The 143,364-nt window shown below is 45.8% G+C and overlaps 3 protein-coding genes and 1 long non-coding RNA gene across 4 annotated transcripts; 2 read left to right on the forward strand and 2 right to left on the reverse strand.

Annotated features, from left to right (window-relative positions):
- The first annotated feature begins 214 nt into the window (after positions 1–214).
- STMP1 (short transmembrane mitochondrial protein 1) lies at positions 215–9,575 on the forward strand. The gene is made up of 3 exons (XM_067747109.1): positions 215–336; positions 7,696–7,749; positions 8,680–9,575. Exons 1-3 carry the CDS (start codon positions 322–324, stop codon positions 8,752–8,754), a joined length of 144 nt encoding a protein of 47 aa, XP_067603210.1. The 5' UTR covers positions 215–321; the 3' UTR covers positions 8,755–9,575.
- A 4,831-nt stretch (positions 9,576–14,406) lies between these two features.
- On the reverse strand, positions 14,407–55,268 carry SLC13A4 (solute carrier family 13 member 4). Its single transcript, XM_067747111.1, has 16 exons — positions 54,453–55,268; positions 49,289–49,417; positions 36,880–37,016; positions 34,816–34,988; positions 34,316–34,370; positions 31,650–31,689; positions 30,793–30,870; positions 28,825–29,009; positions 26,893–27,012; positions 25,508–25,609; positions 25,065–25,166; positions 24,252–24,349; positions 23,920–24,044; positions 20,538–20,699; positions 19,152–19,289; positions 14,407–15,662 (listed from the first exon to the last, which is right to left on the reverse strand). Exons 1-16 carry the CDS (start codon positions 54,549–54,551, stop codon positions 15,525–15,527), a joined length of 1,881 nt encoding a protein of 626 aa, XP_067603212.1. The 5' UTR covers positions 54,552–55,268; the 3' UTR covers positions 14,407–15,524.
- Positions 21,572–42,820, forward strand: LOC137229347 (uncharacterized). The gene is made up of 5 exons (XR_010945641.1): positions 21,572–23,086; positions 24,272–27,031; positions 39,115–39,189; positions 41,692–41,777; positions 42,292–42,820. It is a non-coding gene; the product is annotated as an uncharacterized lncRNA (long non-coding RNA).
- Positions 55,269–56,867: 1,599 nt separating the features above from the next.
- FAM180A (family with sequence similarity 180 member A) lies at positions 56,868–73,420 on the reverse strand. The gene is made up of 3 exons (XM_067747108.1): positions 73,061–73,420; positions 62,613–62,713; positions 56,868–61,066 (listed from the first exon to the last, which is right to left on the reverse strand). The coding sequence occupies exons 1-3, from the start codon at positions 73,134–73,136 to the stop codon at positions 60,722–60,724; spliced, it is 522 nt and encodes a 173-aa protein (XP_067603209.1). The 5' UTR covers positions 73,137–73,420; the 3' UTR covers positions 56,868–60,721.
- Positions 73,421–143,364: the final 69,944 nt, after the last annotated feature.

The following is a 143,364-nucleotide window of genomic DNA, read 5'->3' on the forward strand; positions in this document are numbered from 1 at the left end:
CAAAAACGGGATTTGAGGACTGGGCCCTGGAATCTGAATGTTCAAAGCTAATGCAAGCCCGGCTTGGGGCTTGGGACTTGCTCCTAGCCGGCCCCGCACGCTCGCGCCGGGCGGTCAGTTCAGGAGGTGATCCCGAGGAGCTCCGCCAGGGGACGCCAGAAGCCGCTTCCGGCTGATGCGAGGCGGAGGGTGCCAAAGGGGCGGGGCGGGGCGGGGCGTGAACCGGAAGTCGGCCGCGGGCTCCGCCTGTCGCGCCGGAGGAGGCACTCTCGGACGGCCCACGGAGCTGTAGCTGACCTACGAGTCTTCCTTGCCGACATTATGCTCCAGTTCCTGGTGAGTGGAGCTGCCGAGGAGCGAGCTGGGAGCCCTGGGCGTGTGTCCGTCGGGTCCCACTGCCCCCCGCGCCTGCTAGTTGCCTGGCGGGGTGGGCTGCGGGGTTTTGTTTCTGCCTCACCCAAATCCTTTGGCCGGCATTTTTCTGCCTCCCTTCAAGTCCCTAAAACTTCTGAGGGGTCAGAGCGTGCGTTTTCAAAGCTCTTCTGTGACGTGCCCGCGTGCTTTGTGTATTCCTCGAGTTAAGGCTCCCGGGGTCCTTAATGACTTTTTCTGCACTGCCACCCCCTGACGTAGACACATATCCCGTCGACTTAGAGCCCTGCTGGTTGGCGTCTTTGAAAACGTAGGAGGGCCAGGAATAAACTCTAAAGGAGTAAACCGCCAGAATTAGAGGCCTGGGGAGCGCTCATCAGACCTTTTATAGCTTCCAGACGGAGGATGGCTGGTTGCTGGCCTGAGTCAGGCCCTGGTGTACAAATAATTTTTCCAAAATGCTCACTCTAGGGTAAAACGACTGTTACCATGAGTAAACAAATTATTTTTCATGGGTCTTTCAGTTAAAAGCGGGTTTTCTGGCAAAGCCCCATGTGTTTCAAAGATTGCCTGGTTGAAGGTTTCAGGAGGACTTGCCAGACTCCCAGGTGAAAGTCTTTCTTCCAGGTTTTCGTGCCTTCAAAACTGGATGTTTAAATTCTGATTCTGATAAGAGGCAGGTATTGTAATACCTTCCAGGTGGCCGATGGAAATTGAGTGCTCTTGGGATGAGATACTTTCCCAAATGTTACGTTCTTTATGAAAGAGATTAAAGAAGAAAAAGTGCCCCTCTGTCCTTTTTGAGATGGTAATTAATTTTTCAATCTCTAGGCCGGAAAGAGAGTATCCTTGACATAAACTGCCTAAACAAGACATGGCTACACCTCTGCTTCTGGAAGTTTCTCCAGTGTCCTAACTGGGTATTAGCTTAGGAGTCAATAGAAATAATTACTGCCATATGGTTGTAGGAAACACTCAGGTTAAAAACAGTGTCAGCCCCAAAGTGTGAGATGATGTAATTGAGTCTCCTGTACAGCCGTAGCTCATTGATAACTGGGAGGAAGCACATGGATTCATTTACACTTAACTTTCTAGGTACCTTTGCAGAGTGACTTTATTTGGTTTTGAAATAAACTATTGCTGTGTATGAATATGGATGTGACTGATATGCAAATTCAGAATTCTCAGCATTTAAGGAGAGATGCCGAAGCCATTCATTAAATTCCTAGTTCAGAAGTAACACGGATGTTCTCCCACCTTCTCATTGCATTTGTTGAAAGAAGTAATAGCATAACTTTACCTTGATTCTAACTCTGTCAAATGATTCACCAGCTCATTTGAACTTGGGCAAATCTTTCTCCTTGCTCTCAGCCATTTCATCTATAAAACAATGGGGTTGATGTAGATGATCCCTGAGATCTCCTCGAGCTTTTAACCTGTGACCAGCCATCATGTCCTAGTGCTTAAGAGGTCAGATTCCAGAATCAGACTCCTGCCTTTGAATTATCATTTTTAAGCAGTGGGAACTTGGGCAAGTTATTTAAATTCTTTATGCTTCAGTTTCCACATCTGAAAATGGGAGCCTACTTCATGGTTTTATTGTGATGATTAAAAATGAGTTAATACATTAAAGTACTTGAAACAATGACAGTAAGGACTCAGATATTGTTCATTTCTCCTTGGATTAAAATATTTGCCCATCATCCCTATATCGAAACTTGCTCCTGTGGTCCTGCTGCGTCTTTCCCCTTGCTTGTACTGCAGTAGCTTCCTTAATTGCAGCATGGTTTAGCCAGTTTGGTGTAAGGAAACTTTTGAAGCTTTTAAAGGGAAACCTGATATGATGGGCACTGCTCGTGGCTTGTGTACACTGCCTGTTGTACTGTTACTGGGGTAATGTATTGCTTTTCTTATCTCTCAGAGCAGCAGCACCTGGTACTCTTAATCACCGCTTTAATCCCTCCTCCCTCGGCTTTTGGATACTGCATCTCAGTGCTTTCCAATATTCTTACACATTGTAACACACATGGACATTTTTTTAAAAATAAATTTATAATTTTATTTTTGGCTGTGTTGGGTCTTTGTTGCTGCGCGTGGGCTTTCTGTAGTTGCAGTGAGCGGGGTCTGCTCTTTGTTGTGGTGCACGGGCTTCTCATTGCAGTGGCTTCTCTTGTTGCGGAGCATGGGCTCTAGGCACGCGGACTTCAGTAGTTGTGGCACGTGGGCTCAGTAGATATGGCACATGGGCTCAGTAGTTGTGGCTCGCAGGCTTTAGAGCACAGGCTCAGTAGCTGTGGTGCACGGGCTTAGTTGCTCCGCGGCATGTGGGATCTTCCCAGACCAAGGCTCGAACCCGTGTCCCCTGTATTGGCAGGCAGATTCTCAACCACTGCACCACCAGGGAAGCCCTGGAGGTCCCAAATCTTACTGTTTTTTTTTTTTTTAATAGTTTTGAGATACAGTTAGTTCACACATCATACAATTCACCCATTTAAGGATTTAGTGGATTTAGTAGGATTTAGTGTTTTTTCAATATGTTCACAGAGTTGTGCAAGCATCACCACTATCTAATTTTTATATCTAATATTTTATTGCCCCCCACAAAGAAACTCCATACCATTAGCATTCATTTCTCATTCCTCTCACACCTAACCCTGGACAACCACTAATTTATTTTGTGTCTCTCTGGATTTGCCTATTCTGGACATTTCCTTTAAGTTAAATCATACAATACGTGGTCTTTTCTGACTGCCTCTCACTTGGCATAATGTTTTCAAGGTTTATCCATGTTGTAGCATGAATCAGGACTTCATTCCTTTTTATGGTTGATTATTATTACATTGTGTGAATATGCCACATTTTGTTAATTCATTCACCAGTTGATGGACATTTGGGTTGTTTCCACCTTTTGGCTATTATGAATAATCTTGCTATGAATATTCATGTAGTTTTTGTGTAGGTACATGTTTCAGTTTTCTTGGTTATATACCCTAAAGTGGAATTGCTGCGTCAGATGGTAATTCTGTGCACAGCTTTTTGAGGATTTGCAAGACTTTTCCAAAGTGGCTACATCATTTTACATTCCCACCAGCAATGTATGAAGGTTCTCCATATCCTTGCCAACACTTATACATCTTTTGGATTTAAGTCGCCCTAGTGGGTGCGATGAGACCTCATTGTGGTTTTGATCTGCATTTCCTTAATGACTAATGACTAATGATGATTTCATGTGTTTGTTGGCCGTTTATTTGTATATCTTCTTTGGAGAAGTGTCTGTTCAAATCCTTTGCTTGTTTTAAAATTGGGTTGTCTTTTTATCATTCACTCATAAGAATTCCTTATGTATTCTGGGTACAAGTCCCTTATCAGATATATGATTTGCACATATTTATTTCATTCTGTGGGTTCTCTTCACTTTCTTGTTGGTATTCTTTTTTTTTTCTTTGTGGTACGCGGGCCTCTCACTGTTGTGGCCTCTCCCGTTGCAGAGCACAGGCTCCGGACGCACAGGCTGAGAGGCCATGGCTCACGGGCCCAGCCGCTCCACAGCATGTGGGATCTTCCCAGACCGGGGCACGAACCCGTGTCCCCTGCATCGGCAGGCGGACTCCCAACCACTGCGCCACCAGGGAAGCCCTCTTGTTGGTATTCTTTGAAACACAAATGTTTTAAATTTTGATAAAATCAAATTTATCTATTTTTTCTTTTGTTACTTGTGCTTTTGGTGTCATATCTAAGAAACCATCGCCTACCCCAAGATCATGAAGATTTACTCGTATGTTTTCTCCTAAGAGATTTACAGTTTTAAGTCTTACATTTAGGTCTTTGATCCATTTTGAGTTAAGTTTTGTTTATGATGTAAAGTAGGGGTCCAACTTAATTCTTTTGCATGTGGATATCCAGTTGTCCCAGCATTCTTTCCCCATTGGATGTCTTAGCACCCTTGTTGAAAATCACATGACCATAAATGTAAGGGTTTATTCCTGGATGCTTTATTCTATTCCATTTATCTTCATTGATTTTAAAGAAGAAAAACAATTCATTCGTGTTTGCTTGCTCTCCCGTGTGCCTTCTCTAATCTGTATTTTTTCAGCCTTTTTTGGGAACAGCTGTCAGGTGAGTGCTTGCAAAGCAGGGCTTTCATCACGTTGCTGCTGGTAAAGAGCAGTCAGTGGCTCCCCACCGTTTTGTAAATGAACTAAACTCCATTGCTTGTTTTTTGAAGTCCATCAGCTAGCCCTATCCAGCTCTCTGTACTAGTAGTTTCTCTCCAGTTTTTAGTTCAAATCCACTTTTCTAATTGGGCCTATTTCTTTTATTCAGGTCATTACATTGTCATTCCTATCTTGTACCTTGATTCTCCACAGTCACGTCCCTTTCCAGTTTAAATTTTAACACTTCCTCAGCATCTTTAGAGCCTTTAATAACAAGTTGAGGTACACCGATCTCTTTCAGGTATGGTTTCTTAAAAGAATCACTTCTGTATCACTCATTTTGTTACTTAATTCATGACTCAGTTCTGGTTTTTCATGCATCTATTACATTCAAGATCCTGTGCTGGGTGCTGCTTTCTGTTGTTATATAACTATTTTACTTATATGTAGCTTTTCTTTCTATACATCATATAAATTCTTTAAGATAGAGACCATTTTATAATCTTTTCACACGGCTGGATATGAAATTGATTTTCAGGGTATAAGGGACTGTAATCCTTCAATCAAAACCTTTGGAGGCCAGATGTATTTGGGAGGATTTTTTTCAGATTTCTTCTCACCTGTTTGTCCTTTACATTACTTCGCTCATGTCACTCCTCAGTCCCCAAACTTCTGGTGTTTTACCATTTATTGTCCCCAATATGTTTGTGAGAAGAAGCTACGTATTCCTAAAGTTTCAAAATGATGGCAGAGAGGACATAATAGTGATGTATTTAGTGTTGAGCTTGGGAAGAAGGCATTTCCCTTCCTTCTGCACTATCTTGTCTGCAGGGAGTACTATGGGGGGACCCTGTGATGTGGAGGAAGACCATGGTGATAGCGTCCAGCCATCTGGATGGACCACTGAGGAGGCTTCCAGGTCTTGGCCTGCAGAGAGGTTTCAGACTCATTCGAGACGTTTTATACTCTGGCTCCAGTCTAACTTCTCAGACTAATGAGTCTCTGTTCCTCAGATTTAGATTTTATTTTTTGAGATCCTTTATTTATTCAGATTAAAATTTTTTACCTGTCTAAACTTGTCTATTGAGTATCCCATGAACAACATATAAATGCTTTTCTGGTGTCATGCATTTTCCTCACATTTCTCTCATGTTGTTTATGTAATTTTACAATATCCCATTGGTAGACCTAGCAATATTCTGAAACTGGAATTGGATATGACTTGTCTAGAGACTCATGGTTTTTGTTTTGTGTTTTAAAATAACTGCTATTTTTTTCATGTGCCCTGATGCCTCGTGAAATTGCCAAAATGAAGACACATTAGATATGCCATATTTATTTTGAGACACACGTGGTAAGAACCAAGAATCCTAGAATGTTGGAGCTAGAAGGAGCATTGTTGGTATAATGTTTTAGAAATCAGGAAACTCAGATCAGCAAAGCGCCAAGGAGGTTAAGTGTCATGCCTAAAGGTACACAGCTAGACAGTGGTAGAACCAGAACTCTAATTTATTTTTCTTGAAATTTTTCAACCCTCTGTTCTTTCTGTTTGGTGTTAGAGCTAACATTCTTAGATGATTTTTTTCCCCTCTTCTTCTTCTTTTTTTTTTTTTTTGCGGTACGTGGGCCTCTCACTGCTGTGGCCTCTCCCGTTGCGGAGCACAGGCTCCGGACACGCAGGCTCAGTGGCCACGGCTCATGGGCCCAGCCGCTCCACGGCATGTGGGATCTTCCTGGACCGGGGCACGAACCCGTGTCCCCTGCATTGGCAGGCGGACTCTCAACCACTGCGCCACCAGGGAAGCCCTTCCCCTCTTCTTTTAAGCAAATTTAATACTCTTTCTGGATTTGGAAAACCTCTGACTGCCTGGTTTCAACCCATAGGAGTGAAAAAAATCATTTTGCTTCTTGGTGCACATTGGTAAAAATATTCACAAGATATGTTTGATTAATCAAATGATCAGAAGATGGTCTATGGTTAGACTTGATAGCCTCTTTTATGCTTCTTAACTTACAACAAACCTATTTAAATTATGCTTTTGGTGTTTAAAGCTTAGTAAGCTTAAAACTTATTAAGGATCCAGCTGTGTTCTGAAGTTCTCCAACTTGTTCTCTGTTCTCCAACTTGAAGACGATTCGACCACACCACATATGACCATTAGTGTTAAGTGCTGCGCTTTGTTTTTCTCTGTTAACCTCTGCTGTGTATTGAATAGGAGTGACACTGATTAAAGAAAATGATAAAAAAAATCAGATGCCAGTTCACATTTATAACATTAGAAGTTAGGTGTTCAGTTGGAGATTTTTGATTATTGGGGGAAAAAACCCAGGAAATTATAGATCATCATTAAAACTCCAATCTTAAGGAACTTTGAAACTCTTTTGGTGTGAAGGGAGTGCTTTAAATTTTCATGAAACAGATTTTGTTCAGGAAGAGTCACCCAGTGGGATAAACAGTTCTCTAAAAATCGTGCCTGTCTCTCTTGTCACTGACTAAGAGATGGTTAGGGGACCTGTGTTCTCTGCAGGTCTTAAGTGCCCTGCCCATTAGACTCCATCCAGGGCAGAGTGCTAAACCATGTGCTGTCTCAGTTGCATGTCAGCTTCCTGCTTTATCTCACTGTATATTTTAGTGTTTGAGTGTGAATCTAATTTAGGTTGTCCTGTGCTCCTGTTATGAATGGCCATGTCCTAGGCCTCAGGTGCCTCTTGAAATATGAAGAGATTGAACTGTGAAGGTCCCTTCATTTTCTAAGATCCTACGATTTAGCCGAATGCTTTTTAAAATTGAATACTTTTTACTTGATGTAGCAAGAAATAAAAAATCTCAAAACCAAAAAAATAAAAATAAATAAACTGGCTTTTAACAACAAAAATCGGAATTTTGACTTGAGTTTCTAGAACTTACAGCCAAATATTTATAAGGTCGATGTGTTCAGTGCTACCGTATATTCTTTCGTATACTCTTTAACCTTTTGGGAGGATATTTCTGTGTTTATTTTATAGAAGAAAGATGTGAATTTCATGCTATGCATGGCCCTAGCCTGGACATCGGGGTCTTATAACTGTCCTGCGCTCCTTAGGAGAATATTATCCATGTAGTCTGGTGTGGTATTGGATGGCACAGAGCTCCGTCTCCAGTGTGACTCTTCCTGTTCTATCCTTACAGCTTGGATTTACTCTTGGCAACGTGGTGGGAATGTATCTGGCTCAGAACTATGACGTAAGTGACCATATTCACGTCTTCCTTCATTTCACGTAACTAATACATAGTGACTTGTGTTTGCTGAAGTAAGGTATGCCTTCCAGCAAACAAGGTCCATAGGTCTGAGGAAAAAGTCCTGAATTTTGTAGAAAGACTTTCCATTGTTTGAAAAAATAACAGAACTCACAGAAGCACCTGTCACCATAGGAGTGCAAAAATCCCATCAGTTTAGGTGGTCTCATGGTGATCCTGAGCTGGGTTTGTTAGCATAGAGTAACACTGTTAGATTCTTACAGTTCTATGGAAAATCAAGTGATACTTAAATTGGATAATCTTTTCAGCACCCTACCCAGTAGTAGAGATGACTGGGTAATTTGGAGGTGGATTCATATAGTGCAACACATTTAAGGAGAACAGCGTTTTGTGAAGTAGGGAGTTGTATTAGCTTCACTTTACAGATGGGGAAGTTGAAAATCAGGTGACACAAATGCCCATGAATGGGGATCCTAAAAGGTAATGCTTATTTTAAAGAGATAAGGAAGGGAAACATGATATTAACTTTTGATTTGTTTTATAGTGAAGCTTTTAGTGTGATAAAGGGAATTCCCTTTGTCAACCTTCACTTGAGTCATGTGGTTTTCTAGGCAGGTGCTTGTTAATTTATGTCACATTTATTGTTTATATGTACAGCTTTTACTTGGCACTGGATTGAGGGGCTAAGTGGGTATATAAAAGTAGAAGTCAGGTTCTGGCTTTTGGGGAGGGAGCCTACTTTAACTTACATCTTTTGGTATCCTTCTTAGGCAGTTATGAGGCTAAGAAAGACCACTGTTGAGCAGGTTTCTTTTAGAGGAAAAGTAAAAAATCCATTTATCTTTAGAGGAAGAGAAATGAAAAAATATTGATTAGGTAGATGCGAAATGATAATAATCTCTTTTCTCTTTAAAGATACCAAACCTGGCTAAAAAACTTGAAGAAATTAAAAAGGACGTGGATGCCAAGAAGAAACCCCCTAGTTCATGAGGCCAACTCCAGCACTGCCTCCTGGATAAACTGATTCTACTGTTCTTGAGGGCCTCCTTTACCATCTGAACCAAAAGCTTTTGTTTTCATCTCCAGCCTCAGCAGTTTTCTTCTTTGCTAGACCCTGCATTGCCTTACAGCACAAATGGGGCCACAAGTTAAGAACAGCCCTTACTTTTCCAACATCCTCACTTCTTCCCTTCCTCCTTCCAGCCACTTGGGAGGTCCTGAGAATGGAATTGTGGTGCTAGATTAGTAAACGTAACCTTTAATTAGTAGTCTCTCCCTTATTCTTTGGGATTTCTACTACCGTTTTCAAAAGAAAAATTGATGAGTTTTGTATAGCTGATGAGATATAAATAATGCTGATTTCACAGTCTAGAAATTATATTGGGTGTTTAAACCTTTGGTACTAAATTATGTTGTTTCAAAATAGTAATTAAAATGAAAATCTAGAAGCCAGTTTCTGGTGAGTTATCCACTAATTTTATGTTGTTGTCAGGAAGCTCCATAGTTGCTAATTTAACCAATAAATCAATTTGCTATTCATTAACCAAGAAACTCTGTTTTGAGAACCCTGTCAGGAACTGGGGAATTGAAAAGTATTTAAAGTAATGGCCTTTGTCCTCAGTAGAATTCATAGTCTAGTATGCATGTTTTTTCCTAACGATGCATTTGATCTGGCTCTGTTTTCTCATAAGAATCATACTTATTTTATGGGATTACAGGCACATTTGACATTACATGGTAGATAAAGGAGAAGTTGTCTATAAAGGAAATTTTATGCCTTTTTACATTAAAAAAATGTATTTAAATTATAACTTTATAGTGATTCTCATAAGAAGACTTTTTGTGTTTTTCTTTCTGCAACCATAAATTACTCTTGTAATTTTTCAAGTGTATAATCAGTCCATAATTTTTTTTAATTGATAAAAAAGTTTAAATACCTGACTTTTCCCCTGGGTCAGTACAAAGTGATCTGCATTGTCCCTCAGCTCCTAGTTCCTCTCCCTGGAGTCAGGCACTCGCTAGTTCCCTGTATCCTTTTGCGAAAGATTTTGTGCCTGAACAAACACATGTACATGGGGGTTTTTATACAAATGATAACAAACTATATACAGTGTTTTCCCCAGTGGAGGTCATTCCATATCAGTAGGTAAGGAACAAAGAAACTCTTTCCTTTTTTTGGCTACATAAGGTTCTACTGAATGAATATACCATAATTTTATTTAATCTGCTCCTGAGGAACATTTAGGTTGTTTCCTATCTGTTGCTATTACAGTGATAACCTTGAACCTAATGTTATTATACATATCTGTGCAGGGGGATAGCTCCAAGCTAAAGTCCTGGAAGTGTATTTTGCACTAAATATAAATAAAGGCCCATTTCACTGGGTGTTTGGTTCCAGAGGGCTTGTTGGGCAGCTTCACTGATGATGCCATTTCTGAAGACATTTTAGCAGAATTAGTAAACTGGAAGAATGGTTTAGAGACTGTTATTTTCAGACAGTGATGCCACTGATACTAAATGTGATTATAAAATAAAGTGATTCTGCTTCTCTTTGGAAACATGGATCTTTCATACATGGAGATAAGTTTTGTCCCTGCAGGTTGTACTGGTGCGTGAGACAGGTTAGGATCATATTATGGTTGGCTTCTCCCTTGCAGTGTGATCAGGGGCAAGCAGCTTATTTTTCTGAAACTGTTGTGTTCTCTGTAAGATGTGGATACAATACCTACCTCATAGGGCTTCCATGAGAAACAGTAGAAATAATGTATGTGATGTGTAGCACAGTGCTTTGCAAATTGTCCAATAAATAGTAGATATTAGTCCAAACATGTTGCTTTTGGTCAGAATACTTTTGTTTTTCTGCACTCACCTTTGGAGCCAGTTTATGAACTGTGCAAAACTTGTCATTATTCTATGGTCACTCTCTTTGTTGATGAAAATCTGTAGTATGCACCTTGATCATACCACCTGGCTTACAAGGTTTGATCTTGAACGACCAAATCCTCGAAGGCTAGAGGTTTACCATCCTTGAGGATATTCAAAATGCCACAAGCTTGGGAAACTGTTTCCAAAGAGGGATCCCTTGTTATCAACCATGGAGCATTGTGTGCGTGTGTTCTCCCAGAGTGGCTTCTTTGAGGGTCACTTGGACATTGGAAAATTAGGTCTCTATAATTATATATTGTAAACAAAGCTCGTTTGGACTTGGAGCTTCCCTCAGGAGTGACACTTACCTCGATGACAGGATCATTTCTGCCAGTGGGAGCCACCCAGCAAATCACCTTCACCGTGTAAACTGCTACACAGTGAACGCAGGCTGACTTCCTGGTCACCATTCAGAGCCCCTCTCCTAGTTTTAGGTTCTTGCAGGAGTGAAAGGAGCTCGGAGTTCTCAGGCAGGTTTATCTTCACTGAGATATATTGTTGGAGGAACCCAGAACCATCATGGCTTTTAAGGGGTGTGGTTATTGTGATTGTGGCACTGAAAGGTACATTTCCTGGGTGTTTTGTAGAGGCCCTTGCCTTACAAAGCAGTGGAGGGATGGGAAGAACCATTGCAAGACATGCCTTCTTTTCTTTTAAAAAAAGTTTGAAAACAACTGCTGATGTGACTTAAGGAAACTTTTTGCTACACCTGACTTAAGAGGGTTACATAAAATTCTACTGAAGGTTACTCACGTGTGAAAAATAAGACTTCAGGGTTTATGTTGGGAACCTAAAAAATACATTGAACTGGAAAGCTTATTCTTAAACTGTAACCCTCCCAAACAAAAAAAAAAGCCAAAGGGAGAGAAAAAAACAAAAGAACCTTACTTAAAATTGTTAAAAGGCACTGTATTTTATGAGTTGAAGTTACCAGTTGATGTCTTTAGATGTCTCATCTGATTTAGTGTTTTATACAGTTAAGCAGTTTTGATTTAAAGGGACAATTTTATTTCCTTCTTTCTAACTCATAGTGAACTTTAAAAAAAAAATTAATTTATGGCTGCATTGGGTCTTCATTGCTGCGCGGGCTTTTTCTAGTTGTGGTGAGCGGGGGCTACCGTTCGTTGCGGTGCGTGGGCTTCTCATTGCAGTGGCTACTCTTGTTGAGCACGTGGGCGCGTGGGCTTCAGTAGTTGTGGCACGCGGGCTCAGTAGTTGTGGCTCATGGGCTCAGTAGTTGTGGCACACGGGCTTAGTTGCTCCATGGCATGTGAAATCTTCCCAGACTAGGGCTCGAACCTGTGTCCCCTGCATTGGCAGGTGGATTCTTAACCACTGCGCCACCAGGGAAGCCCCCTCTTTCTAAATCATTTACTCAATTTTCATTTGTGTGACTCTAGAGAAAAGTTGGGATGTGTGGGTTTTCCAGTCGTCTGTACTTAACGGGTTCATGGAGCATATAACATGCATCATGTTTTCACTTCCACTGGGCAATTCACTCCCTAGGTACTATGCTGATGTTTGTTTTTCTGCGGAGCTCTCTCACATTTTAAATGCTTTTTCTGTTACTCCTCCTGAAGGAACACTATATACCGTACTGGAGCATATGAGGCTTTTCTTCAGCTTCCCGGCTCGGACTTTGCACATACCATTTCCATGCCTTACACAGATGAATGAGTTCTTCTTTCCCTACTGACTGTTAGGGCCTTGCCTTATGGAAAGGAACAGGGCGATGAAGGGGAAGTATAGTGAGACCTTGCCTGATCTTAATAGGGAGTCTGTGAGACTTGGATTTTCCAGTGTTCAGTTTATACCTTTCCTAAATCTGGGTGCAATGTAGTCAAGTACTGAAGACCTAGCGGATGGCATGTTTTGAGGCACTGGGAGAGAAACAACCCAACGGTGAAGATTCGTGGAAAGTGCATGGGGCAGGGTGGGACATTGCAAAATCTGAGTTCTGCGCCTGCTTAGGAAAAGTGCAGTGACGTTGCCTGGTTCTTAGCTGTACAGCTGTACAGGATTGGACCAAGCAGAAGGTGCCCTGTAAAAAGTGCGGGCAGCGTGCTCGGCATTCATTCTGTGAGCACAGCCCCAGGATGGCTCCCTGTGCCCTCGGGTGCTGTCAGTTCCCTTTCTCTTTTAATGGTTTGGATATCTCAGTAGTGCGTGAGGGTGATTCTAGTGTTCAGATGTATTTTTCAAACAGGGTCCTAAAGCCACCTGCTTTATTTGGGCTCAGCTAAATAAACAGGGATCTATTTTGACAATGGAGGAAAAACTAGCTATTTTTTACTTCCTAAGATGGCATGTGAGTCTTTTTCATGTAAATACTAACATAAAAGATAGTATACCCTGTACTTCATGGGTGACTTAAAGGAATTTGAGAGACAACTTTAAGCAGATTTGATGTATAATCGAGAATAAGATGCAACTGTGCTTATTGTTTCTCAGTTTCATCATCTATAAAATGAGCTGGTATAAGATGATCACTTATAGCTTTTCTGCCCATGTAGAGTTGTGATATGAGAAGATAAAATCAAATTTAATATATTTGCAAGAGACAAGACTAGTAAGTACAGCTATTATTGTAGTTCCTGTCCAACAGCAGAGTGATTTTAGAAGACAAAGAATTGTTAGTCATAGCTGACCATTTGTTAGTCATATCTGGAACGAGCAATCTTCTTTGGCCTGAATCTGTGGTCTGGGGAGAACACAGTGCTGTTCAGGCTACTGACCAGACCAAAGTAAACACCCTTTCTGAGCTGGCTGCTTAGCTGACTGGCGGACCTGGCAGCAGCTGCAGGGGGGCTCCACTGCTTTCCCTTTCGGAGTGAGTCAGGGTCTCAAATAGCTGAACAGGGGCCAATCATTCTAAGTCAACTTAATTCTAAGTCAACTCTTCTTTCTCTTTTTACTTATTTATACTCCCAGAACCATCTTATCTGTGCCTTTGTCTTATTGTCTGACTTAAAGGCTTGGTGTCTAAGTTCGGTAATAGGTCAGACATTCGAGAATTTGGCTACCCTGACATTAGGAGTGACATTCTGACTCTTCTGAACTTTTTTTTTTTTTTTTTTTGCGGTACGCGGGCCTCTCACTGTTGTGGCCTCTCCCGTTGCGGAGCACAGGCTCCGGACGCGCAGGCTCAGCGGCCATGGCTCACGGGCCCAGCCGCTCCGCGGCATGCAGGATCTTCCCGGACCGGGGCACGAACCCGTGTCCCCTGCATCGGCAGGCGGACTCTCAACCACTGCGCCACCAGGGAAGCCCCCCCGCTCCCCGAACATTTTAAAGCCACGTGACTGTAGTGATCTGGCTTCGTCAAACCAGACGTAGTGTACCTAATACTGGTATTTCATATGGGCTCATTCACTTTTATAAGTGGCCAGATAATTTGGCTTAAGCTAATTGGCAGAAGCAGTAATATTCCTGATTAAACCTGGTGCAAGTTTGGCACAAAAGAATTTTGTAACTCACAGATACTTGGTAAACTAAGGGAGTAACTTATTGGTTAATTATTATGGGAAAACTGCACGTGTTATCAATAGTAACTTAAAATCAGTTCAAGAAGTGCAGCAACTGTGGGGTCCTCCTTTTCCCATAAGGTGTATTTAGCAAGTAACTGATGGTAGAAATCAGAAATGTGTAATGCCTGAAGACTGGAGGGCCTGGGAGCTTCATCCAGTCCTATAGCAAGGACCTCTGTCTTGGGGGAAAGGGGGTATAGTACAGGAGGAAGGAGGAGGCCTGGATTTCCAAAGTGATTTTTCTCAAAGGAAACGTTTATTGAGCAGGTACAGTTTACTATATTGTATAAGTTGTTGGGGACTTTAGGAGACGTAAGACATCTCCCCTCCCCTCAAGAGGCTCATTAACTTGTAGAAAGTGACTGATGTGTTTGGACCTTTCTGTGCTTGTCTTCTCAGGGACGAACTACTCATTACCTCCAGAAGAAAGTCCGTCAAATATCATTAATAGTGCGATGGTCTTAATCACAGTTTCGGCCTCCTTATAAGACAAGTATGAACGTTTTTTCTCCCTCCCGACACTTAACCAGCACGGTGGTATTGATGGTTAGTGATGAGTGAAGAGAGAGACACTAATCTCAATGTGTCTTCTTTCTCTACTTCCTTTTCCTTTGACAGAGAGAACAGCACCAGCCTCTTCCTGAAGGGGACTATTTCTTTACAGGAATTTGGTGCCAAGGTATAGAGAAGCCACTGAAGAGAGACACTTAAAAAGGAATCAGAGTAGTGATAAAAGAGTACTGATTGCCACAAAGAGGACTTACTAAGAACTGCCTTTTTGTGGAGAGAACTTACGATAGAAACACTTGAGAGAAATGAGGCAACATTAGGTCTCAAGTTCTAGGTGAGATTTTCCCCCAAAGAGAAGTCACTGGTGTCACTCTCTGTGCATAGGTAGGATGATTTGGATTTCTCCTTCTACTCCTAAAAGGGATCAAGAAATTAAGAATAACATCAAACCCAGTGAGGCTAGTCAGTTTGTGAGGATTAGCCTCTGAGGGGCAACAAAGACAGGCTTTTGTTTCTTCCTGTCTTCAGAAAGAGCTGATTGGAGAGACTAGATACAAGGAAGTGAGAACGGTTTTAGGTTTCCTTGAGCTGTGGTGCTAAGGAAGGAGGGCAGAGCAGAAGACACTAACATCCGAGCCTGTGCATTTGGTTGTTGAAGGCTCCCTGCAATTCACTCGAGGTGGTAGCTGGCGGAATCTTCTGCTGGGGGTTTTGCACTCCTGGTGGTCTGCTTGGCCTGTTGGTCAGATTCTGCCGGGTGCTGGCAGCTCCTTTGGTTGGGCCATTTGCCCACTTCTGTTAGGCCTGATCAGTGATGTTACTGACCTTAGCCCAGGCGGGAAAAGTGTCCAGGTGGAAGAGGCTAATTCCCCATGTATTGATGGCCACCATCACTATCACCAGGCCAATGACATTGACCCCCAGACCAGCCTTCACCTGCAGGAGACAAAGCAGCAGGACACACAGACTAGTCACCGTGAGCAGGCAGCAGCACAGATCCCCAGATGCTCCCCACCTGTGTCCCCTGCCTGAGCCTCACCCCCAATGTGATCACAGCCCACCTGCTTGGCCCCGATTTGTTCCAGTCACTGCCTGGGGTGCCCTAGTGGTGCCTTGTAGGGGGCACAGGACTGTTGAGGACAGGAGAGCAGGGAGGACTTGGGGCTGGGAGACAGCCATTAGAACCTTCTCTGTGTTTGTAGCACTCTCGCTATTACATGGAGGCCTAGAAGCCATGTACTTGGAACACCAGATCTTGGGATGTTAAGTTACACTAAAAAAAGGGTTCTGTAGCTACATCATAGGGAATGTGTTCATCAAGATTAAACAGAGCTTGTAAAGCAGGAACCTCTCAGAGCCTTTAATGTGCTGACACATACGACTCACAGGAGAGCCTGTATTCTATGACTGTTACCTTTTTTCCCCCAAGGAACAGCTCATGGAAGTAGTGTACCTTAGGTTCACCTGGGGCAACAGGTCAGCTGCCTTCCCACCAGCCCTTCCACAGGAAGGTGACACAGGCACCCTGGCTGGCATGGGGCCTTTGCTGCTTTCTCCTGAGGGAATGTCACCTCCACAGCTCTGACCCCTTCCATTTCTGTCCTGGCATTGACACTGCCAGGTGGAAGGGGGACGTGAGGGATGGCAGAGCCAGGGCCATTTGGAAAAGTGTACAGTAAGGATGGCTGGCATCCTACCAGGTGATGACCAAGTATACAGCGTGTCACCACAAGTCCACTAGCTGGGACTGAGTTGGGAAAGTTGCAAGGGAAAAATGAATGCCAGGGAATTGTTCTAAGCCAATGACTAGATGTGCCTTTCTGCCTTCTGGCTCAAGGCCTGGACTTAATCACCCTGGCCTCCTGGGCCTTTTGGCCTGGAGAACTAACCATGTTTTCCTAGCAGATGAGAGGAGGCAGGTTCTAAAGGAGCTAAATTAAGGCCGTTTTAGAGCTGAAAGGGACCACACAGAGCATCTAGTTTGAACCTCCTCACTTAGCAGGTGAGGAAACTGAAGTCTTGAGTCGGTACCCAGGCTGGGAATAGAACCCAGGACCGGCTCACTGCTCATCATCCAGTGCCTTTAAAAATGACTCTTTCTTCTTAGAGGAAAACATAGGCAGAACACTCTATGACATAAATTACAGCAAGATCCTTTTTGACCCACCTCCTAGAGAAATGGAAATAAAAACAAACATAAACAGATGGGACCTACTGAAACTTAAAAGCTTTTGCAGAGCAAAGGAAACCATAAACAAGACCAAAAGACAACCCTCAGAATGGGAGAAAATATTTGCAAACGAAGCAACTGACAAAGGATTAATCTCCAAAATATACAAGCAGCTCTTGCAGCTCAATATCAAAAAAACAAACAACCCAATCCAAAAATGGGCAGAAGACCTAAATAGACATTTCTCCAAAGAAGATATACAGATTGCCAACAAACACATGAAAGGATGATCAACATCACTAATCGTTAGAGAAATGCAAATCAAAACTACAATGAGGTAACACCTCACACCAGTCAGAATGGCCATCATCAAAAAGTCTACAAACCATAGATGCTGGAGAGGGTGTGGAGAAAAGGGAACCCTCTTGCACTGTTAGTGGGAAGGTAAATTGATACAGCCGCTATGGGGAACAGTATGGAGGTTCCTTAAAAAACTAAAAATAGAACTATATGACCCAGCAATCCCACTACTGGGCATATACCCTGAGAAAACCGTAATTCAAAAAGAGACATGTACCACAATGTTCACTGAAGCTCTATTTACAATAGCCAGGACATGGAAGCAACCTAAGTGTCCATCAACAGATGAATGGATAAAGAAGATGTGGCACATATATACAATGGAATATTACTCAGCCATAAAAAGAAACGAAATTGAGTTATTTGTAGTGAGGTGGATGGACCTAGAGTCTGTCATACAGAGTGAAGTAAGTCAGAAAGAGAAAAACAAATACTGTATGCTAACGCATATATATGGAATCTAAAAAAAAAAAATGGTTCTGAAGAACCTAGGTGCAGGACAGGAATAAAGATGCAGACGGTAGAGAATGGGCTTGAGGACATGGATAGGGGGAAGGGTAAGCTGAGACGAAGTAAGAGAGAGGCATGGACATATATACACTACCAAACGTAAAATAGATAGCTAGTGGGAAGCAGCCGCATAGCACAGGGAGATCAGCTGGGTGCTCTGTGACCACCTAGAGGGGTGGGATAGGGAGGGTGGGAGGGAGGGAGACGCAAGAGGGAAGAGATATGGGAACATATGTATATATATAACTGATTCACTTTGTTATAAAGCAGAAACTAACACACCATTGTAAAGCAATTATACTCCAATAAAGATGTTAAAAAAACACAAAAGACTGTCTCTGATCACTTGATTCCAGGGTAGAAGGCAGGGGTGATCAGGGGAAGCACATGGCAGAGGGAGCGGGCCGGGGAGAAGCGGCGGGGGTGGTCTTCGTGGGGACAGGGGAGTTGGGGCAGAGCTCAGTAGGGGCAGACAGGGTTGTGTAGTAAGATCTGAGGGGGACAGAGGGGTGGCTGTGACCTCTCTTCCCTGAAGTAATACAGATGACTCAGCTGAGCAGTTTGAAAGTAGAAAGGATCTGAATATCTGCTCCCAGCCTGAAGCTCTTCCTTTTCTCCATTTGATATTTACAGGGCTGCTGAGATCAAGTTTGGATTTGAGTGAAAAGTAAATAGGCCCTCAGCAAGGGTGAAGCGGCCGGGTTTCAGTCAGCCTGGCCCAGTCATCTGTATTAGTTTCTTCCTCCTTTCCCAGCCCCGTCAGCCCTGGGTATTAAAAAGCATAGCAGTGAGCATAGGTTGAGGGGTGGAGAGAGGATGTGCTGCACACTAAAATCAGCGGCAAAATGTACCCTCAGAGCTGTCTTTCGTGAGCCTCGCTGAAAACTAAGAAATGAGCTGTGAGTGCTTCATTTTGTAGTTGCTGCTTCGGGGGTTCCTTGCTTGGGGGAGAGAGTTGAATAGAAGGATCCTGTTCTTATCACCCTAGGTTCATGCAATGTCTCAGACTTAACCTTCTGTGAATAAACCAGCAACTCTGAGTGAATATCCCCACAGTCCAATGAAGAAACTGAGGCAAAGACTAGAACAAGCTCTTACCTTCTGGAACTGGGTCACATCCCGTGTCTGTCCCAGCTTTTTCTGTCCACATTCCCACTTTCTCCCAGATTAGGATTTTGGGAAGAGCACATTTTTGCTATTCTTGGTGCGCACGGACCATACAGAAACCTTTTACCAGGACCATTCTTTCTGCCACAGCAGACTGAGCTATGACAGGTCAAGGGCACCGCTTACAAAATAATAAACTTGAGGAGAAGGCCGTGCGGCCAGTCAGCCCTGTCCTCATGGCAGGTGGGCCTGGCAGGAAGAGGACACCCACGACTCACCATATCTTTAATCTGGCAGTGCCCATAGCTGAAGACGATGGCGTTAGGGGGGTTTCCCACTGGCAGCATCACTGCAAAGGAGATGCACATGGTGACTGGGATCAGGGTGTAGAGTGGATTTATGTGCAGCGTTTCGGACTAGGAGAAGAGAGAATTCACAGAAGCATTAGCCTTGAGATTAGACTTGCATTTCCTGTGCTAACTCTCATGAATGTGCTTTAAATGATGGCTCGGTGTTGGCTAACCTTGGCTGGACACCATGTGCTGGGGGCAGTTAAATCACACCCTCAAAAGCATGTAGTGCTGGGCTACTTGGATGGGTTCCCGCTGCTCACTCACTTCCCGTGGAAACATGGGCTCCAAGTGACTTCCCAGAAGGGATGTTTCATTTCTTGGTGCTGGTCTAAGGAAGTGGTTTTAAAATTTGATTCTTTAGCTGAGAAATTCTTCAAACACAGATCTCATGAATAAGCTGCTTTGACTGGAGTAGGCATCTCTCTCTCTCGGGGTGCAGAATTAAGGTTTTTTTTCCTAGGTAAGATAATTGCCTTACATGGGACTTGAGCCCGTGGTCTTACCCTCAATGTTGCCAAGTTTTAACTAAGTGCATTCCCATGCTCGCACAGGCAGGGTGATGGAAGGGAGAAGTTGGAGGGAGTCCTCTGAGCAATGAGCAAAGAGTGGCTGGGAGGAGTTTGGGGTTAGAAAGAGCAGGAAGATATTATTTTGTTGGCAATGAGAAGGAGCCTTCATTTTACAGGTTCCACCTCACAGAATGGGACAGAGGCAGCATTTTGTTTGGTGCATTACCTTTGGGGCTGCTTAGCCAGGCTGAGATCTGGCAGTTGCTCCCTCCCCTATTCCATTAATAACAAATTGTTCTGAGACCGTGGAATGAGGCTGGCATTGCTCATAATTCTCAGAATCTCCTGGACAGAGAAGCTGGGTGGAGGCGCTGATGACAGAGCTGTGGTTTTGGCCTCTGCAGCCGAGAGTACTTCTGGGAGCATTTTGCCTCCATTTTCTGTAGCTATTTCTCCCGCCCTCCTGTTAGGTCTCATCTTAGGAGAGAAAGGTTGATGATGATTGTGGGGAATTAGAATCCTAGGGTTTTAAGGTTATCTTGTCCACTCTTGTTTCCATTCAGGGCTGCCCCTAAACTAAGCCTAGTCCTTTGGAAAAGGGTTTCTAGAACTCTTGCTGTTATTAATTATCTATTTACTTATCAGTTACTATTTGAAATAGACTTCATTTATCAAACTATGGCTTGAACACCAATCAGTGAAGGCTGTGGCAATGACCAGAAGAGAGAGTCCAGCCATGGAACTGCCCCTGTCTGTTCCTGTGGTAGCCGGTCTGGATATCTGGGAACCCTGCTCTACTCACCAGGCTGCACAGGATGGGCAGGAAGATGGTGATGGTGGCCGGATTGCTCACAAACTCTGTGACAATGGACACCAGGATGCACGCCAGCAGGGTGACGGCCCACGGTGGGAGGCTACTCAGAGACAACATCTGGTGCCCAATCCACGTGGAAAGGCCGGAGCTCTGCAGGAGACAAGGTGATGCAGTGAGAAGAAAGCGGGAAAGGCCACTCCCAGTGGAATTCTTAGCCTCCAGAAGGTCAGGGATGGTGAGGGGCTGAAAGGGACCACCAGGAGCCATCTTATTTGCTTCCCTGTTTTCAGGCAGACTGGACCCACAGGCATTCCTGATTTTTTATGGTTAGATCACTATGTAGCCCAGCAAATTCTTTTTTTTTTTTAATGATTGTACACCATTCAGTCTAATTAGGGCCTCCTGGTCAGTCATTGTCACAGGGCACGGAGAGCCTCTAATTGCTGAGATCCTCCTTAGCCCTGATATGACTTGGCAGGGATTGGAGATCTTTGGGGTGATGAGCCCCTCAACTTCAAACTTGTTACTCTTTCTCCAGCCTCTGACAGTCTCATGCTGTGCATTCAATCAACAATGCCCTTTACACCGATTGCCAAGTGTAATCCTTAATCCTGCTTTTGAAATCTATTTCTCTTATTTTATCACCCGTGAAATGGGAAAAATTATCAACATGTTTGGATAGTAACCTTTTCTCTGGTTTGGGGGGCCTTGAATGGGCAAGACTGAACATTAGAAGTTTTACATGAGTAATGAAGGAGAGAGGGATTACAGGTCTATCTCCACGTAGTGGGGAAGGTGCCACGTCACTGGCCTAGAAACAGTCATTCAGTCTCAACCTGTGTTAGGTTCAAATCTCATCGTGGCTGACATCAGGATCTACCATCTGCCCATGCTTTTTGGCAACACGATATAAAGGCATATTGCCACGCTTGAACATTTTCCATTAGCAACACCTGTACACATCTACTCAAATCAATGAATATTCCCATTTGGAATAATTCATTAGGTTGGAAGATGTCCATCTGCCAATGATGAGGGCTCTCCCCCTCCCCTAAAAATGAAGGGCACAAATGAGTTTATGTTCTTAAAAAACCCCAGGTTGCCATACGCATTCACCAGCTCTCCCCACCCTCCCTCCTCTCCCTTCTATGGTTGACAAGCTCCGACTTTTGCTGTTTACCCTCTAGATTGCAAATGCAATAAAGAAATGGGCAGTAGGGCAGATAGCAAGGTGAGACATTTTATGATTCCTCAAGCTGTAAGCCCTACTCATGTTCTGCTGTTAAAGACTGCCTTACTACACTGTCAGCAGGCCACCCTTTCTCCTCTTTTCCAAGTTCATCAAAACCTCCTTTGATCTCCACAGCACCCTGGCCACTTCATGACATGCTCATAGACGACTGATGACCAAAGGGCTTCAGAATTCTCTCATGTAGCCATTTTTACCTTGGACCACTTCCCTTTCTTTTTTCTCAACTGACCAAGAGCTATAAATCCAGTGTGTGGGGACTACCTCAATTAATGGTGGGTGCAGAGTCTCGAGGCCTACAGGAACTCTGTAATTGTTATCTCTTGTGACACATTAAATTTTGCTCTCTGGACAAAGAGAGGGGAGGGAGAGCAGTTAGCTGAGTGGAAACAGTATGTTTTATAAAGAAATGGATTTTTATTTATCATGTTTTCCACATAGTACTTGTAAGTAAAGTGAAATAACTTAGTGGCAATTTTCTTTTTCAGAACAACGAGTTGATACTATAATGAAATAAACTGGTAAATTAGACTGCAAAGTTAGGAAAAAAACCACAGCAAAGGAAACCTTAATTTTTTAAACCCTTGGTATGAAAACATTTTTTATTGGATTTTCCTCACTAATGTTAAGACTGAAATTATTTGAAATTCAGTAGGAATCACACACATTGTACCTGAATTATATTATTAAAGTAGTAGTCAGTAGGTTCTACAGTTATACCAACTATACATGAACAATTTTGGTTAAAAAAGAAAAAAAAAAGATCTTGCCAGGCTAGGCTCAGAGGCCAAAACTAACCACTGAAATTCAACAAAGATAAATATGATATTGTGAACTTGGAATCAAAAATATTGACAGCATATATACAGGATTGGTTGAAGGACTTGAAGCTTAATAGTAGCTAACAATGAAAAGAATGAAGCGTTTTAGTTGACTGCAGTTTCAATATAAATATTGACATGAATGACAATGAAGCCTTATAAAACCTTCCATAAAAATACAGGATGGGGCTTGGGTAATTAACTATTCTACTCTGCACTAGACCGACCACCCCTGGACTGTGTTTGAGCAAAGGCAAAGTGGTCCTAAGGAGAAAGACCAGCATGGTAAGGGGTCAATACTATGAGGAATGGTTAAAGGAACTAGGGAGTTTTAGTTGGAAGAAAAAAATGATCTCAAGGGACCTGATTGTCTTTGTTGTTTTAATAATTATTACAGGAGAGGAGAGGGTTCCTGAGAAGAAAGCCAGAACAAAGAGTGGAAGACATCCAGAGGACCTGAACTGAAAGTAAAGAACAATATTCTTTGTTGGCTGTGCAGGGCTTGCCCTGTCACTGGAGGCGTCCTGGAGGGAAATCTCTATTTGGGTGGGAAGATGGGACTCAGTGTCGCTCCATGGCTCCTTCCAAGTGGAGGATTCTGTGACTTTGTTACTGATGCAGAAAGCATTTAGGCCCACAATGAATGGGCAGTGAAAAGTGAGCCAAGTTTAGAATGGGTGGATGTAGATAGACGAGGTAGAGGAAGAAAACAGGGAGACCCCTAACCTGCTTGATTCTTAGGGCTGTTTATTTCAGGAAGGGCTAACAATCTAGGAAAATCAACTCTTTCCCACCAGCCCCCTTTAAAAGATCTCATCCCAAATCCTCCCAGTCAGGAAGTGGGGGGCATTTACATCTGCCTTAGCATACATTCTCCAAAGGGTCTCAATATTTGCATATGGAGTCCATATGCATACGGACTCACAAGTTGCTGTGAGTCATTCTGGAGCATCTCTGGGCCCTTACACCTTACACCTATCACCACTGTCAAAACTCCAGAAGGACGTGCCTGCAAAGTCCAGTACATCTTTTGCTTGTAGCAGTGTGGGCCCATAAGTGAGGTGTGAATGCCTGTGTGCCGTGACTGTGGCACAGCTATCTGTAACTCTGTTCCCAGTAGTGCCAGCTTAGAAGGTGGGACAGGATGTCCATTCCTGGCTGAACTGCTTCCCTTCCCAGTGACTTGGGTGAACATTCACCTCTCAGCGCCTTTGAATCTTCCTTCTCGGCACCATAATGACTCATTAGGTCAAGCTGCTGGAAAAACATTGGACCCAATAAGAACAGATTCAAGGGTTACCTTGCTGCCAGAAGCCAGAGCATAGCCTCCTCCCACCAGAATGACAATCTCCCAGGGCATGGTCTTCTGGAAGTCCTTCCACGTGATCATGGGCTCCGTCCCCGGTGAGGGCTCCTGGTCTTCCCCTGGATCACAGGTAGACAGCGAGGCAGAGCCAGATGAACCCTAATGGGTGTGATTTGTGGAGACAGGGGCCTAATTGATGAACCAGAGGATACTCTGCTATTCTGGGAGGAGTTGGAAGGGCTTTGGTAAGGCTCCTCCCAAAATTCTGACTTCGACCATTATTTGACTAGAGCCAGCCCCAACTTCTTCTCTTGAACTCCTCTCACCATCGTTCTTTTTCCCGAAGCAAGGCTTCTTCGCTGGAATCAGGAAGAGGAGGAAGCCAAGGAAGACAGAGACTGTGGCATCGGTGCGGTAGCCCTTCCTGGCGAAGAGACAAGAAGAGCTGGGGAGAGGGTCAGGAAGCCCAGGGGTAACACAGTGTCTCAGGACAGCCTGTCTGAACACAGTGCCTCTCTTGACCTAGTCTAGAGGGGACGTCAACCTTCCTTCTTGCCAGTTGCTGCCATGCTGTCCGGTGGTGGATTTAATGGGCAATAGTTAATGTCTGGAGGCAGGGCCTGGTTAGGGTAGATGTCTTAGTGTGAATTTATGGACCTATTAAAAGGAGTGGTCAGGAGTTATTTAGATAAAGGAGACTAGAAAGGATGAGTTCTCTTTCCTGGGAGGGTCACAAGCTGGCACTGAGAGCTTGTGGCCTGTGGCCCTGGCCCTCGGGAATATGTAGGGGTGGGACAGGCCTCGGCCACAAGGGCCATGGTCTTTACAGGTGGTGTTTTACTCTGCAGACATATTCCTCTTTAACTCTCATAACAATTGAGGTTCCAAGAGCTTAAGTAACAAGACCAAGGTCATGTGGATGGTAAGTGGCAGCTCTTGATCCCAAGCCTGGACTCAGACTCCAAAGACTATTTTCTTCCTGACTCCACACTGCAGCTTCCCTAAAAAAGGGGGACTTTCAAGGGAACAAAGTGCTTCCTGGGTTCACGACTATCCCGAAGAATCTGGGAGGGGACACCGGCGGGTACTGCCTGAAGGGTTTGGGTTAGTGGGTGGTTCTCAGAGACAGTATCCTTTACTTTTCAAAGAAGGAATCCCAACCAGGAACAAAGCCAGGCTCCCGGGTAAACCACAGCACCGTCATCAGGATGAAGAAAAATCCAGTCACCATTTCCGGGTAGCTATAAAAGAAAACAGACCCACTCCAGGAACTGGGAAGTTTCTGTTAGCTTTCAGACTTTGCTTTGGGATGCTCCTGTATGCAGAGCTCCAATAGTGGAGACCTAAAACACAGCTACTGCTTAACCACTTGGACTTGGAATACAGCAGAGGGGAAGGGTGGCCCTTAGAGTCTGGGCCAGCTTGACTTTGGCATTAAGTAGCACCTCTAAATACCTAGATTCGTAGTTGATGAAAATTCCCCCAGCTCAAGGGACCGCTGAGAACAAGCCTGCTTCTGCGCACACTTTACCTGCCACATTTTCTCCTGGGGAAGGAGAGAGGGTGAAGGGCTGATTCTTACGTAATGGCTCCCAGCTTTTCATATTCCTCTTGGATCCTCTTCTCTGATAACTCTTCCCTTTTGGTCTTCTTCTTCTTACTCAGAGAGCAGGTCTCTTTAAAACTGAGATGGGAGAATGAGCAAAAGAATAAAGGAAGCACACTTCTGAGGCCCAGAGGACAACAGGTCTTAAGCAAATACTAAACTACTGGCTGGCTGGCTGTGATGGTGCTTCTCTCCACTCGCCCCACCTATCACGCGACTCTTGATCTGCCAAGTTACACAGCCTCTCATCAGCCTTCTCCCCAGCCTTTCGGGTATATCTCTGGTATATATATGTAAAGTCACGTCTCATGGACTTGTGCAAGTGTACTTATGTGAGGTTGTTTCTACACACTTGTATTTTTAATTTTTTTTGCCCAGTTGGGTTTTTTAATTAATCAATTAATTAATTAAATTTGGCCGCTCCATGCAGCATGTGGGATCCTAGTTCCCCAACCAGGGATGGAACCCGCACCTCCTGCATTGGAAGTGCAGAGTCTTAACCACTGGACCACCGGGGAAGTCTCTACACACTCGTCCTTTACATAAGTGAGAATCAATGTGATGCGGCATATGTGTATAGATGCTTATATATTTGTGTGTTGCACACACACATAGGTGTGTGTATGTGTATCTGTCTAGAGACAAGGCTTGTCTGGGGTGAAAGTGGGTGTTACTTTTCAATTAGCAGCACTGGAGGCACAGAAGTATACAGTTATCTTTGATTTGGCAATTGTCTCTGAGTTATTAAAATAAAAAGTCAACTCAGAGAACATTCCCTGAGCAATGGGAATGTTGGGTCCCCGGACTCATAGCAAAACATCATATACATCTTCCCTTTATGTGTTCGGAGCTTATCAAGTTTGGAGTCAGCATCCGTAATGAGTAAAAGGCTGGCTAAGCAAATTAATATTAGAAATAATATTGCACGAGGAATGTCTAATATTATTTTGAGGGATATGAGCATATTTCATACAGCTACTAAGTATAAATCAGTCATGTCTATAAAATTAAGCCTAAGGGAACTTCTACTTGGCATCATTTCTTTAGAAATTAGTTCAAATTACTCTGTATGGAACCACATTAAACACTCTGCGATTCAGACTCTTTATGAATCCAGCACTTCCCCGACCAGTTGGTTGAAATTAAGAACATTTCATTGCCGAGCTCATAGTGAAGTGCAGAGTCCACGTATGTTCAGAGTGTCTAGAAGATGTGATGCCCGACTCGTCATCTAGTCCACTGCATCCTCCAGGCACCCTCTGTGGTTACTTGGCAGCTCCCCGTTGGATGGCACCCTCCAGGGCTTGCGCCATGGCCCTGGATGGACAGGAGAGCCTTGCTGGCAGGGCCCTGGGACTCACTTGCAGCCCAGGAACAGCCAGTGCATCCAGAACCAGCTGACCACCAGCATGATGAGGGAGATGGGGAAGCTGAAGAGGAACCAGGTGCCGAAGTTGACCACTTCTGCTGCTGGATACTGGCTGGAGGGGAAAGAACCAGGTCAGTGATTAGAAAAGGGTGGATTTCCATTTGGTATTTCGGGGTAATACGCTAAATGGTCCTTAAGAAGACAGAGCAGAGCTCATGGTAGAGCTAATGATAAAAATATGGTAAAACATTATCGAGAACTCACTTGGCAGCTGCAGCTGCACTGAGCCCTGCCAAGAATTATGAAATAAGCTAAAAAAGCATCCAGGCAACCAAAATCGATACCACTGAAGTGCATATACTTTGCCCTCAGGAGAATCACTCTGGATCTGTTTGCTCTTAATTTATGTAAAGATTCTGATCTGGATTTCAAGACAACAGAATAGAGGAGGCAATCTGATGTACTTTCTTTGTAAAGTCACTGAAGGAATGTTTTTTTTAAAAATTTATTTATTTCATTTATTTTTGGCTGCGTTGGGTCTTCGTTGCTGCGCACAGGCTTTCTCTAGTTGCGGCGCGCGGGGGCTATACTTCGTTGCGGTGTGTGGGCTTCTCATTACGGTGGCTTCTCTTGTTGTGGAGCACGGGCTCTAGGCGTATGGGCTTCAGTAGTTGTAGCACATGGGCTCAGTAGTTGTGACTCAGGGGCTCTAGAGCGCAGGCTCAGTAGTTTTGGAGTACGGGCTTAGTTGCTCCGTGGCATGTGGGATCTTCCCGGCCCAGGGCTCAAACCCGTGTCCCCTGCATCAGCAGGCAGATTCTTCACCACTGCACCGCCAGGGAAGCCCCCAAGGAATGTGTTTTGACTGGGGGACACAAGGCATCAATTCTGGAGAACTTCGGTCTCTAGAGCCTCATGAAGGTTCTAGATGTGAACTTTGCCCACAGGAGAACCATGGCATGGAATCTCCAAATCTGTTATCAACATCCACTGCTTAGGGGGCCTCCTTGGTCTTAGGGGGCCAAGGAGGTTATCTGGTGGACTCCTTGTTCATCATTGGGCAGAGCTGTGGCCCCAGCCCAGGTGACCACCTGGTCATCTCAACCTCTGTATCAACATTTCCTCATCTTTCCCCTCATTTACGTCAAGGGCAACTCTGTTTCCCCAGCTGCTGAAGCCCCAAGCCTGACAATGAGACTTGGGCTTTCCCTCTCTCAGGCTCTTCCTAACCCTACCCAGGCCGGTCGAGTCTCCCTCTGAATGTTGCTCAGATCTGGCCATTTCTCCTCCCACTGCTGCCCAGGCCACCATCAGCTCTCTCCTGGGCATCTGTAGCCGTGTCCTGGTTTGTCTTCCTGCTGCCTGCCTTTTCTGTTCCAAACCATTGTCCATTTTTAAAATCCAGAATGAGTTTTCAAAACTGTAAATATGATAACCTCACTCCCTGCCTAAAATTCTTCAAAGGCTTCTCACGGCCTTTCGGACGAAGTCCAAGTTCCTTAGTGGGCCCTGCGAGGCCCTCTGTGATCTGCGCATCCACCTCCCTGGCCTCCTTTTGCCCTCTGTCATTTTCTTTTACGTGCTCTGCTCTCTTGCCTCTGAGCCTACTACACTGTTTTCTTTGTCTGGAAGATCTCCCTTCATCTAGTTAACTCCAGCTTGGCCTGCACGTCTCCACTTTCATCGTCGCCTCTTTGGGAAGTAATTTCCTCCCTCTAGACTGGGTGGGGTCCCTCAGCAGGGCTCCCCCGGCAGAATCCCACCCTTCTTGTCACATTTAACTGTAATGACTTGATCATCTTTTTTCCCTCTTAGTACAGAAACTGCTCTGGTTCGATTTTCTGTGGTATACTCAGCACCTGGTTCTGTCCCTGACACACAGTGGGTGGTTAGTAAATATTTGTTGACGGAGTGAATTACTTACTTATTGAAGTGTTCCAAGAAAATGAGGCTGGTGGAGGTGCCAATGATGGTGGTCAGGCCCCCAATGGTGGCGGCATAAGAGATGCTCAGAGAGAGGCACTTGCAGATCATTTGGTCATGCTGGGACTTGTACTTTCTTTTGAGTTCCTGGTTCCTGGGGCTGGGGGTCAGGACTGGTGGCTTTTCCTACCAAAGGAAAATCAGTGAATCTCTCCAACCCAGCTTGGGCTGTCTGGCACACAAAGCATGAAAAACAGGGGCACCATTGTGCAGTGGAAAGCTTGGGTGTCAGAAAAACAAATCCCAGTCCCAGTTCTACCTTTTACCAACTTGGGCAGCCCCATCTCAGCTGCAGTTTCTGTAAAATGGGGAAAATCCTATTTTCTCTGCCAGATTGTTTTGAAAAGTACATGGAATGCACTTGGAACACTTCCTGGCATTTAACAAATGATAAGCTATTATTATTTTTGTTATGGGTATTAACAGCACATTCTGTTTTTCACTTGAATTCCAGTAAAACTGGCTGCTCTCCACTTTGTGTCTAAATACCAAATAGAAGGTGGTTATTCTACGTGGAATTAAAATACAGTCCTGGTTGGGAGATGACTGAAAAATAAGCTTTGCATTATAGAAAGAGTCCAGCTTTCACTGGGCGGAGAGTCAAAGTGTGTGATTCTCTCCTCCCTTCTTTCTCACTTTTTCCCTTCTTGCCTATTGGCTTTCCCTTCCCACTTTCCCCTCCCCCTTGCATATAAACCTCAGCCTGGCCATGGTCCTTTCAGGCCCTGCGTGGTCCACGTGACGGCCTTTCAGGGTCAGCATATAAACCTCAGCCTGGCCACGGTCCTCTCAGGCCCTGTGTGGTCCATGTGACGGCCTTTCAGGGTCAGCAGTTGTTGACCTCTGGTCTCAACTGTGGACTAAAGAAGCAAGTGCCCCTCTGTCCTGCCAGGCCTGGCCCCAAATTGTGAAACTAGGAGTAGCCTGGTACAAATGTCAGCAGGCCAGGTCATAGGAAAACTAAGGGGAAGAGGCCACCCTGCCACATTTCTCAAAGCCCGTAACCACTGCCCCATCTGCCTAGGAGGGCCCGGAAAAGGCTGGATCCCGCCACATTTTCCTGAAAGATTCATTGATTGTAAGAGCTGGGGGAGACCTCAGAGATTCTCTGGTCCAGTAGTTTTCCACAGTCCTTTCTCCTAATGAAAATTTACATGGACCTCCAATAGAGAAAACAAATGTAGCATTTAATGGGCAAACATCTATTTTTTAACTGAAAGTACACACATAGGGTCAGGGAGACTTGGATTTGAATCGAGGTTCTCCTCTGAGGCTGAGGCCTTGGGTACATGATTTCATCTCTCTGCGTCTCTGTCAAAATGGAGTTCAAAGTTGCTACCTCTCTGAGCCAAGACTAGAGAGCAAACGCTCAGCCCAGTGCTCGGTATTTAATAAACAATGGCATTTATTTATGATGATACGGATGCTACATAATTGAGATGATTTTGATGAACACAAAAATTTGAAATCAAGGGCTATAAGTGATGGTTGCAATTTTACACCACCTTCGACGTCCATTGTACTTCTGCATTTTGTTTCAGTGATAAAGTACCAGGAAAATCAGGGAACAGAAAAGCAGTTGCCTTAAAATCTCAGGATACGCGAATAAAATATGTGCAGTGCCCCTGAAGCACCTTTGAGGAGTAGTTTGAACACCTCTGATCTAGACCAAGTCTCAGTTTTTATAGCTGAAGAAACTGGGGCTCAGACAGTGGAATGACTTGCCAAAGTCAACAGCGAGTGGGATGTCTTATCTCCGTGGCACACGCAGGCCAGACACACAGATGGATGAAGTGTGCCTGGCGACAGCCCGCTAGCCTGACACCCTCACAGCTTCACGAGCAGGGCCCCTTGGGAAGCTCAAGGCACTTCATGTAGGAAACAGGATGAGGAGGTGCAATTCCATTACCTGAGACGCGCGCTGCTTCTTGTCCTGGTGGTTTGCTGCTCTGGCGGAGCTGGTGATGGCGGGCACGCCATTCAGGTTCTGTCGGGACACAGACCGTCACACTACCACGAGGAGACTGTGGGGCCTGGAGAAGCCACCTGATCACCCTGGGGGCACCCACGCCTCCTCCCTGTGGGACTCGGAGACCAGAAGCAGGGCGAGCAGGTGGTAGGGAGCCACCCCTACTGTGCCTGCCTCCTTCTCGCAGGTTCCCCATTTGAAGAGGCTTTTGAAACTTGGAAAAACATGGCTCTGTCCTTATGGGAGAGCTTGGCTTTCTAGAACTTCATTAGCTAACGAAGAACCCTTCATTTTTCTTTAACACAAAGAACATGAAAAAAGAAATCGCACACGACCAAGTCCACAGTTTGGACGGATCAAAGCCCATCCATTGGGACTGAGGTAAGAAGAGATGTAAACCCAGCCCTGGGCAAGGGGGTGAGGCCACGTAGAGTGTGCAGGCAAACTTGGCTTTCCCCTATAAACGTGTCCCCTTTTTATAATAAGATTTTTGTAAACGAATCCCTCCTGAAAGGGATCCTGCGGCTGAATACGTGGCTCTTGAATATCTGGATGGCTGACTATTGGGTTTACGCGAGGAAAGGTTAACCTGTCCTTTGTGACGCTAAGCCCAGTACTCAGGGCCGGGGCTCAGAACTGCCCAAAGCCTCACGCATCCAGGCTCAGGGGAGCACCTCTGTGCCCTCACATCAGAGAAGGCCGCTGGGCCCTCGACAAGCTGCCAGGCTTCTCTGGCCCTGAGTTATCTTGAGGGTCTTTCAGGTATCTCAAAGCACAGAAGAAACCCAGGGCCATACCTTGTTCTGCATCAGAGAACTGAAGTCTGCATTCGACGTGCTGGAAGAAAGCAAAGGAAGTGGGAAAAACAACAGTGGCCCAGACTTGATGAGATGGGAATTCTCCCCCATGGTGTTTGGTATTAGTGACCCTTCTAGACTCAGGTGTTCTAGGCTACACCTAGAAGAAGACGAATCTCACCTTCCAGAGATGTGGTAAGGATTTGTGGGAACAGGGGCAGGGCGTTTCCTTTGGAGGGAAACCGAGACTCCTAATACTAGCTAACATGGAGTGCTTGTTAGGTGCTGATCACTCAAATATGGACTTTAATCCTCACGACAGATCTAAGGGGCGGGTAGCACCACCTGCATTTACAGAGTAGGAAACTAGGCAGAGAGAGGTTACTAACTTCCCGAGAGCACCGGGTGCTAAGTGGTGGTGCCAGAGAGGAACCTGTCTCTGTCTCTGCCTGGAGAGCCTGGGCCCCTGACCATGTTCTCACTGGCTCACTTTCTAGAAGGAGAAACATGAAATGCTTATCTAAGGCGACAGGAGCAGGGAGGGCCAGGGCCACACATGGTAAAAAGCATGTGAGAGCAAGAAGATGGGGGTGAATTTCTCATCAGCAGCTGCACCTCAGAGGGTGGCAGGCAACGCGTGTGCTGAGTCCCTCCCACTCTTACTGGTCCCCAGTCTTTGCCTTGAGGAGAGAGGAAGGTGGGGATTTAACCACCAGCATTACGGACTTACACTGAGCACTAAATGCATGTTTCTGGTCTGTCCTAGTTCTGAGGACAGTGGGTGCTATGAGCTCAGCCGCTGGGAAGGCCAGTGAGAGGGGCTGGACACACGTGCAGGAAGTGGGGTCCTGGGGTCGTCACCCACCTCCAGGCTCTATCAGGGAAGGATAAGGCGTTGACGGGGCTCAGGAAGCATTCACCGGAGAGAGTCGTTAGGCTGGGAGGAGTATTGTGATGTTTCCCCGCCTTCCTTCCCAAATCGGGTGAGGAGGCTGGCATGGAACCCCTCAGACAGCATGGGAGGTGCTGGCGTGAAAGAAGACCACCATCCTCACACCGTGGCAGCCCTGGATTCCCCCTGCATGCTGCTGAGGAAGTCCGGGACAACTTGAGCTTTGGCTTTGGAGTTTGGGGACATGTATTTTCATCCAGAAAAGAACAAAGGCAAGAGGCCAGTGTGTGCTGCGCAAGAGGCCAGAGTGAGGAGAAAAGGCCCACTGTACTGGGAGCAGGCTGTGCCCTCAATGACCAGTGGTCTTCACTGGGGGTGGCAGGGAAGGTGGCTGGGCTACTGCCACCTTGAAAAGGCCCTGCCCGAGGGGCCAGAGGCGTCCCCAGAATAAAGAGGCTGGGGAGCAAGCCACCAGAGCACAGAACCGAGGGAGCCCAAGCGGTCACCCAAGAGCACCTCGTGCCATGAGGCCCGGGCTCTGTAGAGGTGGCCTCAAGGGGACACTCCGAAGACCCTGAAGGTAAGTGCCCGACGTGTAAAGGAGTCGGGGCCTGAATCTCAGGGCACTGACCACACTCTGGAATACCTCCAGCCAAGATCCTCTTTGCCCCTTTATCTTTCCTGCTCACTACAGCCTCTGCCCTGACCCTGGAGAATTCAGATGCAGAGAGTTGGTGAGGGGAGAGGAAGGAGTGTGGGGGAAGAGTAAGAGAAAAGTCAGTTGTCTCACCTGCTCACTTCTACCTCTTATCCTGCAGGCCTGGGCTGAAGGGGGGTTGGGTGAGAGCATGAGAGGAGGCGGGGAGAAGCTTCCGATGAGGGATTGAAATTTTGCTATGAGTCTGGACTAGACTGCCGAGTATCTAAAAACGAGATTATTCTAATATCTGAAAGGAACTAGAAGAGCTGTAGGATTTGCCTGAGATACGGTCGGGGCTGGGGAGGAAAGTCCAGTGTATTATGATTGGAGCCAGTGACGGGAGGAAGATAAGCTGGTGGCACCCTTCTGCCTCTGTCCCTTCACATCGTGCTGGTCTCACTCAGTGTGAGTTCTCCATTTTTCAATGAAAAGAGCAAATCGCAAAACTGAGCTCTAGTACAAATCCAACTTTCCAAATGTCCTATTCATCCCAGTATTCCTTGAAGACCACATTTTGATATTAGATCTCCAAAAGAAATCAGCTGTTAATGGATCTACCCCACATGGGTGTTTGAGGCGATATTTCTCCTTTTCTAAAAGCTGCTTTTTTCATCAGCACATGGCTGTCTCACCAACTGTCCTCGAATCCCCTACCTGCCACCTAGTTTTTCTTTGCCATATCTAATAAGACCGAATCTAGTAAGACCACATCTAATATCTAAAAAATACTTTGTGATTCTCTAAGAATCTCCAGTGACGTCTAAACTGTGAGCCTTTTTTCATTAATAGATTAAATATATTATTCTCCCAAGAGGGACATCAATTTAGCTGAAATGCTACTTGGTAGATGTACAGATAGTCCACATACTCCCTCAGAGTCAGTGTAGTCTTTTCCGCTCTTCCCTCAGCCCTGCGATACCCGGTGGTTAAGGGAGGTGCCCTCAGGATCTTGGCAAGTGGCTCCCTGGTATGGAGAGGAGAGCGGGATGGGGGGAGGTGGTGGTGTGGCAAGATGTGAGCTTGGCCCATGCAGCTGAAAGAGGCCCTGTCGGGGAGGAGGGAGGTCATACTCACTCTTCATTGACAAAGATAAGTTCCAGGGAAGGTTGGCTGTTGTTTACATCGAGATCTACGGTAGCAAAGGAAAGCAGGAAGTGAGATGTGGAGTGTGGACCTGACCCTGAAGGGCAGGGGCTCTGGGCTGGGGCTGGATAAGGAAACAAGGGCATCAGGGCTCCTGCTGGGCCTGGTGCCTGACGACTCCCCTTCCCTCCGCTCGGAAGGCATAGTGGGACTCAGCGACACAGACAGGCCTGGGGTCTTGTCGTGATCCTTGAGCGTTTGGGGGAAAGGAGCAGCGGTGGCTGCTTTAAGTAGGGCAGGAAGAAAGAGCTGGGAATGGGGGACACAGGGAAGCTTCAGGTTACAGGGCTGGTACGGGGTAAGGGGCCAGGAAGGGGAAGAGGCAAGACGAGAGGCGGGACGCAGGTGAGTGTCAGCGGGGGCAGGCACAGAGCTGGGCAGTGTCACTCGGGCGGAGGAGCAAAGGGGAGATGAACTCTAGCAAACTGTACTGATGGGCTCGGCCTCTTCGGCGCTGGAGCTGCCGGCCGCAAGCTGCTCCTCCTCGGCCCTGACCAGCTCCTGCAGCACGGCCTCCACGATGGGCATGACCATGGCGGTGGTGGACGTGTTGGAGAGCCACATGGACAGCAGCGTGGTGCAGCACATGAAGCAGAGCAGCAGCCTGGAAGGCAGGGAGGCACAGGGGGAGCATCACAGCATGCCCCCCTCCCCGGGGGCAACTTGCGACCTTGCAGGGCTCCCGCGGGGCCTCCTACAAGCCTGCCGGTGCTGGCATTTATCCAGAAAATGGGGTTTTATGTCATCCATTCAGCTTTGTACTCCCAGGGCTTGGTACAGAGTAAACATTAAATAAAGATGTGTTGAATGAATGCATCACACTTCGTGGGCTAGTGGCCTTAGCCCCCCCAAAAAAAAAAAGAAAAAGAAAAAGAAAAGCCCTTGCTTAAGCAAAGAATAGCTTTGGTGGTAGGGTCACAGGGCATGGACTTCCTGATTGCTCTCGTCCGTGGACATTAGCTTGGTGATGATGTGTGTTTTTTGTGTATAAAGGAATTCTTTTCTCGACCCTTACAGCCAGCAGTCCTACGAGTACCATCCCATTCCTTGCTTTGCAGCCAAGTCACTGCAGTTATTAGCGACCAAATAGAGACTAATGGACAGAGCTTACGGTTCCGCCCACTACTTGTCCCACTACTGACCGTTGAAAGCATAGCCCCCAACGGCTCAGCAGTGTCCCATTGCACTGTGTGCACTTTTTCAAGGCTGTGTCTATGAGTTGACACTTGGAGGAAAACACAAAGATAACTCTCAAGTTCTCCTTGACTTTGAAAACATGCACTGTGTGTTTGTACAGATATAGTTCTTATTTCCATAAGGGAAGCCAGCATAAAGACTACCCGTGTTGATCACCTTAGGTGGGATCATTGACTTTTCACAGTTTGGGGCCAGCACAGCTGTCCTGTGGATCATGACCGGGTAGGTGCCAGAGCCCTGATGGTGTCTCTGTTTAGGCTGATGGAGACATGAGTTTGTCTGCCCTGGACATGCACCGGCAAACAGAGGGCCCCGTGGTGGGTGGAAACTTGCTGGAGGGTGCGGTAAATAGAGACAAGTAGAAACGCAATGGGATAACAATTCTTGACGATAGTACCCAGGGGTTTCAAAGAGCCGCAGAGCCTCACTCAACATGATGTGGGGAAATGCCATTGTGTGTCTAGGAGGCCGAGTGTGGAGTACAACACCTCAGGTTATTACTGAGTGATTATGCCCTGAGTTAGGCTGTGGTTAAGTGGGAGACAGGAACATCTTTTTAAGTATAACATGCCTTCATCTAATGACTAGGGATGAAAACTAACACCATATTATTTATTTATGCTCTGTTGGACTCCCAGGAGAGTCAGGGCAGCTTACATAAAAAGTGTTGCAAGAAAGTTGTAAACTAGGAGGTGAGGACGATATTCCAAAGGGAAGATAAGGGCAGGGTTATCCAACAGAGCAGGAATGAGTTCACGCAAAACCGTCAATCCCGACCTTCCTACACATTCCTGAGCGGCCTTCTCGACAGCAGAGAGAAAAGAGGAAGCAGCTGAGGGCCTGAGTGCCCTGCAGATGCCGGGTCAGATGCCACATTTGACAGGCCTCTGGTCTAAACCAATGACGACAAGAACTCAGGGTGGATGGGAGGAAACCTCCATGCCTCCTTAAATGACAGAGGAGAAGACACCACTTCCTCATCCAGCCTATTCCCTGATACAAGGGAAAAAGGTTGGGAAACAATTTATGTTGGTCCCTCTTGTTTTACCAGATGAGCCCCTTAGATCTTGTAACCTGCTGCCCCGGCAGTCTAGGTTACTCAGGTTATTAGAGGACACCAAAGTCACCCACTCACGTCTCCATTCCATGGTCACAGGCCCTCTCACTGGAGGGGGAGATGGGAGCCTTGAGGCCCTGGTGTCCTCCCACCCCCACTGGTAGAAAGCCTCAAGTGGACGTCCCTCTGACCGTCCAGGGGACCCACTGGGAGCTGAGGGGATGCGCTCAGTGTGACTTACATGCCCGGCTTGGCTCCGGCCATCAGGACCATGCGCAGAGCGATGCGCTTGTGCAGGTTCCACTTCTCCACAGCCGCCGCCACGCAGATGACGCCCACCAGCAGCAGCGTGGTGTTCTTGAAGTACTCGGCCGCCACCTGCAGAGGCCAGCTCGGGTCACCCCTACCCGACCCGGGGCCTGGCCCCCGCCCGACTAAACTCAAGCTCAACCAGAGGCTAGCAAGCAAAAAGCAGGGAGATGAGAGTTATTAAAATAGCCAGTTGTTGTATATTACATATATATATAATTTTAAATTTAAAAAATTTTATGTACACGTACATACATACATACTACCTTGGGCAGGCACTGTGCTAAGCACTTTACAAAGATTTCATTTACTCCTGCCAGCAACTCTGTCGGGTAGATATTCTTCTCCATTCTAATTGTGATATGAATACGATTTCAAAGAATAAACATATTTACAGTTTTACCTTAATTCTTAAAAATTATGAAAATAACCCTGGGTTTGTCAACTAATCTCATTTTCTTTAGCTTTTTAGAAAATTATGTTCATTTTTTTATTGGAAAGTTCATACATGTTCATTATGGAAAACTTTAAAATATAGAAAAATTAAAGATAAAATTACCCTTAATCCTACTACTGTTAGCACTGTGGTATATTTTCTTCAATTTTTTAATGTCTATATAGATACATAATTGGATTTATACAGTATGTACTGGTTTATGTCCTGCTTCTTTTTTTCATTTGACATTGTACCCTGATCATTTTCTTATGAGACTTAAATTTATTGAAAAAATTCATGCTAATGACAGCATGAAGTACCATAGAATTTACTTAGCCGTTTTCCTTTTGTTGAATATTTAAGTTGATTTCTTTTTTTCTTTCTTTGCTGCAAATGGAGCAAAGAATAATTTTCAGCTTAAATCGTTAACCTTATATAAATGTGATTATTTCCTTAGGACAGAGTTCTTGAAGGTGTCTTTATAACCTTCCTTAAACCTTTAAAAAAAACTTTATATTTGAATAACTCTTTAACTCCAGATAATTCCAGAGTTCCAAAGGGTTCCAAAATGATAATAGTGCAAGAAATAGCCATCCACTGTGTGTATGGATTTTTTTTTTTTTTTCCCTGAACCGCTTGAGGGTAAGTCATATACATTTTGGTCCTTTATCCCTAAATACTTCAGTGTTTATTTCCTAAGATTAGGCGTTTTCTCTCACACAACCATAGCATCAGTTACCAGCTGCTGCTTCTTGCTTTTTAATGACGAGGTAATTGAGACCTAGTCCTGCTCAAACATGTTTCCTATGTTTGGGCTCCAGGACCAACTCTTCGTTGATTCCCTCTCTTGGAACATTCTCTCCTTATCTCCACTTTGATGAGACTTCAAAGCCCAGTTCAGGCCTGGTGGCGTCCAGAAAACCTTCCTTGTGACTCTAACCTCTGACTCCAGAACATTCCTTGTGGGTACTATTAACTCTACACATCACAGAGCACATAGGGCAGTGCTAGAACTGTTGCTTCATGCTTGTACTGTTTATTTTTTTATGTGTATCTCTCTTGTTTCTGTATCTCTTAGCACCTAATAGGATAATACGGAAAAGTCGATGCTCAATAAATACTTGTCACATACAAGAGAGTTGTTCCCAACAATGCAACCATGATATAAATTGGGAGGAAAAGATATAGAAAAGTTTAACTCCTAACTTAGAAATCCTCTTAAAGTGAGAAAACAAGAAACTTTTTAACTGCAAGAAAAATAAAAACTGAACAGGGAAGGAAATACAAATATAGTAAAATCTGCAGTGTTGGAAGTAGACAGAATTTATGTAATCATACTGTTAAACTTTGATTATTGAATTATATGCCTGTACTGGGAAGGTAGAGGGAGGAGAATTGGGTGATGTAAGAGTACAAAATCCTCACCTGCTATAATCAGAAGTCAACTGATAATGTCTAAAAGTGATAACTCAAGAATTAATATAAGAATATCATATAGGACCGTGGAGCTTAATACCAGAAGAAGCAGTTAACAAAGTTAAGTTATTGACTCTGGGTCAGGGGAGGTGGGATTTGGTGGAGGGAGGGGTGGGGAAGGAGTCTGCTGTTTTTTTCATTGTGACCTTTTCAGTATTATTTGAGTTTTAAACTCTGCATGGAACACTTTGGTAAGATAAGAGCCCCCAAAAAGGTAACCTGCTCCATTTCTCCCTTCTCACTTTTTCCCCACAGAGACTTCCTTGTGTCTGGTTGATGAGTTCTGTGCAACAGAAGGATCATCTCTCCTCTCTGAGACCGTTTCCTGGGGTAAGAGGCCTCTGCTTCTGGTTAATCTAGTCTAGTCCTCGACCCCAGTCCTCATGGACACTGTCACTAATGCTCCCGGAGGGCAGAGAAGCTGTGCTGGGCTTGTGACTCTGGGGCAGAGTCCGCACTGGGAGGGACAGGAAGGCCTCGGGCCCTGACGGTGGGTGGAGGTGCTGCCCCCTAGTGGGAGGTGGAAGCACTGCTGGGATGGGAGGGCTGGCTGAACTGGGGGCCTAGGACCTTCCTCACTGCCCACTCATGTTCCTAGGCAGCTGAGAGGCAGCTTTGTGGTGGAATTGGTGTTTTAATTCCATCTGTCTACCAAGGAGAGGAACCCACAGAAGACCTGAGACACCACTGTCCTCCTGGGTGATGGTCCCCCACTGGCCCCATGACTCATGGCTCTCCGTGAAGCTTTTAAAGACTCCGTGTTACCAGGGTTACTTTCCCAGGGGACTGACTGACAACATTCTAGTTTTCTGCCTCTTTGGCACATATCCTAATAGACCCCAGTTGGTGATGGCCTTTTAGGGGGATCAGAGCCTGCACAAGAGGTGGGGCTACTTTCTCAGGGTTCCTCTCAAGGGCAAGGAGAAAGGAACCAACATGTGGTAGAGTGCCTTTTACATGCCAGAAATGTATTTTGCATTCACTTTCTCACTTAAGGTGAGAAAACAGACTCAGAGACGTTAAGGAACTTTTCCAGGGTCACAGTGTGAGGTGTGGAGTTGGGATATCAATCCAGGTCCATCTGAATCTAAAGCTACTATTCGACATGCCACTCAGGGTGGCCAAGTAGAAACCACTCATCTAATTCAACTCCAGGGGAAATTCTGGGTACCCCAGACAGCACGGGCCGGCCCACATTCCTCATCTTTATTCATAATCACAGTCCTGACACTGGCCCCAAATACCTGGGCCCGGTCCAGTGAAAGCCCCAGGCCCAGGTTTAGTAGGATATTGGCCCTGTGATGTTTTCTTATTTGGTGTTTGGTGTGCTCAGGTCTGTTCACGTGTCCTTCCTGCCCCCTTGTAAGCAATGCCAAGTGTTTGGTGAGGTAGCCTGGGTGTAGTTTGTGACTCGGCTGTATGCTGGGCAAGTTATTCAACCTCTCTGGGCTTCATTTCTCTCATCTAAAAAAATATATGAGGATTATATGAGTCCCAATCTTCTGTAAAGCTGTCGTGAAGATTAAATGACACATGCAAACCAGCTAGCGTGGCCCGCCACGTTGACAGCCAGGGTTCCTGGTGGCTCTCCTGTTACAATGTGGTCCACACAGAGGCTGACCTGGTCTGAGGCCGTTAGCATACAGAGAGGGCCCAGGCACAATCAATAAAATCTTGTCCAATGGTGTTGGTTAGTTTTCTAGCCCACTGATTTTTTTTTTCTTTACAATAAAACCTTGGTTATTTACAGCCCCTCTGGGAGTTCCAGGATTCTTGAGGATTATTTTAATCGTTTTCTAAAATGTGTTGCGTCCTCACACTTGCCGTGAGCATTCCTTTCCCCACTATCTAATTTCCAAGACTAATATTCTGTGAGTTGGGAAACTAGATAATGAAAATTGTTAGAACTATTTGCAAAGAGAAATTAGATTCTAAAACAAGTGCTCCTCCCATGGCTAGACTGCATGGATTTTGTGACATTTGTGTTGGCAGTGTTACCGCCTTTACTGCTTTTCTGCTCTGCGGTTTTTCTCGGTGTGCCCAAACCCCAAGTTTGGAGAGCAGAGATGTTTCTGGACTGTGTTTAAGAAGAGATGGGCTCAAGGAGGCCGCTCTGAAAAGGTGGAGCAGAGGACAGCAAGAAAGAACTCAACCTGGGTTCAAATGCTTGCTCCCCACAGATGAGTTGTATGTTCTTGGACCAAATACTGAACCCCTGTTCCCCCATCATTTCAACCTTTTAAGTAGTAATACACAACACATTGAATCCGTATGGGCCTTAAGTAAGATGATGCAAGACAGGCCTGGCACATAGGAAGTGCTCAGTAATGGTCCATTATTATTGTTAAAGAAGTGAAAAGATGAAACGCTTCAAGATGAGATCGAGGGTTAGGAATCAGGTATGCCAGCATGACCACGTGGGGGAATAAGAGAAAGAAATGAAGTAAGAAGGAGCAAGGTGGACCTAAAAGACAAAGATTCCCCCAAACTTTCTTAAGTGAAGGGTGAGTACATCTCAAGAGTTTCCTAACCCAGCCTGCATTGAGAGGCACAAGGACAGAAGTGTTGACCAATGTAGTCTTTTAACGAACTAGTTCATTGTTAGTAAATTGCAGGTGACATCTGTTAGTGATGAGCTTTTAAAAACATCACTCTCTTTGGTCACGGAATTATTTGTTGCTCTCTGGATATGTCAGGTTTTAATTTTTTTACAAAGTTTTTTTTTTTTTTAAATGGGAAGGTGAGGGGAGTTGTGGCTTTAATCCTAGAAGTTTGAGGAGAGTGGAAATCTGGATGCTGATCTCAGTTCAGTGCTTTTCTCACTAAGAACAGGGCCATCGTCAGGGAGGAAGACAGATGGACCAATGAATCATTCGTGCAGATAAGCTGGGTGCTGTGATGGGCACTCTGTCACTCAGGTAGGTCTAACATCCTCACAACTCCCCACGAGGTGGGTATGCCTATTATTCTCATTTTCCAGATGAGTAAAATGGAAGTTTAGAGAGGTTACACATGTAAAGAAAAGAATGTTGCCCGCCATTCCAGTTCTATAAGGATCAAGCCATTAGCCACTGCAGTCGTGCACCCTGAGGGGAATTCAGGATGGAGAAAAACAGGAAGCATTCTGTACTTTGGGTACTGGCCCTAAATAGTTAAGATGCATATCTAAGGGATCATTTCAATGACCCCAGATTCTTACTTCTTCCCATAGATAGAAAAGCACTAAAATCATTAACTTGAGATGTCTGTTGTGATTAGCAGTAGTCTTTGGATGTGTGACTACATGTTTTTCCAGAAAAAAAAATTCATATATTTCCTGGCTCCTGCCTTACCTCTTAGGAGCAGTACCTCAGTTACCTAAGAGGGTGTCTCCCAGGCCATAGTCCTCAGTAAGTTCCCCCAATAAAACTCAACTTGCAACTTTTATTTCAGTCAACGCACAACTTGCTCAAGACTGGTCAGTGAGAAAACTGGATTCAAACTCAGTTCGACCCTACTCCCAACTTGGATCCTGACCCTCTCCACATGGCCAGTGTCCTTGCGTATAGTGGTGGCAGCCAGAGACTGGCAGAATGCGTGGATCTGAACGTGTCCTGACGTAGGCACTGGTGGCGTTGTACGGGCCCCGTCAGAAATGCAGCCGGTCAGCACGCTGCTGCTGGCTGGACACACCTAGGCTCTCCTTGCAAGTTGCTGTGGCCGCGCCTCTTCACGCGGCAGGAATGTGGCATTCCCTCAGGAGGCCAGTGGTGGTCTCTGGAAACGGACCTATTCTGAGGCTCTTTTGGTTCATCTGAACAATTTTGCTGCGACCCCAGGATGGGATGCCTGGGATGGCCCCCCTCCGGGCTGAGCTAAACCCCCAGCAGAGCTGAAGCCCCTCACTACACCATTCCAACCACCACCCTGGCGATGCAGCCAAGTCCGGTGTGGCTGCCTCTCCGCCCTTCCCTGGGGGCAGGAATGCTGTTTCTGCTGGTAAGTCTCTGGGGGCTCAGACACCCTCCTAACCACCTGTCTGTATTCCCTGAGGACAGAGGTTTTCAAACCACTCACTGCCTCTGAAACTTCAGCGGCAGCTGTGGGAACAGGGTGGCCGTGAAGCATTGGGAGGGAAGGGCCCGGGCAGCCAGGGCTCTGGGCCCCCATGCCTAATCAGAGTAGGACTTCCCCTTCCATCTGCTTCAAGTATTGATTTTCCTAAGATTTAGTTTAAAGGAAAGGTTTTGTTGCTTAAAAAACATTCTTTGTAAACCCTACCCTAGAGATGTCTAAAGCAGAGAGACCCAGATGGGTGCTGACCTGACCCGAAGTCAGCCCAGCTCCTGCAGAGCTTGGAAATGCTGACTCATAAGGTGTCCCCAGTTTCTTCAAGACTGAATGATCTGCCCCTGTAGCTCTTCCTATGGAAACATCAGCTTGGCCTCAAAAGGCTGCAAGATCTGTGGGTTCCTGGTATCGGGCCCACGTATGGCCTGGGTGTGCGCTCAGCTCTGGGCTGTGTCTGGATGGCTGTAGGTGAGGGTGGGTAGCTGGGCACAGATGCTCAGCCTGTATCCTCACAGGCCTGTATGTGTGGCTGGGGGCGTGGAGGTAGGGGTGTCAGCCTCCATAGTGAGTAGAGGCCAGAAAGGCAGAGTGGAAGGTGATATACGAAATGCCCCCAGGTTTACACACAGCAAGTCAGGGTCTAGGCACTGGTCAGGAATCCAGTGGGTCAGAAAGATCAAGAGCAAACAGGGAAGCAGATTTCATGACATCAGACTCAAGTATCACTTGGCTGTAGAGGCTGTTTTGTTTCTCCAGCTGGAGCTGCCTTGCTGCCTCTCTTGCCTTGGCAGGAGCTAGGATCTGAATTAGACTTGCTAGAAGCCTGCAGTGCAGGGCCACCGAGACAGCAGAAGGAGCGTGTCTGTATGCGCGTGCGCGTGTGGGTGCGTGTGTTGGGGGGTAGATAGAAAGCAGGTGTAATCTCTACCAGAAGTAGTTCCTGACCCTGGGCATCTCTGAGGCTCCTTACAAATTCCAGTGTTCAAACCATGCTCTTTAGTTCCCCAGAGAGCGGCTTGGTCCCCACATCTAAGCCATTCTCCTATAAACAGTGAATCTCAGCTCTCTTGATTGACACAGGTACTGTCCCCAGCTACGGCAACACAGCAGAAAGGCTTAGAGGACTTTCAAGGCCTCTATGATGACAGTAACGAGAGTCACAATGGAGGCAAAACAAAAAAACAGACCTAAAAACAAATCGGAAATACAGGACTGAGCTCTGTACACCAGCAGAGGGGAGCAGAAGCTGGATGCTTACAAGCCGATAGATTCCTAAAGTCAAGGGACCCTTAGAGCCCAGCCCCTCTCCCGAGGCACAGAGTCTGCCTCTAGTATCCTTACGTGGTCATCTGGCTTGTGCTTCTGGGGACAGGAACACCAGGACCACGTGTGGCCCCCATTTCAGGGTCTTCCCTCCCAGAGAGGGGATCTACCTTATGGTGCTTTGACTCTGGTTCTGGTTTGATCCTTTGAGCCTGGTATGTTGAGCTGTACAAGCCAGAAATCATGCCGCTCTTGAGGCTTTTCTTCATTCCTCATGTGACTTAGCTTCTAGATTTCAGACATCTTGGCTACCTACCTCTGAATGAGCTCCTTATCCAGAATTTCCTGCTCTGAACACATACGTTTATTAATTGAGCAGATTTCAGTACATACTGGCTAGCAATTAAGGGTGAAAGTTCTGGGGTCAGGCAATTCGGGCTTCAAGTTCTGGCTCTACTACTTACGAGCTGTATCACCTTGAGTAAGTTACTTAACCTCTCTGAACTTCAGTTTCCTCCTCTGTAAAACAAAGATAAAAATAATAGCCACTTCACAGAGGATTAAAAGATACAGTGCACGTAAAGGACCTCCCACTGCGCCTGACATGTGGTAAAGGCTTGGCATTTTGGCGGCCACCCAGGACAGAGAGCTGACTCCCACTGCGTCTACACTCAGCTGAAAGCCAAAGATCTTTTTCACACACACTGCTAACATGTATCCTTATTAAGCTTCATTTTGCCTGGACTTCCCTTCCAGTCCACTGTCTCTTCCTGGCAGCATTGATTCTGTCACTGTCCATTAGCTAGTCCGTCTAGCTTTGAGTCATCTGCAGTCTGATGACATGCCTTTCTTATTTCCATTTGTGCTCTCTCTCCAGCGCAATGCCAACATGTTCCTCAGATTCTTTTGGTTCAGCTATTCAACCAGCACTCAAGTTACTCAACTGTGCTGTCATCCAGACCACATTTCTCTGACTGAGAAATTGTTATCCCTGGAAATATCGAAGGCTCCAAAGAAAAAGTTAATTTATGTTCAGCAACATTTGTTTAAAAGACCAGGGAAATTATAAAGCTTTGTGGAAAGACCTCAGTCAAAAAGTGGTCAATATAAAGTTTGGGCACTCGACAGGGTAAATTTCATTTATATAGAACATTCCCTCATGTGAAATTGTGTAAATTGGGGTCTGCAAGGCCAGAAAAAGAGGCATTACTGCATAGGGTCTTCTGTGTTATTCCATGTGGTTTATACTTTCTCTCTGCTAGAGTAGAAACTTCTCAAGGTCAGGAGCCATTTTGACCATTTTCTGTCTCTTTTCAGCATCTGAGTTCGGCTGATAGAAGACAGTCTCAGCTTTGCACACAGTGAACTCTTAATACCTGCAGACTGACAGTTCATCACTGTAAAATTTAACCATTTACATGCATACATCCAGCCCTAGGGGGAACCCAGAGCATTAGCTGTGAGATTCAAGAGTGCAGAAACGATATATTTAAAAAATTTCTTTTTTTGGCTGCACCACACAGCATGTGGAATCTTAGTTCCCAGACCAGGAATTGAACCCGTGCCCCCTGCATTCGGAGCAGAGTCTTAACCACTGGACCGCCAGGGAAGTCCCAGAAATTATATATTTTTTTCATTTTTGTCACCTGCAAGGTATCTGTAACATCCCATATTGTATTGCACATGGTAGGTACAGCACTCAAAATATTTTTCTGAATGTTGACTGAATAATCTGAGGGACAAAAGCCACAGATCCAGGGTCCCACTGATCCTATTCACATGCCTTCCTTCATATGGAGAGTACACTACTGACACACTGTCAAGAAACATTGCAATCAAGAAACGTGAACTAAGGGCTAGTGCAAGAATGGCCCGTATGCATAAGACATCGTAAATCCTAGAGGGCGTGAAATGTGGATGGAGAGAGGGCGTGTCCACAGCAAGTTTATATCTGATGTATCTCATGTACCGTTTAAAGGACAAAGGTATCAGGGGGCTCCAAGGGAAGTGAACAACTCTTTTAGCTGAGGTTTTTGGAAAGGCTTCAACCAACAGGGTAATTGGGTAGGATCTTAAAAGCTGAAGGAATTGGAGAGAACTTTCCAAAGTGGAAGAGTGGCCTGAGTCCCGGCAAGGGGCTGGGCAAGCACAAGGTGGGTTTGGGAAGTGACGAGTGGATGATTTGTCTGGAGTAGGGGGCGTCTGCAGACCCCCGGCCTAGCTTTTCCCAGGGAGCCATGGCACATGCTGGTGTAGGGGAGAAGTCGGTGGCTGTGGAATAGATATTTTCTCTGTCTGCAAAGTCAACTGGCTCACAAAGGGCTATAACCCATGTCCTCTACCTGATCGGCATGTCCTTTAATCTGAGTTTAAAAGGCTAGCTAAACAGATTATATTTGGCCTAAACTGCTCTCCAGAGCTCGGCTGTTAAATATCACCAGCCAAAGCCACTTCATCAGACGGATGGGGTAGGGTTTTTCACCTCAAATGATAAAATTGGCCCCTGGCTTCTCCAGCGTTTTCCACCTCCAGCCCCAGCAATAGCAACACCCAATCTCTCCCTGCAAAGTCTTCTTTTTCTCCTTACAAAGTCCTGTTGCCTTTGAAAACAACTGCCTCCCTAGACTCCTTATAGGTTGAGCCTTCCTGGCTGTGCAGATGGGCAGGCCCTAGGATGAACTGTTGCCTAGCAACATCCCTAGTGTGTGGAGGGGCTGATTGGCCCACCTGTCTATAAGATTCCGCTGCAGGAGGCCCTTGGGGAAATAGAGACATCATCTACTTTAACACTAAGGCATACTGTTGGCTTTTGGGCTGCCTGTAGTGAAATACAAAGATATTAGTCTTTTAAGGAATAGTTAGCTCACTTTAAAAATGTTACTTAAGTTTCAATTCTTTCTATAACTTCACTTCTTCCTCTGCTCTCTACTTTCACCTCCCGACTCATTGGCTTTCGCTTTCACAATTTTAAAGAGAAATCTGCAAGACAAGTTCATTTATGTTTCTCTTAAGAAAAGTAATATTACACTACCAAACGTAAAATAGATAGCTAGTAGGAAGCAGCCACATAGCACAGGGCGATCAGCTCGGTGCTTTGTGACCACCTAGAGGGGTGGGATAGGGAGGGTGGGAGGGAGGGAGACGCAAGAAGGGAAGAGATATGGGAACATATGTATATGTATAACTGATTCACTTTGTTATAAAGCAGAAACTAACACACTATTGTAAAGCAATTATACTCCAATAAAGATGTTAAAAAAAAAAAAGAGGGCTTCCCTGGTGGTGCAGTGGTTGGGAGTCCGCCTGCCGATGCAGGGGACAAGGGTTCGTGCCCCGGTCCAGGAAGATCCCACATGCCGCAGAGTGGCTGGGCCCGTGAGCCATGGCCGCTGAGCCTGCGCGTCCAGAGCCTGTGCTCCGCAACGGGAGAGGCCCCAGCAGTGAGAGACCCGCATATCACAAAAAAAAAAAAAAAAGAAAAGTAATATTGGTGCTTGTTCTTTTAGGCATGCACACAGACCCAGACTACCTGTTCTCTTTCCACAGAGGAAGGGGGATAATTGAAGTGACTGCCTAGTGCTTCAGGTCCCAGGCTAGCTTTTATGTGGGTCCCCAGGATACTGGTGTTGGACCCATCTCCAGGAATCAAAGCACTGCTGAGGGTTTTGGGGATACTATCCTTTTTGGAGAGTCTGAGGCTATTATGATTACTAAATGCCAACAAAGGAACTAATGTACCAACAGCCTCCAAACCAAACTGCCCCAAACCAAAACAAGCAAACAAAAACCAGCCATTTGAGTCCATGTAGTAGAAGGACAACTTGTTAACTTGTAGTCAAGTACAGCAATTAGGGGATGGCCTAATTTTTATCTCTGGACTTTAAAAAAAATTCTGTTATCCATGGTTAAGGCATCCCATGGACCCAGGTTCATTATTCCTTCCTCACATCACACAGGTGAAGAGATGTACAGTTCTTAGTATTAACTCACCATGAAGCTACAATAATACATTATGGAGTGTTTTTCTTATGGTACAGTAAGCAAGTGCATAGACTTTGAAATCTGACAGGTATGAGTTTGAATCCAATTCTGCTATTTCCTACTTTGTGATCTTGGGTAAGTTTCTTAACTCTGTGAAACTCTTTCCTCATCCGTAGAATGGAAATATTAATATCTACCTCGTAGACATCTCGGGAGTATTAACTAATACAGCACTTCTGGTGTAGTGCCTGATTCTTAGTAGGAATTCAAACATTAGTTCCCTTTCCTCTTTCTTCTGTGCCTCTGTCCTTAACTAACCTCTACCATTCAATCTCCTTCAGAAACCCTAAGCGGAGACCAGGTGCTATAAGGAGATAATCCAAATGGAACCAGGTGTTAATGAATGAAGACCGTCCTTCATCTTGCTCCAGGTTTCTGGCTGTGATTTTCTTCTCTCCTATTTGTGGTGGGCTTAACTGTTTGCACTGGCACCACCCTGGGCTTCCTGTTGACAATTTCTGTTAGAATTTTAAGAATGCCACAGAGAGAGGGAGAGAGTGAACAGAGGACAGATTCTAGGTAGACAGCAGTCAGGGAAAGAATATGCAGTAATCTTGAGTTGGGGAAGAAGGGACAGAAATGTTTTTTAGAGAAAGTGAAGACATTGTCAGGACTCAGGGAAATGCGGTAAGTCTCTCTGTCGGCAAAGCATTTATTGAGCACCTACTCCATACGGGCTCAGCTTCGTCACCAGATTCCAAGGACCTGGGAGGCCTGATTCCTGCCTTTGAGTGCTTAGAGTTTAATGGACAATCAGAAGAACAGAGAAAGAATCACAGCAGTCTGGCTGAATGTGCCAAGCATACAGTTCCCAAAGGGTTTCAGGCTGAAGGAAAAATTGGATGTAATTAACCAAAAGGCTTCCTGAAAGAGGCAGTTTGACAGAGATGAAGGTCATGGGTTGAAGGAAAGGAGCTCAGGGTCCAGGACAGCAGGTGCAAAGGCTTAGTGCTAATGGGTTGTCCCAGAGGGTGAAAGAAGCCCCCTCCTCAACTGCTCTGTGAGTCTCCCTTCGCCTTGAGCCCTCTTTCACTGGCCCAGCAGGGACCGAGCAGGGGGCTGCTAATGGTCTAACCTCGCTGGATCGCAGGACTCCAAAGAACGGGTAGAGGAAGGCAGGCACCAGGGCTGCAGCTCCAAGAGGCACCGCCTCGGACACCCAGTACACAGCAGTCACGATCAACACGTAAGCACACGCAGCCTCCTGGAAGGGGAGGAAAGTGGGTGGTTAGTCACAGGGACAGCCACTGCCACCAAGGATCCAAAAGAGACCCAGGGCAGAGGCAGGAGGCACACGGACTCAAACTTGGGCACTGGAACACAGCTCTGGGAGGTGCAAAGGTGGACTTGGCAGAGAAGTTTGGTGGATACGTGTCATCGTATTTTGGTGGGTGAAGTTATGGCTGCTCCTTGGGGCGACTGATGCCTTGCACGTGGTTTGCACTGGTTTGCAGCAGGGTGGCCACCGGGACTGTTATGCTATCACAGCTCGGTTGGTTCCTGAAACTGAGCAGGGTAGGGACTGAAATTAACTGCAGTGTCCAGATCATGTACATAAAGGTGGAGTTCACAGTTTTAACTTGGTCTAGGCAGGATATTTTGGTGTCAGATTGATCAGATACTAGAGGTTCTTGGGGTAGCTGAAGGTGGGGATTAATTTGTGTAATTGATTCACATGTGAGTTCTGAAACTGGCCGGTTTGGGGCTGGATCACTCCCTGCTGGGTTGGTGGGGAGAGCTGTCCTGAGCATTGTCAAATGTTTAGCAGCATCCCTGGCCTCTACCCACTAGACGTCTGTAGCACCTCCCCAACTGTGACAACCAAAACTGTCTCTAGACATTGCCAAATGTCCGTTGGCGGCGGGGGGGAATCATCCCTTGTTGAGAACCAGTGCCCTAACCAGTGTCTGGGACACTCCACTGCCTGATGTACGTGGAAACTTCCTTCTGACAAAGAGAGTAAGAGTGCTGTCTATCAGGGAAGGCCTGGAAATTTACCAGGGTTTTCCCCAGCCCACTCCCTTTGCTGGTTGTACAACCGTGGGGTGCACAGAATAAATAAGTACAACATTCTTATAAAAAATCAGTCCTCCTTAACCTTAGCTCCAGTAATCCTGGTTGCCCCAAATGGTGCTGATTAATGGTGGTGAGAAAGGTCACTGGCTTACTCTTGGGAGAGGTCACTGTCCAAGGGTTTTAGCAATGGACTCCGGAGGGCCAGTGAATAGAAGATCCAAGCTGGCTGTGGACTCCTCCGTTTATACCTAGTTCTAAACCCACTGCGCTCAGGTCTGACCTGCCCTGAGGCTGGCTGGTGATCAAGGAACCTGACAAATCTTGTTCTGTTTATCTCTCCCTTGGGTTCAGAACAAGCGTCCTCAAACTCTTACACAAAAGTTACAAAAGGTCGCCACGATCAGTGAGGGGCGTCAGGAGTGATTAACCCAGCCTGGCTGGATGGAACCTTGTTCCCTCCTGATACGCATGGATTATGGGGTTGGGGGTTGAGAAATGGGAACTGGGCGCAACAGTTGTTGACTGTAGCTCCCACTGAGATTTCCTCTGGGGCCAAAAGATCAGAGAGAAGTTAAAGCTTTTGGAAGTGCTGATAAGACAACAGAACCAATACTGGGGGGAAAAAGAGCTCCATTTGAAAAAGAATGCAGTTTAGAGAAATGCTCCCTTTACTGCAGAAATAAAAATACCTAAGGAGTTCAAAGCCCTTCAGCCCACTTGAGCTCACTTATTCCCATCTCCTTCCTGGGAAAGAGACAGAATGGCAAGTGTTGCTTCTAGTTGAAGCAAAGGAGATAGAATGTCTTTCCCTCACTGAGAAGCCCTTATTCCTTACAAAGAACCTTCAGTCTTTCTTGGCTTGGTCATTACAGGTCCAGGAGCAAAGGAAGGAGAGAAAAGGGAGAGAGAGAGAGCAAGAGCTATTTCTTTCTACCATGCATCATTTTGGTTTGAATTAGGAGAATTTGGGTAAGCCAAGGTAAACTTTTTGATTGTAACTATTGTTAGGAATTAGAATAAGTTACTGGAGGAAGTCACCAAGCCACCTTCATCCAGCAGTATTAAGAACAGGATAAACTACCATCATTTTAATCTGAACTTTCCTTAGAGCTTTCTGACTTCCATTAGAAAAATGGCCAAGAGACCACCTTCAGATGGCCTTTCCATCTACTTCGCACTCAGTACACCCGTGGAATTTACATAAACTTCCTTTTGCCCCTTCTCAGCTGTCTCAGAATTCAGTAGGGAAGCTTATATTCAGATAACCCAGAATCCTCTGTGAAGTTTGTTTACAGGCTCCTTTGTCCCTGCATCTGGCCGTGGTCTGGCAGGTAGCTCAATCAAGCTTGGTGAACTGAACTGGGCTCCTCTGCTGGCTAACAGGTCTCTCTTATCTACTGGAGAAAATATTCTGGAAACCCGCAGCCTCTTATCGCTGCTGCTGGTCAGCAGGAATGTAGGGATTGGCGCGTACTGGGGCAGTGCCTTTAAGGGATAGTGTTGTCAGTTCTTTTTTGCTCCTGTTGACAAATAAAGGAGCGAGTTCAAAAGTGGCATTTCCCCACAGCGGATGCTCCCTGACCCTGCTACTAACTGATGTTTGCATCTGCTTCTTTCCCTACAGTCTGACCACCCCGATGAAATACCATTCAGGCTCCACTGGAAGGAGCTTGAGGTCACGTCATTTGGTGTCATAAATGACTGGAAGGGCTTTTGAAAATTTAGCTTGGGAGTTGGGTGTAACTTTTATCCCACCGGGATGCTGTAGCTGGGCTTCGTTGCAGATGCCCCCCGCTTGACCTTCCTCTTCTGTGTATGGGAAATCAAGTCTGGGCCCCTGGCTTTAGAGAGCTGGGCAGGAAAAAAGGGGAGGTCATACTAATCCTTCCTAAAATGCAGCTGCAGCCTGTCACTTTGAAGAAGCATCAGAACTGCAGGCCAGGAGCTCTTGCCCAGATCACTTCTCTCAGTTCCAGCCCAGAGCAAACAAGGCTATTTAGGGATCTTAAGGATTAAAGATCAGAATCTAAGTGTGATGCGAGGGGGCCGAATAGATGAGAGCCAGTCCCCGTGGTGGTTTGTGCCCACTGTGACCTCAAGGTGCTTCTGCGTCATTGCAGAGGAAGGAGAAGCAGCGTCTTACTGACACTGTGACACACGGAGGAATCACCTTTGCAGGGCACACTGGGGCGAGTGGTGAGCAGGCTGCATCCGGGTCTGAGGGCTTTGGCCACCCAGGCTCCATCTAGCTGTCCCGAGGGCTACCCATGAGCACAGACGGGGAAGCTCTGAGGTAGCGTATTTCTCTTTTCTTAAGGCACTGGTTCTCAACTGGAGCCAAGTGTGCCCCCCAGGGAATATTTGGGAATATCTGGAAGCATTTTTGGCTGTCACAATTGCAGGGGGTGCCTGTGTGCTGCTGGCACCTGATGGGTAGAGACCAGGGACGCTGCTAACCACGCTACAATGCACAGCACAGCACGGCCCTCCCCTCACGACAGAGAACCCTCTCCCCCCGCCCCCAAATGTAACTAGTGTGGCTGTTGAGAAACCCCGCCCTAAGGTGAAACTCAGCTGGACAGAAGGCGCTAGGTCAAGGAAGGGCAAGGTCTCTTGCTCTCAGTGAGTCCATCTTTAAAAACCTATTCAAGAATTTTGATAGACTCCAACAGAGCAGAGGCTTACCTTTCCTCCCTTGTCTCTCCTCTTTTTTTTTTTTCCACAACATCCCTCTTCTGTCACATGTATAGATTTTTTTTGTCTACTTCAATCATTTGTTATTTTGTTTTCTTCTTCATGTGGATACTTCTCACGAGTCATTGGTAACTGAGAAGCTCCAAGACAGGCTCCCAGAATTAAATGGCTGCACTACCCCCCGGAGTCATGGTCACCAGAGATGGGGCTGACTCAGGGGACACGGTGGGGGGTGTGTGTGTGCCTGATGCCGCTAATGAGAAGAGCAGGTGCCACTTGGTTGGCATTCCCTTAACCCATCTGACACCGAGTAAAACAAAACAAAACAAAAACATGAAAAGGAAAGAAAATCAGGCTACTGGGACAAAGCCAGAAATGGACGAGTGTATACGCCGGGAAAACGTTCACACCGATCACTGTCTGCTAATCCCAGCCGGTCTTCATCAGCAGCTCCCTGGTGCTCTGAGCTTTTATTCTACTAAAGACTTAAACCAGTTTGTTTTTAAGAAACCATTCTAATCCCCTTTAACTGTGTCATTTAATCTTGGTTACGAAGTTACTCTGGGAGCTGAGTGGAAGACACCCTTCCCCTCCCACAAACAAGATTAACCTTTCTTAGCTTATTTTTCCTAAGGTCTCAAGGGTAGTGCCAGCTAGGGGAAGGGGTAAAGCCACTGGGAGGAAGGGGGGGGCAGGGAGAAAAGGAGCCGGAGGAAGGCAAGGAAGGCAAATGACGGTCTCAGAAGCAGAGCCCAGGCTCTTCTGCTCACACAAACCTGGACAAAAAATTGGGCCACAGTCTAGAGTTGGGGGCTCTTATTCTGTTTTATCGAGTCATTTGCTGTCTCTCCGTCAAGAGCACAGAGAAGAAAACACAGAGGATACAAATAATCAAAGGGCCACATGCATGGGACCAGGGCAGGCTGCCAAGCTGCGCTTTCAACTTAAAGTTCAGAAGGAACTTGAGGGATTAAGAGTTTCAAATCCTGGTTATCAGAGCCCACCGTGGTCACCCACAGACCCTGGCTAGATGCACAGGAGCCCGGCCGGGGACCCCACCGCAGTGCACCTCAGGCCGGCGTCCACAGTCCCCTCCCTCCCCCATCTGGGAGGTCTTCCTGCATGTCCAGTTGCTCTCCCATATGGACGGTCACATGTTGACTCCTGGCAAATACCAGCTCTCCAGAGCGCCCTTCTCTTTATCGGGTGTCCGCCTGGCCCCTGCCCCCGAGCAGGCTGGCCCACTGCTCTGTGCCACACAGATCAGCCACTCCAGCCATCGGCCCTTCCTCTTATCTCAGTCCTGGCCAGGGGCCGTGGGGCCGGGGGACTGGGAATGGGGTGAAGGGGTGAAAATGGCAGTTTTTAGGCAGAAAGTATGTTAGCCTCCTGCAGGAAAGCATTTCCATTTCTTTACACCAACAAAAGAATGCTGAGGCGCTGCACGAGCACCCCACTCCCTCCACCGACCTCCCCTCTGACCTCCCACCTGACCCCCTGGCCCCAGGAGGGGACCGGCTGGTACTCACGCTGCTGGGGTGAAGCATGGGCAGAGGCAGCAGCAGGAGCGGCACGAAGATGACGAGCAGCAGCTTCCTGGCTCGGTGGAGGCCCTTCAGCAAACCCATCCTGGACCTCCTCCCTTCGGAGCCCGCGCCCGCCAAGTGCCTGTGCTGCTGGCGACGCTTGCCTCCCTCCAGAAACACTCCTTCAACCTTTCTCGGCTTCCAAGAGTCCTCTCTCGTCTTAAGAGCAGAACAGGAGGGCAGGTAGAGCCCCTGTTTGCAACAAAGGCCGGCCTCCTCGCCTTCGGTTTTAGGTGGGATTGGTGAGCATGGTTTTATGCCCAGCAAAAAGGAAGCGGGAAAGGATGATAAACGGGGGCATAATGGCTCTCTCTTTGCTTGATCAGTAATGGAGTAACTTCATTCCAAAGCTCAGCAAAAGCCCCCTTAATCAATCAAGATTACACCTCTGTTGCAGCTGTCTGGCTGCCGTCTATTGTGCCCTCCAACATTTCTCCTCTCTCTGATGGCCTGTTTTGGGCAGTACCACTTTCGCTCTCTACCTGTGCTGGCTGTACCCCCTTTCCTTAAAAAACCTAGTCCCCCCGCGTCCCTTAAAACAAACCCCCGAGTTTGTCAGCAGACCATGGAGACTTCAAATAGGGCTGGTCTCTCCTCCCAGGACCTGGCACTTTAACTCTGTTCAAATTGCTCTCCTTCTAATTGGTTTCCCATTATAATTTGCCTTGAGCCTGGCCCTCCAAAGCAGAAAAAAAAAGTCCCCAAGACATTCCTTTTTGTCACGGGACAAACTCTTGCTGGAGGCCCACCTTAACTTTCCTTCACCTATGGGACGCAGGACAGAGGCAGTAGCCACGCCCATTCCTCACAGCCAGTCAGCACGTTGGAAAGAATGAGTCAGTATCTCTTCCAAAGGCAGTTCAGGATTGGTCCCAGCAGGGGCCTGCTGATTCTGCAGAACCTAAGCAATGTGCAAAGCTTATTTTTGTTTCTCAAACATCCTAGGGGCTGGAGTGATGACCATCACCGTAAACAGAATCCCACTTCCTCAAGCACTGCTTTAACGTTGCAAAGCATAGGACCCTGAGTTTTCTCTGGGAGGGCCACTTGCTGACCTAGGCCTTAGGAAGATGAAAATGTCTGGTGGCAGGGAGAAAATGAAATATTAATCCTGGAGAACTTTACCCCAGAGTATAGAATATTAAGTCTTTTAGATTTCCCTGGTGGCAAAGGTTGTTTGCTTCAGCACCCGGGTGAATACAAAGCATCTGAGTCAACAGAGGATGTCAGCCTGTCGGAAAGACCACAGACCCTTTCAGGGAGAATGGGAAGGGTACTGCCTCTCTGGAAAAATCTAGATGCCAGTCTCATTTCAGAGGCCCTTGGCGCCCAGACATCTGTGGTCTTTCTGGCTGGAGTAGGTGTTCCAATGTCCCTCTCTGAGGCTTTTTACCAAAAAAGAAGCAGGAGGCTTCCTTTGGCTGGTGTGCAGGGAGGAGGTGGGAGGGCAGGAAAAAAATTGATGGGTGCAGGAATAGGGCCTTTGCAGCCCTTGGACGCTGGAATTTCTGCTGCTTACAGTTCAGGAGAAGCATTCTCTTTTCTCTGAAAAGTCATGTGGATATGGGGCAAGGAAGAAAGAAAAAGAGAGAGAGAAAGAGAAAGAGAGAGAGAGAGAGAGAAAAGAGAGAGAGAGAGAAAGAGAGAGAGAGAGAAAGAGAGAGCGAGAGAGAGAGCAAGAGAGAGAGAGAGAGAGAGAGAAAGAAAGAGAGAGAGAAAGAGAGAGAGAGAAAGAAAGAGAGAGAGAGAGAAGGAGAGAGAGAGAGAGAGCGAAAGAGAGAGAGAGAAAGAGAGAGAGAGAGAGAGAGAGAAGCCCCCAAACTTTTATATTTGGTGGTCCTTGGCAGCATTGTCTTCATCTGAGAGATGCTGAGCAGAGTCAAGGGTTATGAAATTCACGTTCGCTTGAATTCACAGAACGCAAGGAATGGCATTCTAGGGTCTGCAGCTATGCCAGTTGGAAATAATCCCCAGGCTAAAGGCAAAGTGACTCCAAAAAGGTGACTCTAGAAAACCAGTTCTTCTTGACCTCTAAAGCAGGAGCAACTGTGGACGACCCAGTTTGAAATTTTCTTGCCATTGTAGGATGCGCTACAATGACTTTAAGTGCATTTTAAATCTTTAAGTGCATTTTAAAGACTGGCTACTGTATTTACTACATTCAGGCCTCGTTTTGTGATGGTTTGGAAACTCGGAGTGGGCAAAAACACATGTGTGATGTTTTGGTGGCAAATATTAAAAAGTCAGGGTACAAGTAAACAGCTGTGGAAGTCAACATTCTCTGTTAAACCCATGAGCCACTTCAAATTCCTTGGTGAGATAGTATGAGATAATAAAGATTCCATTAAGCCTGGAAACTCGATCATGACATTTTTATTACACCATAAGTGAATATTTGTTAAATAAAATTATGTGAGTGACATAGTAAGACCAGTAGTTCTCCTTCAGGACTCTATCCACTTTTTAGATAAAGAAAACATTTTCCTAAGGAAATTTTATACATTGCTTAAGAAATGTAAGACAGATTCCACCTATATGAGGTATCAAAAGTAGTCAAACACTTAGAAACAGAAAGTCGAATGGTAGTTGCCAGGGGCTGGGGGGAGAGGGAAAAGCGGAGTTGTGGTTTCATAGGTATCGTTTTTGCAAGATGAAAAAGTTCTGGAGCTCTGTCACACAACAGTGTACATGTAATTAACATTACTGTACCGTACGCTTAGAAATGGTTCGGATGGTAACTTTCATATGATGTGTTTTTTAACCACAATAAAAAAATGAAAGCTATTAAAATGGGTTAGGAAAGTCAGGGGCACCATGTAAAGTCATTTAACAAGCATTTAATTTTAGGCCAGTGCTCTGGCCTTTACCACTTATGTGATTTACCACTTACGTGATTCTCCTTTATGAAGGTTTCAGCATATAGATGTTTTTCAATGTCTCTTGAGTGACACCAGAGGTAGCCATGAGAATGCCGACTATAGAGGAAACTTCCAGAATTTTTAGATCCTAAAATTTCCCGGCAGTCTAGAAATGGTAGAAGGGTTCCACTGAGTCACAGGCAAGCTTCCACTACTATGTCACACTCTGGATTATTTTTTGAGTAAATATGACAAAATGTGACTGGGTTGTGATGGTGGTGTGTACGGTGCGGCATTAATGAGGCAAAATGGGAGAGTCCGTTGCTGTCCAGGCTACTCCCTCACTGCTCACTGGGCAAAGAGTCGGGTTTTGGGGTGGTGGTGGTGAGGAGAATGTTTGATTTTGCTTGTAAATGAAGTCAGTGCTATAAAACTTTTTGTGGGTAAACAATTCATTTGTATTCAGCCTAAAATAGTGTTGAAGTATCTAGTTACTAAGAACGAAATTTTCATTTGTCTTTAAAAAGGTTGTGCCCGGGCTTCCCTGGTGGCGCAGTGGTTGAGAGTCCGCCTGCCGATGCAGGGCACACGGGTTTGTGCCCCGGTCCGGGAGGATCCCGCATGCCGCGGAGCGGCTGGGCCCGTGATCCATGGCCTCTGAGCCTGCGCGTCCGGAGCCTGTGCTCTGCAACGGGAGAGGCCACAACAGTGAGAGGCACGCGTACAAAAAAAAAAAAAAAAAAGGTTGTGCCCTTCTTCTTTCTTTTCTTTTTTCAGTTGCTTGCCACCTAAGTATGGACCCAATTTATCAGTACAAATGTGCCTTTAATTTTTTGTGGCAGGGTGAATGAACCGCCATTGCTATCACTGGTCCTGGGAACCACCCTCCCATTCACGGATCTCCTACCCCTGGGAGCATGTGTATCCTAACAAGGTAGGCAGGGACGACAAGGGTGGGTCTTTCCTCCTGGTGCCTAGAAGAAAGCTCTCAGATCCATTCTGATAGGGGTGGAGCGCCAGGGTGTATGCAGGACTCTGACTGTTAAGAGTATTGCCCAGTGTCTAAGGATTGAGGCCCTGCTGAGCCCTTCTCCAGCCCACATCCAGGAAAAGCACAAATACTGAAGGTAGGCCGTGAGGCTTATCTGCTTTCTGGGCAATCCCAAACTTGTCTGTACCTCTGTCTTGACTTTGTTTTAATCAGACAGTGATCCCCAAAGGAGACAGTGAGCAACAGAGTACGGGCAAGTAGAGGCAGCGAGGGGTCAAGCAGGAGAAACTGGGAGATGCCTCGAGGAATGGATATGAAGATAATCAGAACCGGACCCAAAGACAGAACAGCAGAGACACCAACTGCAATGAAAAGAAAGAGGCAAGTGGAGTGACTGCATGAAAGAGAACATGCAATCTTAGAGAAAAATTGAACACAAAAGCATATATCAGAGTCTGCATTTGAGGGAGGTAAAAGATCAATATAGCCACAGGGAGTGAGAACCAGAGGGGCTGATTAGTCTTCTGAGCCTGAGGACATCGGGATGCAAAGTGGGATTTTTCTCTGACGATAAACACCTTGTTCCTGCATCCTGGTATTACTTCAAAAGATCATGCAGCTTGCACTGCTAGGCGAGGCTCACTTATTCAAAGATTCTAAAGAAGTTCAGACCAGCTTTCATCTTCATTCAGTGACAATTGTCAAATACCCATTTCAGAATAAAAAATTTAGCCCAGTGAATCCTTGTTTATTCAAAGATCAGACTTCCTGCAGCTTTAGCCTCCAGAACCCAGCTGTAAACCTCGGAGAAGCTGGAAAGATCTCTGAGCTGGTGAGGAATCTTTATTAGGACCCAGGTGCTTTACTCCTAGCAGGGACCTTCATCTATTAACTCTTATTTAATGTGGAATTATAACAAGACTTGCTATCTTATTTTTCAGGCGATGCCCAGTAAGAAAGAACAAATTGCAAAGGGCGAGTTATGTTGGTAGCAAAGAAAATGCTACTTTTATCGCCTGACAGTGAGGAAGGCAACAGAAAAACTCACACCAGATTCAGAGTTAAGAAAGCCTGGGACTGGGCTTCCCTGGTGGCGCAGTGGTTGAGAGTCTGCCTGCCAATGCAGTGGACACGGGTTCGTGCCCCAGTCCAGGAGGATCCCACGTGCCGCGGGGCGGCTGGGCCCGTGAGCCATGGCCACTGAGCCTGCGCATCTGGAGCCTGTGCTCCGCAGCGGGAGAGGCCACAGCGGTGAGAGGCCTGCGTACCGCAAAAAAAAAAAAAAAAAAAAAAAGAAAGCCTGGGACCTTTCAGGGTTGATACAAACAGTCCAGCAGAGACATCTCAGGTCCAGGTGTCCTCCCTGGAATATCTCACAGTTAGTTGAATGCTTGTGAACATTTCAGAAGTAGAGGAATCTTAGAGATGATCTCATCTAACTCCTTCATTAGAATGTTTCCAATATACTAAATTCAACCTTACTGGCTTTCATATATATCCAGTCAATATTGCTAAAATGAAAGTTTTGGCGTTTGAAAGGGTAAAATTCTGTCATCTGAAAATCATTTTTGTTTGGAGCACTTAATTCTCTGATAATGCTCAATAATTTTAGCATTAGGATGGGCAGGCCGTGGCACTGGTGCCACCTCTTTCGTTAGGATGACCCTCTCTGCATTAGCTTGGTTTCTCTGTTCAAAAGTCAAGGCATGACAGTAGCATTTCTGTTGGCCCCCTTCATGTTCCTCCTCTACATTAGACCAGGCTTCAGGAAAGAAGAGTCTAGATATATAGGTCATAACTGATTTTCTGACTGATTCTTTTTGGGGACTTTTGGAAAAGTTGAGAAGTATATCCTTGGTTAACAATGTATTTATTTGGCTATAGCTCTAGTTTCTTTATATCTTACTACAGAACTTTGGAAAGGTGTTCATTCAATCCAGCACCCTGATCTCTTAGGACCAAAGAAATCTGTCCCCCACTTTCCCGCCATGCCCAGACTTCTGTTATGTCTCTCCTGGCTCTGTCCTCACTCTTGGGTGTTTGTGTTACAGTCACTCAATGTTAAAGCATATCTTAGACTCCTGCAATTCACCAGGCAAAACATTCAGCCTCTGGAGGCATCTTGAATTACCATTCCAGCCCTTTTTTCCAGCCCAGGTCACGTTATGATAGGAATCACAATCTTATGCTTGTCAAGAAGTTACAAGGGGCAAAGAGCATCGGTGTTTCTTGTTTTATCTTTGCTGCTCTGAGTTGGTGGTATGTGTTTTGTGGCTGGTCTCTGTAAATGGAGTAGAGAATGAAGAATTTCTGGATTACTGTGTGCTGGTCCCTGCTCCCTGGTCCTGGTGCCAGCCAGTCTCTCAGGGAGATGCTCTGGGACATGAGGACCGCATTAAGTCATGCCTCAAGGCATGGAAAAGGCTAAGGAGGGACTGGGCCCAGATATCCTTCTGATGCCCTTGGGACGAGGCTGTGCGGTAGGCTGTGTAGGCCAGGGTCAGCGCTGTCCTTTCGAAGTCCTCTTTCTTGAGGGTGCCTGGGTGGTTGGAGAGGCTGGCGCTCAGCCGCCGGATGTCTGGGATGCTCTTGGGGATCACATCATTGCAGATGGCGCGGAAGTCCGAGGCCTTCCGCAGGGAGGAGAGCTCCTCGTCCTTGATGGAGATCTTCAGGTCAGGGCTGATCTCAAGTTCAGCCAGAAGGAACTGGGGGGAAACATGGGGTGTAGAAAAGCATGAGGCATTCGTTGTGGAGGACATCACTGGATTCACGATCACGTGCGTTCATGTAGGGAGGTGACTTGCAAAGAGCTTTGGAATCGAGAGACCTGGGTCCCAGTCCTGACTTTCCCACCACCTGCGTAACCTCAGATGAGTCACCTAACTTCTCTCAGCCTCCTTTTCTTCCTCTGTGGAATGATTAATAACAACAGTACTTCACTGGGATATTGTGAGGAGTAAATAAGACAAATATGAGTGACACCTGTCACTGTGCCTGGTACAAAGCCCCTATTAAGTGACTCTTTGTTGTTTCTAGTGCCCCGAATCACCCCCTTCTCTCCTTCCTCCCTCCCACCCACCAAAGATCTTCTAAAGCACAGACTGACTATTTTGGATAATTTAAAATCAGAAGCTGGGAATTAGAAGCATGCAGAGAATTGTGCTAGGAATTAAGTGTGCTACAGAGATTTGTCCTCATTTCTCAACTGTTCTTTAAGAGTAGGGGTGAGGTCTGTCATAGGCACCCCCTGCTCAGTGCCAGGCTCATATCAGGAACCTAATCAGTACCATTTAGACGGAGTCCTAACTCTTCCCCTCTGTCTCCGGCTTCCCCCGGCTCTAATCCATCCTGCGCGCTACTGTCTGTTATCTTCCTAAAACAGGCCTCTTGCTCTGACTCCCACGTTCATGACCTGGCAGAGGCTATGCATTTTCCAGTTTGTTCCCCGAGGCAGGATTTGAAATCTTCTGCCTGGCTCAGCTGCGTGACTATAGCAGGCTGTCCCCTTCTTAGTCAGACAGTCCTAGTACATGCAGGATGTCAGAGGGCGTCCAGACAGGAGGGGAACTTTGGCGATCTTTGGAGTCCCTCCTTTAACAGCTGAGGAGATTCAGGCCCAGGGAGAAATGGTGGCTTATGCAAGGTTACGTAGCCGATGGGCGGCAGAACCAGAACTAAAGCTTAGGTCTCGAACCTGGAATTTTATCACTGAACCTAACCAAGCGGCCTTGGGTAAAGTTACCTGTGGTTTGGAGGAGAGGTGGGGTCTTGGTGCCAGAGGTATGAGAGGCAGAGGGAGAGAGCCTTTGGGGCGGCCCCAGATTCAAAAATGGGGCTGTCACAGTGTGAGGTGACTGAGACACAACTCCACTCAGACAATAGGTTTGGCATTGCCTGGGCGCTGCTGATGAGTCCTGGCTTAAAGCTCTGGCTGGGGAATATTGCCCCGCTCTGTTGCTTGGGTGCAGGTAGAGGCGCCTCTGGGCCAAGCCTAAATCTCTAATTTTGCCTCGACTAAACCCCTAATGCCAACCTTCCCTGGGACGGCATGCGGGAAAGGAGAAGGGGGTGCAAGGAACACTTTCCTCTGGGATGGGCAGGATTCCACTACCTCCACACACAAGTCTAGGCCAGTCCCCCGGGGAACAGAGGTCACTCATTTTCAGGGGCTCAGGTCACTTCTCCAAAAAATATAGAGAAGGAGCAATGCCTTTTGAGTTACTTGCGTGGCCCACTCTCCCCTCTGCCTACCTCATAGAGCAGCTCTACTTCCTCCAGGGAGCTCTGCAGGACGGGGTTCAAGGGCACCGACGAGGATCTCTTTGGCCGGTGGGCGGCAGGGAAGAGCACGGCTGAAAGAAAAAAAGAGTGAGCTCGCCGGGCTGCAGCGTGCACTGGCTTCTCCCGTGGGTGAACCCCAAGGTTAGCCATCCAGTCTTGAAAGTGACTGACTCCAAGTGGTGGTGGAGCTGCGAGAAAAAGGGGCAGCTTCTTTAAGACACTTGGTTGTGATTTACCAGAAAACTGGGCAATAACTGTAAAAATTGGTGAGACCTCGGGGTAAGTAGGGCCCCCGGAAGTTGTGCAAAGCGCAATTTGCATAACCATACATGACAGCTCTGCTTCTTGATAATGGCGCCCTTGGGCCATCAAGATAGTGTCCAGTGATGTCCAGAGTACTGTGTTGAAGAAGGGAACTGCATAAGCAAGGATTTCTATTAGAAGTGATAAGAATGAAACATCTTCAATGTAAAGGACACTGGTAGGAATCTCCCACCTCCTGGAAAAGCTGGTTGGCTGTAATATTGCTTTCTCTGTAATCCATTTATTAGCTAGCCCACAAGTTCCTCAGGGGCTTGGATCAAAGTGCTTTCATGTTTATGCCTGTGCAGCATAGCCTGGCAGGTTTCCAGGGTGCACACAAGGTGCAGTTGTTGGCAGACTGCATCCCTGCATTGATGGGGGCCTTGACGGGCAGAGGGGTAGCCCTGCTTCTGCAGACCATCTTGGGGGATGGAGCCTACAAACTCCAGAGCAATAGTTCCTGGCCCAGAATTTTAGCAGGATTTGTTCTCTTTGCCAGAAAAGTGCCCATTTCCCACAGAATCATAGATTTTAGGACTTGAGAAGGCCTTAGCCTCTGCTCACTCACAGCCTCTGCCTCGGGTCTCAGGTGGAGCTCAGGAGGGCGAGGCATCTCCTTCCTACTCCACAGCTTCACAACCTTGACCATACATTAGAGTCGCCCAGGGTGTGTGGGTCCCAGCTCCAGTAGTTCTGATTTAAGTGACTAGGATGTGATTGAGACAGTCAACTTTCTGAAAGCTTCCTAGGTACTTCTAATGGCAGCCAGGTTGCCAGTCAGAAGGTGCTTGACCCAAGCCTGTGTAGAAGGAGCTGTTCCTGCTGAGCGGATGCTCCCAATTCAGCCCAATGCTTCTCAGCCTTGACTGTGCGTCAGAATCACCTGGGAGCTTTATAAACCTACACGCCCAAGGCCGCCTCCCAGGCCAGTTCATGGGCATCTCTGGGGTGGAGGTAGGCATCGGGACTTCTGACAGCTCCCTGGTGTTACAACGGGCAGGCAGTGTCCATAACCACTGGGTTACCCAGACCCACCACCAAGCAGCTGGTGCCTGGCTAGAATTCAGAGCTCATTCCCATCCGATGAGGCCTTATAGGGGCATCTGAAGAGACCAAGGCCCTCGTGTTCTCGGAGACAAGAGAGTGGCGGCACAAGGAGGGGTGTACTTTGACCCTACTTTCTCCTTGGTGGGAGGTGACACTAGGACCAGAACGGGTCCTGGACCAAGATGCGGCCTATTCCTTCTTACCATGAAACCCCTTTTCAAGGTAGGATTGAGAGCAACTCCTTTATGTCTTCTCTGTTATAGTGAAATGAAAGGTATTGTTCCCTTTAAAAAGATTCACACTGCAGCAGGTGAAGGGGATAGGAGGGAACAAGGTCCTGGCACGGGGCCCTTTCTGCTGCCTCCCGGGAAGTTTTTCAAGGCCAGACCTACACGCTCTTCACTCAATTGCTTCTCTGCGAACAGCTACTTCCTTTAACATGCACACCCCTGGTGGACCCCTAGTTCTCAAGAGTTGGGAAGAAAATACTTCCTGATGCAAAGCTGGGCTTAATAATGGAAATGTTGCTTCCAGGAGGCCTTGTTCTCATAATTTTTAAAATAATAACACAGTTTGGGGAAGATTGTTAAAAAACAATTCAGCCTCTGGACTAGGGCTGATCATTGCTTCAGAAAGTATATGTGGGGAGCCCCGGAGTCTCACAGATGGACCCCTTCCCCCTTCTTCCCACCTTCCACGGGTACCCCCCACGTTGCTGTGGCTGCTCTGACGGTGTGTGTGGGGGAGGGGCTTTTATGGCCCTCTGGGCTGTGACGTGCAGCCACCCCTGGGGCAGGCGTCTCGGCATCTGCCTGTGTCTGACCTCCTGTGCATGAGGCTAGGTCTGGAGACCTGGATTCATCCCCCCTGGAGATGCTGCCGGTGGTGGGCGAGAGATAAGCTGTGTCTGGCCCACGTCGAAACATTCAGGTAAGAAGTTAAACGACTAGCCACTCCAGAGGTCCTTGTCCATAATGACAGAGGCCGGACCCTGCCAGAATGCAAATGACCCGACCAAGAGCTGACCAACTCCAAGAGGTACACACGCAGACCTTTAAACCAGAGCGGCTCCCACGTCGTTAGAAGAACGGCCCTGTGCCCCTAGGAAGCCTTTCCCTGGGACCCCACCGTACACTGCTGTGTTCCTTCTCCATCTCCTTAATTCTCTTTTTATCTTCTTCTCGCATCCTTTCTATACATTTCACATCTTGCTGTCTACTGCTGGCTCCTGGGAGGGAATGAATTTTATGCTTCTGACCTCAGTGTCTTCATAGAGCTCAATATATATACTGAGTGCAGTCTCAATATATATTTTGGAATGATTTTAAAAATAAACTAGGTATTAAAACAACAACAAAACAGAGCATCCCTGGAGACTCTCCAATTCAGGCTTTGCTGGTTTTCCTTCCTTTCCCTTCTGCCCCATCTCCCAAATTTATGAGGTCATTTTAAGTTTGACTCCGTCCTCGCTGTGAGTGATTATAAGCGGCTTTGGGCAGCCCAGTCTTCGTGAGGCTGATAGTTCTGAGGCCTGAATGCTCCCGCTGGACGGCTGTTAGCAGCTGCACCCTCTCGGAGGGAGAAGGGAGAGAGGCGAACGGGGTGGGGAGGCCAGAGACTGGCAGAAGGATCCCACTCCCTCTTGGGCACCACCTGAGTGTGGAGCCTTGGGCAGGAAGGCTGCTGGGACAGTGTTGTTAAGATCACTGACTTTGTGTGTCTTCTGCCTGGTGTAAAACTAGGCCGATTTGTTTCTTCCTTTTTCACTTAACGCTCCACACCCAGCCCACACTCCGGCTGTTTCTTCAGGTTGTGGACGTGCCCACAAGGACCAGTCAGTGTGATCAGGGGACTCCAGAGACTCCCCCATGGCCTTGCATGAAGGTCTGCTGTGCCGGCCAGCCTCGGGCAGGGGAGCCAGGCCCTCGTCCCCGAGCCCCCGGACTCATGAGCCTCCAGGGGACATTGTGAAACACTGGACCAACCCGCATGGAACAAAAAATTTACTTGCTAAAGTTCATGCCACATGCACTACTTTAGTTCAGGAACGGGATCCAGGGATTCATGTGTCTCAGCATGTTCTGTCCGTGTCTTCTGTTGAGAGACACATTTGGATCTCAGGCCAAAGTCGTTCAGATGTGGAGCCCGGACATCCTAACAGCTTATGAGCTCACTGTGGGTCAGTCAGCATGCTTGCTGCTTTCCTTATGTACTTGTGAGGTAAACATTCACAGCTCATTTTATAGATGAAGAAACTTGGAGGCTAAGAAACTTGCCCTTGGCCACCCAACTTGTTTGTAATAGGCCTGAGATTAAAATCCAGGTCTCAAGGGCTTCAAAACCCAACTGCTGTATTTAAAATAGATAACCAACGAGGACCTACTGTTTAGCACAGGGAACTCTGCTCAGTATTCTGTAATAACCTAAATGGGGAAAGAATTTGAAAAAGAATAGATACATGTATAGGTATAACTGAATCACTTTCCTGTATACCTGAAACTATCACAACATTGTTAATCAACTATACTCCAATATAAAATAAAAATTAAAAACAAAACAAAACAACATACAAAAAAAAAATCCCCAATCTCACCAATAGGGTGAACCACGCTATCTTTTTGTAGGTGCATCTGCCCCAAGACTGGGCGTTCTTTAGTTGTGTGTAGCCACGGGAAGGATACATGTAGTTAATTAGGAATGAATGAATGCATATAGTATAAAACATACTCTTAAATGAATCACACATATTTAAACACATCTCTACCTTTGATTGATAATGTGATATACAGGGTCAAATTTCTACAGCCCTATGATCATTCTCTTGCACCAATCCGCGTCTCCTTTGCTCCCTCTTCGTTCCTTTGCAGTCACTAGGCAAAAGCACACCCCATCTCTTTACCTGTTCCACACCTGCACCTGGGTTAAGTGGTCTCACTTGAAATTCGTGATCGTTATTTTCAGGAGGGGCCCGAAATGCTGCCTGACCATTACCCGTATTTCCTGCTTCCCCTCACTCTATTTTAGCGTGAAGTGGATGATGATTTCACACCTCCTCCTTTCTCCTCAAACCAGTTACCGGCCTCGTGCCCAGGTCCTCTGACTTCCCTTCTGTTATTGTGTCCCTGCTCTTATCTCGAGCCAACTTGTCCCCGTGTGCACGAGGTCTCCAATAAAGTTGTCGCTCACCTTTCCACTTTTCTCTCCCCCATCATTAATTTTCCCCTCTCTACCGATCTTTCAAGGCAGCATGAAAACACGTTGCTGCTGCTGCTTTAAAAAAAAATCCCCCCTTGCTGGCCGCTCTTCCTTCCCCTCCGTCTCCTCGCCTTGCAGACTCCTGGCCGCAGCCTGGGTCTCTCCCCTCTCACTAGCCACACTGACTTCGTAAGGATGTTCTGCTGTGTATTTCCAGGCCCGACTTCTAGATATGCAGCTGCCTGCGGGAGAGTCTCCTTTTGGATTCGTAATAGTTGTCTCTCCTGATCTCCAACCCAGTCCCAAGCCCCGCCATCCATCACACCTGCTCCGCACCTCCTGCTTTGTCTGCTGTCTTCCCATCTCTTGTAGCTGCTGAGGTCAAAACCTGGGAGTTGTCAGTCATCCTTGCCTTTTCTCTTTCTTTCACATCTCACACCCCACTAATCAGCAAATCTTGTTGGCTCTACCTTCAGAATAGATCTGGAATCTGGCTACTTCTTACCACATCCCAGCTAGCCTCCTGATCCAAACCTTGAACATTTCTCCTAATGGTGTCTCTGTTTCCATCCTTGGCTGCCAACTTCATCCTCCTCATTGTATTCTTTTTTTTTTTTTGGCCACGCCACGCGGCATGTGGGATCTTAGTTCCTCTGCCAGGGGTTGAACCCGTGCCCCTGGCAGGGGAAGTGCAGAGTCTTCACCACTGGACCTGCCAGGGAAGTCCACCTCATTGTATTCTTAACACAGCAAGTAAAGCGATTCTGTGAAAACATAGGTTGGATGATGTCAATTCTCTGCCCAGAAACTTCTATGGCTTTCCATCTCCCTCAGAGTAGAAGCCAAAGATCTTCAGATGGCCACCAGGTACTGTGCGACTTGACCTCTCACTACCTCTCTGCACTCATCTGCTATTATCCTCTGGCTCATGCCCCTCTAGCTGCAGGCCTCCTCACTGTTGCTTGAGCTCACCAAGCATGCCTCTGCCACAGGGCCTTTGAACTTCTGTTCCATCTGCCTGGAATACTCTTTCCCTGGAGACTGCATGGCTCACTCCTGTGTTTCCTTCAGGTCTCAAGTCACCTCCTCAGTGAGGCCCTCCCTGACTCTCCTATTTAAACTTGTGATCCTTTATATCCTCTAATCTGTCCCAACCTTATTGCCATCCAATGAACCAGGTATTTTATTTCTATATGTGCTTATTGTCTGTTTCCTTTCCCTAGGACGTCAGCTCACAAGGGCAAGGGATTTTGTCTGTTTTGTTAATGCTGTATTCCCAGTGCCTAAAATCCTGCCGGTGACTGTTGAATGAATAAACAATCCCATAGAAACACATTCACTCTCCTTGTTACTCAACTCCATTGTTTTCAGAGTGCCTCACCAAATCCTTCTCTTTTTAACAGGGTGATTCTGGAACTTATTTGCAGTTACAGGTCCTGGATAATTATCAGAAAGTAGATGTCTTCTCCTGTCTCCATCACACCCTCCCTTTATCTATGAGGAACCACTGTTTGGGTCTAGGAGAAACCGATTTTTTTTTTTTAATTGAAGTATAGTTGATTTACAATGTTATGTTAGTTTCTGGTGTACAGTAAAGTGATCCAGACATATGTATATATACACACACACACATATATATATTCTTTTTCATTATAGGTTATTACAAGATACTGAATATAGTTCCCTGTGCTGTACAGTAGGTCCTTGTTGTTTATCTAGTTTATATATGGTAGTTTGTATCTGCTAATCCCAAACTCCGAATTTATCCTTCTCCCATGCCTTTCACCCTTTGGTAACCATAAGTTTGTTTTCTCTGTCTGTGAGTCTGTTTCTGTTTTGTAAATAAGTTAATCTGTATCATATTTTAGATTCCACATATAAATGATATCGTATGATATTTGTTTTTCTCTGACTTACTTCACTTAGTATGATAATCTCTAGGTCCATCCATTTTGCTGCAAATGGTGTTATTTCATTCTTTTTTATGGCTGAGTAGTATTCTGTTGTGTATGTATGTACCACATCTTTATCCATTCATCTGTCAATAGACATTTAGGTTGCTTGCATGTCTTGGTTATTGTGAATAGTGCTGCTATGAACATTGAACTGCATGTAACTTTTCAAATTATGGTTTTCTCCCGATATATACCCAGGAGTGGGATTGCTGGATCATATGGTGACTCTATTTTTAGTTCTTTAAGGAACCTCCATACTGTTCTCCGTAGTGCCTGCACCAGTTTACATTCCCATCAACAGTAAAGAAGGGTTCCCTTCATACCCAGAGAAGCTACTTTTAATTATCTCAGTCAAGGCTTGCACCTGCACCTGTCTTGCTCCCCAAGCCTTACCTCCTTCAAGCTTTCTTGCCCAGACGTATAGGCAGAAGCCTCCCTAAATGGAAGAGCCTATTTTTGCTTTGAGCCTGATCTTCTCTTTGACTTTTTATAACATGGGATAAAAATCTCTTCTCCCATCTCCCAAATAGGTTAAAAAAAAAAAGAACAATATTAAGGCTGACCATGGTTTCCATGTAACTGTGCAGAGCATCTGTACCAAAGAGCTTATTGGAAAGGATTCACACTGTAGACCATATCATACCAAAATATAACCATATTTTTAATGAATCAGTTGAAGCAACTCTATGGAAATGACTGTGGGTGTGGAAAGGAAAAGCTCTCATTTATAAAAAGTCTTTTGCCAGATCCTACTGGCGTCATTTACTTTTTTTTTTTTTTTGCCGTACGCGGGCCTCTCACTGTTGTGGCCTCTCCCGTTGTGGAGCACAGGCTCCGGACGCGCAGGCTCAGCGGCCATGGCTCACGGGCCCAGCCGCTCCGCGGCATGTGGGATCTTCCCGGACCGGGGCACGAACCCGTGTCCGCTGCATCGGCAGGCGGACTCTCAACCACTGCGCCACCAGGGAAGCCCGTCATTTACTTTTTTGCTCCTGAGCCAGCCCTTCAGAAACACAGTGATGTTCTGAGGTAGCCAGGACCTTGGCCCCGTGTGTTGGGGTCCCCTGGAGTGCTTCTGAAAGGGCTGCTGTGTGTTGGCTCCCCTTGGCCAGAATGTGCCACCGCCCGGGGGGAACACCTGGAAGGGATGGAGGGGTGTGAGTGAGGACATTGAGACTCTGCCTCTGCAGACTGGGCTGGGGGAGTGAGATCCAGCTCTAAGCTTCCGGCTGAGGGATCTGGGGAGTGCTAAGTTCTCCCCCATCCTCCAGCTTTCTTACCTGGTAGTGGTCAGAATAACGCCTCCTAAGGCAGTGACCATGGAGTGAATGAGGTGGCCGCTTAGTCATGCTGGACCAGTGAGTCAGTTGACACTTACTGAAAACACCCATCCGGGGCCCTTCCCTTCACGGAATATTGACGACTGAAAACACACACAGCACTAAACTGGACACGTGAAGATGACATACATTCCACCACTGCAGGGCCACCCTTCCTTATGAAACTGCTTGTCAAAGAAATAACATATGTATTTAATAAAAATCAGATACTTATAGGAATTAATACGTGTATTTTTTTTTTAAGACTGGCTAGTTCCCTGCAGCCCCCCAGGCGGTGTGCCGGCAGGACCTGGGTGGGGCTGGGACTTGGGCCAGGTGTGTCCACTTCCCAGCAGCCTCGCTAACCACAGGTGGGTCCCTTGGTCTTAATCAAGGCGGTGGGGCTGGAGCAGCCATCCTGGCACAGGGAGCCGCCTCCCAGGGCGGAATCCTAGAGAGCGCCGAGGGAGAGGCTGGGAGAAAGGTAGGAAAAAAAAGATGTCCTGATGGCAGGGTGTATTCCTTTTGGGTTTATTTCCACACTTCTACCCGTGGAGGCAGGGGGTGGTGCTGGGGGGGATGGAGGAGGAGTTTTGTAGGGAGAAGTCGCCCTCTGACTGTTTCCAGAGGGAATTCTTCTAAATTAGGCCTAGCACTGGGGTGGGGGGCAGGGTTGGGGTAAGGATGCAGGTGAAAGGAACAGTTAATACATTTGGAAAAATTGGTTTTTCTCTGGGTGTGTCTCCCATTCCATCATAAAAAAAGGGCAATTGTGTATTCCTTTTATGATTCGAAAAAAATGTTGAAAACAAAAAAAAAAAAAATCAACTACGTGGAAGACTTCTGATGATGGTTGGAAGGGCTCCGCGTCATTTGTTGGCCCCGAACACTGATATGAACGGCTAATCCAGCACTTAGCATCAGCTGCCTCGCCATGGCCTCTGTTTCAGCTGTGTTGGCCTTGTGTCTTTATACAGATTGTTATCATTATTGGGGGGCAGACCCTCCCCAGTGAGGAGGGGTGCAGCCAGAGCAGCTGCTCTCAGGATGTTGCTATAGAACCGATAGTTTTCTGTTGAGAACCTCAGACTTTCTTTCATGAAATTTTTTCCTTTTTTAAGTGGTAGGTAATAGCTGACATTTATATAGCTCCTCACTTACAAAGCGTTTATTTACATTTTTCAATATGACCCTCCCATGACAACACAGTGAGGGTCAGGTTTTGTTACTGTTAATATGTTATCTGTTCATGAACTAAAGCTCAGAGAGGTTAAGTCTTCCCAGACATCACACAGCCAATGAGAGGCAGAACTTAAATCTTTGAGTTCCTTGCAGGATAGCTCATCATGTGCCTATTGTGTTTACAAGCCTTGTAGCAAATCAAATCATCTCATTTGGCTTTCTAACAGCCTGTGCGTTAAAGAGTGGATATTATCATCCTTTTTTAATAGGCAGGTTAAGGAAGGCCCCCAGGGTCACACAGGGGTAAGTGGCAGAACACAGCGCCAAGGTCTCTCTGCTCTGTGCTTCCGGGTGTTGCCCCCAGAGTCTGTGCACATGATGAGCAGGGAGATGTGTGTGTGAGGGAATAAAAACCCTAACAAGTGCATTGGCTTTTTCTTTCCCCGGTTTCACGTCTGCTCTGCGCCCCAGCTGGCCGTCCCTTCCTTCCCTGACACTCTCGTTGAGAACCAGGGGGCTCATCCTTTTGTTGCTGTGCAGTCGTCACCCTATTTTGGATCTCTGGAAACACCAGTGAGCCTGACTTCTTTTTCCAGTTCTTTCCAGGAGAGAGACCTCAGTTGACTTTAGGCAGTGGAGAGATCTCAGTTCAGATCAGTGTGGAGCAGTCAGCACTATTGGTCCCTTGCTTCCTAAGTGATAAACCCTCATTGACTGGAGATGCCGCCAGTGTCTGCCCACGGGAGCCATAAACGATGCCAGGCCGGCTCTGAGAAGCTGTGTCCCGAGAGCAAGGAAGTCGGCCGTGGGGAGCAGCCTTGCTGGGCTCCTTCCTTTCCGAGGGGGCTGGCCAGGGCGGTAGCAGCCGGGCAGACACGAGGGTGCTGAGGGGCTACTCGTCCTCTCCTGCTGCTGGACCAGCTCTCTCCAGCTGGAAAGATGCGTCCACTGCTGCTCAGGAAGCAGCGTGGAGCCCTCCACGTGGACACCCCACTCCCTCCAGGTAGCAGGCCTCTTGCCAGTCAGCACCCCCAGTCCATTCATGTCAGTATCAGTCCCGAGCACCTGCTCCCCGCACGCCCTGCCCAGCTGCAGCAGCCTGGGGGGTAGTCAAGGGAGTCTGTCCACATTCTAAGAAGCAAAGATGACTTCCCTCTGGCCTGTCAGAAAGGGATGCTCTCTGCATTCTCCCCCTCGACCCAGTTCCCTCAGCAACTTTGATTTTTTGGTGTCATTTCCCCCGTCACCTTCTAATACCTTCTAGCATGTCGAGAAGCATCAAGCAATTGGCAGAGATGAGATAAAAGGAGGGTGCAGGGCTTCTAATTTCTTCCTGCTCTCTCCATGCTTCCCCCCAAATTCCTAATTGTATCGAAGAATGAGCATCCAGCAAACAAATAAATTAAAAGCAACTCACCCCTGCTCCACCTGTGCGACAGAGTGGCCTGAGCGTCATAATACAACAGCAGAAGCAGCAACGTCTTCCAACACATCTTTTCCTCCAAAAAGGTGAAAAGTCGCCCTCAGACCCAGTGGGACCCCAGGAGCTACAGGTATGCCCGTACTGGTCCTCCCAGTGTGACGATATCGTGCTTACCTCCCCTTCTTTTTCAGACCTGCAGAGGTGCCCTCTCCTGCCTCAGAAGGGTAGAGGCAAGGGCTGCCTCCTGGGGAGGACAGGAGCGGGACCTCTGTTAATCCTACTCTCTCTGGGATTGGGGCACTGGGCTTCCACAGAGAGACTCTGTTTTTGAGCACATCTGGAGTGACTCATGGGGCATGTGATCTCCTTGGCAGTGGGGTGGATAAATATAATTTCTGTACTTGAGTTCCATGTGTTGGATGCACCCACTGGAATTTTTCTTTAACAAACAGACTTGCGGAACTTGTTAGAGAGCCCGGCAAAGACCTGGCTGCTGTCCCTGTACACACACACACACACACACACACACACACACACACACACACCACACACACACACACACACACACACACACACACACACACACACACACCAGCGCCAGGGGCAAGGGCTGCAGCAAGAGCCAGGTGGCTTGCCTGGTAGACGCCGGGGGCCGACTGAGCCCAGAGTTGCCTTCAGGACAGCAGAGTCATTGTGGTGTCTGGGCTGAGTGTCACTTGTTCCCTTCCCTGCAGCTAGCCCTTGAGGAGCAGGAGAGAGCTGCCGTGGCGCCTGGGTATTGTGCAGGCAGGTGATGATCCAGGGGCCCACAGGTGACCCCATTCACATTCGTGACAGCCCGATTTCTGGACTGTCTAGATCTGGTACCAAATCACTTTGATCCTCTCAAGCAAAATGGTAGTGTTTTTCCAAGATCATTCTTTTGGCATTAATTAATTTTTATTGAGATATACTTGGTATATAACATTGTGTAAGTTTGAGGTGTGCAGCGTGTCGATTTGATACACTTCTCTGTTGCAACATGGTCACCACCATTGCTTGAGCAACCAACTTCATTGCATCACTTAATTATTCTTTTTTGTGGTGAGAACTTTTAAGATCCATGACCATTTTTAAAGTTCTGCCATAGACACCTTGATTTTGTCCGATTTCCTCGCCTTCTCTGAAATCATAGACGTACGACGCTAAAGCCTGTGGGATATTTGAAGTTGATTTCACTCTGTGGGTTTCCAAGCTGTGGAGGTGGTGCCAGGGTGAATGAGCTGCTGGAAAGGACACCCCTTTGCTTCAATCAGAAGAGCTTTTTATCTGTTAGAGGAAGTTGCTTGAAAAAAAGAAAACTTGGCTACAACATTTGCAAAACACTGATCTTTCTAATATTAGGAATCGCTATTGGGTGCTTACTTTGCTCCAGGCACTGTGCTAGGTGCTCTCATTGTATTCATTGATTTAATGCTTGAAACAAACTATGAGGTCCATATAGAACAACCCTCTCCAATGGAAATATAATTCGAGAAACAAATGTAATTCAAAATGTTCTAGCAGCCATGTCAAGAAAGTAAAAAGGAACAGGGAAATCAGTTGTAGTAATACCTTTTATCTAACCCAATATATCTACAATATTATAGTTTCTACATGTAATCAATACAACTTTGAGAAGCTATTTTCTATTCCTTTTTCATACCAAGTCTTTGAAATCCAATGTGTATTTCACACATTTAGCACATTTCAATTCAGACCAGCTGCATTTCAAGTAATGGCTACAGATGGCCAGTGGCTACTGCATTGGGCAGAGCTGGGCTAGAAGGTAAGAGGGCAGGTTCTGCAGCCAGAGGACCACAGTAGGTTTAATTAACGTCCATTACCTCACATGGTCACACATTTTTTTTTTTCCTGTGTTGAGAACTTTTAAGATCTACTCTTTTAGCAACTTTCAAATATACAATACAATGTTATTAACTATAGTTACCATGATATATGTTACACCCCCAGAACTTATTTATCTTATAACTGGAAGTTTGTACCTTTTGACCACCTGGACCCATTTCTCCCCCCTCCCCCAGCTCTGGCAACCACCAAACTGTTTTCTGTTTCTGTGAGTTTGGTTTTTTAAGATTCCATGTATAGGGACTTCCCTGGTGGCACAGTGGTTAAGAATCCACCTGCCAATGCAGGGGACATGGGTTCGAGCCCTGGTCCGGGAAGATCCCACATGCCACGGAGCAACTAAGCCCGTGCGCCACAACTACTGAGCCCACGTGCCACAACTACTGAAGCCCGTGTGCCTAGAGCCTGTGCTCCGCAACAAGAGAAACCACCACAGTGAGGAGCCAGTGCACTGCAGCGAAGACCCAATGCAGCCAAAAATAAATAAATTAATAAATAAATTAATAATAAAAAAAAGATTCTATGTATAAGTGAGATCATATAGTATCTGGCTTTCTTTGACTTATTTCACCTAGCATAATGCCGTTAAGGTCCATCCATGTTGTTGCAAATGGCATAATTTCCTTCTTTTTTACGGGTGAATAATATTCCACTATATTTTTACATACCACATTTTCTTTATCCATTTGTTGATGGACACTTAGGTTGTTTCCAGGTTTTGGTTATTGTAAATAATGCTGCAATGAGCATGGGGGTGCAGATATCTTTTTGAGATAGTGATTTCATTTCTTTGGATATATCCCCAGAAGTGGGATTGCTGGATCATACGGAAGTTCTATTTTTAATTTTTTGAGGAACCTCCATGCTGTTTTCCATAGTGGCTGCACCAGTTTGTATTCCTACCAACAGCGCTTAAGGCTGCCCTTTTCCTGACATCCTCACCAATGCTTGTTATCACTTGTCTCTTTGATGATGGCCATTGTTGACAGGTGTGAAGTGATATCTCGTGGTTTTGATTTGCATTTCCCTGATGATTAGTGATGTTGAGCATCTTTTCATGTATCTGTTAGTCATTTGTACTTCTTCTTTGGAAAAACGTTTATTCGGTTCCTCTGCCCATTTTAAAATCAGTTTGGGTTTTTGCTATTGAGTTGTATGGATTCTTTGTATGTTGTGGAAATTAACCCCTTGTCAGATACATTATTTGCAAATACCTTCTCCCATTCCGTAGGTTGCCTTTTCATTTTGTTGATGGTTTCCTTTGCTGTTCAGTGTACTTCCTTTTTAAATCTGCAGGGTTTGCCCAAAGGACCTGGCACAGGACTGGGTGCTTTGCAGTTGCCCCTTGAATATTTGCTGATTGATGCTGAAGCTGAGAAAGCTTCCACTCCCCCTGTTCTCTTGCCAGGAGAACTCCCATGAGCGAGGAGGTTGCTGGGGAGGGAAGATGGACATGACTGTCCTGGCCACTGGTCCTGGAAACCAGGACCAGAAAGCACAGTCTTGGTCTCCAGTCCTGGACTTTCTCATCTTCAAATGCAAATCATCAAACTGTCACCTACTAATTGCTAAGCTCGGATGAGGATTAGCTTTTGGATCTGGGCTGGGGACAAATGTGTTTGCTACTCATTTCATCTGATAAGGCAGGCCCTCTCTCCCACCACTTCACCCCAGCAGCAGGAGGCGAACGTGTTCAGTTTCTCTAGGAGCCTGATGGAAGTCTTGGGAAACCTTGGCCTAACACACTGATTTTCTTCTCTCTCCACGTTTTTCTTGGTCTTGCTGCAATTCCATGCACGCTGGGTAAGACTGACAAGTGAATGCAAGCACTGCCTTTTGTAACAGCACAGTAAACCCACAACAGTGGAGTTTCCCACAGCTACTGATTATGTGTCAAATACTTTTTTGTGGGGAGGGATGTTCTCCTTAAGGCAACAGTTGTCAAGTCCATTTTCACCTCTGAACTCCCACTGCACCTACCTGTGTATCTCTTGTCAGCACCATTTTCCAGCTTAGTGACATCTACTGTTTATTGAATTCTGACCATGCACCTTATTTCATTCAATGTTCACAGCAAATCTGTTCAGTGGATGCTGTAATAGAGTTCATTTTACAGAAAACTGAAGCTTAGAAAGTATAAATAACGAAGGTCACACAACTACTGTATGGTAGAAACTTCCACATACTGCCTGGTAGGGACTGAGATGAAACAAACACCAATAAAGCAGCTTCTATAGGTTGGAAGAGTGATCAGTAGAGGGAAAGCTGAGCGGGGACCCATGTAATAGTGATAGTTGTGTGTGAGTGGGGGGGGGCAATTCTGTTCATTTTGAGGGCATCTGACTTTAGCACAGAAGTGGCCCAGTCAACCCCCATTTGATTGTCATTCCACTCATTCATTCCTCTACTTTTGGAGCGATAAGTATAGGAAACCAAATAAGATATGGTTCCTGCCATCAAGGACCTTCATTCTACCGCGGGAAATAGCTCCACAGAGATTTAGAGCACGTGATATTAGATTTAATGAAGGATCCTATGGTGGGAAATGAGAGAGGAGGTGGGTCAGGGAAGGCTTCTTGGAGGGGTTGACACATGAATCAAGATTTTAGGCATGAGCTGGATTTAACTAGATTGTGGGAGAGGGTACAGTGAAAGCTGGGACAACCTGAAAAGTGGCACAGAAGGGGAGAGGTGACTTGATGTGTATGAGGGGTTAAGGGGTTTGGCCTTTTGCTAGAAGATCAGGGATGGGCAGTGGGAGAGAGGCTGGTGGGAAGGCAGGGCCCCGTCACACCTGGACTATACCCTCCTGGGAGTAGGTGGTCAGGGAGGGTCGCCCGCAGGGGAGCGAGGTGGTTGGCTTTCTTGTGGCTGTGCTGTTGAGGGTGGATTTGCCAGGGTAGAGACCAGTCAGGGAAGGAGAGGATGCAAAGTTCTAGGGAGAGACAGAAGGACCTGAAACAGGGCAGGAGCTAGTGGTGAAGGAGAGGAAGGCATGGGTTTGAGAAAGATTGAGGAGGTAAAGTCAGAAACGCACAATGATTTCTCAGAGGAGGAGCTGAGCGAGGGAGAGGGGGAGCAGCTGAGACATGCTGTGGTGTCCCCAGTGAGTCTGGGACACAGAGCGGGAGGCGCTGCTTTCGCGGACACTGCGATTTCGGTGTTGGGTGTGTTGAGGCTCACGCGTGCGCTGGCCGTCTCTGTTCCTGGGTTTCCAGGGCATGTGCTCCCTGCCATGCCCTCTGTGACGTGCCGCTGCTCTTTACCCGTAGCCCTGGGGACGGCCTCTTGCTCTCTGATTTGGGTGCTGTCTTCTGCACTGGGGTTCTCTGCTGTGGTCTGCAGCTGTGAGGACAGGAGACAGTGTAAGTTCTTCCTGGAGAGAAGAGTCACCTGTGGATGGATTAGGATATGAATGAAGGTAGATCTGCCTTTGGGGGGAAATAGGGACACTGGCTTCCTCCTTCTGGGTCTTCTCCCTTAGCTGGGGGCGGGGGTACCTTAAGATCCCCACTTTATCTGGTTGACTCCATTCATCCTCCACATTCTGGCTCTCCCTGGGAAGCCCTCCCTGACTAGAGTGACTCCCCGATTAAGCATGTTCAGGGGTCTGTGAACCTCTCCTTTGTGTCGCATCCCAGTTGCGATTTTACTCTGTGATATTTTGATTCAGCCAATTAAATGGCGGACGGTAAGCCCTATGCAGGCAGAGACTGTGCTAACGTTTGCTCACCATCGTGTTCCCTGTGCTAACGTTTGCTCACCATCGTGTTCCCTGTGCTAACGTTTGCTCACCATCATATTCCCTGAGCCAACGTTTGCTCACCATCGTATTCCCTGTGCCAACGTTTGCTCACCATCGTATTCCCTGTGCCAACGTTTGCTCACCATCGTATTCCCTGTGCCAACGTTTGCTCACCATCGTATTCCCTGCGCCAACGTTTGCTCACCATCGTATTCCCTGAGCTAACGTTTGCTCACCATCGTATTCCCAGGAACGTCTGGCACTTACAAGGTGCTCTAGGGCAGCCAGGCAGTAGGGGTCTCAGTCAAGGTCCTGGCAGGAAACACTTTCTGAAAAGGAATTGAAAAGACTCTAATGAAGGGACTATTTATAAAGGAGTGAAAGGATTAAGGGAGCAGTCCTGGGACTAGCCATGGTGGGAGGCTGTTACCACTTGTTAGGGATTGAAGTATGTCCTCCAAGGAGAGAGATATATATTTCCTTTTTTTTTGGCTGTGTCGAATTGTTGAGGCATGCGGGATTTTTTGTTGCAGCGCGTGGTCTCTTCGTTGTGGTGCTCAGGCTTCTCTCTAGTTGTGGTGTACGGGTTTTTTCTCTCTCTAGTTGTGGCGCACGGGCTCCAGGGCACGTGGGCTCTGTAGTTTGTGGCACGCGGGCTCTCTCATTGAAGCGAGCTCAGTAGTTGTGGCACAAGGGCTTAGTTGTCCTGGGGCATGTGGGATCTTAGCTCCCCGACCAGGGATTGAACCCATGTCCCTGCATTGGAAGGCGGATTCTTTACCACTGAACCACCAGGGAAGTCCCTATATTTCTCAATTAATTAATTAATTTAGGCTGCACCGGGTTTTCGTCGTGGCACGTGGGATCTTCGTTGTGGCACGTGGGATCTTTAGTTGCGGCACGCGGGCTTCTTAGTTGCAGCATGTGGGATCTAGTTCCCTGACCAGGGATCGAACCTGGGCCCCCTGGCATTGGCAGCATGGAGTCTTACCCACTGGACCACCAGGGAAGTCCCCAAGGAGATGTTTTGAAGTCCTAACTCCGTTTTTGTGAATGTGATCTTATTTGGAAATAGGGTCTTTGCAGATGTATTCAAGGTAAGATGAGGTCATTAGGGTGGGTCCTCATCCAGTCTGACTGGTGTCATTATAAGAGGAGACATAGGCAGAGACACACAGGGAGAAGACAGCTGTGTGGTGACGGAGACAGAGATTGGAGTGATGCACCTATAAGCCAGGGAACACCAAAGATCGTTGGCAATCACCAGAAGCTAGAAGAGGCGAGGAAGTCTCCCCCACATGTTTCAGAGGGAGCATGGGCTTGCTAACATCTTGATTTTAGACTTCTAGCTCCCAGGACTGTGAAGTGATCCATTTCTGTTGGTTTCAGCCATCTAGTTTGTGGTACTTTGTTACAGCAGCTCTAGAAAGTTCATACACCACTTCTGGGCCTGAAGGGACAAGGGGAAGAAATGAACCATTTGCAATGATCTGCAGCAGAGGGGCCACCTGCCAGGAGCTATGGCCCAGGTAGAAGAACGCAACTACTGCAAACCCTGGCCGAGCAGGGAGGGAACAGGGGAATAAAGGCCTTGACCTCTCACCTCTCCCACTTTCTAATGTCCATGTCCTGCTCCCGTCAGCCTAACCCATCTGGCAGCCAGAGGGCAAGGAAGCTTGGTGATGTGGTCTGTAGGAGTCAGCCTCCTAGACACAGAGCAGAGAGGCTGGGGAGAGTGATCTGGAGGGCAGGGAGAGGAGGTCTCATAGAGGAAGTCAATAAAGTATTGACTGAATGAGTGAATGAGTGAATGAATGAGTGGGAGCATGATGGAGGCAGAACTGCAAGTTAATCCGCATTTCTAGTTTGGGAGCAGATGACTTTGTGGCACTGCCCTATCTCCATCCCTAGGCGAGAAGAGAGGAGTCACAGGATTTTCACAGGTAGGGCGTTTTGGGTCGAGCTTGCAGCCCCGCCCTCTGGCGTAGCACCCAGGTTTCGAGTCTTGAGAAGCATCCCTCTTTGTTTGTTCCGTCAGCACCTTTAGGCCGGATTCTATTTTAGGCTCTGAGTGAGGTCATTTGGAACAACTACAGAAACACAGCTGTAGTTATGAAGTACCAGCCTCCAGAGCAGAAACGTCGTCGGCCCTCAAGGGTGGCCAGCATGAGTGGCTCAGTCGCACATGCAGGCTTGTGCCAGGCCGGCCAGGCCGGCCCCCTGCAACGTGCACCGAGCAAAAGGAGCACTGGGGTAATTCAGCTCCTGTGTTGACCTGGGCCCTCAATAACCAGGTGCTGCTGGCTCTGCCAGCTGGAGCAGCGATACAGGGGAGTCAAAGTGGCCCACCGACTGATGGGCCAATCGAACAAAATGGGCCAGACCTCTCCTCTGGTGGAAATATCGTCAAGACCAGGCTGTACCGGCGCAGCCTCTGAAGCTGGGTTTACGTGTCACTAAAACATCTGCAGTGGGATCGGGTCAGCTACTTGGCTTTGTATAGACCCGATGACGGCCTCATCTCCATCCTCCATCAGGTAGCTTGACCTGCCCAGCCCAGGATCTTTTTCTTTCTCAGATTAAAAATAACCAATTATACCCTTTGCTTCTAGGGGTTTTTGTTTGTTTGTTTGTTTGTTTTTGCTAAAACAGAGGCAGGGCGCGAGTAGAGATTTGGATGGAACAGATTCTCGGTGTTCCCATCCATTGCTCGAATTTTCTGACTATGCTAAGAACGCTGTGAATTCCTCTCAGAATTTTCCCAGATGACAAGCATTCACTGGTGTCCACCATGTTCAAACCACTCTGGGGAAAACATAAGCAGTGGCTCCGCCCTCTGAGAGATGACTACTGTTTCCTTTTTTAGCAACCAAACAGTTTCTGTAGGAGCTGAACCAGGAGGGCACCTCAGGGCAGATGTCGAGACTCCTCATTCACTAAACCCATATAAGGCAGGCAGGAGACCTTGAGAGGAGAGGCAAAATGAGTTCTTTGAGAAGCCTCTTTTGGTGTGAAACGCTCTGGGGAGAAGGTGGTCTAATTTGCACAGGGAGTCCCAGGGTATTCAGTGAGGGAAGGACTGGATATTAACTCTATTAGTCAGGATTTGCAAGGTTACGCTGCTTTAACAAATAACCCCAAACTTTCAGTGGCTCACAACAACAATCATACAGGTTCATTTCTTACTCATGCGACATATGCATCCTGAGCTGGCCATGGCTTTACTCCATGTTGTCTTTGTCCTGGGATCCTGGATAGTGGAGCAGCTTCTATATGAAGCACTGTTTGGTCTTCATAGCAGAGGGAAAAAGATTAATGTAAACCACACTCTGGTTCTTACAGTTTCTGCTCCAAAGTGACACACGTCCCATATTTCAATTCCTCCCACATTTATCAGTAAATGGCTAAAACAAGTCAGGGGGCAACTCCTGAGTTCAGCAGGGCAGGGATGTATAATTCTCCCGTAGGATGGAAAAATGGAATATGTGGTAAACATTAATACAACCTGCCATATTTATCTGCACCTTCCTCCTGAGGTTCATAATTAGGGAGATGGGGGTATAGCTCAGGGGCAGAGCATGTGACTGCAGAATTAGGGAGATCGATTATTGTTGGCATCAGGCAGCTCTGATCATGGCCAGTTGCAGAGATGGGCAAGTGGATTCCCAAAATGAAGTTACCATGAAGTTAGAGAGAGAGAGAGAGAAAAAAAAAATCCGATGGGTCCACCTGAGTGAGGCTGGAGAGAAGGGGGTAATGGTTCTGGGTCCACGAGGTGCTTGCTGGAACCCATCCTGACCCAGTTCTCCAGGGTTTGGCTCACCCTGAGAAACAGCTAAAGGAATCCTTGGGAGAGGAGCTCAGATTTTTGGTGTAGTTTTCTTTTTTCCCACAGCTTTATTGAGAAATAATTGTCATATATCACTGTATAAGTTTAAGGTGTACAGCATGATTGTTTGACTTATATATATTGTGAAATGATTACCACAATAGGTTTAGTTAACATTCATCATCTCATATAGATACAATAAAAAAAAGAAGAAAAAAGAATTCTCCCTGTGATGAGAACTCTTAGGATCTACTCTCTTACCAACTTTTCTATATATCATACAGCAGTGTTAACCATAGTCGTCATGTTGTACATTCCATCCCTAGTACTTATTTTATACCTGATACTTTGTATCTTCTGACCACCTTCCTCCAACTCGCCCTCTCCCTGGTGTAGTTTCTTGACTGAGCATAGGCCAGAGGGTGGCTTCCAAGGGGCGCTTTGCTTATCCTGACTCTACACCCAGGGGAGTAAAACTTTTCTCCAGCCACCAGCCTGCCACTGCTGTTGGCACAGCTGGAGAAGACTAAATAAGATTTGACCCCTTCCCAAGGCTTCTCAGTTCCTTTGCATTTTCTCCCTCTATCCCCTACCTACATACTAATCAGAAGTCAGATATCTTTGGATATAAAGAGGCAAAGGAGTTGGGGTTTTGAAAAATTCAGACTGGATTTCTAGCTACTACCAACTCTGGAAACTGGTTGAGGCTGTTTGTACTACAAACTGTGAAGAGGGACATCTGTTACATAAAAATGTATACGTCACAATTCCTCCAAGAATTATGGCCTAGAAGGCAAGACATAGAATTTAGAAAAAAACTCACAACCAAGGCAATATTTGCTAAGAACAACAGGTATTAAATGTAAGAGACAAATAAGCCTTAGTATGCTAATCCACTGAGATGTTGGGAACGTTTGTTATAGCTAGACTGTAACATGACTAATGTAGTGTGTGTGTGTGTGTGTGTGTGTGTGTGTGTGTGTGTGTGTGTGTGTGTGTTGTGGAGAGGTGGGAATAGACGTCAGAGATCCAGAAGGAGTTTCTCAGAATGGAAAGTTCTGTGGGGTGGGCATCTTAGCTGCTCTTTGACTCGATTCCATAGAAGGAGAAGATAGTGCTGAGACTTTATGGAAGAAGTGGTCGGTGTCTCTGCAAGTTAAATCCCATCTTCTCCCCTAACCTCTCGCCTGGAAGGGATTTGATGAAGTGGATGTGAAAATACACTATGAAGCTGTAACTTACAGTAAGTGGCCCATCGGACCAGCCCCTCAGAGCCAGTGGGTGGCCAGGAAGCCAGGAGAAATAGCCGGGGAGGAGTCTAGTTTCCTGATCTCCGTAGGCTTCAGGAAGAGAGGCTAGTTATGCAGGGAATTTCCTGCCTTCGAAGTCCTTCATGCCAATAACCACAGTTCAGCAAATTCACCTCCTGGCTACTTTTGGGAATTTTCAAAAAATACCTCAGAAGCCCTTTTAGGTTTGTCCTTAAAATCCAAACCCATTTCAGGACTGGTTCATTTCTGAATCAGATTTTGGTAAAAAAAAAAACAACAAAACCTGACAATTAGTTTATTTCATCAGCTTTCAAAATGGAAGAAACTCTTTTATCTTTTCTTCTTTATTTGGAAATTCTGGGGTGGGGGGAGAATTTGTTCTTGAAAGAATAAGAGGTGGGTGGAGGGCGGGGAGAGGTTAGAAAAATACCTTGGTTTCTGGATGGCGCTGTCAGAGCTAGAGCCGGCCAGGGGCTAGGATAAGGCTGACGGCAGCCGATTACACACAGTATTGTCACTTTAAGAAAAGGGGGAGGCCAGTCTAGGGAAAGGAAGGAGGAGTCAAGTAACAGAGAGGCACCACCCCTGCCTGTTTTGAGGATGAGAGACATGTGAGCTCAGGGGCCTGGACCCGATCATTAGGATCCCAGGGAACTGTTTTGCTTCCTATCTTAGAAAAGCAAAGTGGGTGGGAGGTGAGAGATATGTGTCTTGATTTGAAGGAGCTGGGAAAACAGTGATGTCTTAGGTCAGCTGGTGCAGATGAAGTATTCCTGGGGTACACGCTGGGTAATTTGAGGGACAAGCAGTGCTTAAAGGGGAGATGGGGGATCTGAAAGCTTTCGTAAAGGCTATTTAGTTGTGACATCTACACCTGGTTGTCCTCTTCCCTTTTCTCGTGAACCCCTAAAGAGTGGCGATCAGTAGAGAAATGGAACTAATTAGGAAGAGAAGAGGAGAGGTGTGGAAGAAAGGAGAGATCAAGGGCTGAGCTAGGAGGTATGAGGGAAGCCCAAGAGGGAATGAGATGCAATTTGTGTCTCCTCCCCCCACCTCCCCCCCCCCCGCCCCCCCGCCACCTCCCACCACCCTTTCTGTGGTATGTTCTGTCCCAGGAATGTGTGAGGAGGGAGGACTTCACTGGTAGGTACCCAGGCTGGATGTTAACACAGTAATGATTCAGACCATTAGCAGTTCGTGTCTTTGTGGTTCAATCAATATTTGTTGAATAAACCTTAAGGCAAAGTGGTTATTTCTTATGTGTATCATCCAAATGATTGTTCCCAATCTTCTTTTCTTTCTCTCTCTCTCTTATTTTTTTTTTTTGCCCATGCTACGTGGCTCGCGGGATCTTAGTTCCCGACCAGGGATTAAACCCCAGGGCCACGGTAGTGAGAGCACCAAGTCCTAACCACTGGACTGCCAGAGAAATCCCCCCCCCCCGCCCCAATCTTTTCTTTGTATGGGCAAGAAAGACCCTTTCTGTGGTTAAATGGATGCCTGACTTTGTGCTGGAGTTTCAGTGTGCACTGCAGTTAGACTCACAGGTGTAGTATGGACATGTTTAAAGCTAGTGTTAGACAAAATAAACAGCAGAAGGAAGAAGAATGAGCGGTGGGAATTCACTGAAGGATCCAGCAGCTCCATCTGCCAGAAATGCTTTGGAGACCCAGTTCACGTTCCCGCTGTGAGCCTTGCCACAAACCTCAAGGGAGAAACTGCTGTAGTTTTCCGTGGAGGTCAGGAGAGCTGGCGGAAGTAGACACCTCCTTACATCTCACCATGGCAGCTGGCCCCTCTCAACTAGCCTCCAGTGGGTAGAACAGGAGAGCATCTTTCCTTCGTGCATAGATGTCATCTGGTGAAGAGAAATGGGTGTATTTCTTGTACTTGAATAAGACCTGTTGTCTTTGTTGGTGAACTCGTAGGTGCAGGAGTCATATCTCTGTTTATGAGGAAACAACCACTCTCTGCTCTGCAATTCAGAGAAAACACTGTCATAACCCATGTGAATGTAGGTGCTCCGTAGCAGCTCTTAGGGAAGAGGCTGAGTTAGAGGACCTCAGGGCTGAGAGGACTGTCAAGGTCAGCCGGTACCTCTTCCTCTCTCATCATGCTGTGACCCATGGAGGGCGACTCTCGTTAAAGTTCATTTGAATAGAGGATTAAAATAGGCACATGAGACTAATTAATTAAAAAAATCACATGAACATAGTAGCCCCAAACTGAAAACAGTGCAAATATCCATCAATAGGAGAATGGATAAACAAAATGTGGTATGTTCATACAATGGAATACTATCCAGAAATAAAAAGAACAAATTACTGATACATCATGGATGAACCTAAAAAACATTACCATATTGAGCAAAAGAATACGAGGTTGATAAGAGGTTCAAGAATAGGCAAACTATACTATGGTGACAGAAGAAAAAAAAAAAGGCGTTTACTTCTTGGGGTCAGGGTGGCTATTGACTGGAATCAGGCATGAAAGAACTTTCTGGAATGATGGAAGTGTTTTATATTTTTATCCAGATACATGTTGCGTGTGTGTGTGTGTGTATGTGTGTGTCATTGAGCTATATACTTAAGGTTTGTACATTTTACTGAATGTAAATTATGCCAGAAAAAAAAAAACAAACCCAAACAATGAACAATACAGAATGGGAAATATGTGGTTAACTGACTAAGGAACATTTACTGTTAATAATCTCAAGGAAGGAAACTGAATAGCAAGCAACACTAATAGAAGTCCCCTGACCTAGCAGTTTAAGTAACTTGGGCCTGTTACTTAATATCTCTGAATTTTAGTTTTTCTTTTATTAAAAAAAAAAAAAAAAAAGGTTTCATCTGTTCCTTGCACACAGAACCTGCCACGTCAGATGGCACTGGCCTAGCAAGGGGAGGACACAAAGACTCCAATTGCAGACCTGATTGGATTCTGCCAGTACAGGGAGCCCAGTAACACAGAAATCAGGGTAGCTGCCAAAGACAGCCCTGCCCTGTCTCCCTTTCCTGCCTTTCTGGTCACAGCCAGCACTGTGGGAGCTGTGAAAAGGCCTGTGTTTAGGGCCAGATGCGAGCCTCTCTCCTTCCTCCAAGGGGCTTGCTCCCGCTGTGCTCCAGAGCTGCTCTTGGGCTCCTCCAGCCCAACAGCCCTGAAAGGCTCTTTCTGTTTGGTGAACGAGTTTGAAGCCCAGGAGGGAGGGAGAGAGAGAGAGAGAATGAATCTGAGGACACTTGACTCACACCCAGCCCCAGTGCCTAAAATATGTGGCTAAGAATCCAAGTCTAACTACCCTGTAGGGAGACGAATGACTAAGGTCCTCCTTCAGGCAGTTCCAAAGACCTGTAAAGAGGTCCTGACGCCTCTCCTGCCCTCAGCAGCCCAGGCCACTGAGCTAGCTCTAAGCATGGTCTCTCCTACCGCTTCACTTCCTCAGAGCACCCCAAAAAGGGGGAAGAGTGGGGTGTATGGTTTGGACCTGGTCACCAGGGCAGCACCTGGGTAGTTTTCCATCTTGCTTCATTTACTCCATCCTTTCTTCTGGACACAGTGAGGCAGACAAGTTGTGTCTCTTGTTTGCTGATGGGAAAACTTAGGCTCTGAGATAAAGACCTCCTAATGGCAGCCCTGGGGCAGAGGGCACCCTTGCCCTCCCCGATTTACATTCAGGATCCATACAGGAAGCCAGCTTAGCTCCTTGACTAGGAGCAGAGTCAACAGGCCTTGGTCAAGGCATTCTTCTCACAGGAGCAGAGTTCAGTGAAAGTACAAATACTGACCCCGTGAGACCATAGATTCTTATGCAGGAAGGGAGGTGGAGATCAGAGACTACAGTGCCATTTAACAGATAAGGAAACTTAAGCGGTGAAGTAACTTGCTTAGGGGTAAAGGCCAATCAGTGGCTGAACCAGGAAAAGAACACAAGTGGCCGTGTGGACTCCAATTCCTGAGCCAACTGGATAGAACTGACCACAGCATATCTGTCCCACTAGACCAGGCTTCTCAACTTCAGAGCTACTCACATTTTAGGCTGGATACTTCCTCGTTGAGGGGCACTGTTCTGTGCACTGTAGCATGTTCAGCAGCATGCCTGGCTTCTACCCAGTAGATGCCAGTAGCACCCCTTAACCCAGTTGTGACAACCCAAAATGCCCTCAGACATTGCCAGATATCTCCTGGGGGATGGAATAGTCCGCGGTTGAGAACCACTGCAGTGCAGAGCCTGTGCTTTCAGTTCAACACGCAGAGCTGCGCCGTGAGCTCTACTCTTTGTCGAGCTGTTCAGGTATTAATCTGTGAGTTTTTTGAGGGCACAGACAGGGTCCGATTCCCCTTTATGTCTCCTGTGTCTTGCAGAGTATCTGGCGGGTGACAGATATGCAATAAAGGGTTTTGAATGAACAAATGAACCAACTCCCTGGGAGACACTGAAATTTAAACTTCCGCTCCCTGGAAACCTGTATCATATTAAACATCAGCTGGGCAGTGGCTGGCGGAGGGGCGGGAGACTGACCTTCATGACCTTCTATCGGAGGGAGGGGCGGGTCTCCTCCTCATCTGCTTTGTCATCCACTGTCCTGGCTCCACAGAGGCATCTTCTCCTTGAGCTCCTTTCCTCGTGCTCCAGGCTTAATTATGTGGCTTCTTTTCCTTCTTGCAAAAAGCCCCTAAATACTGCCATTAGCGGCCATGAGAGCCACGGGAGGATTTTTGTGATGACGTCATAAAATTTTCGTATTGGGAAAAGTCATACGTAAAGTATAAAAGGAAACATTGCTACCACAAAATCCTATCTTACTGTTTTTCTTAATCCCAGAAATGTTCACAAATGTTGTCTTTGGGCAGGTGACTAGACTCTTGTGTGTCTGTTTTCCAAACAATTAAGTGCATGAGAAGGTAGAGTTCTTGTTGGTAACCCCCCCCCCCCACAAAAAGTAAAAAAAGATTTCAGAGGACCTTATATGTAAAGTTATAAAATATAAGTCCCAGTGAATTTTAAGATTCTGGATCCTCGAAATTCACTGGAACTTTATGGTTTACTTTGGGCAGAATAAAAATGGAAGGAACGGAGAGAAAACATAGGCTGTTGGTTACATGGATCTTATAGGGGAATTAATTTAAAAAAAAGATGGACAGACCTTTCCAAAGACCTTACTGGTCAATTAATTCAAATGGACAAATTGACTTGAAGGTAAATAGTGAAAGAGGACACAAACAGAAATAAGGACAGAAAGGGGAATAAAGAAAGGGCAGTGAGAGGGAAGAATGATTTTGTTAGAAGAATGATTGGGTGCTATTGGCCTAATGTGATTTTACAGGTGAGGTTTGCTGAGCTGCTGAAGTGCATCCAGGACCCTACCATAGAGCCCTCCTGTCTGGCCTCACAGTGTGGGAATTTATATGATTGCTCTTCAGCCTAAATTTTAGTAGGTCACTATCAGGGATAACGACTGTTTTTTAAAAATTTTACTGAAGTATAGTTGATTTACAATGTTGTGTTTAATTTCTGCTGTAGAGCAAAATGATTCAGTTATATGTATATATATATATATATGTATATATATATATATGTATGTATTTCTTTTCCATTATGGTTTATCATAGGATATTGAATATAGTTCCCTGTGCTATGCAGTAGGACCTTATTGTTTATCCATCCTATATGCAATAGTTTGCAACTGCTAATCCCAAACTCCCAATCCTTCCCTCCCCCATCCGCCTCCCCCGTGGCAATTATAAGTCTGTTATCTATGTCTGTGAGTCTGTTTTTGTTTTGTAGGTATGATCATTTGTGTCATATTTTAGATTCCACATATAAGTGATATCATATGATACTTGTCTTTTTCTTTCTGACTTGCTTTGCTTAGTATGATAATCTCTAGGTCCATCCATGTTGCTGCAAATGGCATTATTTCATTCTTTTTAATGGCTGAATAATATTCCATTGTATATATGTTCCACATCTTCTTTAAGGGATAATGACTTGCTTATTTTTGACCAGTTGCTCTTGGGGACACAGGAGATAAACCTGTGAGATAGACCAGTGAGAGAGCCAGAAGGCTTGAGGTCCCAACTCAAAAGAGGACCTCTGAACGGGACCCATCTCTGAGATGGGAGGGAGAGGTTGGGAAGGTGGAGAAGTGTCAGAGGTTTCAGGAAGAGCTGGGGAGCAATTTGTTCTGGGACTGCCATTGAGAGAGGAGTTGGGGCAGGAGCTGGCCCCCTGGGTGTCCTGGGACTTGAGCAGGTCTGGGCAGCACATCAGGGAGGGAGACAGGACTTTCCAGCCCACCAGGGGTGCACAGACTCACAGAATTTTGAACTGGAAAGGTCTTAGGAATCTAGTTGAAACCTCACAATTTTTAGATTGGGCCCAGGGAGATTGACATATGCAAGCAGGAGGCCTCCCTCAAAAATGTCACCATTTCCTCTAGAGAAGTGGCCCCCATTTTCTCTGAGAGCATAGAACAGCAATTTATTGTTTTTTTAGATGACCTTAGGCAAGCAAGTCTGAAGCAGCCAGACATGAAACGTCTCCCAGAGAGCTTTATCTCCGATGCTCCTCAATGCTGAACCTGGATGCATATCATTTTATATGCTTCTGGTGTGTATGCACAGAAATCCTCATCTGCAGGTGACCAGTCCAGGACTGTGTGGTGACCAGAGCCAGCTGTGGGGGAGGGTACAGGAGATGGGGGTGGGGAGGGATGATGTGATCAGTTTGCCAGATTTAGCACACAAAAATGCAGGACGCCCAGTTAAATTTGAATTTTAGATGAAGAATGAATGATTTTTTTTGTTGTTTGTTTGTTTTGTTTTGTTTTGTTTTGTTTGTGGTACGTGGGCTTCTCACTGCTGTGGCCTCTCCCGTTCCGGAGCACAGGCTCCGGACGCGCAGGCTCAGTGGCCATGGCTCACGGGCCCAGCCGCTCCGCGGCACGTGGGATCTTCCCGGACCGGGGCACGAACCCGTGTCCCCTGCATTGGCAGGGGGACTCTCAACCACTGCGCCACCAGGGAAGCCCAAATGATGGTTTTTTTTTAGTATAAGTATGTCCCCTGTATTGCATGGGATATACTTACATACTAAAAAAATTATTCTCTGTTTATTTGAAATTCAAATCTAACTAGGCTTCCTGTGTTTTATCTGGCATCCTTTCTTGGGACCCTCAGCAGCAAAGAAATCTGGATCCTTGATAATGGTAGTGATGTTGAGGGTATCGTGCTGCTCCTGTATCAGATGGAAGATGGCTGCCCCGGTCCTCTTCTCTCGTAACTTCTCTCATTCACCTGGGGTTTCTAGAAGAGACAGGAAATCTTATTGCCTTGTAGATGTCCAGGCAGTAAAGGAAGGATAGAACAGCGTTTGTAGGTCATTGCTACCACAAATTTCTTTCTCCAGATCCCTTTTGTCTTGCTCTAGCAAGAGGAACAACTCGGTCTTTAAGGATTTGGGGACAGAAGGAAACATGGCTGGATAAAGCTAGCACACACTGACTGGAGCATGTGTCCTGGGGAGATAATGGCTCTGAACCTACTAAAATAAATGGTCTGCTCTGTTCTTGAATAATAATCATCTGGCAGCTTTGTTCTCTCTTCCCGGCAGCTGGATGAGGGGATTCTGATTTCAGAGGAAATTGGGTGACCTAGGGCCGGCCATTTTGGACAGAGGGGGAGGGGAGATTTACCACACCAGGGAGCCCCATGACGGTGATACAGCCCCTGCTGCGAAATATTTCCCCAATGCCTGTCTTAATGCCCAAATGTCTGCCATAAGTCTTAAGGTTAATGACCGTCACCTTAAAAAATGCATATTTCCCTGAGAACCAAAACATATTAAGTGATTATCCTTTTGAAATGAATTGGTTCCTTTTTTCTTTTTTTTTTTTTTAAGATAAACTTATAAACAATGGAAACTTACTTCTCATTGAATCCGTTCCATAGAGTCTTCCTAGCCACACATCTGGCTGAAGGCAGGGTCTTAGGGTTGTTGGATCCTAGGTCAGACAATTGTCGGGGGGACAGAGAGATAGAGAGGTTGACCCACAGAGGAAGAATATGACAAAAGCCTAGAAATCAAGGGTCTGGGCAGTTCAGGAGGACAAGGGAAAGGGAGAGGGGAGGAACAAGAAGAGAGGAGAGACAGAGGGGAGGGGACGGGGTGAAACCACCTACCTTATTTGCTACCGTCTCTGCCAGGGCTCTGTGGACAGAAGCACCCTCCACTCTCCAGACACATTTGGGCTGGGCATTGCTGAGGTCAGGGCACTGAGCTCCTGGCCTGCTCCTCCGTGTGAGTCAGGGAGCCAGTCAGCTCCACTTAGTTTTCTTGACTCTCCTCCCAAGTGCCAGGAGACAAGTGAGAGCACAGAGAAGGAAAGCTCTGCCTGGCTATAGCTGGGAGGAGTGTATTAGGCTGCAGGGAAGGGAAAACTCACATCCAGTGGCTTGAACCTTATGGGGTTTCTTTTCCTCACATGACAGCCAGTCCAGAGTAGTCAGTATGGGCTGACTTAGTGCTTGAGCATGTCATCTGGGATCTGGGCAACGTCCGTCAGCCTGCAGTAGAGGAGGTCAAGGGGCTTGGTGTTCAGTAAGCTGCAGTGGCCCGGAAGAAAATCACTGGAACACATTCAAGATAGCTCTGGCATTCTGGGCCTTTCTCTTTGCCACCTGGACAAAAGTCCACCATCCTGATGTTGTGCTTTCCAGCACCATTCCTCTTGAAGTGGTTGAATGTTTCATTTCCTCCACAGATATCTGAGCCCATCTAGGTGCCACTTCTGTCTTCCCCTCTATTTGGGAGGGTACCAAGAACACTGCAGGGTCCAGTTTGGGGCCTGGATCTCAGTAGACTCTCTGGACACAGGATTACTTTTTGCTGAGCCTTCCATCCAAAACCTACTTTCCAGGAGAGCAGTGGTCACAACTCTTGCTTCCCCTACCCAAAGAATTCTTTTGCTGCAGTCAATTCAGTACCATTTTATTCCTGAAGACTAAAGCCTGAGAAAAGATACAGTGGATGACTTGAAGGTCAGAGAGGTGGGCTAGCTGGAGCAATGCCTGCAACTTTCCACTGAGAGTGAACATTCCTGCTCCCCCTAAAATGTCTGTAAGTCCCCGAGGTTGCCCTCTGCCCAGTCTTGGCCAGCTGACTGAATACTATTTCTAATTCTGATAACAGCAGAATTTGGAGTGTGATGAAGCTGGTTGCAAACTTCTCTCCATGGATGGATAGATCATGACATAAATGGGGGTTAGTGGTTCCAGGAGCATAGCCTGCACTCTGATTGGAGCCAGATGTCCTAGAAATGTGTCCTCTAGGTTCCAAAGGATAAAGAATGTGTAGCATGTCCTCTCCATGTGGCAAAAGTTGCCTGATTTAGTGACAGTAAGAGCTTTGGAATCAGGAGGCCAGGAGGTAAGCCCTGGTTTCTTCCCCTCTCTAGTTGAATGGAGCCGTACAAGTACTTAAGCTCTCAGAGAGATTGTTTCCTCCTCTGTAAAATAGGGATAAAAATCCTGGATTGCTGCTCTCATGGGAAGGTCATGGATATGAATGTGAATTTCAAATGCTGAGCTAGTACACAGCTTTAAGTAAGTACAGTTTGGTGATTGTGATCATAATTGTGGATGGAGAGTGTTAATTTCATAATCAAGGGATAGTCTGTTTGGCCCCTGATTGTCTGTGACCAAGACAGTGATTTCTAAAGCAGTGCCTTGAATGAAGTAGCTGCTAATCAAAGTAAAAGTGACATGAATTCATTCAGATGAACAAATGTCAAAGGCCCTTTCTTCTCTGTTTCATCTCACCCCAGGACTAGGACCGCTGTGGATTCAAAGGGATTGTCCATTCTGAGACACCACACATCACTAAATGTGCCCGTGAGCCAGGGCTGGCCACCAGTAAGGCAAAGTCCCATTGAATGAATCTCTTCTGCCTGAAAGGACATGAGAACTGCTTCCTGGTGGACACCCTTGTTTGTTCTAGCTCTGGTCTTCCCCAGGAACTCTTCTTTGCTACTAGAAATTAGTTTTTAATTTTCTGGTTACAAAAAACTACTTTAGTGTGAAAAATCATTGGCTATCTCCAAAATGATTAAAGGAAGGCAATCATCCAGAAGATTCCAGTAAAAACCTTAGTGGATCCAAGCATCCTGTGCATGGACATGGGGAATACAAATGGACAGAAGAAACAATGGCTTTTATTGAGTAGCTACTATGTGCCAGACACTGCATGACATGTATTATTTACATGTAAACATTTAATTCTCACATCAACCCACTGGGGTAACTACTACTGTACCACTTTACAGATGAGGAAACTGAGGTGCAGGGAGATCAGGGAATGTACCCATACAGCTAGGAAGTAGCAGGGCTGGGGCCTAAACCCAGAACTGTCTGATTGCAAAGCCCATCTCTTAACCACCGTGCAGTTATTTACCTCTTTGCCTTTTCTCCCCAACTTGTGATTTCCAATCAACCTAAGAGAAAACATACCTCTTTTGCCCTCTGACTACCCATGTCTCCTTTCTTCTGTCGGGCAGCTCTGGGTTGAATTCCACAGTGAGCCTCTGCTGAAAGGAGAATGGGCTTTGGTGTGGAGCTCTGGCCCAGGCAGGCTTTGAAGCTATAAGCAGTCTGGCCCCCTCTTTGGCAATGACCACGCCCCTGGCACTAAGGGTGATGTAGATGCCCCTGGCAATGCTTGGTGGGGGGGCAGGGCTTAAAGGTTCAGGGGCAGGATATTCTGCCACCATGGGGCACTACCTGAGGCAGGCGGATGTCCTGCCAGCACTGTCCTCCTAACCCCAACACCACAGGCAATCCGAGGGCAGAGCTGAAGTCTCTCTTTTCACTTTCTCCTTTGAAATGGGCATAATGATGGGATACCAAGGGATAAAAGGTTGAGAACATGTGTTTTGCCAGAATCAACCCCATGCCTCCCTCCTGTGCAAGTCTTGCAGAGGTGCTCCTGGCTGCTGCTTCTCATCTTAGATCAGTGCTGGAGCCACACATCCGGGCAGTCTTCCCTGAAGACCCAGGCTGGGTTAGGGCGCCCTCTCTCTGTGCATTCTGCTATCACTGTGCCTTATTAGCGCGTTAACGCTATCAGTGCATTTATTCCCAGTTTCCTCATCAGTCTCCTCGGCTCCTTGAGGGCCAGACTACATTTCCTGGCATGTAGTAGATTCTTCTGCATGTTTGTTGATCTGAACCTAAACTGAGTTGAAGAAAAGATCAATATCCATTTCAAAGGTTTTCGTTGTTGTTGTCTTTCATTTGTTTTTAATATCGGATGCTTCCACGCGTTAGGCAGAGCTATTCCTCAGAATGTTAGACATCTTTGGGAGTTTCTTTGCCTCATTCAGATCTCTGGGTCATGACTTAGTGTTCCAGGGAACTCCAGGGGGAAAATAAATCATTTGCTTCTGCAAACCCTAAAGTCCACTGTTCTAATAAAGGATCCCAGCTGTGACAAGGAGATTATTTACTTGAAACTAATGAGTAAAGCTAATTATTGCAGTAGATTTGGACAGGAACAGAGTGTACCAGAGCAGGCTGCTGACAGATGTCCCCAGTCATCCAACTTGGCAACTGAGCCAGCAAGCCCACTAGATGTGCCAGTGCCTTTTGGTCCTTGAATTGCATGCTCAATAGCAAACAGACCTTAGGATTGTGGTTTGCCGCTCAACTTTCTGAGAAGAGCCAAGAATGGATTTCTGTGGCTTGTTCTTTTTCTCCCTGGTTCCAATTTTGGAAAAATATATAATAAAACAAAGTCTGACCTTTTGGAGGGTGTGGGATTAGAGGTCCACCCACCACTTCCACAACTTCATTCTTCACAACTCCTACCTGGCTCCTCTCTTCCACTTCCTTTTTGCAGTACGCGGGCCCCTCACTGCTGTGGCCTCTCCCGTTGCGGAGCACGGGCTCCGGACGCGCAGGCCCAGCGGCCACGGCTCACGGGCCCAGCCGCTCTGCGGCATGTGGGATCTTCCCGGACCGGGGCACGAACCCGCGTCCCCTGCATCAGCAGGTGGACTCTCAACCACTGCGCCACCAGGGAAGCCCGGAAACCCACTTCTTGCCTGCTGCTCACAAATGCCTGCTTCCCATGGCTCAGGCTTATGTTTCCTTCCCTGTCTGTAGTCGGAGCCTTGTCCCTCCTAACACAACTGCAGCTTACCTGCCGGGAAATCACTGCCATCGACCCCACCTGATGATGTTCATGCCCTTATCTGGCATCCTGAGCCGTGCTTGTCCCAGATGCCAAATCCCATTCTACTGAACTACGTGGGGCATCCAAATTCTTTCCTTTTGGTGGAATTTTGTTAAAATTGGACCTGAGAGGGAGTAATAGTGGTATAGGATGAGAATTAAATGCATGAATTAGATAACATATAGTGCTTAGTCCAGTGTCTGGCACAATTTATGTACATTTAAAATATATATAAACTGAATCACTGCTCTACAGCAGAAACTAACACAATATTGTATAAATCAGATGCTTCAGTAAAAAATAAAAGATGTACACTTTTAGACATTTAATGTTAATATGCATCTTTAGCGTATATATTGTGAAACCCAACTCTGTTCTCCACACTGAATAACGGGAATAACTACCCACCCCCCGCCCATAAACCATAGTCTCTGCTCTCAGCGTGTTTGTATTTTGGAGGGAATGACAAGAGACGTGTCCCAAGCTAGAAGCAGTCTGCATGTGCTGCACAGGCCACAGGGAGAGAGGTGGTGTGGAGCACAGGCTGAAGGATTGTTGGGATTTAAAGTGAGGCAAGGACAGCCATGGGTGAAGTTAATTGGAAAAGGCTTAATGGGGAAGGATAGTCTGAAAGTGTAGGTACTGTTTTGCCAGAGACTATTGGAGAAGGCACCCTAGGTGTGGGGAAATGTGCGGGGAAGCCCAGAGATCGTTAAGAGGATGAGAGGGCAGAAAAGGATGAGAGGACTCTGAGGTGTGCAGGGTCTGATGGGCCATTGATTGGGTCTGTAGGAGCTGAGGATGTGATGGCCCCTGGGGTTGGATTGTTAGTGAAACTGAGCAGCAATGACTTCAGAGAGGGGTTGGTAGATGGTGGGTATTTCAAAATCGGAGTTAGGAAAACATCGGTTTTCCTTGGAATTCTGGAGGGAGGAGCGTTACCCAGCTGAAGTTAGAAGCAGTCAGAGGAAGAGAGTCTATGTGTTCGAGAGGAATGGGGCTGAGATGTGCTCTGGAAAATGGCCAAGATGAAGTGGAAAGGCGTGCAGATGGCCGACAACAAGGGCAATTCAGCTCTAGGAAATGGAGCCTCACAATATGAACCACGGAGGCTGTAGCAGGAAGCTCTGGGGCAAAAAACAGTGGGCACCCATTGTTTTGTTTTTGCACTGAATTAGCAAGCACACGCTGTGCTTTGTGCTTTCAATCCTTAAGGACAAATAAGAAATTTTGATGGATCTAAGTTCTTGAATTTTTAAAAACTTTCAATAGAGAGATTCTTATCCCATACAATTGGTCAAAATAAAAAAAAAGTTGACAAATCAATATAAAAATAGGACCTATGTACCTTAAGCATTTTAATTTAAAACATAAAATGTACATTCCCTAACATTTTGATATTCAGCCTAGGCTTTTCCTCTGACCATGGGGATGCTGATTGTAGTTCTCTATTTTCTTTCTTATATAAACAGCATTCTTAATGAATCAATAATGGCCCCCAAATCCTTTGCTGCTCCTTCCATTGAGGGGTGGAATCCAATTCTCCTCTACTTGCTTTGAGCTTACCTTGGTGATTTTCTTGACCTACAGAATGCAGCGGAAGTGGCATTCTGGGAATTCCATGTCTAGACTTTAAACTCCCTGCTGGGCTCCTTGGAATGCTCTTTGGGAAGGTCATGGGAGCTGCCATCTAAGAATTCACTACCTTGGGTTCCCCCGGTTTGAAAGGCCACATATGGGTGCTCCAGAGGACAGTCCCAGCTAGGCTCAGCTTTCCAGGCCTCCCCATGAAGCCACAAGACGTGTGGGTGCAGCTGTCTTGGGTCTCCTTCACCGATACCACGTGGAACAGAAAATCTGAACGGCTGAGCCCTCTCTGAATTTCTAGCCCACAAAATCGCGAGCTAGTAAAGTGGTGGTTGTTTTAAGCCACCAGTTTTGGGGGCAGTTTGGTATATAATAGACACCTGGAACTTTGTTGTAAAGAAGGCTGGGCACGTATTCATAGAGCTGGGAGAGATAGAGATCAGGTAGTTCAGCTCTCTGATGTGCACATGAGAATTCTGAATACTGGCAGAGGCTTCCAGAAACTGACATCAAAATGCCGTGATCATACAGAGAATTACCTGAGCCTCCTAATTTCAGCTTCACCTTTCCTGCCCTTGAAAGTGAGGGGTCTCCTGTGTTTACCTTTCCTGGATAAACTTGCTGGAGAAGCACCAGCAAGCCGAGTTAGATATATAGAGTCAGCCACATCAGCTTGGCCAAGGGAAGTTGTTCCAAGAATCTGTGCTTCAGCAGTTGGTGTCTGCCTTCCCCGGGGCCCCAGAGAGTCTCTGAGGTCAGGGACTGCATTTCCTGTTTGTCTGACTTCACTCTCCTTCCCATTCCTTCCACAGGATAGGCTCCCTCCAGCCCAGTGGGGGCAGCAGCCACACTTAGGGAGAGCTTAGAGCTGCTTATTTGAATGCTAAGTCTTCCATAGATGATCCATGACCAGGTCCAGCCCCATGGACATGCGACCACCATGGTTGCTCAGAGCCCAATACAGAGAGGAGCCTCAAGCTTGCGTTAATGCTCTGCGGGCGCCATCTTGAAATTCTTAGATGGGCCCTGCACCTTCATTTTACACTGGCCCTGAAAATTACGTAGGTAGTCCTGCCATGACTCATACCACCTGTGGTTGAGATCAGGCGCCATGGCTGTTTCCTTAGTACAGCCTGTATTATCTCACTGAGAACTGGTGGAGGGGTGGTCAGTGAGGAAGGGAAAACCATGTGGAAAAATGAATGCTGTATTCCTGTTTCCCATATTAAACGATAAAAACTGAGGCATATTAAAAATTTTAAGAGTTTATTTGAGAAGAAAATCGATTGGAATCAGGCAGCACCAAACTGGACGTATGGTGAGGAGCTCTCTGACAGGCAGGAGCTGGGGAGAGACTTACAGAGAGAAACTGGGGAAGCAGAGTAAGGAAATTATTTGATTGGCTGTAGCGTAAAGCCTGGCTGGGTGTTTGTGGTTGGTTGTCCTTAGCATCTTGACTTTGTGACTTTGAGGCATTTACAGGATTAGACTTTGGTTTGAGCAGGCTGCTATGGCATTAGAGCCTTGTCAAATGGCCTCCTTGTTTGATTACTTTAACACCCTCTGTAAGACAGAGCCCCTTCCCTGTGCCCACAGCTGACAAAATGACCCACCCTGGGCAGGACTGACTGGGTGTGAGGGGTGCTTGGCTGAGAATAAGTCTGGAGGCAGACAGTGCCCTGCAGTTCAGGCCAAAACCCAGCTGCTTTCTCAGTCCTCCCTCACTAGGAGCCAAGGGGAGGAAGGGCCTTTCTCATCAGCCCGGTTTTCCTACAAAGGGAGACACAGGCAGTGAAGGGCAAGAGGCGTGGCAATAACTGGGGCAGGGCTGGGCCTGGGGGGCCCGGACACCCACAGTGTTTAAGAGAGGGAAGAAATGAAGAGCTAGGTCCCACCCAAGGCCTTGACAGAGGCCTAGGAAGCTGGGGGCAGGGGTTAAGAAGACCCACACCCCCTCCTGCCGTAAACGTGAATCCCACTCACCCTCTGGCTAAGTACCCCCTCCTCATGCAAACTGTTCCACACTTGGCAATCATTTAAAAACTCTCTTCTGCCTGCTGTCAGCTTGCCATTTCACATACCTGCTCAGATCCAAACACAGCTGTCTTTTCTTTGTCTACCACCTGTGTCTCGAAAAATCAATCAGGCTGGGCCTGAGGTTCCACAGTGGGTGATCCTTCGCCTGTTCACTTTCTCTTCGCTCTCCTAGAACAGTGATTCTCCAAGTGGTGTTCCTGAACTGGCAGCATCAGCCCTACCTGGTAAATTGCTAGAAATGCAAATTCTTGGACACACCACCTCAGACCTACTGAATCAAAAACTCTGGGCATGAGGCTGGTGATCTGTTGATTGACAAGCTGTCCAGGTGATTCTAGTGATCACTAAACTTTGAGAACCCCTCTCCTTGAGACCCATGGCTGAAATAAGGCCCTCTACCGGAGCCTACGATTTCAGCACTGACACCTGTGTGACAGATGCAGCATCTTTTTTGCAAAGGAAAGCAGTAGTAATTCTTTCACGTATGAAACCCCTCCTCCACACACACAGGCACACAAAAATACACATAAAAAGGAAAAATGCTTTGCTTCTCATTCCTCCTCTATTTAACATCTGTTACCCATGCTTTGAGTCCTTTGAACAAGAGCATCGGCGTTAGAATAATTGCATGCAGGGTGTCTGGAAGGCAGGTGAGGCCGGCCACTTTTAAAGCAAGCTGAGAACAAACACAGCATACTGAGCCCCAGCCAGCCTTCTGCTGCTAGAGACAGAGGTGGAATTTATGTTTTGCTGGGATGATACCCCCTAAAGGGCTGCCTTACCTTGAGGCCTTAATTAGAAGCAGCAGTAGCCCTCGGGCCTGCTGAGTTTCTATCTGATGTGATTGCACAAAAGAGCTGGACCTTTTGTTATTTAACATATTCTGAAAAGCTTTTTCATAAAATCCCTTTTCCAGTTTCTTATTTCTTGTCACACACACCAGGGTAAATTTTAAAAGATTTATACAGGGCAAACAATTAGTGATATCTGGTTTTCCCATGTTTGCCATAGATTATCAGATTTAATTTATGTCATTTCTGCCCTATTTTCTCTCTCTCACAGGGTCCTGTCCTGCTCCAGCTACCTTCCCATGCATTCATCACTGCCCTTCCCTCCCTCCTCCCTGTGGCTCTCTTTCCTTTTTCTTTGCATCTTTCTAGAGAGGGCCTAGTGTCTAGTATTAGCTTGGAAGCCTGAACATATAAAAACAAAATTCAATATAAAAGCGAGAATTTCCACTGGAGATGTCGGTATTTTAATTTCATAATTGCACCCCCCGATAAATCAAACTAAAGAGCTACAGAGATTTTCTTGTGCTTTTCTTTATACCAATATAGGCAAGAGAGGACATGCCACATGCTGTGAGATGTCAGCTGTAAGCTATCTGAATGGCCAGTAAGGAGCTGGAAAGAACAGAGATGAGACTGTCTTCCTTGATCTGCCACATATGTCACGTAAATGAGTTCATGGGCTTAGCCCATTGCAGCTCTTAGCTCGTGATAAGTCCTAGCTAACTGTCTGCTGTGTGGTACTTAGCTGCATAGCAGAGAACCCTTATCCTGGGTTAACAGGAAACACATAAGAACGATGTCTTCTGACCCAGGAAGGGGGTCTTGCCCCAGGATCTGTGGATCTGCATTGACTGGACAAAGTCTCTCGTTGCTCTCTGTCTTGATTCTCTGGGTTTTCAAATCATGGATTACTCTTTTGTTGTTGTTCTTGTTTTTAAAGTCACTTAACTCTCCTTAAGCACAAAAGGGAATTTATTGGATGAATACTGGAGTATCTCAAGAATCAAGGCCAAGAACTATAGCCTGAGCTTCATGAAAGGCTGGAACTAGGAACTGAGTGGAAAGCCATCAAGAACCTAGTAGTTATTTCATTCTCCCTTTTCTCTCTCTCACGTGGGGCCAGCTGGACTCTTTGTTTCTTTCTCAAGGATGATCCGTACTTCTTTTTGTCTGTAGACCAGCTTTTACTTCTTTGGCGTGAGCGTGGATAAGCGTGGCTGCCACAAAATGGCACACTTTGCTCCCTAGTTCAAAGTGGAGTCTTGAGGATGGTGTTCCAACTCCCAACACCTGCTAGAGAAGCTGAGCAGTGCAGGTTGGGTCAGTTGTGACCTAGGCTGTGAGTCATGTGATACCAGCATTACTGCCATTGTTTAGTTCATTAGGTGGGGATTTATTCTGTTAAGAAAAAGTATCTCAAATTTGGAAATAAGGCAAAAGAAAGACAGCTTGTCCTTTCAATGTCATATTGGAGTGTTGCTTAACCACCTTAGGGTTCTTTAATTATCTAGAGGAATGTATCTTTATATGACTCACTTTCTCCTACTGATTAAAGGCCAAGACTCTGAAATTACATGATAACTAATAGATTTTGTCCAGTAGATATTCAAATGATTTCTATCTGGTAGAAAATATAACCAAAGTTTTTGGTTTTATTGCCCATAAGCATGTTAACTAGTTTTGTACCTAACCTAGCAATATTATTCCAACATTTTCTTTCTTTAAGGACTGTATATTCTTTTTTTTTTTTTTTTAAAGACTGTATATTCTTTTAACTTATACTTCTCCTTTGAACCAGCCTCACTATCCTGCTGATTTCCTCAGAAATGAAGTGGGCAAATCTTGACATATGTTTATTTTGTATTTGTATGAGAGGCATGTTGTTAACTTTTTGAACATTACATTTTTTTTAGTTTTCAGAAGAAAAAGGGGAGGAGGATTGAGTTGATACCTCAGAGTTATCTACTATAGCTTCTATTTTGGTTCCTATGAATTTCCTGGGGGTTTTTTTGTGTTTTTTTTTTTTTTCAGTATGTGGGCCTCTCACTGTTGTGGCCTCTCCCGTTGCGGAGCACAGGCTCCGGACGCGCAGGCTCAGTGGCCATGGCTCACGGGCCTAGCCGCTCCGCGGCATGTGGGATCTTCCTGGACCAGGGCACGAACCCGTGTCCCCTGCATCAGCAGGTGGACTCTCAATCACTGCGCCACCAGGGAAGCCCGAATTTCCTGTTTTTTAATGGCTTCCACAACATTTAGCCAATGATCTGGTCTTTTGTTTTATTGAGAATCTGCTGTTAGTATACTTTTTCACTCTTTGCTGGTCTGAAATATATTTATTTTATCCTTCTTCCTAAAAGGAACTATCATTGGATGTACATTCTAAGTCGACATTCTAAGACTCTCTCTTAGGTTTTTGAAAATATTATTCTACTGCCTTCTGGCTTTATTTGTTGCTTTCAGAAGTCAGAAGTAAATCTGTTATTCTATCATAGGTAATTTTTCTTTTCTCTCTGGTTGCTTTTAAGATCTTCTTTTTTTCTTTGGTATTCTTTGAATAAAAAAAGTGTGGATTTTTAAACTTTACATCTCTTGAAATTCATAGAGCTTCCTGATTCTGAGGATTTGTGATTTTCATCAATTCTTTGAAAAATTCAGTTAATATCTCCTCAGATGTTGAGGAGATATTCCCATTATTTATGTTATTTCATTTCAGAATTCCAAGTAATTATATGTTAATATTCTTATCTTAAGGTAAATATTCTTACCTTATCTTTCACGTCATTTAACTTCGATTTAATCATCTTTTCCCCCTATTCTGTGCTGTATTCTGGATAGTTTCTCCAAATCTATCTTCCAGTTTACTAATTCTTTCTTTAACAGTGGCTAATATTCTCTTCTTCTTGAGAATAATGCATGAAAAGGTATTCAGCAGCATTATAAGTAGGAAAATGCAAATTGGAATTATTACCTTCTCATCAGAATGGCTAAAATCGAAAAGAAAAATAGTTCCAAATGTTGATAAGAATGTAGAGCAGTAGTTACACTGCTGGTGGAGTGTGATTGGGTACAGCCCTTTTAGAAAACAATTGTCATTATTTACTCATGTTGACACTCCTCATACCCTTTGAGCTAGTAATTCTACCGATAAGTGTATAATTAACAGAAATACAGGCACATATTCACTAAGAGACTTACAAGATTATTCATAGCAACATTATTCATAATGGCCCCAAACTGGCTTTAACTCAGATGTCCACTAAGAGTAGAATGATAATTAATCATGATATATTTATACAATGGAGAATTATAAGCAATTATAACAAACTCTAGTTATAAACAATAATGTGGATGCATTTCACAAGCCTAATGTTGAGTGAAAGCAACTAAATTCAAAAGAATATACTCTGTATGAACCCATTTATAAACAAACAGAAAACAAACAGAAAACCAAAACAGTCTGGCAAAACTAAACTGTTGTATTTAGGGGCAAACACTTTGGAGTTAAAACTATGAAAAAAGGAAAAGATAACCATAAAAGTCAGGATAATGGTTAGCTTTGAGGAGGGGTGATAGTATAGAGATGGGAAGGGATGCTCAGGGGTTTTCTGGGGTACATGTAATATTCTATTTTTTGACCTAGTTGGTGGTTACTTGAGTGTTCATTTGGTAAAAAATCATTGAACTATATGCATTCTCTCAGTAAAAGCAGAAAAACTGTTTCATAAAATCCAACATTAACTTAATGATAAAGACTCTTAACAAATCAGGAATAGAATGGAATTTTTTAAACCAGATAAAGAACATCAGTGTACAAAGAAAACTTACAGCAAATGCCACACTTAATGATGAAATTGAGAAAGCAGATCCTTTAGCAAGCAGGGACAAGACAAGAATCCCTGTTTTTAACCACTTCTTAGCCAGTACAGTAAGGAAAAAAGAAAGATGTATAGGGTATAAGGATTAGAAAGGAAGACACCACACTATCATTATTCACAGATGATATGATTGTTTGCATAGAGTCATAGACAATTTGTTAGAATAATAAGAGTTTGGCAAGGTTGCCAATTATAAACACGATATAAACAAGGCAATTGCATATTTACACACCAGTAACATTTGGAAAATTTAATTTGATAAAGTTATCATTTATAATAGCAATAAAAATGTAAGGAAAATATGTCCATTTTTCCAAATTTGAGCTCGTTTGGAGCTCAAATTTCCAGTAAAAATACCAACATGGTTTTTCATGGAAGTTGGCAAGCTGGCTCTAATATTTATGTGGCAGGGCAAAAGTCCGAGACTAGCCAACACAGTCTACAAGAAAAAAGAACAGAGAGGAGGGATTTGCCTTCTTAGCTATCAAGCCTCATTATAAAATAATAATAAAGAGAGTGAGATATTAGTGCAGGGATAGACAGAAAGGCCACTGTCACAAAACAGCCTAGACACAGACCTAAGCATATTTGGAAATTTGATAAATGGAAAAAGTGGCGTTACAGAAAAGTGGGGAGGTGCTACACTATTCAGTAATTATTCATATGGAAAATATATGAAATTGGAACTCTGTATCACTCCACGTACAAAAATCAATTCAGAATGATTAAGGGCTCGAAGGTAAAAGACAAAATTCTAAGCCCTTTTAGAAAAAACACAGAACATCTTTAAGGCTTCAGGATAGGGAAGGATTTCTTAAATGTTACACAAAAGTGCAAGGCAGGGAGGAAAAGACTGATAATTCTACCACCTTAAGAACTGCTATAAGACTACAAAAAGAGTGAAAATAAAAGCTCCAAGCAGGGAGAAAGTATTTGTAACACATATAAACAAAAGAGATTATTATCCAGAATATACAAATAACTCCTAAAAATCACTAAGAAACAGGTAAACCACACTATACAACTAGAGAAAATATGAGAGCAGGAACATTATAGGAAAGGAAACACGGATAACAACATATGAAAAAACGCTCAATTTCATGATTAAACATGGACTGTAAATTAAAACAAGGAGGAAATACTATTTTATGCCACCAGACTGGCAAAAATTAATAATTCAGACAATACCATGGATGTGAGCAAAGCACTACTGGTGGATGTGTAAATTAGTACTTTGGGGAAAAAATTAGCTTTATCTAGAAAAGCTAAAGATGCCACATGGCCCAGAAATTCCACTATGTACCCCTTAGAGAAATTCTTCCTTACAAACTCCAGGAGAGGAGCACAAGAATCTTTGTAACAGAACTGTTGTTAAAAACAAAAGAAAAAAACTGGAAACAACACAAATACCCACCCAGGAGAAAATGAATGCAGAAATTGTGCTATATACACTGAAAAATGAATGCATGACAGCTCACGCATTAACTTGGGGAAAACATCTCAGCAACTATGTTGAGTGAAAGGAACCATTTGTGAATGAACACGTGACTCCATTTCTATAACGTTTCCAAAATTGCGAAAACAAACAAAGACTCATTCAGGATTACATATATGTGCTGAGATATTTTGCAGGTGAGCCTCACAATAGACACATTCTATAGGCTAGGCTCCTGGCTGCCTACCATTTTTGGCAAGAGGACTCTTTTCTGAGAGATGAGGGGACCCTGAGTCAGGAGCACAGGTATCCTCAGGCCTGCCCACGTCCTGGATAGTCATCACAAAGAACTCCTGACCATCCGAATTCCGCTCACTCTTTGAACTCAGTGTCATCAAGTTCAATGAACATCAGGTTTACAAGCCCTGAATGAGCTGCCATCCCAACAGGGGGGGCCAGTTGACAGGCTCCATCTCCATTCTCAGTCCACTGCTGTGCTCTGGAGTTGAGCCAGACCCTATTTGAGGGAAGGAAATGTGGGACTCCAAAATCTCAAATTAGATGGCTTGACATGAATTTAGTCTTGTTCAAATCAGTCCCCCTGTTTCCAGGTTTTCAGGTTTTGTTTTTGTTTTTTCAGGTTTTGTTTGTTTCAGGTTTTGTTTTTTCTTGTAATTTTGCACCTACATCATACCAACATACTACTTTTTTTTTTGCGGTACGCGGGCCTCTCACCATTGTGGCCTCTCCCGTTGCAGAGCACAGGCTCCGGACGCGCAGGCTCAGCGGCCATGGCTCACGGGCCCAGCCGCTCCGCGGCACGTGGGATCTTCCCGGACCGGGGCACGAACCCGTGTCCCCTGCATCGGCAGGCGGACTCTCAACCACTGCGCCACCAGGGAAGCCCAACATACTACTTTTTATTCCAAAAACTAGGACGTGATCTGAGAGGTGTACCAGGTCACATTGGGCTCAAGCAGCGTGAAAGGCAGTAGACTTGGTCCTGCCTGTCCTGAAAGACCCAGTTTCCGGCCACGTGTCTGGGCAGGGATCCTGTGACTTGTGGGCTGCAGCTGCTCCTGCCTCCTGTTGAAGGGCTCCTGCGTCTGTCCCCCCTTCCCTCCTTGCCAAGGCAGCTGTCTGGTGGCATAAGGAAGGGAGGAGGGCAGGTGACAATGGAAGGCAAAGGAGGACAGGGAAGAAGGGAGGAGAGGGGAATGTCGGGGGAGGAGGCCCAGGCGGGCCTGGAAGTGAAGCTCTTCAGTTTTGCTTCACTGAAGCCAGGATTGCTTTTAAAATACACCAAGACCTTTCGGCAAGTCCTCAGACAAACCCACCATTCGTCTGGACAGTGTGTTTTTCCTTGCAGAAAATAACCTTCCTCAGCCAGCAGCTCCTGGAATGTCAGCCAAGGAACACAGTCCAATGGGCCGGACCTCCTTTGTCCACTGACGCCAGTGGCCATCAGGCGGCGACATCAGGGCCTAAAAATAGCCTCTGCCTCACGCACTGCCACTCTGGGCCCTACTCTTTCCAGGGACTCCCTCTTCGTATTGACTCCGTTTGGGAGGGCAGTCTATTTCTCTGCAAGAAGGAGATTTCTAGTCTGAGCTGCTTTTTCCTTCCAAGTAAGGCAACCTGAAAACACGTACCTTCAATGAGACATTCAGTAGGAAAAGATTTGTGAGTTCTACCAAGTTTGAGCTCACAAACTCAATCAAAGGCCAGGGTCCTGTCAGTGGTGCGAAGTGAGCCAGGCAAACAAACACACACGTAATTACGGGAAAGCCGAAAGGTAAACTGGGCCATCAGCAGATGGGTGAGCAGAGCCGCCTGAGAGCAGCCCCTTCAGGGCTTGTAAACTGATGTTCGTTGAACTTGATGACACTGAGTGCAAAGAGAGCGAGCCTCCAGATGACGGCCTTTACGCCTTTTCTGAGCTTGTAGGCAATGGACTTAAAAATCATATATCATAGAAGTTGTCACTGAGCTGAAATATGAAAACACGTTCTGATGTGGGAAAGTCCAGTACCGTGGACCATAAAGACAGGCCGGGGTCTTTCCTCCAGGTAAAGATCCACACAAGGGTATTTAGTACAGACGATTCTGCCGCCACCTCAATGGGCTACAGCCCACAAGCTTACTCATCTCATTAGTCACCCTCATTCATCATCTTCGCATCCCAAATCCCAGCTTCCTTTCCCAATTACCCAGTTCCTACCGGGGGAACTCATTGCCTGTTTTTCAGATGTCTCAGAATGTTCTCTGGTAACTTCCCTGCACTTCACACCTGGTCCCTAATCGGTCCTCCAGGCAGAAATTATCTTCTTCCTTAGAAATGAAATATTTGCCTTGACTCTCACTCCAACTCCCATCATTCTAACAGCACTTCACTGAGCGCCCTTGATCAGTCTAGCATCTTCCCAATAGGTCTTGCACGTCTCTGTCAGACTGATCTTATCAACACGTTGCTTTTGCATCTCCTCACCCAAGAGCTCACAATAGCTCCCGATCCCCACGTCCACCTGTTTTTCCTTGGCTGGCTCTCGCTCTACCTGTTCAAACTGATTTTTTTGTGGTTACCCATTGTGTGGGCTTTATTCTTCAACTTTAGATTCCCCCTCTAAGTCATAGCCCAGCTTTTCAAGGGAGGAGTAAGGGAAAGAGAAGGAAGGTGTCAGGGAAAGAGAGGCTCATGTCCACCTCTGTGACCGGCCGTCCTACCCACCCTGCCGTTTACCTCTGTCCACTCTTTCCCCGTCTTCTCCAACAATCCAGGTCTTGAACTTCCTTTCTTTGAGACTCAGCTTCCCATCGGGGCCTTTGCTATTAATAGTAACACCTTCCTCCCCAGTCTTCTGAGCTTCTTCAACCCCTGTGGGTACAGCTTCTATGACTCGGGAGCTCTATGGGGAAACATGCTGGTGCCATCGTTCTCCTACTGGTTATGTCCACTGTCCATGGAAAGTTAATGATCCACTTAAAGATTTGCCACCAGAGATTGAATTGTATGGACCACCCACATCCCTGGGCAATTCTCAGGCTTCCTAAATAATCCTCCTGGATTTTCTATCTGATGGTAGAAGAAAAATTGGACTCTGCTGTCTCCTAACCATTGGTAGGTCAGTTTCCTCTCTCTGACCTCATCATTCATTTCTCAAACCTTTGCTGAGCACTACTGTGTGCCAGGTGATACATTTCAGTCTTTGAGGATTCAGAAGAAGAAGGCACAGCTTCTGGCCCCAGAGAACTTCCAAACATGTTCTTGCTTTGTGCACAAGTCAAGGGAATAGATATGTCAACAGTGGGCTGTCATGAAGGGCCTGCACTTCCCCCAGTCAGAGAGTGACACTGTTGCTTAAATAGCCACAGTTCTAATGGAAAGAAAGTAATTCAAACATCTGCCTATGTTGCGGTATCTAAGAGATGAGAACTGACCTTTGAGACTTCCCTGGTGGCACAGTGGTTAAGAATCCGCTTACCAATGCAGGGGACATGGGTTCGAGCCCTGGTCCAGGAAGATCCCACGTGCCATGGAGTAACTAAGCCTGTCTGCCACAACTACTGAAGCCCGTGCACCTAGAGCCCGTGCTCCGCAACAAGAGAAGCAATGAGAAGCTCGCGTTACTCTTCTCTTGTTGCAACAAGAGAAGTAACAAGAGAAGCCACCTCAATGAGAAGCCCGCGCACCACAACCAAGAGTAGCCCGCGCTCGCTGCAACTAGAGAAAGCGCGCACGCAGCAACGAAGACCCAAAGCAGCCAAAAATAAATTAATTAATTAATTAAAAAAAGAAAAAAAAAAAAGAACTGACCTTAACACATCAAATAGTAAGTGCACAAGTGGTGGAGCATGAAATGTTGCTTCTGAGAGAATTGTAGACCACCACTGTCATGTATGAAAGTACAATTATGGGGGCTTCCCTGGTGGCGCAGTGGTTGAGAGTCCGCCTGCCGATGCAGGGGACACGGGTTCGTGCCCCGGTCCGGGAAGATCCCGCATGCCGCGGAGCGTGAGCCATGGCCGCTGAGCCTGCGCGTCTGGAGCCTGTGCTCCGCAACGGGAGAGGCCACAACGGTGAGAGGCCCGTACCACAAAAAAAAAAAGTACAATTATGGAGAACCAGTGGGAGGTATCAGGTGCATTTAGGCTTTTTATTCTTTTGTGTTCTCGCCTAAAAGCAATTTCTATCTTAAAATATAATTGCAGATTATTTAGTTGTGGCTCCATAATGAGTATTGAGTTTGCATAAACTCATTAAAAATTGACTGTATGGTTTGGGAAATAAGCTTTAGTTTCTCAAAGAAAGACTTTCTTGGGCCACGCTATCTATTTTTGCATTTTTTCCCCACTAATCCAAGGATGGTTAGGGTTTGGCTCCAAAGCAGGGAATGTGAGCTGACAGTTCATTGTCCCCACCTTGGGGGCTGAGACCCACGGGTTGGGAGTGGAATGCCAGCACAGTGGCCCCCTACGCAATATGCAGAGAGTAGCCTAATTTTATGTTTGTGAGAGTGGCTTTAACAACCTGTGTTAATCAAAGGAAATACCATTTAATCCCCCTTGTTCAGCATATTCTTTAAAAAATTACCATTTTCTTTTTTTAAATAGGCGATACATTTGCATAGTTCAAAAATGAAAACTATAAATAGATATGGTAAAATGGCTCCTTCGCAATTCTCTCCCTTGTCCCGCCAGCTTCTCTTCCTCCAGCAGCTATCCCATATTATTTGTTTCGTGGGGCATCCTTTAAGAGGTATTATTAAAGCAGGTACAAACAAATATGAATATACAGCCTTTCCTCTCCCAACTTTTAAAAATCAACTAACAGTGTTCCCTACATTTTGTACCTTACTTTTTCCTCTTACCATCTTATCTTGGAGACTTTTCCATATCAGTTCCTTAAGAGTTTTCCTATTCCTTTTTAGAGTTGCATAATATTCCATTTTGTGGCTGTGTTACTGACTCGGGTCCTTGGACTCTTTAATCAATAGAAATTGATATGAGGCAAAGTGAGAAATTCAGGCAAAGCTTTATTGGGACTCGTGCTCTAGCACAAAAGAGCGAAAACAAGTAACAGGTGCCCTTGCTCCTCTCTGAGGAGGAGGGCAGCCTTGTTCCTTAAATGCGTTGAGGGTAGGGGTGGGTCAGGCCGGAGGGGCGGCTTAGGTGGTCTGCCCGCCGCCTTGGTGGTGCTGTGTGCACGGATCTTGGGCGGTACCCTACTTTTGCTCCCAGCACCTCTGACATGGCGATTGGTTTGTGGCCTTTTTGTCTCTTATTGTTCATGATTGCCCCAACTGCGCATGTGTGTATTTTTAGTTCCTATAGTTTCTTTGTATTCTGTTGCCCATGGAGACAGGCACAAGTGCAGCATTCCGGTAAAGGGTCCCAGGTCCCAGCCTATCTAAGCTGCGCCATAATTTATTTAATCCGGTTTTTATTGATGTACATCTAAGTTGATTCTAATCTTTTGCTATTGCATACAATGCCTCAGCGAGTAACTTTGTACACAGGTCATTTTGCATGTGTAAAAGAATGACTGTGGGATGAATCCCTGAAGGTGGAATTGTTGGGTCAAAGGGAACATGCCTTTGTGATTTAATAGATATTGCCAAATTGCTTCCAAACGGATTGTATCAATTTATACTCCCACCAGCCATAAGTGAGAGTACCTATTGCCTCTGCAGGCTTCTGCCTTATTAAACATTTGGATTCTTGCCAATTTGTTAATTAAGAAAATGGTATCTCAGTGGCTTTAATTTACATCTTTTATTATGAGTGAGGTAGAGCATTTGTATTTCCTTTTTATGGGCTATCCTTCACCCATGTGACTTCAGGCCATTGATCTTTTTACTTGTCATTTTGTGAGATCCTTTTGTATATATGGAATGTGAGTTGCAAATATTTTTCTGTTTGTCATTGGCCTTTGTTTATAATAGTTCTTTTGGCTATTTGTTTTTATTCATGCAGAAGTTTCCATTTTTATAAAGTAAAACATTTTAATCTTTTCTTTCATGACATCTGGATTTTGAATCATTTTAGAAATGTCTTAACCATTCTAAGGTTATAACCTTAAAAGAATTCTCTGTTTTCTGATTTTTTTATCATTAGATTTAAATTCTTGATCCATTTGAAAATTTTCTTCGTTTATGGCATAAGGTGTGGCTTACAAACTATTTCCAGATGGCCTAACTAGTTGTAATAATACCTTTTATTGAAAAGTCCTTGTTTTCCCCAGATTTTCCAGATTTATTATATACTAAATTCCTTCATGTATTTGAGACTATTTCTGGATTTTCTACTGTTACATTAGTCTGTCTGCTTATTTATACACTAGTAATAATATATTAAAATTTTGGTAATACTACTGTGACCATTAATAATACTAATGTGAATACTACTCATTGTTCTTTTCAGAATTTTCCTACTTTATTTTTCTCTGAGGACTTTAGCATCATCTTGTCTAGCTCCAGGAAAAAAAAACTTTGTTGGTATTTATATTGATATATTAAATGTATTAGTTCCTTTATAAAATATTGACATATCACGACATACTATGCCTTTCTGTTTGTTCAAATCCTCTTTTGTTTCTTTTCAGAACCGTTTTCAAATTTCTTTCCTATAGGCCTTGAACTTTTTTGGTTAATTTTATCTTTTTTCTCTCTAGTTCCTCTTGTAAGTGGCACCTGTTTTCCCCGTTATATCTTCAGAGGGTTATTGTTTGTTTGCTAGTTCTGGAGCCCTGCTACCTTACTAAATATTCTTCTTGTTTGAGATAGTTTTTCTGCCAATTTTTGGGGGTCGTCTGGTGTATCATCATAGAACCCGTAAATAGTGATGTTTTACTTCTTCCTTTCCAATTTCTTTTATATCTCTAACTACTCTCGTCTTGTGCCAGGAAAGTTAATGGAATGGTTCTTCAGTAATACATGTGCAGAGCAAGTTCACTGTAATGGAGAGAGTTTGGGCATATTTATATATGGAGCACCAGGTGTCTCCAGAGAGGGAATGGTTTGAGACCCTTATTCCCTCTTTAGGAAATTTAATGTTGTTATAACATGTTATAAATTGAATTGCCCGGCAGGTTAGATGGCAAGAAAGGATAACAGAAGACTCTGAGAGAAAGCTCACCAGAGGGTTGGGGAGTCTGGCCTAGGACTCGGAGAGGGCTAATTTTGGCCACAGTATTTGGCCTTTTCAGGAACTACTCTAGATCCAACTATCTTGGAGCCATGAATATGATTTTAGGGAAAAAATAACTGTGTGTGTGTGTGTGTGTGTGTGTGTGTTCCTGCGTGGACAGATGGGAAGAGTGGGTTATTGGACCTGTAACATTTGAAGTCCAAGTTCCCACCCCCTTTCATAGGATGCACCGTGGGATGCTGGGTGCAATGCTGGGGGATGAGGAGCCCCTGCATGGTTGCAGCTTCAGGGAACACTGTGCCTTGGGGTGGCTTTATCCCTGTGGATTGCAGTCTCTGCTACGTTGCCCTCATGACTCCTTAGGTGAATGGGCAGGTCCTGGGCTGTTGGGCCTCTTGTATTGGAGGTGATATCATGTTTTAGGAGCAGAGGCATCAAGGATGGAGAATGGAACTATAGGGGTACTGAGTAGAGCACGGAAGCTTCTCCACCTTCCAATCTCCACCTGCAGAACCCTGCTTCAGAGCTGAAGGGCACCAGCTCTGCCTGCCCCCAACAGATGGCAGGAGGGGAGGTCACACAATGTCCTTTCATAGCAGCCATACTGTTTTTTAGTTTAGTGTGTTTTGCACATGTAGAGTGAATTATTACAAGACAGTAGGGATGGTTAGAAGCGTAGATCAAGCAACACGTGAGGTATTTGTCAAGTCACAGGATAGCAAGAAGAGCACCTGATGAAATCAGAGACATTTGCCTCTGTGACGAGAGGATGAACACCCTTGTCGGAAGTCTTGGTTTAATGTTGGTTCAGATGAGAGCTAGGAGTTTGTCCAGGACCTTAATTTAAAGCCAATAGGTGGTTAAATGCTTCTCCTGAACCATCACAAGCCACACGTGGCCCATAGGTTCAAGGCCTGTTCAAATCTGCTCCACGTCAAAGAGTGAATTTGAGGGGCTGACTGCAGACACACTGGCCTGGATATCACAGATACTAAGGATTTTCTTAGGATACTTGCAGAGATCATCCGGGGGTGGTGGTGGCGGGGGGGAGATTACCTGCCACAACAGGTGTTCAGTGTAGGTGATATTGGCCTACTTATTTATTTATTTTCTAGATTTATTGAGATGTAATTGACATATAACATTGTGTAAGTTTAACATGCACAACGGCTCTTTCTCTCTTTACCTGCAACCTCGCTGTGTGGACCCCCTGTGTGCTGTGTAATTTCCAGGATCTGTAAGTGATAAACTTTGTTTCTTTCAAAGTTTAAAAAAATAAAATGCACAACGTATTCATTTGATATACTTAGATATTGCAAAATCATTACCATGATGGTATTACCTAACACTTCCATCCCACAAAATTAATATTTCTTTTTGGTGATGAGAACATTTAAATCTACTCTCGGGCTTACCTGGTGGCACAGTGGTTAAGAATCCGCCTGCCAATGCAGGGGACACAGGTTCGAGCCCTGGTCTGGGAAGATCCCACATGCTGCGGAGCAACTAAGCCCATGCACCACAACTACTGAGCCTGTGCTCTAGAGCCCATGAGCCACAACTACTGAGCCCGCATGCCACAACTACTGAACCCCATGCGCCTAGAGTCTGTGCTCTGCAACAAGAGAAGCCACTGCCATGAGAAGCCTGCACATCACAACGAAGAGTAGTCTCTGCTCGCCACAACTAGAGAAAGCCCTTGCACAGCAACGAAGACCCAATGCAGCCAAAAAAAAATAATAATAAGTTAAGTCTACTCTCTCAGCAATATTCAATATATGTTACAGTATTATTAGCTATAATCACCATGCTGTGCATTAGATCCCTAGAATTTGTTATTTATATAACTGGAAGTTTGTGCTCTTTGACCAATACCTTCCCATTTCCCCCAATACCCCACCCTCTGGTAACCACCATTCCTCTTTCTGTTTCTCTAAGTTCAGCTTTTTTAGATTCCACAGATAAGTGAGATCATATAGTATTTGTCTTTCTCTGCCTGACCTACATCACTTAGCATAATGCCCTCAAGTTTCATCCAAGTTGTAGCATACAGCAGGATTTCTTTGTTTCCATGGCCTAACAATATTCCATTGTGTATATGTACCACGTCTTCTTTATCTGTTCATCTGTTGATGGACATTTAGGTTGATTTCATGTATGGGTTATTGTACATAATGCTGTAGTGAACATCGGAGTACAGATCTCTTTGAGATCCTAGTTTCACTTCCTTTGGATATATACTCAGAAGTGAGATTGCTGGATTGTATGGTTGTTCTATTTTTAACCTTCTGAGGAAACCCCATACTGTTTTCCATGGTGGCTGCACCATTTACATTCCTACCAGAGGTGCACGAGGGTTCCCTTTTCTCCACAGTCTCCCCAACACTTGTTACCTCTTGTCTTTTTGATGATGACCACATTGGCTTCTTCTAGAGAAGACTTCCCCAAAGGACACATACCATCCACAAGTGGTGTGAAAGCTTCCCGTGGTTGAATCACAGTCCTACTGATGGCAGTGAATCCAGAGGTGGCTTCTTAACTTTAGACTAATGACCCTTTGGAATCAGATCTGCTTTAAGTAGGAAAGCTGTGTGCTTAGCTGCTATGGGCTGAGAGTAGGTGGGACTGCCCTTTGGTATGCATAGGCAAGCCTGGGATGTTTTGGAATGGTTTTTGGAAGGAAGTTCTGGAAGTACATCTTGATTTCTTACTAACTTAGGCAGCTAGGGGCTTAGAGACTTTATAAGAAATGTGGGAGTTGGGGGTCAAGATGGCCGTGTAGAGTTAGCATCTCCCCACGACTAAGGTGTCTGCCAGCAGCTGGTGGAGGACTCTGATGCCCAAGGAGACGGGAGGAACCCCAAAGTGAACCGGTAGGACATAGGGGGACTGAGGGGGCAGGAGAAGTGGAGGTCAGACAGGATTGGTGCCCCTGAGGCTGGGGAGATCAGGAGAGGCAGGTGGGAGGGACTCTCCAGGAGGAGCGGGAGAGGAGCGGAGGGCAATTGCCTTGCCCACCTGGGCCTGGGGAGCCTGCTGAACTCCCAGGCCAATCCCCTGCCCTCCAAAGCCCCCTCCAGGCCACGTGGGTCCTTGGGGGCATAGGAGGGAAGCTGGGAGATCAGGAGAGAAGGGCGGAGGGGTCCTCCCAGGAGAGACCCTCCCAGACTGGAGGAGCAGAAGAGGACAGGAGGGTATTTGCCCCGCCCACTTGAGTCCAGGAAGGCTGCTGGGCTCCCAGGTGAGGTCCCCCGCCCTCTGAGACCGGGGTAGGGGGCACGCCTGGGCCCCTTCTGTTCCTTGAGCCTAAGCCCCACCCCCCACAGCCCCCAGGGCCTTTTCCAGCCCTGTGGGTCCTGAACATTGGCCCCACCCACAGCCCAAACCTTGCTTAGGCCCCACCCTCCACAGCCAAGGTCTTTTCCCACCCTTTTTTTTTCTTTTCCCTCTCCCTCTTTTTACTATTGTGGTACTGATGTACCTTCTGGTTGTTGATTCATCTATATTTTTATTTTTATATTCTTCCTAACATATCTGTTAGTTTCCTAGTCTAATTTTATTTTTTACTTTGTTATTGTTGTATTTTGTTTAGTTTTTGCCACTGCAGGTGGCTTACGGGATCTTAGTTCATGAGCCCGGGCAGACCCCAGGGAATATTCATCTGAGTGAGGGATTGTGGAGTTCCTTATCTCAGCACCAAGACACAACTCTACCCAATAGCCTACAAACCCCAGTGTTAGAAGCCTCAGGCCAAACAACCAGTTGGACAGGAACAGAATCCCATTCATTAAAAAAAAGAAAAAGAAAAAAATGAGATGGCAAAAAAATATGTCACAAATGAAGGAGCAAGGTAAAAACCTACAAGACCAAATAAATGAAGAGGAAGTAGGCAATCTACCTGAAAAAGAATTCAGAGTATTGATAGTAAAGATGATCCAGAATCTTGGAAATAGAACGGAGGCATGGATTGAGAAAATACAAGAAATGTTTAACAAAGATCTAGAAGAACCAAAGAACAAACAAACAGAGACGAACAACACAATAACTGAAATGAAAAATACACTGGAAGGAATCAATAAGAGAATAACTGAGACAGAAGAACGAGTAAGTGAGCTGGAAGACAAAATGGTGGAAATAAGTGCTGAGGAGCAGAATTAAGAAAAAAGAATGAAAAGAATTGAATACAATCTCAGAGACCTCTGGGACAACACTAAATGCACCAACATTCAAATTATAGGGGTCCCAGAAGAAGAAGAGAAAAAGAAAGGGTCTGAGAAAATATTTGAAGATATTATAGTTGAAAACTTCCCTAACATGGGAAAGGAAATAGTCACCCAAGTCCAGGAAGCACAGAGAGTCCCATACAGGATAAACCCTAGGAAGAACACACCAAGACACATATTAATCAAACTAACAAAAATTAAATTCAAAGAAAAAATATTAAAAGCAGCAAGGAAAAAACAAAAAATAACATACAAAGAAATCCCCATAAGGTTATCAGCTGATTTTTCAGCAGAAACTCTGCAGGCTAGAAGGGAGTGACAGGATATACTTAAAGTGATGAAAGAGAAAAACCTACAACCAAGATTACTCTACCCAGCAAGGATCTCATTCAGATTTGATGGAGAAGTCAGAAGCTTTTCAGACAAGCAAAAGCTAAGAGAATTCAGCACCACCAAACCAGCTTTACAACAAATGCCAAGGAAACTTCTCTAAGCGGGAAACACAAGAGAAGAAAAAGACCCACAAAAACAAACCCAAAACAATTAAGAAAATGGTAATAGGAACATATATATCGATAATAACTTGAATGTAAATGGATTAAATGCCCCAACCAAAAGACACAGACTGGCTGAACAAGACCCATATATATGCTGTCTATAAGAGACCCACTTCAGACCTAGGGACACATACAGACTGAAAGTGAAGGGATGGAAAAAGATATTCCATACAAATGGAAATCAAAAGAAAGCTGGAGTAGCAATACTCATATCAGATAAAATAGACTTTAAAATAAAGGCTGTTACAAGAGATAAGGCAGGACACTACATAATGATCAAAGGATCAATCCAAGAAGAAGATATAACAATTATAAATGTTCATGCACCCAATATAGGAGCAACTCAAAACATAAGGCAAATGCTAACAACCATGAAAGGAGAAATTGACAGTAACACAATAATAATAGGGGACTTTAACACCCCACTTACACCAATGGACAGATCATCCAAACAGAAAATAAATAAGGAAACACAAGCTTTAAATAACAAAATAGACCAGATAAATCTAATTGATATTTATATAACATTCCACGCAAAAGTGGCAGAATACAATTTCTTCTCAAGTGCACATGGAACATTTTCCAGGATAGATTGCACTTTGTGTCACAAATCAAGGCTTGGAAAATTTAAGAAAATTGAAATTGTATCAAGCATCTTTTCTGACCACAATGCTATGAGATTGGAAATCAATTACAGGAAAAAACTGTAAAAACACAAATACATGGATTTGTGTGCATGTATTAAATAACCAAGAGATCACTGAAGAAATCAAAGAAGAAATTAAAAAATACATAGAAACAAATGACAGTGAAAACACGACAACCCAAAACTTATGGGATGCAGCAAAAGCAGTTCTAAGAGGGAAGTTTATAGCAATACAATCCTACCTCAAGAAACAAGAAAAATCTCAAATGAAAAATCTAACCCTACACTTAAAACAACTAGAGAAAGAAAAACAAAGAAAACCCAAAGTCAGTAGAAGGAAAGAAATCATAAAGATCAGAGCAGAAATAAATGAAATAGAAATGAAGAAAACAATAGCAAAGATCAATAAAACTAAAAGCTGGTTCTTTGAGAAGATAAACAAAATTGATAAACCCATAGCCAGACTCATCAAGAAAAAAAGAGAGAAGACGCAAATCAATAAAATTAGAAATGAAAAAGGAGAAATCACAACTGACACTGCAGAAATACAAAGGGTTATAAGAGACTACAACAAACAACTATATGCCAATAACATGGACAACCACGAAGAAATGGACAAATTCTTGGAAAGGTACAATTTTCCAAGACTGAACTATGAAGAATTAGAAGATATAAACAGACCTATCACAAATAATGAAATTGAAACCATAATAAAAAATCTTCCAACAAACAAAAGTCCAAGACCAGCTGGCTTCACAGGTGAATTCTATCAAACATTTAGAGAAGAGCTAACACCAATCCTTCTCAAACTTCCAAAAAATTACAGAGGGAGAAACATCCACAAATTCATTCTACGAAGCCACCATCACCCTGATACCAAAACCAGAAAAAGATATTACAAAGAAAATTATAGACCAATATCACTGATGAACATAGATGCAAAAATCCTGAACAAAATACTAGCAAACGGAATCCAACAGCACATTAAAAGGATCATATATCATGATCAAGTGGGATTTATCCCAGGGATGGAAGGATTCTTCAATATACGCAAATCAATCAATGTTATACACCACATTAACAAATTAGGGAATAAAAACCATATGATGATCTCAATAGATGCAGAAAAATCTTTTGAAAAAATTCTACACCCATTTATGATAAAAACTCTCCAGAAAATGGTCAAAGAGGGAACCTACCTCAATGTAATAAAAGCCATATATGACAAAACCACAGAAAGCATCATACTGAATGGTGAAAACCTGAAAGCATTTCCACTAAGATCAGGAATAAGACAAGGGTGCCCACTCTCACCACTCTTATTCAACATAGTTTTGGAAGTCCTAGCCATGGCAATCAGAGAAGAAAAAGAAATAAAAGGAATACAAATTGGAAAAGAAGAAGTAAAACTGTCACTGTTTGCCGATGACATGATACTACACATAGAAAATCCTAAAGACACCAGCAGAAAACTACTAGAACTAATCAATGAATTTGGTAAGGTTGCAGGATACAAAATTAATGCACAGAAATATGTGGCATTCCTATACACCAGCAAAGAAAAATCACAAAGAGAAATTAAGGAAATACTCCCATTTACCATTGCAACAAAAAGAATAAAATGCCGAGGAATAAACCTGCCTAAGGAGGTGAAAGACTTGTACTCAGAAAACTATAAAACACTGATGAAAGAAATTAAAGATGACATAAACATATGGAGAAATATACCATGTTCTTGGATTGGAAGAATCAATATTGTGAAAAGGACGATACTACCCAAAGCAATCTACAGATTCAGTGCAATCCCTATCAAACTACCAATGGCATTCTTCACAGAATTAGAACCAAAAATTATACAACTCATATGGAAACACAGAAGACCCCAAATAGCCAAAGCAATCTTGAGAAAGAAAAATGGAGTTTCAGGAATCAGGCTCCCTGACTTCAAACTATACCACAAATCTACAGTAATCAAGACAGTATGGTACTGGCACAAAAACAGAAATATAGATCAATTGTAAAAGACAGAATGCCCAGAGATAAACCCACACACATATGGGCACCTAATTTATGACAAAGGAGGCAAGAACATACAATGGAGAAACGACAGCCTCTTCAATAAGTGGTGCTGGGAAAACTGGACAGCTACATGTAAAAGAATGAAATTAGAACACTACATAACACCATACACAAAAATAAACTCAAAATGGATGAAAGATTTAAATGTAAGACCAGACACTATAAAACTCTTAGAGGAAAACATAGGAAAAACACTCTTTGACATAAACCACAGCAAGATCTTTTTTGACCCACCTCCTAGAGTAACGGAAATAAAAACAAAAATAAACAAATGGGACTTAATTAAACTTAAAAGCTTTTGCAGAGCAAAGGAAATCATACAAAAGACAAAAAGACAACCCTCAGAATGAGAAAATATTTGCAAATGAAACAACAGACAAAGGATTAATCTCCAAAATATACAAACAGTTCATGCAGCTCAATATCAAAAAAACAAACAATCCAGTTAAAAAATGGGTGGAAGATCTAAATAGACATTTCACCAAGGAAGACATACAGATGGCAAAGAGGCACATGAAAAGCTGCTCAACATCACTAATTATTAGAGAAATGCAAATCAAAACTACAATGAATTATCACCTCACACTGGTCAGAATGGCCATTATCAAAAAATCTACAAACAATAAATGCTGAAAAGGGTGTAGTGAAAAGGGAACCCTCCTGTACTGTTGGTGGGAATGTAAATTGATACAACCACTATGGAGAACAGTATGGAGTTTCCTTAAAAAACTAAAAATAGAACTACCACATAACCCAGCAATCCCACTACTGGGCATATACCTGAGAAAACCATAATTCAAAAAGAGTCATGTACCACAGTGTTCAATTGCAGCTCTATTTACAATAGCCAGGACATGGAAGCAACCTAAATGTCTATCGACAGATGAATGGATAAAGAAGATGTGGTGCATATACACAATGGAATATTACTCAGCCATGAAATGAAACGAAATTGAGTTATTTGTAGTGAGGTGGATGGACCTAGAGTCTGTCATACAGAGTGAAGTAAGTCAGAAAGAGAAAAACAAGTACCATATGCTAATGCATATATATGGAATCTAAAAAAATTTTAAAATGGTACTGATGAACCTAGTTGCAGGGCAGGAATAAAGATGTAGACATAGAGAATGGACTTGAGGACATGTGGTGGGAGGGGGAAGCTGGGGCGAAGTGAGAGTAGCATCGACATATATACACTACCGAATGTAAAATAGTTGGCTGGTGGGAAGCAGCAGCATAGCACAGGGAGATCGGCTCGGTGCTCTATGATGACCTAGAGGGAGGATTGGAGGGAGGCTCAAGAGGGAGGGGATGTGGGGACATGTGTATGCATATGGCTGATTTGCTTTGTTGTGCAACAGAAACTAATGCAGTATTGTGAAGCAATTATACTCCAGTAAAGATCTATTAAAAAAAAAGTATATACTGCCTGGCTCCATTTCTATACTCTTTGAGAAGAAATACAATTTTACTGTTTCCTTAAAAAAAAAAAAGAAATGTGACTTTCTTTTGCATCCCTGGCTAGTGAAGTGGAGCATAGTGGTTACGTTGTGCCCTTTCTTCAATGTGTATTTCTCGGGGGGCTGTTTTCTCCTTTGCACTGAGGAAACAGAGGCAGTGTACTAGACCTGAAATATGCAAAATATGCAGTAGGGAGGAACTACTGTTGCTAAACCACCAAATTTGGCTGGAAGCTCTGCTGGTAGCAGCCCACTCAAACAGCAGACACGTGATCCCTACTTCCCAGACAAAATCTGGTATCCAGCATTTAAGAGTGAAAAGAACCAGAGGGCTTGGTTAGGAGTCTTCAATTCTGGCCACACATCAGACTTCTAAGAGTTCAAGGAGTGTTTACAAATTCAAGTCGCTCAGGCCTCTTCTCCCAGAAATCCTCATTCAGTGGGTCTGGGTTGGGGCCCAGTTAGTGACTCAGATGTCCAGCCAGGGTTAGGAACCACCAGTCTGGGCTTGTCCAAATGCAGTCACTAGGGAGCTGAGTGACCTTTGGCAAATCACTTTACTTCCCTGGACTTCAGTTTCCTTCTCTCTAAAATAAGTACTTGGATTGGAAGTGTCCAAACTGGCTACAAATCAGCAACTCCCAGGAAGCTTTAGAAACGCAGATTCCAGAGTCCTACACCAGACCTACTGAGTCTGAATCTTTGGGACCAGGGCCCAGGAACCTGTATTTTTTAAAATTGTGGTAGGGCTTCCCTGGTGGCGCAGTGGTTGAGAGTCCGCCTGCCGTTGCAGGGGACATGGGTTTGTGCCCCGGTCTGGGAAGATTCCGCATGCCGTGGAGTGGCTGGGCCCGTGAGCCATGGCCGCTGAGCCTGTGCATCCGGAGCCTGTGCTCCGCAACGGGAGAGGCCACAACAGTGAGACGCCCGCGTACCGCAAAAAAAAAAAAAAAATTGTGGTAAACCACCTCCTAGAGAAATGGAAATAAAAACAAAAATAAACAAATAGAACCTACGGAAACTTAAAAGCTTTTGCACAGCAAAGGAAAACATAAACAAGACAAAAAGACAACCCTCAGAATGGGAGAAAATATTTGCAAATGAAGAAACTGACAAAGGATTAATCTCCAAAATTTACAAGCAGCTCATGCAGCTCAATATCAAAAACACAAACAACCCAATCCAAAAATGGGAAGAAGACCTAAACAGACATTTCTCCAAAGAAGATATACAGATTGCCAACAAACACATGAAAGGATGCTCAACATCACTAATCATTAGAGAAATGCAAATCAAAACTACAATGAGGTATCACCTCACAGCAGTCAGAATGGCCATCATCAAAAAATCTACAAACAGTAAATGCTGGAGAGGGTGTGGAGGAAAGGGAACCCTCTTGCACTGTTGGTGGGAATGTAAATGGATACAGCCACTATGGAGAACAGTATGGAGGTTCCTTAAAAAACTAAAAGTAGAACTACCATATGACCCAGCAATGCCACTACTGGGCATATACCCTGAGAAAATCATAATTCAAAAAGAGTCATGTACCACAATGTTCATTGCAGCTCTATTTACAATAGCCAGGACATGGAAGCCACCTAAGTGTCCATCAACAGATGAATGCATAAAGAAGATGTGGCACGTATATACAATGGAATATTACTCAGCCATAAAAAGAAATGAAATTGAGTTATTTGTAGTGATGGACTACATCCATCACTAGATGGATGGACCTAGAGTCTGTCATACAGAGTGAAGTAAGTCAGAAAGAGAAAAACAAGGACTGTATGCTAACACTTATACATGGAATCTAAAAATAAATGGTGCTGAAGAACCTAAGGGCAGGACAGGGATAAAGACACAGCCCTACTAGAGAATGGACTTGAGGACAAGGGGAGGGGGAAGGGTAAGCTGGGACGAAGTGAGAGAGTGGCATGGACATATATACACTACCAAATGTAAAATAGATAGCTAGTGGGAAGCAGCCGCATAGCACAGGGAGATCAGCTCCGTGCTTTGTGACCACCTGGAGGGGTGGGTTAGGGAGTGTGGGAGGGAGACGCAAGAGGGAGGAGATATGGGGATATGTGTATAGCTGATTCACTTTGTTATAAAGCAGAAACTAACACACCATTGTAAAGCAATTATACTCCAATAGAGAGGTTAAAAAAAATTGTGGTAAAATACACATGACACATTTTACCATCTTGACTGTTTTTAATAGTTCAGTTCAGTCGTGTTAAGTATATTCACATTGTTGTACAACCAATCCCCAGAACTTTTTCATCTTGCAAAACTGAAACTCTGTATCTATTAAATAACAATTCCCCATTCTTTCCTCCCCCAGCGTCTGGCAACCACCGTTCTGCTTTCTGTCTCTGTGAATTTGACTACTCTCATAATAACTGGAATCATACAGTATTTGTCTTTTTGTGATGGGCTTATTTCACTCAGCATAATGTCTTCAAGGTTTTTCCATGTTGTAGCAGGTGTCAGAATTTCCTTCCTTTTTAAGGCTCAATAATATTCCTCTATGTGTATAGAACACATTTTGTTTGTTCATCTGTTGGTGGGTACTTGGGTTGCTTCTTCTACCTTTTGGTTATTGTGAATAGTGCTGCTATGAAGAGGGTGTACACATATCTCTGAGACCCTACTTTCAGTTCTTTTGGACATACACTCAGAAGTGAAATTGCTGGATCATATGTAATTTATTTTAATTTTTTGAGGAACCATCATACAGTTTTCTCCAGCAGCTGCAGTGTTTTACATTCCACCAACAGTGCCTTAGGGTCCCAGATTCTCCACATCCTTGCCAATCCTGATGGGTGTGACACTCTGTATGCTTAAGAAGCTGTCCAGGAGGTCCTGTTGTAGTCAGTCCCTGGGTAGGCACCATTCCATTGGACCCAGGGATGACTTGAGCTCCTTCTAGCTCATAAGTGCCTGAATACATATATAACGATAAATTCAAACGGCTAAACTTATAGTGTCAGCAGTTGTCATGGTTTGCCTCCATGCTATGTCTGTTTGAGATTATTCTCTAGCTGTTTTAGGTGTGAGAACTTTTCCTCCCTGTTGACGTTGAACTGCTGGCATCAGTGTCTGGCACATGATAGATGGCTCAAAAACAGAATGAATCAAGGAATGAACAAATTAAGTCCCTAAGGCAGAGAACAGGCCTTCTGTTTACTATGAACCTCTCACTGTGCCAAGCGGACGTGTGCTGACACAGTTGATACTAATAAGTGTTTGAGTGTGAAATAGACACGTGTGGATCATTTTTGCTAGTATAGGAGTTGGCATACTGAGAAGGCTGAATGCAGTGTGGACCCCAGGCGACAACACTTGGGTTTTTTTCCTTATAGGAGAGTTTTTTGGTCAAGGCAAAGCCTGTGTAGGCAGCATCAGAATGCAGGGCGTCTAGAAGAATACACCTAGATGAATCTGTGCATTTCTCTTCCCTGTGCACAGAGGTCCCAGAGCTAGTCAGCTGTTGGCAGGCAAGAGAGGGTGAAACCCTGGAGAAGAATCGGTCACTGCAGGGGAGCCTTGCATTCAGTGATGGTCTGCCCTACCCTGCAGGATTGCTGATGCCAGCGCTGCTCAGGGCAGCTGGAGTCCTTCCTTGCTGGGTGGTCCACAGAAGCAGGAGGAGAGACTGGTGCTTTGCTCTCTGGAAGGTGGAGCAGGGTGTGACGTCACCCCTCTAGATGCCCTGGAGATTACAGCCTTGCGGATGTGTCTGGGGCTGCGTCCTGTGGGGCCCCCCACTGCCTTCAGCCCTTCTTGTCTGGACGGCAGCCATGGAGAAAACAGCCCCACAGCCTCCTGGCCAGCATGGCCGTCACCTTGGGTGCACCCAGCAGGGGTGGGACACCGGCTTCATCACGGCCAATGTGCTCAGCTGTGATGCTCCCCTGGTTACAAATCAGATCTTCCCTTGGAATAGACAGCCTTCGAGTTTACACACAGTGTCATATTAAATCATACACAGTGGGTTGTTTATTAGCTTTGCAGGGTGGTGAAGTGAAAACGCATATTTCTTTGACAACCTTGGCCAGAAGCATTGATGTCATCCGCTCCCTTAACTCGCTAATTGCAGGCTCTGCTCTGCCTTTCACTTCCCCTTGCTCAACACAGAATATTTATCAGAACAGCAGGCTCTTCTGGCTTCCTGAATACTGAGTTTTCTCTTGGAAGCTGGCGAAGATTGAACTAGTGAACTGATTTCAAAACCAGGATGCATCTAGGAGAAGGTCGTTAGAGAAGAACGTATGTATCTATAAAATTAACAACAATACATTCGCAACCATAGCTGACATCGACACAATATGTGCTCAGAGCTGGCTGTTCTGAGTCTCTTCCAACTCACAGAGGAGAGAATGGAGGCCCTGAGAGGGTGGGTGATTCACCTGCTGTCACACAGCTCGTAGCAGAGTTACATCCTCTGTATCTTGGTCTCTTGCTCCTCTCACCACTGTGCTGCTTCCTCAGATGCCTTCTGCCCATTTATTCTTTATTCCCTACTCCATGCTCCCAGCACTTAGAAGAAGAATTGAGGCAAAATGCACATAACATAAAATTAACCATTTTAACGGGACTTCTCTGGTGGTCTAGTGGTTAAGAATCCACCTTCCAATGCAGGGGACGCAGGTTTGGTCCCTGGTCGGGGAACTAAGATCCCACATGCCACAGGGCAGCTAAACCCGCGCGCTGCAACTACTAAGCCTGCGTGCCACAACTAGAGAGACTGAGTGCTGCAACTACAAAGCCCACGTGCTCTGGAGCGTGTGCGCCGCAACGAAAGATCCCACGTGCAGCAACTAAGACCCGACTCAGCCAAAAATAAATAAATAACCATTTTAATGTGTACAATCCAGTGGCACTTAGTATATTCACCGTGTTGTGCAACCATCACCTCTATTTAGTCCCAGAATATTTTCATCACCCCCAAAGGACACCGTGCACTCATTAAGCAATCACTTCCCTTTCCCTGGCCCCCCAGTGCCTGGCAACCACTGATCCACTTTCTGTCTCTATAGATTTTCTCATATAAATCAGATCGTACAATACATGGCCTTTTGTGTCTGGCTTCTGTCACTCAGCCTGTCTTCAGAGCTCATCTATGTTGTAGCACATATCAGCACTTCACTCCTTTTTATGGCTGAATCATGTTCCGTCATGTGGAGACACCATATTTTCTTTACGCATTCCTCTGCTAGCGGCTACTTGGCTGTTGTGAATAGCGCTGCTATGGACGTTTGTGTATAAGTATTTGTTTGTCTACCAGTTTTCAATTCTTTTGGGTATATATGTAGGCATGGAATTGCTGGGTCACACGGTAATTCTCTGTTTAGCTTTTTGAGGAACTTTCTAGCACTTTTGAGTGGAGCAGTTCCCTTCTTACACTAAGAAGACCGGAACACGCTTAACTGTATTTCCACGATGCCAAATATCTGAATGAGAAGCCAACTGTGTGTATGCCCTCAATGGTTTATGAGCCAAATGTGTGGCCCTAAGGGAACCCGAGCACCTGTGTGCATTACACATACAGAGGCGCAGACGGTTAGATGAAGATGAAAAACTCAGCAAATACAGAGACCGCAGGCATCTGCAGAGAGAAAGGGGACTGGCTGACTGTTCTTCAAGCTGTTTTAGGCTTGCGTAGAGTACAGAGCCTCCTTATTTCTTGTATCAATGCAGACTCTGACTAAAGACCAATCCAAGTTGAACGAAATGAGAATGGGGTGGGTGGGGAATGGGGCAGAGTCTAACACCTGCTTGTCGGGCGCACCTCTCTGGCCACTGCTTCCAGCTTCTAGGCTCAGGGGCATGTACGGACTTGCACAGCCTCAGTAACCGGCTTTCCAGCTCTGGCGTAAGAGGGTAAAATAATTCCCTTATCCTGACATACCACAGCTACTTAGATGTGGAAATTTCACTTCTTAAAAACAAAATCCCGTGACTCACCCCGTCCATCACTGAACTGGAAAGAATATAGCCTGATAGGTTGATAGAAGTAGCTAGCTGAAAATATCTCATCCACACCGCATCGTCTAAAAAACTGAGACCTCTATTAAGCTGGTGATTTCCAGGAGTAAGTACTTTTGGAATAGACAAGGGGCTTCCACACGCAGCAGTGCTCTTTGTAATTTTCAGAGTCCCCATTGTCTTTGGGAGGCAGTGGGAAGAGAAGGGACTTTGGCATTAGACCGAATTGGACCCCCAAGTCTTGAGCCTAACACTTCCCAGTTGTGTGACTTTTCTTCATGAGCCTGTTTTGGTATGTTTTGTTTTTATTTGCTTATATACCAGTTACCTTTGGGCTGTTGTGAGGATTAAACGAGATAGGGTGTGTAGTTAGTTCTTTTCTGTGTCAAGCACGTTAGTTCCCCATGCGCCCACCACTCATCCCCACCCCATGTAAAAGTTATTCTTCACACCAGTTGTATCTTGTGGTCCATGGTTTAGGGGTAAAAGATGGAGAACACAGCACGGCAGCATGACCTGTCCCTGTTCACAGAACATAAACTGTTGTGTGTTCACAGTATATAAAAAATTCATTCATCTCAATAGAACGTTTTCATTCTATTGAGATATTCCATGAGTCTTGCTTCCTTCTGCCCTTTTGTTTCCTTTTCATTCTTCTGCAAGATGAATTAGATCACCCAGAAGGCACATTCTTTATCCAAAACATCAACACATCCTATTTCCTTTGAACAGCAGAATCAAAAGAAAGCAAACAAGCAGCCCAAAGAAACCCATTGTGCGGGCTGGGAAGATCTGGGTTGCCTAGGAATGCTTGGGGCTGAGCCCTTTAGTCCTGCGTTGGCAGTCAGCAAAGTAGAGATGCTCTCTGTTCAAGCGCCGTCTTCCATCTCCTAGGGTACAGTGACCTCTGCATTCAAAACCCTTGACTTTCCTTGCACGGTTCCAAGTTCATGACTGCTGTGTATCTCAGCTCATGGGGACTCCCTCCTTCTTTCCACAAATATTTGGTGTGTGCCAACCACGTGCTATCCTTGCAAACAGCCAACTGGTTGGAGTTGCATTTCCGAATGAATGGATCCAGTGTTCGTTATACCACAATGATTTTATCAGCCTTAGGCAGAGGGGTGTCTTAAAGCACTTACCTGTGGACATTGCCAAAAGAGTCAGATTTCCAATAGCATGGGGGTAAATTCTCAATCCCCAGCCTTCAAAATGTAAACAAAGAAAATTTCCAATTATTTGTAAATGGTAAAGTAAACAGCCCTCTAGCCCTCTGCATATGTAGAAGTCATTTGATTAAAGGCAAACATACCCAGCCAGGCTTCCTTTTAGAGCGGGGACAATCTCTCTCAACTGTCCACCCCACGTTTCTCCCTGAGCTCTTCCACACTTTCTGAAGGACCAGGGAGGAACCTGCCTTTCTCTCCCTCTCGCACCTGACCTTCTCCACAGGAACAGGGCAGGGTGACATCCAGCTTGTGAGGTGGGGAGAAGGGCCTCTGAGCATATGTCCTGAAGTGGCTTCTTGGCTAACGAAGGTCAAATGCTGTGTCAATGCTTGCTCCAGGACATGACCTCGGAGCTTCCCACGTGGAATTTACATTTTTCCTTCCAACACCGAACCCTCTATAAGCCAGATGCCAGCTGGCCCCCCCTCCGCCCCCCGGTGTCACACTGTAGAGCTACCCTTGGCTGGAATCCCCTGTTCAAATTCCAGGGTGGAGAGAGGCTGATGTAGTCGGGGTCACTGCAGCCTCCAGGGCCCCAAGTCTCTGGATGTGCTCGGCTGCCCAGATGTGACAACAGCTGCTGCTTTAACGGCCAGAAAGGCCCATTCAGACCAGTTGAATATGTTTCCTAGAGCTGGGTGCTCGCAGAGAGGGGGCGTCGCCCCTCTCCACGTAGCCTTCCGTCATCTTCTGACTTCTCGCTGTCTCCTTTCCTGTCTTTCTTTTGGCCTCTCCCTCCTCCCCTCCATCCCCACACCCCGCCTGCCTCCTCCCCAGCAGATGCCCCGGCTCCCCTCCTTGGAAGCCCTTGTACCCACTGTAACCACAACCCTCAAGGGCTCACCTTGCAGCCCTAGCCGTCCCCAGCTTACTCTTCCAGACAAGGAGTTTCTGCTTGAAGAGAGATGTGGTGACAGCTCTTTAAGATGATAACTTTACCCCCAGAATCGATTATACTGTTTGTATGGTGTATCTCCTGGCCACAGTGGTGGGCTCTGTGGCCCTTCAGGGGCAGCTGGGGGTTCCGTGCTGTCCCTGCCCACAGGGAAATGCCCCGACTGATTCTGTTGCGAGAGCCCTTGGTCAGGGACCCAGTTGTCCCTCTCTAACCCCACAGAAAGGGTCCCTTACCCCAGTTCCCCACCTGCAGATCAGGGGGACTTACCTATGTCTAGGATGTTATTCCAGGAGAACTTAGCTGGGTCCTCCTGCTTGGGGCAGCTTGTCTTCCTCTCTGCACCTCTCTCGCAGAAAGGCCTCCTTTCTCCCCTTTGGAGTGTTCCTCTTCCCTCTGGAGTCCGGACCACCCTCCGCTCCTGTTTTCAGTGGCCACCGTCTATTCTTTCCCCTTCCTCAGGCCTCTGAGGAGGAAATCATCGTCTTTCACTTAAGTGGAAGTCCGTTTTCTTTGGACTTTTGTTTCCGCTTTGGTGTAACCTGGGGAAGAGAAAATGGCCCTGTGGTACAAGTAAAAAAGAGGAGGAAAGGGAAATACACACACAGCCACATCAGGGTGCACAGGCTGTGCACTGCACAAATCCAGGGTCCCATTCATATGGACTGTGATGTGATATGCAAAATGGGGTTTGCAACCTTATGAAAATGCTTTTTGAGCTCTGCCTTATCTCATTCATGGGCAGTATGGACGCATGGAGAGGGTGATGTGCTTTGAGCCCGGAAGATCCCAATTTGAATAACCCCATTTCTGTCACTGCCTCGTTAAATGGCCCTGGACACCTCTCGTAACGTCAGACTCCAGTTTCCTTATTTGTGAAAGGGAAATGATCGCACCTCCTTTACAGAGTTGCTGCGAGAAAGAAATGAGACCTGATATTAATCGGATGGCATGTATTAAGTGCTCAATAGATGCTATTTCCTCAGGAGGGTTGTCTGGTTGAAGGAGTGTTTGCCAGGCTCACTAGGGGCCCTTTTCAAGTGAAAATAAATAGGGCCTTCCAGAGATGCTGGGGGTGTATCTGTTGGAGGCTGAAAAAGATACTTATTCCCCTTGGAGCTCAATTGAAGAAAATAAGAAATTAAGATATGTGGGCTATTGGGACATTCCAGAAAGTTGCAGTCTTAAGAAAAGACACGACAACTTATTGAGCACATCCCGTATGTTAGGTACTCTTTGAAGCACCTCCACGGATTATTGCTCTGGTGAAAATCGACGCTTCTGGGACACAGCATCCCAGACCCTGTCCCCAGAATTCTGTGTCTTTGTAAAAGGGTGAGAAAAAACTTTTCTTTGCTTCCCAACCCCCTTCTGGCCTTGCCTGGTACTTTTGCAGATCTTTGGGTCCCCAAACCTGGTCTTTTTACATCAGCCCTTCTGTCCCTCTTGACAGTTAATCACACTTGAGCGGTGAATGGGACTCCATAGATGAGCACAAGACCCAGGTCTGCGAGCCGGTGGTGTGCTGAAGCCAGGTTGTGCCCCCTGCTGGAGCCCATGGTCTGCATCTCCTCCCAGCTGGGCACCAGTGACGTCAGTCTGGTCCTTGAGATCGGCCGTCGCAGAAGTATTCGCGAGCAGGGAAAACAGCAGATGCTGTAAATCGGGACCAGCCCCACCACTGGCTTGCTCACAGCAACACTGTGGCTGGAGAAAACTCAACAGAATGTTCCAGACTTGAATGGAGGTGCTCGTAGGAAACCTTTAATTCACAGACATGTGCTAAATGGAGAATTTCAGGTAGGCAGATATTCCACTTCTATTAAGCTCCAAATTGAGGAAGACAAGTAACAGGTCTTCAAAACTACACTTGAAAGGTACCCTCCGGGGACCAGGTACATCTTTAGTGTTTTAGTGTTTAGCCTTTTGTACCTGGAAACAGCTTAACAGCTGTTAACATGCTGTTAATGCTGTTAATGACACCTTTCATTTCTTATAACGCGACCTCTCAGTGTACTCTGGAAATGAAACAGGGGGGTGCAGACCTGGTAGAAAGTTAGTGAAGCAGAAGAAAAGACTGGGTTGGCACATCCTGAACTTCAGTGTTTCTACACAAGATGGCGCTCTCTTCTTAGGAGAAGGGGACTGTCAGAAAAATGCTGACTGCTGACCAGTCGGGGGAAATTGGGCTCATCTGCACGTTGTCATCTATCACATTAGGGCGATTGGCTTCAGCTGAGCAACATTAAGGTCAAAGTCACTGGCCTGCTGCCTTACAAATCCATCTCTGCGATCATGTGAGCCAGCGTGAATTATTTCTCCTCCTGGGGGGAGGGGAGTAGAAAATCCCCAGTCCTGCTGCAGGCCCGGTAGCTTGTGAGTCTTACGTTCACAGACGAAGGCAAGGAAATTATAACGGATCCTTTAGTTCCCATAAGTAACCAAAGGGTTCCTCTGTCTCCAAATGGAAGGTAAAGAAGGTGTCAGAGATCTCTCTGTAGACGGTGCTTCTGAATTCATGGCTCCCTGCTGTTCCTCTGGTCTGTGCTGTCCATTCTCCCACCCTTTGCACATCACCGATTCACAGCCACAATGAAATCCTGCTGTAAGTTGCAGGGATTCGCAGGAAGCAACGCTGCTCAGATGAGATAAATTATAGGCGCAGATCTAGCTCGGCGCATTTGTGGGCACTGACCCGTCCACTTGAGGTCTCCCGTCAGTGCTTCCCTCGCTGTAACTAACTTGCAGGCCCTGGAATCGCCCCTCTCTCTGGCAGCCCACTGTGCCTGAAGCCCCAGCCTGAGGCCGGGCTTTCACCTTTGGCCCATTCTGCTCACAGACGCCCGCTCTCGCTCCCTGACCCAGGCTGCACCAGCTCTGCTGGAGACCCCTTGTGCCGCTGGCCTGGCTGTGCTCCCTCCAGCCGTCACCTCCAGTATCGTCTGCCGACTATGGCCCCTCCGTCTCTTCCTCGTTTCTCCGAGCCGAGCCCTGCTCCTGCCGTCCTTCCCAGCGGCCATGTCCATCTCTCGGCCCCCACTTTCTTCGTCTGCCCACCGGGCATGCCTTGTCCTGTTCCCCAAGCCCTTTGCTTCAGATCAACTCCTCTCAGGTTGTTCCTCTGCCTCACCAGGAAACGAAGAGCCTTCCGAAACGTCACGCTCTGCTCTCAGCATCGCCCTTTCAGCAGGAATCAGCCTGTGGAAGCGGAGACTTGGGAATTCCATGAAATGAATCTCTCATCTCCATGTTAAGTTTTGGGGAGGCTGCAGACATCCTGTGCATGTCGGATTGTGCCACATGTCAGAGTCAAGAGTGAAAAAATACACAACGGCCTCATATTTCAACCCTTGCAGCCTTTGCCAATGACATAGGTAGACCAAGATCCCACCTTGCCTCTCTCTGCCTGGTCATGACCAAGTCCTTCTGTTGCCAAGTTAAGTCTCACTGTGCTGGTTTGAAGGGAACCACCATGTAAGGTCGCCAGTATTCCTTGCTTCCCATCTATTCCTTCTGTTCCTTCCATTTCAAGACTGCCAGTAGCTGGAGAGGCATAGGAAGTCAAGTGAGAGTTGATTTAAGGTGGAGAAACCATATTTGAAGGCTGAAGGGAAGGAGACAGTTGGTAGGGGAAGCAAAAGTATTTGTGATTGCCTGCGGTGAAGAGCAGAACAGCCATCCTTCACCCAAGCTCTCACTGTTCGCAGGTGTACAGAGGCAAGAATGAGCTCTGGGGTCAGTTTCAGGATCATCAGCCTTCCTAACAGGAAAGGCTCCTGTCTCCTGGTGACCAGTCCCGTCATTCCCTTCCTAACATGACTGTGAGATTGCCTTCCTCAATCCAGATCTCAGTCTGCCCTTGATTCCAGTCTCTTTGGGCCTTTTTTCTTTCAGGCACTGTGACAGACTGATGTCATTACTAGCCCCCATGAGTGACCTCTCTGTATCTACGCCCTTTGCTGTGTAGCTGTGCAGTCTCACCCACTCTGATTCTGGGACACAGAGCTTGCTGTGGCCAACGGGACAGGAACAAACTAGATGAAAGTACAGACCTGCAGAACACCTGTCTGCTTTCTTCTCCATCTTCAGCTCCTGCTACCTTCTGTGAGCAAACCTGCACTAGCCTCCTGGGGGATGAGAGGCTACGGAGCTGAGTCGTGCCAGCCGAGGCCCTCTGAAACCAGCTGGCCCTCAGCTGACCTGCCAGACACGGGTGAGCCTGCTCAGATCTGCAGGACGGCCCAGCAGTCCATTGGCTCAGGAGCAAAAAGGAAAGTCTGTTTTTGTACTCCGCTGAGGTTTTGTGGTGTTTTTATGCAACAACACTGTGGCAATAGAGAGCTGTACTGGCGTGGAATGTGAGGTATTCTCACCTGGAGATTCTGGGCGTGATGGGGCCTGCATCTTCCCTCATCTCTCTGTCACTCTCGGCTACTGGGAGTAGATTGGGAAAGTGCTGAGAGATTCTGGTGACGTATTTTCATAAAAAAGAACACAGAAGATCATGGCTCTTTGAGCCGGATGTATGTAGGAGTGGTATCTACCTGAATACAGGGAGGGACTTTTGTAATCCTCCCCTGGACTCCATTATTGACAGCTCCTGGTAACTAGACTTTATTTAGCCTCTTTAGTTGAAGAAGTGAGCAACTCCTGCATGTGAGGTGCACTCGTAGACTCTGGGTTTATCACATGTGATGCAGCACTTCGCGCCTATGGAACTAAAGTCTAACAATCACGCTTCATCACCTGGATTATTGCAATAACTTCTTAACTTGTGTCCAGACCGACACATCCTGCCCACCATTGCCAGATTTATCTGTCCCAAACACCATTTCACTTCTGAATTTTCTATTCTCTACTCAAGGATATACAGTGGTTCTCCATAACCTGCCCCATCCTAGTTATTTACTCCCATCTCCCACTATTTCCTCCTGCCCCCATGTCCCCACATATGCTCTGGTCCCTACCAGGCTCCGGGCCTTTCCCAATTCCTGCCCCTCACTCCTGCTTCCCTACCCACTTGCCCCACTCCTCGTCTCCACTCCACCTATGCTGAGCCTACCTACCCTGCCAGGTTCCGCTCAGCCCTCAGCTCGCCATGAAGCCTCCTTGGTATCTCTAGAAAACGTGGATGTTTGACTGTCATGAGAACCTGTAATACTTATAAGTGGAAGTGAGTCTCACAACCTTCCCTTCCCTCAGTGACGAGTCTCCAGAGGACAAAGCCAGTAGCAGAGAATTTAGATGAGTCCTCATTCGAACGGTCAGTTCAAAGCTTCTCCTGTACCTGAGGGGACAGGTGCTAAGGAACATGTAATCTTTCCCATTCTGTAAGCCTGCAGAGGAATTCATGCTGGAAGTATAATCATAGGATGTTCTAAACTTATGGATGGAGACAGCACCGTGGAGATTATGAAACAGGAAATATTTCCTTCCTAGTAGAAGCTGCTGTCTCTGAAAATTAATGTTTGTGCTGTGTGTGTGTATGTGCGCGTGTCAGTGGACCTGTTTCAACAGGTGCAACAGTTAAAGAAACAGTCATGCCTATAACCCATTCAGGTGAGAGATGCAAAGGCAATCTGACCCAGAAGACCCTTCTGGCCCCCCCCAAGGAAAGCAGGCACTCCAAAGCTGTAACCACAGGATGCTCTGTGGGATCTGGGGTGTTAGTGGACATCAGTGATAATTAGAAGTCTCAGTACCCTCCTTCAGACTAAGTGATTTAGACCTGGGAAATGTACTAGCGGGGAGAAAGGAGATGGTGGTGGCATCATGGTCCCTTCTGGCGTACAAGGATCTGGTTTTCCCCAAAGGTCATTGGAGATTCCAGCTCGGGAGGTTTGATGAAAGAAGATGCTTTGAGGAGAGATATGGGAATTCTATGTCTGGGAGCCAGGTTAGGGACTAAGGGTGCACCCCTGAGGGGCACCTAGGTGGAGGCATTAACACTTTAGATGCTGTCCCTTTGGAGTCTGGGAAAGTCCCACTTACTTAGTGATGGGCTTTATCCCTTCCCCTCCAACACTGAGTTCATCTTTTTAATGGACCTAATTCTTCTGAGCACACCCTGTGCAGCCCTGCATGAAGTCGTAGGGGAGAGGGAAGGTCAGAATGGAGGGTTACGAGTACACCTCAGCCCTCTCAAGGGTTTATGGCTTCTTTACAATCATTTTCTAACTTTAGGATTTTAATTCAGTGAAAATCTGAAAATGCTAATCTAAGATCTTCTGAATGACCATTTTTAAACCCAAACTGTCATAATATTTTCATGCTTGCATTTACACTTTTGTACCCAATCTCCATTTGCACCAAGTGAAAGCCAAATGAAATTGCAGTGGTGGTAGGAATGAAGCTTTGTAGCTTCAAATAAGGAAGCGAGGTGGGAGGCCTGAATCATCTCCTGGCTCACATGGTGCAGGCCGATGCCAGAGAACTGCGCCTGCGCCGTTGCAGCTTCACGTGCACATTAACCAGGCTTCTCCAGAGAAACAGAACCACTAGGATGTATGTGCAGATACACAGAAAGAGATCTATTATGAGGGAGTGGCTCATGGATGATGGCGGCTGAGGAGTCCCATGACCTGCCAACTGCAAGCTCGTGGCCCAAGGAAACTCGTGCTGTTGTTCCGGTCCAAACCCCAAGGCCTGAGAACCACGGGAGCCAATGTGTAGGTCCCAATCTGAGTTCCAGTGCCTGAGAGCCAGGAGCACAGATACTGGAGGGCAGAAGAAGATAGATGTCCCAGCTCAAGCAGAGAGCAAATTCATCCTTTCTCCGCGTTTTTGGTCTATTCAGGCCCTTAAGGGATGGGATGATGCCTGCCTGCATTAGTGAGAGTGATTAGTTTTTACTCAGTCTATTGATTCAAATGCTAATCTCTTCTGGAAACATCCTCACAGACACGCCCAGAAATAATGTTTTACCAGCTATCTGGGCATCCCTCAGCCCAGTCCAGCTGACACATAAAATTGACCACCACAGCATATAAGCAGATATATTGTGTGGCTCAGCTGGGTTGAGTACTTTGCAACTTGTAGTTTATATAAGTAAGTATAGTAGTAAATTTACAACACAGAATTCTTCTTCTAATACAGTCAATAATCGGATTAAATTTAATGTAGACTCAAGAGTGTCACAATGTTAATCTTATCTTCAACTGAATTTTAACTTCACAGGCATTTGAGAATTGCATGCAAGTTTTGGCTAAGTATGAGGTCTGATTATTCTGAATGAGCAGACAAAGCCTTAAAGCCATGAATATAGTTTGGACTAGCACTCTTATGTAAACAGGCCCTCTCTGAATTAGTACTATGGAAGTTAAACTACAAAGCCAAGCCGATTAAATAAAGAACCAGACCCGAGGCTCTCTCTTTCTGTTACTAAACCCAACACCACTAACTTGGTTTCAGCAAAACAGTATCATTACATTGGTGTTAATTTGAATATTATTGGTTTTTCAGGAAATTTGTTTTTGGGGGGTGTCATTTTAAATTTGCTTTGGTACTTATAAATTTTTAAAATTTACACCCAGTTTTATGTTTATACATATTGAAGTAACGTTATAGGGGCTTCCCTGGTGGCGCAGTGGTTGAGAGTCCGCCTGCCGATGCAGGGGACATGGGTTCGTGCACCGGTCCAGGAGGATCCCACGTGCCGCGGAGCGGCTGGGCCCGTGAGCCATGGCCGCTGAGCCTGCGCGTCCGGAGCCTGTGCTCCGCAACGGGAGAGGCCACAGCAGTGAGAGGCCCGCGTACCACACAAAAAAAAAACAAAAAAAAAACCCATTATAAAAATGTTTAGGTCAAATTGGAAGGTCCCTGAAAAGGTTTCCTTTGAGGGGACTATTCATTCCTCTAGTTTGAGAAAAACTGTGATTTGGGAGAAAGATCTCTGGGTTATGTATGCGTTGCTGGCATTATAGGTTTGTCTCATATTCTTCTCCAATTAGTCTTTTGCACAATAAACTTGGCTCCCCAGTTACTTTATTATGCTTCTTTGTTTACCCCACAGCACTAGGCCCAATACTGGGCACGTGAGAGGGGTAGGTAGATACTGGCTGCATGAGAGTGGTCTGGGCTCCATGAGTGGAGTGTTTTTTTCATTAAACATGAAAGAGGGTTTTGCCATATAAAGAAAAGCAAACTGAGGTTGCTATGAAAGAGGTTAAAAATTATGCAAAACATCACTGAAAAATTAGTATCCTCTGAAGATCACATATTCAGAGTAAATATATTTGAATTTTTTTCAATTTCCCTTTTGTCAGCAAACATTACTTAATAACATTACTGACATCTTAGATGTTTGTGGGGACCAAGTTAACAGAAATCATTGTCCCTCAAAGCGCTCGAAATCCCATAGATTGTATGGCAGCATCAGAGGTATAAAATTCAAAAGGACATTATTTCTCCTCCATTTCTTATGAAACAGTTCATGTTCTGGGAAAATTCTTTAGCTAGGCTGTAAGTTCTGATAGTACAAGGACCTCTGGATCTCCTACGGTGCTTAATACAGAGGAGCTGCTCAGTCAATACTTCTGAAGCACAAAGGTCTTAAACTTGACAAAAGGAAGAAAAAAAATAAACAATGATCTCCAAGAGTCCTGTCCATGTACATCTAGGGAGTCCACAGCTGCTGTATGTCCCAGTATACGCCTCTACTCCTAAGTATACACATTCACACACATAGACACACACATGCACTCTTTCTTTTTTTGCAGGGCAGTGTGATGGTCCGAAGTAGAACACTATGATGGGGGAGGCCATTTGAAGCCTTGTCCCCAGGAGACCTTCCCTGCATCTGGAAATCTGACCTGACCAGCTCAAAGGGGGTAATCTAATCCTGGTCACATTTTCAGTGAGTTCTCAAGTATCAGCAGCCTTCCTGATACATACCCAGGGCTGACTTTCCCCATGGGCTAGCCCAGTCTGGCTGACCATCTCAGAGCAAGAAAGGAGCTCCTGTGGGTGGGGCTTGACTGCAACCTATTGAATATGTGGTGGGCAGCTGGGGCAGCTGGGCCCTGCCGGGGGTCCGCTACATCACTGTTAGTTAGGGACCAAGCGAGCCCTGGTGGGTATGCCTGTTAGGGTCCCAAGCGGTGGGCTCAGTGCTAGGATGTGTAAACAGAGTAAAAGGGAGAGTCCAGCTTCCACCCACTGGAACTCCAGGTCTTTGGTTATCTTAACTGGTGGTTAAGATAAAACCCTCGGAGGCTGGGACCCAGGAATCCAACGTTTAAACAAGATCCCCTGGTGATTCTGAAGTGCTCTCAAGTTGGAGAACTACTGAGTGTGTTAAGGCCATCCATGCTGTTGGCCCTTCCCGCCTGGCTGAAGTGCAGAGTTTCTCCCCTCCCCTGGAGAAGGGCCACCCCGAGATGGCCCAGGGCCACCCTAGCAGCCTGGGAATCGAGCTGTTGCCCGCTAGCCTCCCTCTACCACTAAACCAGTTCCTGCCAGCTGTCGCTGCTGCTGCGGCTGCGGCCATCAAGATGGGAGCTGCTCTGACATCTGGATCCCACTCTCCTGATCTAAAACGTCTTAATCACCGTTGGAACCTCGCCCTTCCCTCCTGGCCTCCTCCCTGCCTCTGCAGCTGGCGGCTGCATCTCCCTTTTCTTTGGCAGCCGTCACGTCACATGCCTGTCGTGGAGAGAGACAAGGGGGAAAGTGGTCGCGATATCATATCTCCTGCCTGTGTCTTGAGCTGTGAGTCTCGTCTAGATCAAGGGCTCTGTTATCAATATTAGCAGGCCGAGGGCCGAGGGCCAAGTGCCAAGCATGACTCCCTTCTCCAGTATGGGCTCAGGAAAAAGGAGACTAGAAAAAGGAACCTAAGAATTCCCTCTGTCCTGTCCTCTTTCCTTCCCGCCTCTGCCTTCCTTCTGATCCGCCCCCCTCCCCGTCACATCACTGCATTGTGGACCCGACGTGAATCCAGAACGCATGTATGACCAAAGTTCCACTGGTCAAGGACACGAATAGCTGTATCTTCCTATTCCTGGGCTGGTCTTGTACCCCTAAGAGCCAAGCCCCCTTCCCTGTACCTTAAAGCTGGTGGAGGGATTTGTCACTATCGGGTTCTTAATTTAGTATGCTTCACACTCCATAAATAATAATTATTATCCTGAAGGGCAAATAGAGCCATTCCAGAAAAAACTAACCTGATGATGAGGAAGACAGGAATCAGCCAGGTGAGGCTTTCCTCCATGGACCCGGACAGCTAGATGTGTCTCACTTTTAGCACACTGTTTCTTTTTCTGGGCAGCTGGATTTCATTGTGCTTTCAACAAATTGAGTACCTACTGCACACTGTGCCCTGCCAGTGGTTTCTAATGCTGGCTTCATTCAGTGATTAGGATCATCCGGGGAGCTTTAATACAGGACAGTTTCTTCCTCGTTGAGACTCCAGTTCAGTCAGTCTGGGATGGGGTCCTGGTATCTGCATTTTTCATCGTGATGAGTTTGGGAACCACAACCCTACACCATGGTAAGTGCAGTGGGGATACAAAAGGATTATGACTCCATTATTGCCTTTGAGGAACTTACGGTCCAGTTGGGGATGGGCATTTTAGTCATTCTGCAGCATTATGTTCTATCAAGTTAATAAGAATTATGTAGAGCCCATGTTGGAAAAAAGATGGAGGGAGTAGGATCTAGGCGGGTCTTTCTACTGTGTGTGTGTGCGTGTGCGTGTGTGCGTGTGCGTGTGTGCGTGTGTGTGTGCGTGTGTCTGTGTCCGTGTCTGTGTCTGTTTAGCTTCGAATTTCACTTATTTTCCTGCACCTTAATCAGTCCATAAGTTTTGTTGAGGATTGGAGGTAAGAATGCAGGTTCTGAAGTTCATTGAGCTAGGAGACTTATCTAATCCAAATCCCTGGGTTTACAGTCAAATACACTGAATTCCAGAGAGATGACATGACCTGCCAGAGGTCACACAGTGAGCTCCTGGCAGAGCTGGAGGAGGACCTTGGGCTTAAGCTAGATTCACAGCATCCGGTGTCTAGGGAGAGACAAGCACCACCCACCACAGGCAACTTCCTCTCGGGAAGGAGCAGAGTAGAGAGCTTTGTCACAGAACCTGCTTCTGAAAATCTCACCAACTCTGATCAGCGGGGTACACAGCATTCCCATACTTGGGGCTTCATTTCTGTCCACCTCTGCCTCGTGTAGCTGTCGAGTTGAGGAAATTCACAGGAAGGGCTTTTGGACTTGGGCAGTTAGAGCCAGATTTGCCACCTGCAGTGATTGCTAAGTACATCTCACACTGGGGTTCTAGAGACATCTCAAGGGCACTGGTAGGTCCAGGACCTACCAGACTGGAAGGGTATCCCTCTCTGACCTGTAGTCCTCCTGTTCTGGGAAAATCCAGTTAAATACAGCAACCTCGAAACAGAGAGAGCCCATATTCGGATTGGCCATCAGTAGAATTTCTGGGGGACAAGAGAGAAGCTAGAAGGAAAAGCAGTCTCAAGAATGAGGAAGGGAGTGGGAGTGGAAAGTATAGAAAAGAACAAGCCCAGTTGTTTCTGGAAGCCAAAACCACTGTCGCCCTTCTATCTTTGGTGACAGGGGAGATAGTGCTAGGAGATGGGCTTTTTCTATGTGGGCTGGGGGTTCCCTTCATCACCTCCTCCACCAACCTGCTGTGGTCTGAGTGATGTGACCCAACACAATTACACCAAGGCGATCTACTCTAGGGAGGGCTCTGCTGCCCCTTATATTTCTGTTGGATTGTGGACTTTACATTTTTCACCTTTGTAACATATAGTACTGTGATTAACATCTCATCAGGTCCAAGGGATAAAAGGAACTGGTCTAGCTGTAAAAATCAAGGACACACACAGACACACACAAATCAAAGACAAAGAAAGCAGATGGACATCTCCGTGAATTAACTAGAGGATTCTTCCACCTTTTGGTGTTTGAATGTATGCAGAGGGGAAATATTGCCAAGACAAGGCCATCTGTGAATTATGCCCCCCTCTTCCTGCCAAATTTTCTGCATTGAGCTTGCAGAAAGAGGTCTGTGAGGACTTACCTAGCTCTTTCTCTTCAAATCAAAAATTTTCCAGCTGGAGACACTGGAACACACCCAATTCTCGGTCAAGAGATGCTAAGGACCCCAATTCAGGAGCCCAGAAGACTCAATATCTAGCCAACCTTGCCCCAGACTGCTCTGACCTTGTGGGTAGAGTAACTGGGTTTCTGCCTTATACTGGGAACTATGTGTCCACTCAGTGCCCCTTCTGGGAGCTGGTTTCTGTCTTGTCGTCTCAGTCTAGAATTTCTGCCCAGTTCACTTACCTGCTAGTCCTGTCTCAGGGACTCCGAGGTGGTCTTGTCAGTGCTTCTCAGAGTCTGGGGTCCTGTCCCTGAACCCAAACCCTCTGGCTAGTTCTCTTTTATACCCTGTTGACGATCTAGGTGGTTCTATCACAGTTCAGGGAAGCCACTTGGCATCTGTGGTAGGCTGCATAATGGCCCCCAAAGATGTCCATGGCCTCATCCCTGCACTTCTCAAAGAATAGGTTGAATTACATGGCAAAGGGAACTTCACAGGCGTAATGAAGGATTACAGATTCTAAAATACAGTCTTTTAAATGTGGATAATTGTATCCAGATGAGCCCAATCTTACTAATCAAATTCCCAATTATCTGGGTTCATCGCCCCCTCCCAAATGTATCAATATTTCTCCTAGTGCCTCACGTCCTTCTAACCCAGTAACTTTCTATTGTTAAAGATGGGCAAGGATTACTGTGAGTGAACCTCTTGTGATAATAACTACTATTTCATGAGCGCTTATTATGGTCCATTAGCTTTACAACCATCACTTCATTTTCTATACACAATAACCACATGAAGCCGTTGTTATTGTTGTCATTTTACAGATGAGGACACTGACATTAAAGCTCAGAGAGGTTGAGGGACTTGCCCCAGGTTGTACGTTTGTTAAGTAGCTGGGAACTGGGATTCAAACCCAAGGTTGTTTGATTCAAGGCCTATGTTATTAACCACTAGATCTACTTCCTCTCATAGTTAGGAATGTTTTGCCCCTTGGATTTACCTTTGTGCATCGTCTTCTTTTTGGAAAGAGGAGTGTTCTGTTTTTAAACAGATGACCACAATTTCTTTGATCTCCTTCCTTGAAGAGGTGAAGCTTAATTTCCCTCCTTCTGCCTGGGGCTGGGCCTGGTGACTTGCTTGTAATGAACAGAATAAGGTGCAAGTGATCATGTGTGACTCAGCAACTAGGTCATAAAAGACATTGGGGCGTCTCGCCTTCTCTCTTTTCTTGGATCGCTCACTCACTCTGAGGGAAGCAGGCTGCTGGGTTGTGAGCCTCTGTCTGGAGAGCTCCACGTGGCGAGGAACTGAGG

Source organism: Pseudorca crassidens, chromosome 8 (genome assembly GCF_039906515.1).
Source record: "Pseudorca crassidens isolate mPseCra1 chromosome 8, mPseCra1.hap1, whole genome shotgun sequence".
Lineage (NCBI taxonomy): Eukaryota > Metazoa > Chordata > Mammalia > Artiodactyla > Delphinidae > Pseudorca > Pseudorca crassidens.

What these genes read in the sequence shown, in the direction of transcription:
- STMP1 (XM_067747109.1), top strand. An exon ending in ATCTGGCTCAGAACTATGAC is followed by an intron (nt 7,750 to 8,679) that starts GTAAGTGACCAT and finishes TTCTCTTTAAAG; the next exon opens with ATACCAAACCTGGCTAAAAA.
- SLC13A4 (XM_067747111.1), bottom strand. Translation starts at nt 54,551, where the DNA reads ATGGGTTTGCTGAAGGGCCTCCACCGAGCCAGGAAGCTGCTGCTCGTC. An exon ending in GAGTCCTGCGATCCAGCGAG is followed by an intron (nt 37,017 to 49,288) that starts GTTAGACCATTA and finishes TGGCCTCTGCAG; the next exon opens with GTGGCGGCCGAGTACTTCAA. An exon ending in CTTCGGGAAAAAGAACGATG is followed by an intron (nt 24,045 to 24,251) that starts GTGAGAGGAGTT and finishes CCTGTGATCCAG; the next exon opens with GGGAAGACCAGGAGCCCTCA.
- FAM180A (XM_067747108.1), bottom strand. Translation starts at nt 73,136, where the DNA reads ATGTGTTGGAAGACGTTGCTGCTTCTGCTGTTGTATTATGACGCTCAG. An exon ending in GTCGCACAGGTGGAGCAGGG is followed by an intron (nt 62,714 to 73,060) that starts GTGAGTTGCTTT and finishes TTTTTCTTTCAG; the next exon opens with CCGTGCTCTTCCCTGCCGCC. An exon ending in AAGTAGAGCTGCTCTATGAG is followed by an intron (nt 61,067 to 62,612) that starts GTAGGCAGAGGG and finishes GTTTCCCCCCAG; the next exon opens with TTCCTTCTGGCTGAACTTGA.